Source organism: Rousettus aegyptiacus, unplaced genomic scaffold (genome assembly GCF_014176215.1).
Source record: "Rousettus aegyptiacus isolate mRouAeg1 unplaced genomic scaffold, mRouAeg1.p scaffold_m13_p_17, whole genome shotgun sequence".
In the NCBI taxonomy this organism is placed as follows: domain Eukaryota; kingdom Metazoa; phylum Chordata; class Mammalia; order Chiroptera; family Pteropodidae; genus Rousettus; species Rousettus aegyptiacus.
In genome coordinates, this window is record NW_023416292.1 from 20,801,447 (window position 1) to 20,905,694 (window position 104,248).

The following is a 104,248-nucleotide window of genomic DNA, read 5'->3' on the forward strand; positions in this document are numbered from 1 at the left end:
CACGACTGCTGTGATAAATGCTGGAGAGGCACAGTGATGAAGCATGTAACGTTGTATTTATTTATTGTTACTTGAAGGGCACTAATTAATCAGGGTTTTTTTTAACCTCTATACACATTTATACACAGAAAGAAGTCTAGGAATACATGTATATGTGTTTGCATGTATGTACTTATTTTTATCAAAATCTTAGCTACTATTATCTTTGGGTGGTAGGATTTCAAGTGATTTTAAATTTTGTATCATTTATGATTTTTTGTAATATCTAATGTTAAAAAGCGAAATAGTGTGTTAATTTTGTCATGATAAAATCACAAAGCTATTTTCATTTTGAAAAAAATACACCATGTGCTATAAAAACTAGGTTTTGATTTAAAAATATCATCTTTTAGTGGGGCAGAGGGAGAAAATACTGATGTCCAAAGGGGGAAAAAAAATTCATGATGAATCTTTCCGTGACTTATACCTGTGGTGAAAATACACAAAAATAGAGAACTACACCCACTAAATTTCTCAACTAAATGTTTTCAGACTATTTCCCCCTGGCAAGTTTTAAATATTTTCTACTGTGTCTGATAGAAAACAGGAGCACATTTCTCCTACTAATACCTGTCCCTGTTTACCAGGTGTGAACAGCCTCGTGTATCAGCTGTTGGGGGTAGAGGTTGTCTCCTTAGAAGAAAAACACAAAATGCTCTGAGTCCTTGAGGGTTGGAATCAAGGAATAAGCCCATATTGCTATAATATGTGGGGAATAAACCTATAAACTCAATAAACCTAATAACCCAATAAACCTACCTGCTGAATTTTTTACCGCAATTTCCCCTCCCCCCACAAATTTGCCCATTCTTAAAATGATTGATGGCTTCTTTTCTGGTAAGGTCAACCATGATCAAGCCAAACTGTCAATTACTGTTTGAGTAATGTAAAACATACACAAAAAAGGGTACATATCAAAAACGCATAGCTTGATGAATTTTCACCAACTGAATACATCTCTGTAACCAGCCCCCAGATGAAGAAACGGATCAGTACCACACCCCGGAAGCTTCCCTAATTACCTCTTCAGACATTAACTGCCCCCTGGCCCTCAAGGTCAAGCGCTCTCCTGATTTCTAACAGCACAGAGTGGTCCTACTCTTTCTGATCTTTCTAGATTCCTTCGGGGTGTCTTCTTCTGGAGGGGCTGGTTTCTTTCACCCAACGTTGTAAGTATGAGACTCAGCCATGTCATTGTATATAAGTTGTGCATCGTCACGTGCAACCTGTTGTACGTGTAAATTGTTTTTGATCAGATATTCATTTTGACACGTAAAGTTAAAGATACTTGGGCACTGATGTTAAGGCTTTATTTTTCTGATTTCCTAACCCCCCAAAATGGAGTTTCCATGGGACTCAGCAAGGAAGCGTTTTACCACAGAAAGGAAAATGTTGGATTCCTGTTAATTCTGGTGTGTTTAGATTTTTACACAATGGGAGATGTTATCAGGGGAAGTATAATGCTGCCTGGGAAAGGCTCCCACTGTTTATCTTCCAAGTTTACCAGGTCTGTGTAAACGACTTTCTGCACGACGCCTCAGGTGCCCGAAGACAGCAGGGGACCCGAGACACTGCCACCTCACTGCCCCTGCTGTGGCGCACAGACCACAGCTGGGGCCACCCCCGGCTGTGGGGGTTTCGGAAGCACACGTGGCTCCACAGACACGCCCAGAGGCCTGAGTGCACAGCGGCTGGACCTTCGGGCCTTGGACGCCTGCATGGTGACGTGCAAAGCACATGGGCTTTGAACCCGGGCTTCGTGGCCTTGGATTTCAGAAGCGGCTCCAGGACGTGCTAGCTCTGCGGTCCTGGACAAGGCAACGGACGTGTTTAATTTTCAGTTTTATCACCTGTAAAATGTCACTCACGTGGCCTATCATCAATATATCACCCTAGGAATTCACTGCTTCTAAGTCAGTTTCCCTGACTATACTAGAGTCCGTAAGAATTGGGGCTTGATGTCTTGCTCATTGCTACACCCTACCGCGCTTAGTACAGTGTCTGGCAAGTACAAGGTGTGCAATAAACTCTTGTTAAGTTAATAAGAAGCTCTATAATTTAAAAATGAAACTCAGAGAACTTGAGTCACTTGTCCAAGGCCACACAGCCCAAGCATTTGCAAAAAGCAGATTACCGAAACCTTGAAGTTCTGAGTAATGTAGACTGGAAGATGTGGATCTGGCCTCAAAGGGGCGTAGAGATGCCCAGCAGGCCACTTCACTCAGGAAGACCTCTCTGCCCCTGAAGGCTCGCTTCGCCTGGAAGCACTGCTATCTGTGACACCAACGTGCCATTTAGGGTCACGCAGGGTCCCCCTCACCTCGTAAGTAAATCCTCAGGTTGGCTATTAAAGCTCTGGGTAAGAAAGTCCCTCTTATCAGGACCCAGGAGCATAGAAATATCTGAAGATTAAAATATTGGACTCAATTTGACTTTCCTAGCTAAGTGGCTTTATGCGGTTGCTACTTTCCTCTTTATTGTTATACTCTATTGTTTAATATCGCAGTTGAAGTATAAATGGATTTCTTTCAGTGACTCATTTTGAGAACCTAAATATTTTTATGCCAAATGTTGTTCCAAAGCACATACTTTTATTATTATTATTATTATTATTATTCAAGCTTATATGTTTACTTGCATTTCCATCTCTGAATTTAAAGGTTTTCTAGCAACGTGGTGTCCAGCGCACTGAGTAATGGAACGATCTACTTTTCAAAAACTGACCAACTGACCAACCCTGCGAAGGACAGGCAGGCAGGAGCCAAACAACCACAAAAGCAGCAGCCACAAAACCCGAGAAGCAGTCCCTGTTTGCGTCTTAAATATCTATCTTTTCATTTATTTTTCACCTTTGCGGAGCCTGCCGCCTCTCATGCCTTACTGCTAGTGACTGCGCCAAAGCTCCGGGCTCGCACAGTGGCAGGAGGTGACATCCAAGGCATCTTGGTGCGGTGTCCTCATTTTCTGGGTTACCTCTTAAGACATTACATACTCAGTAAGCACCACAGTAGTCTAAGTCATAAATATTGGAAAAATGAGATTTTTGTTGTTGTTGTCTCCTGGCTTGGCTGAGTTTCTTAAAATTGACAAAGCTAAGTGCTGAAATAGGAGTGAGGGGTGGGTCCCCCTAACACTGTCAGTGAGAGTCCAGATTTACAGCTTTACATGGATGGTAATGATATAATATCTGTCAACATTTTAAGTGTGCACACACTTTGGCTAGTAAATTCTAGTAGTTTTCCTAGAGAAATTATACGAGACATATATGCAAATGTAAATATCCTAGTGTTGTTCATGATACCGAGAAATTACAAATAGCAAGATTTTCATCAATATGGGGTATTTTAAATACTCGAGGGTACACTATACAATGGCATATGATACAGCTATTATAAAGGCTGATGGAGACCTATATTTATTAACATGGAAAGATGTCCTTAATATATAGCTTAGTATTAAAAATTAAAATAAAAATAAAACTTGAACCTATTTTGTTGAAAATTTAGTCGTGAATATATGCATTAAAAAAATCTGAAAGCCTACCAAGTCCACAATGGTTGTGTTTGGGTGGGTGATACAATGGATAACTTTTACTTCTTTTTGCTTTTGTGTGTGGCATGATTCTCTTATAAGAGAATAGATTTTATATTTTCATTTTAGAAAAAATTTTCTTATGGAAATTTACTTTTTAGTTTTATTGTAACAACTCTACCTATAGAAACAGAAAATCAGTTATTAACCATAATTTACGTACAAATTAAAATATCAAATGATGCCTTTTCCTGTCTCTTCATTGTTAAAAGCAAAGCAAATCCCTGAGAGGCTATTAAATCTCTATGTAAGGCATCGCCTTTCATCAGGAGCCAAGGTCACACAGTTACTCAAGAATTAAGAAAACTGGACTTGGTTTGATTGCTTCCAGCAAAGCGACTTTATATGGCTGCTAGTTTTCCGATTATTTATTTTATTACAATCTATTGTTTCATGTCACAGCTGGAGTTTATATGTATTTTAATAAATACTCATTGTTGGTCATCAAGATGTTTACAACAAAAACAAGCAATTGTTAAGCATTTATGCCAATTTTGAACCGCAGTCTAAAATTCCCTCTTCACTGGTAAGACGCCCTCGGGGCCCTAGGGCCAGCAGAGGATGCCACTGAAGTCACAGAGCCCTTCCTCTCCTGCCTTTTTGCTTTGATGTCCTCTGTGGCCTCGGGGTTTGACTCTCGGGACTTGTTCTTTCCTCTGTGGGCCTACCTCATTCCATTCCCAGGACACAATCCTAAACTTAAACTGGCCCCGAGCCAGCCCCTTAAGGGGTCAGACCCTTCCTGGTGGTACAGGAAAGGATCTCAAAGGAGGCCTTACATTTTAGAGTCTGAATTTAGGAGCGTATAATAGGGGAAAATACTAAAGAAAAAAGAAAAAATTCTATATTCCCCTGACCCATAAGAAATTCATTATAGTTGAAAATAGTACTCTTATTTTTTTTTTAAAGTGCATGTACATTGTGTGCGTATCAGGAGAAAGTGTAGAATGCATTTTGTCCCTGTGATTGCTCTGCTTAATCTGCTCCATGACAGAAGAATTTGGCCTGAGGTGCAACACCTTGTCCTAATTTTGCTTCACACTTGATTTCTCTCCAATGACCAGAGTTTGAACGCAGATTACCCACCAGAGAACAAGAGAAGCAGGTCAGAAGGGTCTCTTCTCTTTCCAGAAAGTACTTTTTAATGAGTTTAATGACAAAACCCGGATTTTAATGTGGTGTTGTTTCATCTGGACTTGAATCTCAATCCTATATTTTCCATTTATCGGCTCTGTCATCTGGAATAAAGTCTTTAACCCTCCAAGCCTCTATTTCCTTTTTAATAAAATGCATGTCATACTAATCTGTGAGCAGATGGATCAGCTGTTCTTAAAGTCAGGGGAAGGATTACATGAGGTACAGTTTCTAGCATGCTTAGTAGAAGGCCCGGCCAGAGAATAATAAGTACTCAGTAATGGTAGCTCGTAAATATAAAAATATCTCTGCTTCACTTCCTCAGTGACTTTTAAATAGTTTTTTCATGGTGTTCATTGAGTAGGTCACCCGTTTAACTGTGTTTCTAGTGTTCCCTGCTGTGGTTACCACGGACTTCTGATTTCAAAGAAAAACCACTTCTTACTTTGTCCGCGGAGTACAGAACACTCGTGTGCATGTCCAGTCACCCCGCTAGCACAAAAGGACCTGGCTTAATCCACTCAGCTAAAGGGTCATGTCCTCCGAGTGCCCTTTCCAGGCACTTCTCCACTGCCGCCGGCACACTGAGCTCGCTGTCCTCCTGCGGGGCTCGCAGAAGAAGGCGCGTCTTAGTGCCTCTTCCCCGCTGCTCGCCATCTTCTGTTTCTGTGCCTGTGTGGCCGCCGGTCCACGAGTTCCTTCATGACAGGGGCTCTGCCTCACTCGTCTCTCCAGAGCGGAGCTTAGATCAGCGGTCCCCAGCCGTCTCAGCACCGGGGACCGGTACCCCCATGAAAATCCAACACCCGAGGACCCGAGGCGGAGCTGAAGAGGTGATGCTAGTGCTGGGGAGTGTCTGCGGATTCAGGTGAAGCTCTGCTCGCTGGTCCGCCTCTCACCCCTGCTGCGTGACCCGGTTCCTGACAGGCCATGGACCAGTACTGATCCATGGCCTGGAAGGAGGGGACCCCTGGCTTAGATGATAATGCAGAACAGGTCCTTACGGTAATGTGTAATATGAATAAACGAATCCCTGGATCAGGCTAAGTGGGCATACATATGCTTGGATGGAGACTCTGATTCCCCTTTAAGTCTATATGGGTGGACAGTTTTGAGTAAGTTCATATTTACCGTTCAAGACCTTTGCCAAAATGACTAATTTCCTGGCCTTTCCTTCCCTTTTAAAAACTGGAAAGCAAAGATAGTGAAAAGAAACGCCTGATCAGAATACCACAGACCAATTTAAACAGAACTTCAGCAGGAAGAGGTAGAGGCTCATGTAGCTTCCATGTAAGGCATCTCCCTCAAGCATCTGGGGAGAGCTGACATCTTGGTCCACAGCCTACATAGCATCTTCCCGCAGACCCATCTGAGAAATTTTTTTTTAAATGAGGCAGTGCCACAAAGAGCGGCTGCGGAGTGGGACTAAGGACAGGAGGGAGTGGAGGCCAGGCTTCCAGAACGACGGCCAGCACCTCGCGCCCACAGCGCGCCAGGTACTGTCCATGCGAATCCACGTAATTGCCCTAACGCTTCTATGCGGTGGCTACGGGTGACTATTATGCTTGTTTGTTAACACAGCTGAAGGGGCTGAGTCACAAGGAGGGAGTCACCTGACCAGGTCACACAGCCGCTGGGGGCGGAGCCGGGCAGTCTGGCCCCTGGCCACGCTCCGGCGCCGTGCCATGCTAGCTCACAGCTCCTCTTTCTCTCCTCTCCCTCGACGTACCTCGCTCCCCCACTCTCGCCCCTTCACCACCTCCTTCGCCGGGGTTTCCTCTTCCACGGTGGGATTATTCCCTCCCTCTGGGTCCCAATGCCGAAGAGCAAATGCAACCCCAAGCTCCGTACTTCACCTTCGCCTTTGGGTCGCCCTCGAGATCCTTCTATTTCATCCCATCTTTTATCTACCCATGAGATGCCCACTTCCAAGCTGTGACAATCATGGGGTGAGTGGAGATAACACTCACTACTGCACAACTAGAATTCCAAGAGGATTAATTGGAGTTACGGTTTTGGACTTGGTACTAAATATCTGATACTTGACTTTGTTGCCAGACAGTAAATCTGAACAGTAACAACAGCTGACGTGGGCTGACTGCTAACCGTAGACCAGAGCTCATTTTCAGCACTCTCCATAGTAACTTCTTTAATCTAACACCCCTGGAAATGAGTTCTGTTGTTATCATTCTGTTTCATAGCTGAAAAACAGAGGCACGGACAGCTCACGTGGCTCGCGTGACAGAAAGCCGCGCTCAGGTCCAGACGGGGCTCAGGCGGGTCGGCCGCAGGGCCAGGTCCACGCCGCTGCGCCACGCGGCCCTCGGCTCCCACGCGACGACCCTTCTATTTTCCCACCTTTTTCCGTGACATAAGAAGCAGAAGTTCCTTTCTAGTCACGAGCCGTGTCTGTTCTGTGTTTCATTTCAGACGTGTTTCCAACAATCCTACCTCCCACTTGCCAGAAAACCCTCAGTGGCTTTTTCCTTTCCGACCTAATGATTTTTGTTACTATTTTTGCTCCTTCCCCTCAGAAGGTTGCTGGGATAGTGAGCATGCACAAGGATTTCACAATCACTGGAAAAGGTACAGCAGGACATCATGATTAAGACAAAGCTTGTTTCCCAAGCGTAGGACCTTACACTGGGCTCCTATCTCAGACGACATCCGTCTCCCTGGGGCGTGGGCACTGCCTCAGCACCACTCAGCCCGCCGTGCCGGGAGTGACTCAGACTTGCCCCGTCTCCAGACCACCGTCCCTGGGAGCAGGGGACCCCCCTGCACCCTTGGTGACTGCTCTTTCCCAGTTGCCTGCCTCGCTCCCGTCTCATCGACGTTCTAACTTAATGGGAAGGGCTTGGTGAATTCCTGGAAAGTGAATAGGAAGTCGCTTTTCTAAACGGCCTGACACTGTGGGGAGGCGGCGAGCCTATAAGAGGTCCGGCTCGGGCAGACAGCCGAGAGCCCGCGACAGCCAGCCGAGTCGCAGAGATGGTAAGTTCATTTCTCTTTTCTGTGGGAAGTGGCTGCGTTGAAGCGGTCTGGGGCTGAGTCGGGCGGGTGAAGGTTGAGAGGATGAGGGACAGAGATGGTCGTGTAGCTTCGTGGGGCACAGCCCTTCAGAGTTTGCAAGCATTTAAAACCCCGCTGTCACGTGGACCTTCCCAACGCCCGTGCGAGCTGAAGTCGCAGCCATGCCGTGACGAAGCTGCGGTGCCCTGCGGGGCTGCGTGTCCGCTAAGCTGCACCCTCAGGCTGGACGCTGGCCGCCCCTGGACTCCTGTCCTCCGGCTCCCACTGGGGCTCACGGGGACTCTCTCTGTTCAGAACCCTGGCAGCTGGATTCCCTTCCGTGACTGCCATCTCAGACCCACAGATCTAGCCCCCGCCCACCTTCTCGATTAACCTCTAGGACCCCCGACTTCAACATGAGACCATCTCACTACCGCCCTTGAAGTCCCCTGCCCCTGCCGCCCCCGCCGCCTCCGAGCTGCTCATCGCACTTAGAGCAAACGCTCACCTCTCGCTCGGTGCCAGAGCCCGATGTGCCGCCAGCTGCATCTCCCCCCACCCCGCCCCCCGTTCACCCCACCGCAGCCTCGCTGACGTTCTTGTGTTCTTCGCGGGCTCCGCACTTCGCCTCCACCTTAAAGCCTCCGGGTCCGCGTTTCTGTCTGTCTTCAATGCTCTTCCTCCTGCCTCTACCTGGCTGGTTTCTTCTGCTCATTCTGCTCTCAACGTAAATGTCACCTCCTCAGGGAGGTCTGCCCGACTCCCTGGCTAACGTGACAACCCGGTCACTCTGTCACTTAACCCCACCTTAGCGCACCGTCTTAATTTCCTATTTGTCACTTATAACTACCTTCTGTTTCTCAGGTTTACTGGCTTAGTACCATTGCATGTTTATTGGTGTGTGTTTGTCTGTCTGTCTTCCTCGATAGAATGTACATCCTGTGAGGATGGGGATTTGTCTATTTTTGTTACTTTAACATCTGCGCCTTGGACAGTGGCTGACACATTGTAGGCACTTAATAAATCAATGGGCAAGAACACAGGTGTGGGGGAGGAAGGACCCGGCGGCAGGGCAGGCTCCTCTGGGGAGGGGACTGTCGACCTCACAGAGCTAGACGCACACGGGAGGGAGAGGGAACATGCTCTGCATTCTGGGAACTGCAGGATGTTTTGTTACAAATGCATTGTAGCATTGGGGGGGGGGGGGCACTGCATTGGGGGGTAACGGCAGGAGGTGAGGCTAGGCAAAGAGGAAGAAGACACGTCTTGAATGGTTGTGCGTGTATCATCGTGAAGAATTTGTGTGCATTGCTCGTGGAGTAGGAACAACCGATGGATTTTAAGTAGGGGAGCAATCATGATGAGGTTTGTGTGTTAGAAACATCATTCCAACCACATGAGAGAGAAAGATGGGAGACGGGTCATCTTGAGGGGAAGAACCAGTTAGAAGGTGATTGCCCTGGTCCAGGGAAGGAACGCGATGTCTGAACTAGCACTGCAGCAGGACGGTGGAAATCGCGAGAAGGGCCAGGGTCTCGTCAGAAGGTGACGTCAATACGATTCGATGACAGATTAATGTGAAGGGTTTGGACAAGGGAGAGGTCCTTGGTCTTCCCTCCCTGGTCCCACTCGATGGAGGACTTCGGGGTCTCCAAAGGCAGGCAGGTTATGGGACTTGGGACTTGGGTGGCAAAAACACATCCTTTCAAGGAGCCTCCTTTGATGCCAGAGGCTTTCAGAGAGGCACGCCCACTGCAGAGCAAATTTCGATTGACATTTGCTTTCCCCTCCCCTACTCCTAAGAGCCGCTGCCGTCTGCTGCCCCTCGGGGCTCCCCCGAGACGTGGCGCGGTGGCGACAGCCCTGGACTCTTCCTCCTGTCCTCCACTTACTCCTCTGTCCCGCGGGCACGGAGTTAAGAGACCGAGTGCCGCTCCTTTGTTGTCTCACGTCGGACGTGAGTCATCACGCCCCCTGTTTCTCTCTCCCTCAAACGGAAGGAGACAAAGTGCCAAGAACACTTTTTTACACAGCTTTCTGATGCTCGTCTACCTGACTACGACACTCTTTTAAATTTGATACAAACGCTGCTGTACCCATAATGCCCTTAGTTATAATGATCACACATTTCCCCAACATTTTCTTACTCAGCAAACACTTCTATCTTACCTCCAGTCATTTCTCTGTCGTTATCATTTGTTCGTCCGTCCAAATTTATTAAACGCTGGACATCTGCTCTCTGCTACGGCTGGGATTCGGACCTGAATGAGTCGAAGCCCCTCGAGAAACCTCTGCCAGCAGCTCCCTCCAGCTGTCTGCTCAGATATCTGCTTTAAATTTGGAGTCTAGACCTCACGCTTAGGAGAGGAGTGAGGGCTGGAGGTGCTGACAGCAGAGCAAACGGAGAACCACACGGGGCCCCGGGAAAGCAGCGGCGTAATAAGAGACTTGGGTCCTAGTAACGAATACCGAGGGCGACCTCTGTCTCTGCAAGTGAAGGCAGAGGGTTGAGGCGAATTCAGAGGAAACTCAGAAAAAAACGCTCCAGATATCAGAGAAGAATCAAAAGAAGAATCGAGAGAAGCATTTTCAGCCAAAGGAAGAGGTCAGTGGTATTTATTGCTGCCAAAAGGCCAAGGGGGATAAGCGCGCAAAGCCTTTGCTGGGCATGGTAGCAGGACGTTGGCGGCACGGCCAGCTGGGGGGGCCGGGCTGCGGGGCGCAGGGGAGGCAGGGGAGAGGAGCCCGGAAAGCCGAAGTGCAGGTGCGGGCGAGGGATCGGGCAGCATCTGGGCAGAAGACAGAGGGTCTGCGGAGGGACACTGTTCGATCCTGCTTCCATCAGTGCGAAGCTGTGATCTACAATGTGGAACCGAATCTGCGTTTGTGGGCTCATTCCTGCCGACTTCCTAGACTTTCTAAGGCATCTAGACGCTGGCGGCCAGGGGACCCCTACTGGCGTCGAGCACTTCTTCCCATGCAAAGTGCGGCTCAGGGACGGACAATCGCTTCTTCCATGTTCTCTCCGTCCCTCTCTTCACCCTGCCATGGCTTTCAGGTCTTTGTCAAAGTAAAATTAAGGGAAACTGCGGTAGGAAGCAGCCTCAAGGAGGATGACGCAGGCCCAGGATGTCATTCTAATGACCCGGCCTCCGACTCCATCCCGGGGGGCTGGCGGAGAGCATTAAAGCAGACACTGGCGGTGGCCGGGGCCAGGACCCCTGGAGAGGGTGTCTCCGGTTTCCTAGGAACGGAGCCCTTAACTCCTCAGCAGTCTAGACCTGCGCCGCCCTGAAGGAGACGCCGCGGGCAGAGCGGGAGCAGTGTGAGAAGGCCTGCCCACCCCCAGCAATTTTCGGGGGGAATTATTGCTTGAAGGAAGATTTTCACGCATCACTCGCCCTCCGCACCCCCACGCGGAGCCCTTGCCAGCTGCCAGAGCGTCGAGGCGCCGCCTTCCAGGGGACACAGAGATGTGTGCTTGGGGTTCGTTAAACATGGACAGACTTAGTGGGCTCACGAATCTTCTGAGATTGTCTAAAAAATTGTAAGCGTGCATTTTTTGAAGAATTCTGACTATGGCTTTTATCAAACTTTCTAAGGAGTACATGTGAGAATAAGAATCACTGTGTTAAGCCCGCATACTCGGGTGAGCAAGGGTGGGCAGGTGCCCGAATCGCACCGAGCCTCAGTGACGGGGAGGGGTGGTGGCCCCGCCGTGAGCACTCGTGGCCCGAAAGGCCTGCTGCAGAGGCTGGAGAAACGCTAAACAGACTTGGCAGTGATCCTCACGGTCTCACACAGCTCGCCTCTCAAATAATCTCTGAGACGGGATTCTTGGTATTTGGTGACTTTAAAAAACACAGAAGTGTGGTCAGACGGGAGCAGGGGGCGCACAGTGACCCGCATTTTTCTTTCTCAGATGTCTCGCCTTGGTCAGAAGTGCCCCCCCAGCCCTCTCGACCTTGAAGTGTTTGAAACCAGCACCCCCTCTGCCTCGTCCTCTCTCTCAATTGAGGAGATCCAACTTTTTTGAAACCCTAAGTTCTACGTGTTTGATTTTTTCCTTTCTGATTGAGTTAGCATGACAATTATTTTCAGTAAATAATTAAGTAAGACAGCATCAACATACTATGAATTTCAGTAACCTAAACTTTTATATTTAAAATGCTATTGAAGATGCATCTCTAAATGAGAAGAGGGGCTTTTTCCTTACTCATGTATTCGTGAATGAATAGCTTTATCAGTACGATCAGACAAGGTCAGCATCAATCCTATTCTGATATTTTATAGTTAAGGATTTAAACATTGAGGAACTTCATTCATATGAATAAGTAAAGGGAAATGGACGTTTGAGCACAGCAATGTCAATTCTTTGAACTTCTTCCAAGTTAATATGCCCCAAATTACATACTGATTTGTCATCAACATTTAGTCAACGATTTAGCATCTAACAACTTAATCGATCTTCCATTAAAGTTGCTGCAAGGAGAGGAATGGAAACCCCTGGACTTGAAACGGATTTGTCACACTATCGTCTGAGGCACTCGAGGTCTCGTTAACTATACCAATATTTTGGATTGTCTCTGTTTGGTGTAGCAATGTTTTTTCAATACCAGGGTAAGGCCCCATAATTAATAAGAGTCAGATTAGTAAAAGGCGTGACTTCTTTTGTAAAATGGGAGGCAGATACTCATGTTCGTAGGGGGACTGGTTTTAGGAAAGTATACTTTTGGAAGCTGGAAATCTGAACATAGAGCTACTTAAATTCTCCTTGCTTGTGAACAACCTGGAGAGTCAGGCTCATCTTGGTTTAAAGTTTTCTGCTGTAGCACCTGGAACAGTACTTTGTGGGTATTGAACAGGAATGCGATACTATAATAGCTGGTGGCATAAAACCTAATCCAGAGAAAACACAGTGGGATCCAGTCCACAGTAAGGGATTATCGGCATACTTCCTGTACAAGTAAACAGCTCCATAGATCACAACATTATAATATTATCAGTGGTTCTGCAGAGGCCAGCTGACTAGCATCCAAGCTCATAAAAAAACACAAAATATGCTTCTTTATCAAAGCCAATATTCAGGAATTCTTAAATGGAAAAGTGCCAGGCTCCTTATTCAAAGATGATCCCACTCTCTGGAACAGCTGCACTGATCGATGCCTGTCCCGCTGCCTGGTCGAGCTCAGACGCACACACGCCCCGCCCCCCCCATGTCATCCGTCACTGGAGTGTGATGTCTGTGGTAATTCTGAATTTCTATACAGGAGGGACTTTAGGTAGCAGTCTGGCCGAAAGAATGATAAAGTTTCAATCGCTAATGCGCTACGGTTACGTCGGTGGTCATGCTGGGGTAGCTTTACAGGCACACGGACGTAGTGGCCGGGCTTGGCCATGTCGCATACTCTGTCATCGACAACAACGGCGCGGCGCGGATTTGGAGGCCAGGAAGTTTATGAAGCCAAAAGAGTAAGGTGGGAAAAGCTCTTGTTATATATATATATATATATATATATATACATACGCATATAAATAGTAAATATGTGTATGCATACATATCCATTAAATGCTGAATAGCATTCTAGATACATGCTGAAACAGCAAAGCAAGAAGACAGAATGTGGATCAGCATGACAACAACTGGCATCACACGACGCAGCACGACTAGTGATGCTCACGGTGTAGGTCAGATAGCATCCCTGTGGGCCAGGGAGTTTTCATGTGACTTCCCGTTGTTCTCGGGTGTGGCACACAGCTTCTTACAGGGAGATTGCATAATAACAACAATATTTTTCTTACATGCGTATTACAACATGTGTTATAAAAGACAAACGTCAGTGGCACAAGGTAGTTAGTTGATAAACGTAAATAAAGTGAGTGAAGGAACGACGCGGTATTGGCGTCGCGTGCAACCGGGGCACGACTCCGAGGCAGAGCAGTGGGAGACGAGAAGGGAGGAGCCAGCTCGCGCCTACTTCCCTCGAAGGAAGCGAGCAGGGATGTAACTCAATACAACGGTATCAACTGGAATTTTTTTGGCCACACCGAGTGCATGTGAATACTCAAAAAAGGTTCTCTTTTCTTGTTTCAGGCTAGCTGCCTGAAAAGCCCCTGGAACCGGAGAGTCCAGACGGCGGTCTTGAAAGTGCTTTGCTTCGGTGCCCTGATCTTCGGTAAACTTACGCTGACCCTTAACATGACCCTGAGTAATTACGGTAACTTCTCCAAGTAGGAGAAATTAAAGATGGTGGCTAGCCATTATAAAGCATGGGAAAGCTGTCTAAGCCCAGATTCCTGGAAGAAAATGCACCTGACATCATCGTGTTGGTAGGAAAGGCTTCAGGAAGCACTTAAATGGATATATCCTGGGCCAATTTATCGATTAGGCACAGTAGGCACAGGCCTACATTACTTTTAGGGACCCCAAAATGTTTCAATTTATTAAAAATTATTTCCTTCTAGGTCAAATAAAATGTTTCAGTATATAATGCTAATATATTCAGCTTTATGCTAATACAGTTATAAAATATAGTTTTAAATATATTATTATGGAGCCTACGAAGTCAAAATGACCTAGAGCCCATGAAAGTCCTAATGCAGCCCTGGTAATAGTAGAATAAAGCCTCATGGCCAAACAATGAGTAAGGTGTCAGTGAGGAAGGGACAAACATAATTGACTCTCGCGCAGGCGGCAGAGGAGACCGAATAGGAAGACGACTAATAACAGGAAGGGAGCCGTTTCCAGGCCTGATTGCTTGCATTGTGCACCTCGTTGCACAGGAACTGGCCTTTCTGGCCCCTGTGAGCTCCCACGTGCTATGACAACAATATTTTGCATCATAGTGCATGCCCTTCATGTGTGACAGGGCACATTCTTTATTGCTTTTTATATTACAAACATTTATTTAAAAGGCCTGTTTTAAACCCTATTTTAACGAATATGTAAGCAGAGATGGAGGAAGTAATTTATCAAAGACAAATGGCCAAGAACAGCGGAATGAGTATACGACTGCACCTCAGTCTTCTACTAACCTGCCTCTGCCACAAACCTGCTGGGTTTCACTCGACGAGTCCTTTTTGAACACCCGTTACGTACCAACCTCTATGCTCAGTGTTAAGGATCCAGGGCTAAAAAGAGACCGCCATCAGGAATGACAATCTGGCAGGTGTAGACCATGCCATAGAAACAGACATTACAATAGACAGCACTAAGAAAGGTGAAGGCAGAGTCGAGGTGCAGTGGGAGGTCGGCGAAGGTAGGGGAAGAGGTTACCAGGCATAAGAGGGAGGGCACCCAAGACAGCAGAAGAGCAGGTGCGAAGGTCTGGCGGTGGGACGTCTGTTTTGCTAAGAAAGTGAACATGGTAGGTGATGAGGCTGGGCCAGCACGTAGGCGCCAATAATGACGCATCTTATCCTCCACGTGAAGAGGCAGAACGTGCAGACACGAGGCAGCCATTAAGACATTTTATGCGTCGTTTAATTTGGAGCCGGCAAATTACTTACTATGCACGTTCCACTTAAAAAAAGGAGGAACAGATTAGACAATTTCTCAGGTCCCTTCCCACTCCGCTGTCTTATGATTCCACATCCTCAATACCGAGGATCCTCAGAAGAGGACATTTTCCTATTGTGACTTCACATACGTATCCTTTTAAGTAAAAGATGGAAATCACACTTCTTCCTTAAAACAACTAGATTCAGCACGAAAGAGTCACATTTAGGGTATTTGTCTTCTAGTCAGAAACTCATCTGACTACACAGAAGCGTACCGATGCTCACAGCCTCCTTCCGCTTAGCGATGCTAACCTGACACTCACTCTTCTTTCATGTAGAGCTAATGAACCAGAGAGAAGTGGCAGCCTGGACCTACAATTACAGCACCAATGCGTACTCATGGAATTTTTCCCGGACCTTCTGCCAGAAGTACTTCACAGATCTAGTGGCCATCCAGAACAAAAATGAGATTGCTCACCTCAATGACGTCATACCTTACTATAGCTCTTACTACTGGATTGGGATCCGAAAGATCAATAATAACTGGACCTGGGTGGGAACCAAAAAGACTCTCACAAAGGAGGCTGAGAACTGGGCTGACAACGAGCCCAACAACAAGAAGAACGACCAGGACTGCGTGGAAATCTACATCAAGAGTCCGTCGGCCGCCGGCAAGTGGAATGATGAGCCGTGCAGGAGAAGGAAGCGGGCATTGTGCTATACAGGTAGGGTCTTCTCTATTCTGAAATTTGTCTGTTTAAAAAAAAATGCCGCCCCTGGTTTATTGATACAGCCACTGAGAAACGCAGTCACAAAATCAGGGACGCCAAAACAGGGTAAGCTGTCAATCAAACAGCGTGAGTTAGGGAGCACCTGGAAACACAGATCATGATTACAGAAAACTGGACTTACAAAACTAGACAGACATTTTAATATCATATGGCCCACCCTTGTCATTTTGCAGCTGATGAAATAGATGCCCAGGAAATTTTAATCTCCTGAAATGTATGTCCAGCGCGTTTTTGTACTACTACGGCCTGGTGTAAGAGAGCGTACGAGTTGTGAGAGAACTTGATTGCGCCCCTAGGAGACATGGCTGTAACTAATAGCTATTGAACATCAACATGTTCTAGGTATCATCACGATATTTGTTCATATATCACGAATCCATTTCACATTAGCTGCATTTAGTCCTCATGAGAACCTCACCAAGCACGCCCTGCCGTTGCTCTCATTCTGCTGATGAAAGGAGGGCTCAGAGCTAGTAAGGAATCGGCCTCAGCCTCTAAGCTACGTATTGACAGAGCCAGGTTCCAACTCACGCTGACTCCGAAGTTGGTGTTTTTCAGCCACACAGGCCACCACACTCCTTGCTTTAGTCTCTCATGAGACAATCTGAGAACATGACCAAGGATCACAGAGCTTTACAGACTCCCTTCGGTGACAACAGGTCTTCGGGTCTGTTGGACTTTGGTGGGGGTTGGAGGACAAGGAAAGGGAAGAGGCCGTGAGTACGTTTGAGTCTCGGCTCCCCCGGTTCCAGACTCAGCAGACATGCGCGAAAGCTTGTCCTCCTGCAGCCACATGCCTGGCACCGGATCTGACCCCGCCTTTCTGATGGCTTCCCGTGTGGAGGAGCCCACAGCCCTGAGCACGTGGCACCAGGCTAGCGAGGAGACAAGCAAGGGAGCCCTGACCGAGGGAGCCCGGGGTGCTCCGAAGCTGCCCCTGCAGTCAATCACCTTCCAGATGTCACACTGTGCTATCTATGCTCTAAACTCTGTAGACGATAAACACCTGCCCCCAGTCGATGGTGGAAACGGACTTCACAGTAGAGAGTATTCCATTTATCCCTCTCCTCACCAGAGCCTCCTAGCTGAGGGAAAACGTCCATAAATGCATTGTTATGTAGCCAGGTCTCGTTTTATAAATTATTTATTTATTCTTAAACAAATTAATTAATTAACGACTTGTCCTTCAAAGGCTGGGATGGATTTGACCAGGACATTAGCTCATCAACCTGCTCTCCCAGTGGGCACCCTCCCCTTTCTGGACAATGCCTCCCTAGAACTGTCCCTGTCAGATGATCTCGGCTATCACTAGATGTTCCAATATGCCGCTGCTTCCGACCCCCGCCCAAACTTCAACATCCGTATCTGCAAGACAGTCATTTCCAGTAAAGGGTGCACGAAATCACAAGACGGGACAGACGCTGACAGTTCCCGGCATGAGTGATGCCGCCCCGGCCCCACCCTGCGACCCTGGCAGAAGTCTCTGAGCGGCACAGTCTCAACCTGAGAACGGCTGGCCTTGATCTCCACTGACGCAATGCTCCAGGCGGCCACTATCGCTGATCGGCATTTTGCCATTCAAGATGTCAAGGGTGTAGGGAACCATCAGTTCTCTGTAGGAGACTGATGAGAAATAGATATGTATACTGCAACGAGAAGCTAAGCTGAATAATTCTCTAAATGTCAGGATGTGTTAGACCTCAGAACAGGCTATCGAAAAAAATTTATTTGCTGAATCATCATCATCATCATGTTCTTTCTTGGACCTCCAAAGGGATGAGCAAGTTATAACCCGCTTGGAAACCCTGACATGGAGTAGGATAGAGAATATTAGCTGTGCTTTCATTCCTAGACTCCTGAGATCCCGAGGAAGCGACAATCAGAACATTAGTACGCTCTGAGGACGCAGGGCGGGCGGGCATTGCTACTGAAAAGCGGAAAAGCGCCTCCACCTCGCCTCAGGGCACGGAGGTGAATGGGCTGGGAGACGCGGCCCGAGCCTGTCTACCAGCCGCTGCGACCTCCTGCATCTTCCCGACCTGCAACCCTTCCCCCTGCCGCCTCAGTGCAGCTCCGCCAACCTCGGAACCCTGCCTGGCTTGCGGGAGTGGAGCATCTCGGAGCCGAGAGGACACACGGATCATCCAGCATCGTCCTCTATGTGACCTATGCATTTCCTCTTGCAATAGACCCCGAGGTGGACCGACGCGTGGCCAGGGCTCAGTGCAGAGGAGACACCGGCAGAAGGCGGTCTCGCCACGGACCTCGCCCAGGCGCTGACCTCACCCGCAAAACAGCAACGAGCGTCCTCAATGCACTGACGGCATCAGTTCCGACACTCGCCCCCCGCCCCCTGCGCAGTGCAGGCATCCTCAGAGGCGCCCGCAGGAAAGAAAGGCTGGCCCTTCCCCGGTCTGTCCCCCAAGTGGCGCAGACTCAGTGAGGGGGCCAGGCAGGTCGGTCAGGCTCTGTGCCACCTCAGGCCCACATACGAGACCCGTGAGACATCTCCTCGTGAGACTGTGTGCCTTTACCACGAGTAGGTCGTAGACATCTCATCGGGGTCCTCTGCTCCTCTACCCCAATGGGACTGGTCACAGGTTTGAAATGAACGAAAGGCGGAAGGGTTTAGACTGTGACCGTGGACACGCTGGGCTCCGTGACGTGGCTTGTCTGAGGTCACATGTAGTAGGCAGCAGAGCCGGGATTCTGCTTACATACGTGTGACCCGCGTCTCGTTCCTAACCGCTTTGCTGTACTACCGGTCACAGGGGCTTCTGAATAACACTCCTCGGCGAGTACTCTCGGTTAAAAAAGTCACAGTCTATTTTGCACCAAAGGGGAGTCTCTGTCCACGCTCCATTGGTGGCTCCGCCTGTCCCTCTGTGTCCACACATAGCAACCCCCCCCTCAGGAGCAGTGAGTGCAGCCTGGAGTGGAAGCCATGCAATGGCACACGCCCTGCACAGGGGACAGGCTGGCTCCCCGGGACGCCGGTTTTCTGTCACCCAGCTGTCTCGGTCCCACCAAGAGGGGCCGAGCCTGTGGCTCTGAACAAGGACCCGGCTTCCCTCCGCACGCTCTGACCCTCTGTCCCCGTGCAGCCTCGTGCCAGGACACGTCCTGCAGCGAACAAGGAGAGTGCGTCGAGACCATCGGCAACTTCACCTGCTCCTGCTTCCAGGGCTTCTACGGGCCGGAGTGCGAACACGGTGAGCAGCTGGCCTGCGTCGCTGTGGCCGCGGGGGCGTGCAGCGGCCATGCAGGAAGGGGCCGTGCCGGAGAGTCCAGCGCTCAAAGGCGGGTCCGGGTCCCCTCCGCCATCTGCCCACCTGCCCCCCTCGGGGTGCTCCTCGACACACGCTCTGGGTCCAAACGCTTTATTCTTAGAACATTTGCTTATAAAATCCCAGAGGGTGAAAAGGAAATGTAATGCAAGCAGAACAAAGGCAAATTTTACTCGTTTGAAATAAAAACCAGTGAAGAATGATTATTTCTCAAGATGCAGCCCATACAAAGGAACCAAGATGACCAGGTTGGGTTAGAAACCTAGAAAGACAGGCTTAGGAGGGTAATATAAATAGTTCCCTGACCTCATGTCTAAGCCTGCAATGAAAAAAACAGTGTTTTTGTTCCCGCAGTCAGAGAGTGTGGAGAACCTGCGCTCCCGCGACACGTGCTCATGAGCTGTCACCACCCTCTGGGGAACTTCTCCTTCAAGTCGCAGTGCAGCTTCCGCTGCGCCCCAGGCTACACCCTGCATGGACCCCGCGAGCTGGAGTGTTTGGCTTCTGGAGTCTGGACCGATAAGCCCCCACAGTGTGAAGGTACGTAGACCCCTGTTCCTTCCGTCCTCACTGACGACTTGAACTTCGGAAGGGAGACACGCTCTCTCCACTCCAGGACGCGGGCAGCAGTGAGGCTCTGCATGACACCCACCGACCGGAGCCGCCGGTTCTGAGCTCCACGACTGCGCACCTGCAGGGCAGGGGACCGGCCCAAGTCCTGATCCTCGGGCAAAAGCCCTTTGATAATTGCAAAGTGAACAAAGTACAGCAATGAGGACTCGGGGGTTGAATATTATGTTTGATAATTTTTCCTCGCTTCTTTAAAAAAAAAAAAGCAAAGCAAATAAAAAAATAAGGGGGTTTGGATCTTTCCGAACAGCTGCTGAAACGTGCCATCTACCCAGCCAAGTTCGTCGCCCTGCCTGTCACTTTGGGAGGGTGCGGACGGCTGCTGAGAGTCCCCAGGTCTCCCAGGTGCTCACGCCGCTGCTCTGGTTGTTTCCAGCCACCCAGTGCCCGCCCCTGAGGGCTCCCGAGCGAGGCAGCATGACCTGTCCCCACGCCGCAGGGGCTGCCGCGCGCCAGCCCAGCTGCCGCTTCAGCTGCGACGAGGGGTCTGCCCTGGTTGGGCCGGAGGTGGTGCGGTGCACGGCCTCGGGGGAGTGGACGGCCTCGCCCCCCGTGTGCCGAGGTGAGTGCGGGCGGCCGGGGAGGTGCGCCGTCCCCTGCGCCCGGCTCCTGCGGGGAGTACGGGCGGGCGAAGCTGGCCTGAAAGGCCAGGCCTTCACTGGCCTGCCTTCTGCTTGGCGAGATGGATGCGCAGGGGACAGGAGAAGCGTGTCAGGCTCCGGAAAAACAAGAGGCTGATCTTACTACAAACTTGAAAACCTCCCCTTCCCCACCCAAGCAGGCTCAGAATGGCCCCCTTCATGAACTTCACACGCGTGGGGAAAGGGTGGCGTCTGCGTCTCTCAGGCGACACCAGGAGCCCTGCCGGGGCAGGCCTGTCGAGGCAGACGGGACAAAGGACACAAGACAGAGCCGGCAGGAGTCTGCGTGTGAGAGACGCAGGTCGACCTGAGGCCGGCCCCCCGAGCTCCTACCCCTCCGGGCCGCCACTGCCCTTCAGCTGTGGGCACGGTCTTCCCCACTCAGGACCGTCTCTGTGCCCTTGGCTGCCCTCTCTAGCTGTGCAAAGGCAACTCGTGGACCGTGTTCACTCCCCCACCCCACCCCTGCCCGCTGCCTTTGCGTATGGTTCCAGCTGTAAATTAAAGTGTGGACCTGGCTGTGCGGTGCGGGGCTGGGACCCTTTGCCAGCCTGTGAGGGTAGGACTGTCCTTTAGCAGCCCCTGTCTGCCCAGGAAGGAGTCATGGCACAGGGGAACAACCAAGGGTCCCTAACGTCAAGACGACCTTCTCTAGGCTCTGACACTGAAGCCAGCTCTTCAGCCTCCAGGAGGTGTGGTTTTATCATCTGTGCAATGAGCGAGGAATTAATTGCAAGGTGCTTGGGTGAGGATGAACCGTATAAAAAGTATACAATTAAATGACGAGTATAAAGTGCCCAGCAGAAAGCTGGGTGCTGGATCGACCTTAATTTCTGCCTCTCTTCTCCCCCCTTCTTGCCCTGCTGGCATATACCGCTGTGGCACCAGGCCCTGTGCTGGAGAAGGAGTTAGACTAGTGGCTGTTAGGGCAGAGCGGGATGACTCATCGTAGCCTTCAGAGACGGCCTTTGACAGAGGAGCAGAGGAGCACTGAGAAGCAGGCTGTGATGCAACGCTAGGCGGTTACTTAGTACCACAAAGTAAACTCCGCACAAATGCCTCGCGCCCTCCCTCGGCTTACACGGCAGAAAGAAAGGGTAACAGAAAATTAAAAGTTGGCTTTGAGAATTCCTAGGAGACCTCGATCACAAGCTCAGCTCCCCTACTATCTAGATACGAGACTTTAGAGGAGTCACTGAAACTTGCTGAACCTCACTTTGCTCATCTGTAGAGTGAGAGAGAAACACCAGAGGTTCTTTGGCTCTCACATGCCCGGTTCTGGGAAAACCGGAAGCCTAAGCCCAGGGTGTAAGTGTAGTCTGTACACTCTGAGAAAAGTAAGAATCGCCTGCAGATGACGTGCTCTATCGAGGAAGAGCAGGAGGACACCGGTCTCTATCAGAGCGGAGGCCACAGGGGGCGTCACTGTGCTCAGGAACTCAGTTTGGGCCACGCTCGCTGTGCGGCTGAAGTCTGATTAGGACGGCATCCTGTGGTCCAGGGACAAAGCCCACTCCGGATCACTCCGTGGGGCCAGGATATAGAGTGTCAACAATAAGCTGTGTTATTCCAGCTCGTTCCTTACAATTGACTCTCCCCAGAGCCGATTCCACCAATAATGCCGATGAGTACTCAAGGCCACATTTGATGTGCCAGACACTGCGAGGCTCTGGGCACACTGTGAATGGCCCACGGCGCTCCGAAGGGCAGGATGACCGCAGTGGGGGAAGAGAGCGGGGTCACTGGAGGGGCTCCCACCCCGAGTCGAGGTGGGCGGGGACGGGTCTCAAAGGAAGCAAAATCTAAGCTGAGACTTGACGGGCAGGGGGGTGATCCAGGCAAAGGGGAGCCTGGGGAGGTCTTCCAGGAGGTATCCCCTTGGAAGAGCGAGGATTTGGGGTTCTGCACATCCTGACGATGTGGTAGCAAGATGTAGCATCTCTGAGGGCTCTCCTCAGAAAGGACTGAGCCCTTGCATTTCCCGGTTTCAAACAACAGATTTTTCCATTAGCTGTCGAGTGCGCGCCGCTGGGGAGTCCTGCCCATGGAAGCGTGGACTGCTCCCCGTCCTCGGGGACGTTTCAGTACAACGCCAGCTGCAGCTTCCGCTGTGCCGAGGGCTTCGTGCTGAGAGGAGCTGACACGGTTCGGTGTGCCGGTGCGGGGCAGTGGACAGCGCCAGCCCCGGTCTGTCAAGGTATTGTGACCTCATGATGTTTCTCGGTGCCTCTCGGCCTTTTAAAGGCACCGGCATCTGCATTGAGCTCTGTTATTTACTCATGACATTCACTAAGAACCTACTACGTGCCAAGCCCCTTGCGCTGGGCACCAGGAATGAAATGGGGAGCAAAGCCAGTCTTAGGCACGACATGTTCATTACGGCATACTGACGTCGAGGTTGGGTTGCACTGACTGACACATGTTGGGTGGGTCGGCGCGAAGGGGACGGGGAGGAAGGGGTGACTCGTGAGGAACAGCAGGGGATGATGGGAGAGTGGCTGGCAAGGCGTTCGGTCTAGGTCTGTCCTTTCCTGGCAACAAGCTTTGGTCTCTCTGCAGCTCAGCGTCTTCCGTAAAACGGGAGTGCTACTGTCTGCCTCCCCTGCCTGCCTGCCTCACTGGTGGTTATGAATTAATGCGCGTGAAACAGGCTAAGACTGCTAGGAGCTTTACTAAGGTAGATACGATGACGATGACAGCGTTCGTTACCTTGTAAATCATGTGTCTGTGATCTGATTTCACAAAATGATCTTTCGATATCACATGTTTTCAGTTTTTTGCTCTTATATGAGAAATAAGCATAGGGAGGTCACTAGGGTTACTTTTTTTACAAGGGGTTCCCCACGTAGACGTTATGTCCCAGAAGTGCAATATTGGCATTTTTTGCTGCCATTTACTGGGATCCCTGGGCAATTTATGTGAATCCCCTCAGTCTAAGTACATCCTGATTTAACAACGAGGCAGTGGTCGAAAGCAGGGTCTGGGAGAGAAATTCGTATACCCACGTTCGTAACACATTATCCGTAATAGCTAAAATGTGGAAGCAACGAAAGTGTCCATCAAGAAACAAATGGACCCGCAGCTCCCTCAGACACCAGGCGAACTGCTCCCACTTGGCTAAAATCAGCACGTGGAGAGAAGTCCAGAGGACAGAAACGGCTTGAGGAGGGTTGTGTCACAGCTGACCTGGCACTTTACCCTAGAACCACGGAGTGTCCAGGTGGAGTGGGAGCCCCTCGCGGGTGTGATGGTGGCTGGGGGCGGGGTTTGCAGGTGCCTGGCTGCAAACATCCTCCGAACTTCTGCAAGATGGGAGGAACGGGCCTAGGGTGAAAAGTGATGAAAAATGGGAGAAACTAATTTATAAAGACAAGGTCACAAAATTTTCGGAAAATAGTGCATATTCAGCATAAGCGTGTACATGTGCATCGTACTTGGTAGAGAACTAAAGCAGTGTGTTCTGTCGACATCGTGCGGAACGCTCCCGGCTCTCATTGTCCGTGTGCGGGATGGAGGGACAGAGGGATGCTTTTTATCCTCCCCTCCTCTCCCACTCAATGTGTTCAACTCTTAAATTATATGTATACCAAATACTGCTTTTAAAAAGCAAGATTTTTCATTTATAAAAGCTACAGAAAAATAAGAAGATAAAGAAACAACACAAAACCATTTGCCCTTTACAGTTCCTGCTACGCAATGTGGAGATTGTCTCCTCAATCCCCTTCCCGGTGACTAAATTAGCAGGTACATAATATTCACAATAAAACTAACGAAATCATCATGAGAGAAAAAGTCCTCTTGAACACCCACCCCGTCAAGTAGACACTTAGCATTCTTGTACAAATTCTTCCAGTATTTTCCCATCTGCTTTTCCCTCCATGCAATCAGCTTATGCAATTTTAATAATAAAATTAAGTAGGTGACATACTAGCTAGTTCTGCATCATGCACCCTTCCCTTTGTGCAGGTTCTGGTGTCTAAGTGAAAGTGGGCAGGCCCATGTTACTAGCGGAGAGGAAACCACTTGCATTCAGGTCACACGAGTGTGCGTGCACACACACAGCTCCGTTAGGTTAGGTCGACAGTGAACGAGTGAATGAGTGAACGAGTGAACGGACTAACTCGGCGGCATTGGTTGCCCTTCACCCCAGGCAGCGGGAGCACGGCGAGCCGCTGGCGCTGGGCTCAGGTATGCCTTCTGAGCCGGGTCTGGAGGGACCGGGGTGAGGCTTGCAACCCGGCCCCTCAGCCCTCGACCTGGCTGCGCTGAAGCCGGGACGTGTTACAAAGTCCACGCGGCTTCGGGGAAGAGCCCGGGGTCCCTGAGGAGGGTTAGCACAGCGGCTGGAGTTCAGGGCAACCCTGGGCTGTGCAGGGCACAGATTACCACTCGTTGCCCCACACCGTCCTGCCTGGGGGCGTCTCGCAGCGAGGAGGCTGGCATGCACCGCGGCTTCCTGTGACCTCCCAGTTCCCTTCTGCTTTTAGTTCTTTGTTTACTCTGACTGAACTTTCTCCTCCTGTTGCTGGGTGAGCATCAAGTGAAATACCTACATGTGGGCTGGGGAGGAAGGGACCAGGAGGCTTGCAATCCACTAGCTGTCGTAATACTTCTGAGAGAGTGATATCGATTTCCCTTTTTAATGCCCCTCCCACGCCAGCGTCCCGACCCCAGCTATCAGAAGGCAAGGCCACCAAGACCCTCCCGATTTGTCCTTACGGATTATAGGATTCTTGACTTGTCCCATTTCCCTTCACCCACCACACACACACATACATACTGAATCCAAAACGACTTTTTGAGCGGCAGAAAATAACCAGGTCCTTGGTCAAGGTGATCAGTGTAGGGGGGACGCAGCTGGAGATGGACATGAGAAAGGTACATGGAACGCTCTCGAAACCTCGAGCAGTTCAAGTGCCACCGTTTCTGGTCTAAAGCCATGCACTGCTCAAACAGGTCAGGGAAGAGGAAATACCCTGAACCATATGTTCTCAGTCTTCATTTTTTAACAACAGTCTTTAATCTGGGCTTTATCATGTCATTAGTTAGCAGACGGATGTCTCACCGGCTATTAGCATTTGCATACGAAAGTTTTCACTTTTGACCCTTGCAAAATTCCCGGGAGCTATGTTTGTTATTCTCTGCATTTTAAAAGTAAAGATATTGGCGCTCAGACAGGTTAACCGACTTGCCGAAAGTCACAGATCTCCAACCCAAGCAAGTCCCCTAGGACCTCAAACTCTCCATGTATAAACCGTGGCAAAGAGCTATGTCATTTGAGGCTGCCCACTGCAAGGCGAGCCTGGTGGGGCGAACGGCTGCAGATGGCCATTTACGTTAAGCGCCTACTCTGTGTCCATGATTTTAAAAACATTTTAAATTTAATTTTTATATGATTTAATTTTTAAAAGTTATTTTTTATAACTAAGGATCCCTTCAAGGCAAGGATTATTATTCTTCCAATTTCATAGATAAAGCAACTGAGGCTCAGAGAACTCATTGTCCGGGGACACACTGCTAGTCCAGAGTCTCTCACCACCTCCTCGCTGTGAGACGCCCAGGCGGGGTGGTTGGGGAACAGAAGTTAGGAGGAGGAGGAGGAGGAGGAGTCTTTTACTCCATTTTCCTATTTCCAATCGCTTGTCATCATTTTCTGGTGAGGTCATGAGGTCTGTTTCTAAACAAGAAGTATTAAGGAAGCGGCCACTCCCATTCCTGTACAGAGGTGCCTGAAATGAGCTGCCTCACTATCCTCCAAAGCACCAGCCCCCTTTTAAAATCACCTCGAAAGCTCTTTGAGGGCGAGCGTTTCAGGATGTCAATCAACTGTAAGCTGCTGCTATGTTACATGACCTCTAACTGCTGATAAAGCGCCACCAAATGCAAACGACTGTTTCTAACCAAAGACTGCCCTCGTATTAAGGATGAGGATACACCAACACACACACACACACACACACACACACACACACACACGTTTCAGGTTGCCGAGTTCTAACACAACCTCTTCTCTCCTCCTCTGCCATGCTCACGGTAGCCGTTGCCTGCACACCGCTGCTAAGCCCTCGGAACGGGGCAATGACCTGTGTTCAGCCTCCGGGAGATTCCGGTCTTAAGTCTACATGCCAATTCATCTGCAATGCGGGATTCTCTTTATCTGGACCAGAAAGATTGGATTGTACTCCATCTGGACACTGGACAGGCCTCCCGCCAGTGTGTGAAGGTAGGATCCTGAGTCTGTGCTTTCCTATGGCTTCCCAGGTAACGCTGCAGAATGGAGAATCATCAGGGATCTGTGTCAAACTGTGTGAAGCTAAAAGAAACACACTCTCCACAAAGCGTGGTGATCTAGACCAAAAGCAGCTTCCTCTTCTCCCTCTCCCCCTCTCCCTCTCTCTCTCTCCGCCCCGCCCCCACCCCCTCTCTCCTTGTAATAATAACTTGAAACATTTCGCAGTTGTATAAAGTGTTTTCGTGTCATATCACATTGGATGTTTACCACAATTCTGAGATAATGAGGAAAGGCAAAGGAAACAGTTTCGGCGAGGTTAAGTAACTTGTCAAAATCCACACCGTTAGTGAGTGATAAAAGCTCAGCTATGTCACTGGGATTTTCACTTCTTTTTCCACTATATGCTTCACTCATTCTCACCCACATGCCCCCTCACTGAGCCTAGCTGGGCCAGTGGGGCTTCGCCCCAGCCCTCAAGGGTCTCACTGTCTAGCCGCTGAGCACTTCCCTCTCTCCTCCTCCTCCTCCTCAAGATTGCCAGTTCCTTTAGAGCAGGAACTGCATGCCCATTCTTCATCTTTGTGTCCGCTGAGTAAAAGCGGGTGTGCGACAAATACCTATTGAATGGAAGTTTATCCCTTACTGGAAAAATTTACTCAAGCACCAGCCCCACTGATAGTGAACTAGTGGGATCCTAGTGACCGGTCTGATTTCTCCGCAACGCCCGGCTGGCACAGTCCCTAGCATACAGTATGCTCAAAATAGAGTTTCACTGAACCAATAGTTCATACTTTCGAACAGCACCACCGTACCGACTTATTATTCAGTACACTCAGTAATGATGAGACCAGCAATAATACCTCATATTTATTGCTTGTGTCATAAGTACCAGCTGTTTCGTATACATGATCACATTCGATCCACACAACAATCTTTAACATAGTTATTTTCATCCCCACCTTCAAGATGAAGAAACTGAGGCTTTGGGAGGATGAACAACAGGCAAAGGTCACACAGCCAGGACCCGAAGCCAGGTCTAGTCTGACTCTAGGGCTCCTGTGTTTACTACTGCACAACACTGCCACCCAGTGGCAGGGTTTCTAAGTGCCGGGACGATCGCTAGTAAATTTACTCCTTTCCACTCACCAGATGGCAGGTATAACTGCCGAAAAGAACCTGAGAAAGGGCAGCAGTACCTGATGATCAGGTTAGAGCATGTTAATAGAACTCCGTTAGTGCTGTGTGAAAGCCAGCAGAAATATCTGTTCCTGCTCGTGGCATAAACACGAGAAGAAACAGAGGAAGGCCGAAGCCCTGCATTGCTCCCCCTGCCGTCACGTGCCGTTTTAGAGTCGTGTCACATCCTCAGTCATGAGTTTTCTTGATTCTAAAAGGAGAGGAGTGAACAGATTACCTCTGGAGTCCCTTCCCTGGTCAAGAATTCTGTAGGTTAAAGGACATCAAATGCTACCATCTGTTGCCAAAAAGGTTCACTACGAGCCTTCTGGGGACTCTAGAGCATGAACGGTGCCAACATAAGGTCTGTGCTTCATCGCCATTCACTGATTTCTCATCTGTTCATTTATTCCATTGACATTTATCTTGAGCTCTGTTTTCTCACATTCTGTTTTCAGGCTAAACAAAAACTCCCTAAGAATTATCTCACTGAATTTTTAAACGGCATATGCAACCAGAAGGGTGTTAAATCTGAACCTCTGAAGCCTGTTTCCCCTCACTCCCTTCCAGGCCCCCTCTCCCCACCGGAAAAGGCGCTTGCCTCCCAGCCTCAGGCCCAGCGTCCAGAACCAGCTCTGACCAGGGACAGCAGCGTCCACTGTGTCTGAGCCTGACCTTGAGTTCTGGCTTGCATACCTGTGTTTCTACCTCATTCTCCAAGTGATTCTGTAGATTTAGCAAATAGATTTTCTTCTTCTCCCATATGCCCAGGGGCACTGACCCAGAACACCGATTTTTGCATAGGGCATCAGAGAGGCTTGGGGGCCACCAATGAAACAGGGGTGGAGTGGCCGGGAGAGCCACCAGTCTCTCTCTCTCTAGAGCACAACGCAAGATTTCATTTTTTGAGGAGTTCCGTGCATGTTTCCTTTTTAGCTAGGACGCCGGTGTCCTGGGCCCTCTGGGACCTGGGCTCTGTCCGTACTTCACAGACTTTTCCCTGCCTTTGCCCTCCAGGACCTGAAGTCCTTTCCCTGGACCTGGGCAGTGCTTAACTGCTTATATCCAGTCACTGTGTCCCCATATGTCCCCAGCTACTGCTCTCCCAGTGCCTTTGCTACTGACTCTCTGAAGACGATGTCTGGTCGCTGGACCCAACTCCACATGACCAGCCTCACCTTGGTGGGGAGGGGAGGGCCTCAGTCTCAAGTCCCAACCCCGGGTCTGCCCGTCTGCCTGGGCCCTGCTCACCCCAAGGCTTAAACGTGGCACCCTAGTGCCCTCTTAGCTCTAGCCTGGCTCACATCTCTCTCTCTCTCTCTTTTTTTTTTTTCCTTCACTCTAACATTTCTCTGACTCCACGGGGGCTCCTAGTCTTTATTTTTAAAGTTTGAGTTTAGACCGGCTAATTTAAATTTACTAGTTACGCCATCTTTTTCCACAAAAAATGTCAATGAAACAGAGAAGAGTTTACCAAATCTGCTTAAAATCATGTGAACCAGCATGTTGTTAAGTTGACAGCAGCACCAGTGAGCCGAACGGCCCAGGCACTCACAGGCGATGATGTGCCCCTACCGCGAGGAGTGCGGGCAGGCACCAGACAGACCCTCACGGCGGACAGCGCCGCCTCGGAAGTCCGTGAAAACAGCACTGAGCACGTGTAACAGCGACCCTCATCTGTTTTCTATTTTTCTTAGTTACTCCATTTTTGGTAAACTTTTACAGGAGGCTCAAGAATATGACTACTTCTAAAAGTTACCGACAGAGGTTATTCCACAGTAAAAATTCCCTTCCTCTATGTCTGCAATGGGCCCCTGCACGCCCAGCGTCCTTGGTAAATGCACACATTTAATTCAGCCCGTGCTTGCCCAGCCCCTGATGCCAGACCTGGGCCAGGCTTCCACGGACCTCAGCAAGGCTGCCCCTCAGACAGGAAAACCCGCTTCCTTACATACCTCAGTTGAACCCTTAATGTTAACCAAAGGCCTTAAGCAAAGGCCTTTGGTTGGACAGGTTAATTTTTACATAAGAGGGTCCAGGGCCTTCCACAGACATGAAAGGCTTTATCTATAATCTTGGCAGAGAGAGACTAACAAAACTGAGACCGAAGGAGTGTCTCCCAAGCGAGCTGAATGCTGTAGTCATTCTCTCTGTCCACTGTGGGTCACCTGAATCCGGTTTTTAAAAATAGTGACTCTTCTTGGTTCTTTTCAAATCTACTTGTTAGAAGGCATGCAGATTAAATTGTACCAACTTATTCAAAAATTTGACAGCATTTTTAGAGCCCCTACTGTGGGCCAGGCCCCGTTCCCTGGAACGGTGTAGGAAAGAGCGGACAGGGTCCCTGCTCTTGGGCAGCTGACATTATACATTTTCTTGGGTGTAAATATGAAATCCTGGGAGATTCTTAAAGAATTATTTTAGTGAAAATGTTCACAGATGATTTTATGTCTGTGACTTATACCAATAGATATATTTAACAAACGTTTGGTAAATGGAATTGATTTGCCAGATATGGATTTATTGATTATTCAAAAATTTGAGAGCACTAAACTGTAATTTAGTATTCTGTTTTGGCTTTTTGAATGGATTCATGCAATAAGAATACACAATCCCTCAGTGAATAACCTGTCACTGAAAAACATATGAGCCGGTATAGAAACGCCAAATTCAACACTTTTCCACGAGGCCGCACATAGGACTTTGAGAGGTTGTTTTTATTTTTTTTAAAAGCAAAACAGCTAAGCAAAATGAGCCTTACCTGATGAAGGCATTGTTTTCAAAATAGCCTTGGATTCAAAGAAAGAATAGTCATCAATAACCCTGTATCTGTTGCTAAATAATAATCTTATATTGGAGAATTTCATGGACAGATAGACACGATGCTAAGAGAAATGTGTCCTTGCAATCATTTATAAAAGCAGTTTTTGAGGGAAATGGTTAGTAGGTGAAAATTTCATTTATTCATCCACTTGGCAAGTGGTTTACTGAGCAGTACTGGGGACCCTGCCATGCGATCTGTGGGCACACAGACATTTATGGTTCCTGAGTCTGGGAGCTTTTCACCTAGCGGAGAAGAACGGCGTGGCTGTGATATGACAGCTATGCGTTCAAGTGAGAAGCCACTATACTCAGAGGGGACTGCAGGCCACGGGCCGCGGTGGTCAGCAGAGGCTTCGGAGATGCTGCTTTCCGCAGGGTCCAAGAGGATGGGTGAGATGTTGTTCACGCCTCCTCCTGCCCGCTGTGGTAAACAACCTGTCATTTGTGGCGGCCTGCCTGCTGCCCAGCAAAACTCCTGGCATAGCAGTTGCTCAGTAAATACTTGCTGAATACATGAATGAATGAATGAGTGAATGAATGCATTTGGTGCAGAACAACGCTTCTGGGTAAACTTGAAGAGTGTGACATTCTTGACTTGATCCTGCAGCCATCAAGTGCCCAGAGTTACTTGCCCCAGAGTGGGGCAGCCTGGATTGTTCTGACACTCGCGGAGAATTCAGTGTTGGCTCCACCTGCCATTTCTCCTGTCACAAGGGCTTTCGGCTGGAGGGGTCCAACGATGTGAAATGCACCGCTTCGGGAAGATGGACAGCACCGCCACCGACCTGCGAAGGTAACACGGCATGCGTTCGCTAGGGCAGCTCCTCTGGAAACTTCTCCCACAATAGTAACAAACACGTAGATAGCGCTTACTATGTGGCGAGTCTACATTAGATGATAATGACGATGATGGTGATGACGGTGATGATGACAAAAGCACTAATTCTTGTCATTCAACAGAGTCCAGGGAACATAGAGTATGAATTTTAAAAATGTATAAAGAGTGACAGGACTTTTTCTGTGTTTATAAATAAAAGATACATTGATTCTTTTCTTTCATAATTTTGGCCTCTTTTTCTTTAAGAGCTTTACTGGTGGGTAGGTTGGTCTCTGCTGCTCCATCGTGAGGAGAGAGTACTAGGGGCGGAGGCATGACCCAAGTTTTCAAATCAAGGAATTGAAGTGCAGAGAAGTCATCTTTCTGTCACGTGTCAAGTTACTGACAAAGCCAGTGGCATTATTCACACTTCACATTTCATGCTGACCCTTGGCCTGAGGACAATGCCACCTCCCATTTAAGCAGGGCGGGCAGGCAGTTGGCCCATGCATATTTGGCTTTCTACTAAATTTCCTATATTTCTGCATTAACTCTTCTGCTTTTTTCCCCTTTTTATATTGGTGACATTGACCTCCCGGTTTCTTCTTCCAGCCAGGAGAATTATCTTTCCATTAAAGAACACTTGTAAATACTTTTCCTCATTTGGTTTTCCATACCTCAGATCAATAGCTTTCCTTAACTTCCTTAAGGATCTATTGCTAGAGCCTCCTTTTGTATGAAAGCAGTGGAAGGCAGTTATTCCATGACGGTCGTAACTCTCTTATGCAGCTTTTAATTGGGAGCTCTCAAATTGAAACGTTTTCTCACAACAGGTGTAGCACCGCCTCCTGCTGCAGAGGCGCGATGCCTGGCCCTTCTCACTCCGGCGCAGGGCGCAATGACCTGTAGGCATCATCGGGTGCCCTTTGGTTTGAATACCGCTTGTTACTTTGTATGCAACGCTGGATTCACGCTGGAGGGAGACAGCGCTCTCAGATGCGGACCGTCAGGACAATGGACAGCAGCAGCTCCGGCCTGCAGAGGTGATGTGACATGAACTGGCGGCTCTGGTGCTGACTTCGGGCAGGCCTTCTACTCAGTCACTGTACCCGCCTGCTGAAACCCCGTCCATCCCCAACGACCACTTCCAGTGTCAGCCCCTCCACGACAGCCATACCAGTCCCAACGAGAAGTAGTATGCGGCCAGCACGTGGCTTCTCCCCTTCCTCATGTCGCAAGCTAATGCCCTGGTACTCAAAGACCGAAAACAGGAAACATTTGTAAATGCCCCAAAATGTGTTAGAGCAACAGGCATGCCAAACATAGAACAAGCTGCATAAGTTATGAAAAACAAGTTGTAATTCTATTCATTGTGGGACAGTGTGAACATTTGATGCTTTGATAATTGAAACCTAAATGAAAAGATAAACCACGTGTGATGCCTCCTGAAGGGCTATCACCTTACACGGGAAGGCTGTGTCTTTGCCCTCTTCGTATTCCCTATGAAGCCCGGCACGGTGCTTTGCGAATGTCACTACTGCCTAATAATGTCTGTTTGAATTCAATTTAATTTTTTGTGCTTTAGTTTTCCTATGCAGAATAACCCAAAGTTCTCTGAAAAATAGTTTAAAGAAGGTGGTGGTCTCTACTTCGTTCAAACTTCCAGAGACTGGTTATGCTGAACACTTACTAAATATCTTAATAAACGTGTTGACATGGCAGCTAATTGCTAATGATAGTAATACCAACCTTCGGAATTGTATTTTTGAGAAGCGAAATTTTATAAATAGTATTTCTTAGGCAAGATCGAGGGGTCCCTAAGCAGGTGTTTATTGGATACTACTATGTGTCCATCCTCTCATTCTCAGGTGGACGTCTTAATACGTGTGACGCTGGAAGAACTAGTGTGAATGTCAGAAGTGGTTCGTCCCTCTCTGACCTCTTATATTCTACCTCATCTGCTGGCAAGGCCAGCCAAGTTGCCAACAGAATGATAATCTTTTTTATCTTCATTCAACATATTTGTTTCTCCTTCATTCTCTTTTCCTGCAGCTGTCAAATGCTCCAAGCTGCACGTTACTGAGCCGACACTGATGAACTGCTCCGACCCTTGGGGAAACTTCAGCTATGGATCCGCCTGCACCTTCCATTGTCCAGCGGGTCAGCTGCTTAATGGCTCAGCAAAAACAGCATGTCAAGAGAATGGCCAGTGGTCGACTACGATGCCGACCTGCCAAGGTATGTTTTTTTTCATATAGTTTAGGAAGTCATGCCGATGAGAACAATAACAAAACCGGTGTTTTTTCCCTGCGTATTTCTGGGAGCGGTCTCACTTTCTGTCACTGGGTTTTTCCTGCATTGAATAAATGTTTCGCAATGAGTCAAGAAGACTCTCTCCGCCGCACACAGAGCAGAGGGAATTCAAAGCGATGACTCTGTGTAGACAGTCGCCGCCCCTGTTTCAGAGCTCAGATTTGTGAAATGAATCCTCTTGTCTCTTCTACTCTGTGAGTAACACATCTCAAAGTTTCAAAATGTTTTAAACTGGAGGTTGTTTCATGAAGATTCCTAACTTATCCCAGAATAACTCTGTATACCACATACCTCTAAAAATACCACAAATCTTCCTTAATTAGCTCCATCTGTTTGTAAGGTTTATTTTATCCATCCTTTTTTCCTTTTCTTTTTTAAAAAATGTTTTCTCTACAGCTTGTCATAACTACTTTTTGTTTTCTAACTATATTTTTGATTGCAAAAAAATACTTGTAGTTTATTTTATTTGCCCGACCTTCCATTTCTTGTGTCTACCATTTAATCGTTTAATTTCTTTCAGTGTGTCCTTACTTTAACTCCTCTGGAAATTACGTTTGATATTTAAGCATTAGGGATAAAATGATTTTGTGACTTCCGCTCTCCTCTCCTCTCATGCCAGGTTGTCAGCACGGCCAGGACCTACTCGATCTTGCCTTAGAGTTCCTGGGAGGATGATAGCCTTTTGCACAACACACTTCTAATTCTGGCCTGTGTGTGTGTTTGCTTTGCAGCGGGGCCACTGACTGTCCGGGAAGCCCTGACTTACTTTGGTGGAGCCGTGGCCTCTGTGACAGGTTTGGCGATGGGCTGGACACTCCTGGCTCTGCTAAGAAAGCGTTTCAGGCGAAAAGGTAAACCGGAAAGGGTCTTCTCCTCGTTGTCTTCTTTCACATGGTTTGGGATGGGACAGTGAAACCACAGTTTAGTAGTTCACATTTGAAAATATTTGCATTAGAAGGAAAGAAGGCCATGAGAAGCGATCTTGAGAATTGACTGCTCATGAGAATCACCTTTATAAAAAATACAAAACTTGATAAAATACAGATGCTCAGTTAGGGAGATCTGGAGATGGGCCTCGAAGCCTGAACTTTTCAACTCCCCTTCGTTATCACTGAAACTAATTAAAACTGTCACGCTCCTCTCCTTCATGCATCCGTCCGCCATTCTTTGGTGCGTCTGTCATTTACTGATCAACTGTGTCAGACACTGGCTTCCGGAATGGCGGCCCCTGATACCAAGGGTGGGGGTGGATAATCCAGCATGGGAGACCCAGAAGTGGATTCAATGCTAATACTGACGTGTAATACTGTATTGGGACAAAAATTCAACCTGAGTATTACTGGAACTCAAAATAGAGGTGTCCGCACCAGACCGATAGGTCAGAAAGGGTTGTTCATGCTTAAATTTGAAGACAAAGAGGGATTTTGCCAAGGGGGAGCAAAAGTAGGAATAGTTCCCGCAGAGAGGACGGTGTGTGGAAAGGCCCACAAGGCCGAAACGGCCGGCACGGTGCCACGCTCAGCGCTTCAGTTCGTCCGAACCAGGGGAGGCTCGTGCGGGAATCAAGACCCGAAGCCGGAGGCGTGGAGAGCGGCTGCGTTACGAACCACGCGGCACAGAAGGCCGAGAGATGAGCGTGCACTCGCGAACTCCGGAGCTAATGCGGGATTTAAGCAGGGCCGTGACCAAGGTGGACAAAGACCCTGTGAGGGAGACCGTGTTTATCAGGCTGTTCACCCCAAAGGACTCTGGCCCGGGAACCACGTCCTCAGGGCTGAAACGTCCTGTCCCTGTCCGCCCCAGACGCTGAGCCTGCCCGGAAGCTCAGAAACCACTCTTTCTATGCTAATGGAGCTCGTCGTCACCCCTCGTGGAGAGTGACCAGGGCCACCAGAGGGGTCAGGGATGCCGAAGTCCAGAACACTGACGGTGGCTCTGTCACAGTTCCTGACAGAGTTCTCGTGGAATCAGCGAGTTTCGACCCCGATTCTTAAGTGCTCAGGGCAGAAGCCCTCGCCCCCCCTCTATGCTCTCTCCATCCGCAAAGCCCCCATCGCGCCGAGGCTGGTTTTCTAAGCTCCCTCAGGTGCTCGCTTGTGCGTGCGTGAGTAGGACAATAACCAAGAGTCACGCTCTGTTTCAAAGCCCAGGGGCCACGTCAGTCTCTCCGTGCAACATTTGTGGTTGCTTACCCGAATCTAGAAGGCAGAGGCGAGAGCTCCTGAGACCTGTCCCCCGATCTCCATAACCACGTAGGAATCACGCCACTCCTGCATTTCTCCAAGTTCTCTCTTTAGTTTTAAGATATTTCTGGGGAACCCTCTGAACCATGGCGAGGGACCAACGGCCACTCATCCTCCAGTATCTTCAATCATAAATAAATTCATTTGTGAGGATGGTTAATTTTCCCTTGACCTGTCCCAATTTAATTTTAAACTTTCTAGGAGTCTGTGGTCAAATAATAGAGAAATGCTGCCTACTATGACCCTTTACTAGAAATTCAAAATGCACTGTCCTTATCACATTAAAGGCTCGATAATGCCCTATAATAAATATGCTTGTTTATATTCTTTTGACCTAATATTTTAAAACTTTTTTAAGCCAGGAGACACTTTGATTGATAGGACTGCTGCCATTTTTTAAGTTTCTACTATCAGAGTCCATGGTTTGGATTAAGACAGGAGGCCCTGATCACGCATGTTCCCAGCGAGGCGAAACATAGGTGTTATGTTGGTATGGATGTGTTTACGCGATTAGCTTGCCCAACTGATGGCTGAGGGAGTGTGACAGAGGATGAAACAGGAGGGGACCACAAGTGCCAACGAGATGAGTTTCAAGAAGCAGTGATCTCAGCGACAACCAAAAATACCCAAGAGGCTGAAGGCAGAGACCAGACGCGGGAGGAGGCCGTTACCGGAAGCAAAAAGGAGGAGGACGGCAGGATTTGGAATTATACCCTGTCGAATGTCTCATTCGGCCTTAAACAGGGAGAGACTGTTCCCGGTGCACCCCTTACAATCAGCCCATCTGGAAATCAGTCCACTAACTCCCTCCAGTAATTCCTGTCATGGGTGACCTTTCTCCTTCTCCTTTTTTTCTTTTAAACCAACCAATCGTTCGTGTCTTCTTGTTTATTTCAGATGATGGGGAAAGCCCTTTGAACCCTCAAAGGTAAGATGAAAATGTTTTGAGATTGAGTAAATTTTTCTATGCTGGCTTTTTCATTCACCGCGACGTGCCAGAATGATTACACATAACGCGCCCTTTCTGCAGCAAAACCTTGGCAGTGTCCCCTTTACTGGTTCTGAAGTAAAATGGGCAGGTAATAGGTCCTAGCTACACATGATGTTTTGAAAAATCAATCAGTACCCTACTTAGAGCATAAAGGAGACGTCGAAGGGAAAGCGACCTGTAATAGAAATAAGACGCCGAAGCTGGGGCGCCGCCGCCGCGGACGCAGCGAGCCCGTCACAGGCCCGCGCCGGCCGACCGAGGGGTGCGGGAGCAGTGGCCCAAGCGGCGTCAGAGGTGCTGACGACCTGCTTTTTTAAAACGATGAACGACTCTGGTTAAAAGCTGGAAAACCTATTATAATCGTCCCTCAACTCATGCCCCAATTGCATTTTAGAAGATGAACAACAACGACAAAATCCTTCATATTCATATGTAAAGCAGTGAAGTTCCAGACGCAGAGACTTTCACCTACATGAATTTTGCGCAGAGGGTCTGGAGCGGAGGGCCATTCCTCGCACGCCTTCCAGTTAGGACACCCACCGCCCCGGGCCCCGCCCACGAACCGCGCGGAACTCCGCGGCATGGCCACAACCTAAGCACGCCTGTAGGGGGCAGTACTGCCACTCTTTGAAAACTGGCCAGCCGGTCCGGCACCGGGGCTGAGAATTTTGTGAGCCATTGCCTCCCCCCAAGAAGCGCGTGCAGCCCCATCAGGGCATGGCGGGCCTTCAGTACTAAAGCAACAACAAAAACTTCACATGGGTGTAAAGCGTAGTGCAAATTTCCAAGAGCTGTTAAGTGGGGTCTAGAAAATGTCTTGGGCATATCTCCTTCCCCTTTCAAAGCAGAATTCGGGGGTGGGTAGTAATCCTTAGTCTCCGGAGGAGCTACGTCCTGGGCTGTGGCCAAGAACTAAGTACCACATGGCAGCTCATCTTTGTATTTCTGTTCTTTAGCCACCTGGGAACATACGGAGTGTTTACAAATGCTGCATTTGACCCAAGCCCTTAAGGTAAGTTTCCTATACAAATATTTTTAAAGGAAATAGAACAGCAGGGGAAAGGGAGAAGATATGAAGCTTGACTTTTATGGTTAGATTTTAAGCATGAATTAAAATTTCAAGCCATGAAGGAAACTGTGTTGGCGCAGGGGACAGGTGCGTCACTAGAGTGACAACAGAAAGTGAGTTCACATGAGGATTTCCATTTCCCCCAGAGCAGAAACATTCTAAGGAGACCTAACTCGTTTCAGGACGTTTGACATCCCCATTAATGGCTGCGAGGAGGTACTGGCCAGGGGTCATGACTACCGGAGCTACGTGGCCTGCTGGGAAAACAAAAGTAACCTGACACTTTTTCTCTCCCCAAACGCTCAGTGAGTAGTTGAGAGTCCTAAGAAAAGGGGCCTAGGTGCCAGAATATCTGGAATCCAGAAAGAAAGTACACTGAGCCTCAAGGGATAGGTATGATGAGAGCCTTCTCTCTCTCTCTTGTTTTTTTAAGGGAATATAATTATTTCATTTTGGCTCATTTGCAGAGACCTGTCCTGCTCTGGGTCACCTCACGCAACCTCACGGATTTTATTGTCGAACATCAGGCTTCCTGCTAGACTTGAGTTTAACCGGAGCACATTTGCTGCAGTTTTCTGGGAATACTTGTGAATAAAAGGAATTTCCTTGAGATTAGCTCTGAACCAGGGCAGAAGGATCCAACCACAAGTCCCAGCTCCCCGCCCACCATCCCTTCCTGTTCCGCCTCGCCCCTGCCTCCAACACAAGCCTCAGCAGCCAGCAGTGAACATTTCTGCGGTGGTCTGTGGGCTCTGCCCTGGCTGTCACTTGAAATACTAATTAGCCAGAGACTGGGACGTCTGACTCACTGGAAAACCAGACTGAGGAGAAATTAAAATGCCTCTTTGTTTTTGGACTGGAGACAGACCTCCACTACTTTGTTGGAAGGCGGGCTGTGTCTCTGACTTGAGGAAATTTCTGTAAGATCTCTGGGGTCTCCAGTGCTGCTGTTCATGAAGCCTCTTAGACCTCTGCTGTGGAAGCTTCCAGAGAAGCCGCTGGATGGCACCAAGGCTGCGGAAGACCAAAGATCAAGACATAGTCCCTCCACAGTCACTCTCCCCCAAAGAACCCCAAGACCAATATTCAAATGTGTAATTAAAAGGATCCGCCCCCCAGTGGCATGTTGTACCGTCTGATGTTTGGTTTCGTGGGGTCTGCATCCGCCCCTGGGTTTCCAGCCATGGGATCCACCATCGCTACTGCCCCAGTTACAGCTCTGCCCTGCCACCAGTCAGCAAATACACCCCGTACCGCTTTCCCACAGGAGAAAATCAGAGAAACAGAGTCTTTACCACCTGAATATTCCCCAGGGAAGAACAGACGTGTTTCACATATTCTTTAAATCACATGTTTCAGAAATAGGTTGTTGAAAGCTCCACAGTAGTTATCTGAAACTAATGCAAAAATAGGGAACCAAACGATATAGCTGTCTTGTCTCTGAAATGTTAGGCAATGAATGTGTCACACAGACTGAACGACAGATAGGTAAACATGCAAATAAAAGTGGTGAAATAGTCTAACTAAAGGTCACAAGAGTTTTGCAAGAATTGGGTAGTAACCTTGGGATTTAGGGACACAATGCTTTTAAAACATTTCTCTGGAAAACTGTCTCAGCATCTGGGACGGCCGACTCCTAGGCTGGGTACTATAGGACGATGAGTAACAGCCCGGGCTCCTGAGTCAGAATCTGCATTTGGTAAAAGTTCCCCAGGGTATTCAGATGGTTTATCAGCCTTGCGAACCGCTGATCCCATCGATCCAGAGGAGCACAGTGCTGTCCTGCTCCTGAGCAGCTCATAATCAAGCTGGGGACATGAGGGATCCCCGCCCAAAGTAACAGAGGATAACTGACGTGAGTCTATCATTTGAACAATGTTATAGGAGGTCACAAAATGGAAAAGTCCATTTGAGCTCAGATCCGGGAGATGGGTAGAACTCTGACTGGACTGTAAGGCGTGGGCAGCGACGAGGAAGAGAATGGGCATTCTACCATTTTGGAATAATACCAGCAAAGGCACGAAGATAAGATTGTGTGTAGGAGGAAGGAAGCTGGAGAGGAGTCTCACATCACTGTGACCTCATGGAGGTGCCAGATTATAATTTATTTGAGACAAATCCTAAAACAGAAGCTTGGAGGCATGTACATTCAGAGGCCCCGGGACAAGTGATCATGATGCTTCAGACAATGTAATTCTCAGATTCTCTATCAATAGCAAAACGAGATCTTAAGACAGTGTGCGCCAGCCCGGTCCTCCAGGAAACATAAGAGGCCCTGGAGGCAGGACAAACCACCATAGTAACACACACCACCAGCTCCGAGTTTTCGAGCTGCTGGGAATTATGCACTTTGCGGTATTATTTTATCTGCCCAACAGCCCTACCAGGAAAAACTGTAGCATCCCTATTGTGCAGATGCAAAACTGAGCTCCAGGGAGGCTGAGGCCCTTACCCGGGACGACACAGCTGTGAGCGGGACTGTCGCTGCGAGCCCGGCCACCGGTCCTTCCCTGGACACAACTGCGCATGGGCGGCGGTCCAGGCTGACTCGCCGGGGTCCCGTGCTCATCCCCTTGCGTCCTCACTACCCCAAAACACAGTATTTCTGTGCCCAGGAACAGCGCACTACGCCCTGTCCGTCAGCTCAGGAGAGTCACCAGTGTCGTTCGAGGTCTTGGGTCCCACTGCACTGGGAATTGCAGAGGGTCTGGCAGGTGTGACTTTGCCCCAGGTGGTTTTTAGGGAGGGTGGTGAGGGGCGACTGCCTCTCGGCTTAGCAGGTAGAAGGGACACAGTTTCCCGGGGGTATCTGACTCCTCGGGCACCGCCCACCTGTCAGAGCCTCCGTGTCTGCCTTTCTTCACCTGCAGTAGAAGAGCCACTCGCCTGCTTCCTCTCCCTAATACCTGTTGTCACCTGGGGCAGTGACCGAGCCAACCCCAAGCCTGGAAAGGCTCTGGAGGCGGGGTCCGCCCGAGGCTGCGGTGGCGGCAGTGCCTGGGGAAGCCGCAGGGAAGGAGGACTGCCACCCTCCGCCTCCCGCAGCTCACAGCAGCTGGGGCAACGGACGGAGGGTCCGGGTGCGATCCGCGACTGAGGGGCCCCTACCCAGGTCCTGGGGTGGAGGCGGCGGGCAGGCGCTGCAAAGGAACCATGTTCCCAGGCTGCCCTCGCCTCTGGGTCCTGGTGGTCCTGGGCTCCAGCTGGGCGGGCCCGCGGAGCCCCGGGGCCGAAGCGGCGACGCTGCGGCAGTTCTACGTAGCCGCCCAGGGCATCCGCTGGAACTACCGCCCCGAGCCCGCAGACCAGAGGTAAGGCGGGTGTGGCGCCCCGCGGGCCTCTCCAAGGGGCGCGCGCCGCTCCTTTTGGAAAGTGTTCCCTTTGCAACGCCATGGCATTGTTTTTAACTTCGGCTAAGTAAATATAATTAATAGAAAAGGATAATGAATGCAATAAACACGGTAGATGCTAATTTTGCCTGCATTAATGCAGTTTACCGTTCTGAAAATATGGAAAATACTCAGTTTGGTCAGATGCTGCTTTCAAGAATTTGCTAACACAGTTTTGTTAGTATGGTGGATTGTTGGTTTAATATATTGATTGATTCAAAAGCACCAGGCACTCACTCCCTCATTAGCCCTGCTGCGAACTCCTGTTCGAGATCTTTAGTAGTCTAATATTTTTATGTAACTTCTAATTACATGTTATTTATCCCATTTTGTACATAACTTTGTCTTCTAAACCTAAAGATATACACCTTGTACTTTATTATAAGCAGATTATTCAATAACAATTGCCATAATTTTGGTTTTTTTCTTATAAAGGACTTTCAAACACCATTAGTCCATAAAAATGTAACATTTTTGTTCTTTCACTTTTTTCTGCTTCACGTGACTCTCCATTCTTCTCCCATCCTTAATCACTCCCAGGGCTATGGTCTGTCGTGGCTATTTTGGTCAGGTCACTATTAAAAGGCGTATGTAACTGAGAGGAGGTTTAAATAATAAAACTATTTTTGCGGGGTCAACTATTTTCCCTAATTGAAAGGCTAAAACTAAGATTTCTCAGAAATGAGACAAATTATAGGATCTACTCAATATTTTCAGTTGGTTACATTTTTACTAGTTTTAAGGGTAAACCTCTTAATGTGACTCAATTTTTTAAGAACTTAACATTGCACTTTAAATGATTGTGAAAGATGTGTTCCTCTTTTACAATTACAAAGCGATCTGCCAAGAAACACTGCAATATTGTAACAGCCTTTTAGTGTATAACATTAAACCTTTTAAAATCGTCTTTGTAACTGGGTTATTTTAGAGGGCATTGCATATTTTCTTGGTCTTGTAATACTAAGAAATCCCTCTTTAAATAAGTCATTTTAAATATTGCATCTCAAGGTGATAACCTAGGTCACACCCACACGGTTAGGGAACTGCCATTAACTAAATCCAAGGAAAACAAAAGTCTTCCCAACACTAACCTTCCCCATTAACTTGGTTGCTGGCTTCCCCGGGGCCCGCCTGCTTCTGTTGGGAAGTTTGGTCATTCCTCCACAGTTAATGCTGAAAATGACACGCAGGAAACTGGAGGCAGAGCCGCCTAGGTCAAAAGCCTGAGTCACATGGCGAGTCCATAGGAAGCCATGACTGGCCATTCTACCCTCTCATTGTGTGTCTCAGTTTCCAGAATTCTGGGACGAGTCATGCCTCTGGCATCAATTATTGAGTCAAAACCATAGAATGATAACCCGGACCAACTCTCCATATTTTTGAATCTCAAATCGTGTTATTTCTCTCTAGTATTTTTGTATGAAAAATCTAACCAGTATATCTGGCTGCTTAAATTAAGAACTTGTTCCAAATTTGACCTACATCTAGAGTTAAACAAAATCACTATAAAAAAAATCAACATGACATTTCCATCCTTTGCCAAAGTGTATTTTAGCACGAAGCAAAGGACTTTCCTCGTATTATATCTACTGTTAGTAGGACAATGCCTTTTAGAGCTGAAGTACCTACTATTCTTGCTCCAGGTCCAAAGTAATGTTTTTGAAAATTTCCCTAAAGAAACTTATTCAATCACATGTATGTAGTAATAGATATTGAAAAAAATACATGCAAATTACTTTAGTTATAGGTTTTTTCTGCCTTCTAAAGACTGAACACCGACTTTTATTACACTTTCAAAATATACCAGCTAACACTGGATTGAATGATTTACAATGCGCTAGCTCTACGCTCTTTGCAGGCTTTAACTTATTTAAGACCTGTAACAATTCTGTGAGGGAGACCTTACTGTTATGCCCGTCTCACAACTGTAAAGACTGAGATGCAATGGATTTAGTAAGCTTTTCCAGGTTAGACAGTCAGTAAGGGGTGGAGAGAGGATGGACACGCATCCACTCTGAATCGCCCAGCTGTCCTCCTAGGCGCTGCGCGCTACAGAAGTCGGCGCGGTTGGGCTTGGTGTCCCACTCCTGTTATGCCCTGATGCTAGCTGGGCCACTCTCTGGATTCGGAAGTTTAACAAAGGCATCTGGACAACTGTTTTAGGCATTTGTAAGACATGCCCCCCACTTCCCTTCCCTGTTACCTTTATCTTCGAGTTTAGACAAGGACAGGAATGATGTGCCCATCTTTAAAGACACAGAAAAAAGAGCCTGGAAATGACCCCCCTTCGCTCCCGGCTCCCTCTCTGAATTCTTTACCATGAATACAATGGTTTCACCTTTTGAATCTTGGCTCTGCCATATATCAACTATCTCTCCTTTGGCAAGTTACTTAAAATTTCCCGAGACTTAGTTTTTCCATTTGCTTGTTTCCAAAATAAATATAAGGGCTTTTACTCCAATAGTCATATCCAACTCCTCCACTAGAAATGGGGTCCACCAAATCGGCAGTTCTTTACGTTCTCTGGCAGCTTAACACTGTATTCGATTGATTAGTTGAAAAATAGCCCACATGTTTATTCTTAAAAGATTTGATCACATTTTTAATCGCTTAAAATCTAAACCTAAAGTTTGGGTTCACACTATGATCTTGGGTTCTTTTTTAGGAAGTTGATTCTGAATAACAGGATTAGTTAGGGCAGACTTAACTTGTGAAAGAATGGTTATCATGACAGAATATTCTTGACAAGACCAACAATTATTTCGATAACTTCATATTTATAAAACCATGGGATAGAATTTAAAATACTGTTAGCTGTAGTATAAGACTGAGGACACAAGAGGTCTTTTTTTGTAATTGAGAAGTAGATGTCATATATGCCTTTCGAATTAATTTTTGTATTTTATTTCCAGTTTGGATCCTTTTGCAACTTCCTTTAATAAAATTGTCTACAGAGAGTATGAGGCATATTTTCAAAAAGAAAAACCACGATCCAGGACTTCAGGTAAGCCTGAAATATATTTTTTAACAAAGATAAATATGGATAATTTGTAATTCACATATATCTGATATCTATTTAGTGACATTTCATAGAAATGTATGTTGTTATCATTTTTAACCAGTACAGGCTGCATGTTATTGAGACTCTCAAAACAGTGACAGCAACGCATTTAAGCCAAGCATGGGGCCCAGTCAATTGCACAGGTCACATGCCCATGAAGCTGGCTGTTTTTAGCCGTGATTGAAAAGCTAAAAAGAATTTTTAAGTGTTTGAATTTTTTTCATTCATCTAACAAGCTATTATTGAGTTCATGCTACAGGCTGGGCCTTGAACTAGGTGCTGCAAACGCCACAGTATACAAGACAGACTCATATCCTGCCTTCTTGGAGCTTATGGTCAGGTTGTTGAGCGCGCATGAGCCTTATCAAGTGCTCTGCTGCTTCTGTCTGGCTCCCTAGACCCATTCAGAGGAACTGTGTATGGCCGATTCTTTTGCATCTATCTTTCCCAACTCTTCTCTTGTTTTTGTTTTTTGTTTTTGTTTTTGTTTTAGTATGATGCACACAATAGTTATCACTTGTAAAGAAAATTTTTTTCATCATCTCTTCTTTAATTAAGGAAAGTAGGTTGAATGGGTTTCTGGCATCTTAAATATGGTACCATATGTCACGGGAATGATAGAGGCCATTAAGGGAGAATTTCCTCCAATTGGTCCCGTTGTCAATAATTCACTCATCCTTCCCCCAAACCAGGTGAAGACCTGACACCTGTCCCAGGCTCATTCTTCTACCTCTCTATTTAGCCCATTCTTTCCTGTCTCCTCTGATTTCCCTTTCTTTTCGATCTTTCCTTGATTGGAGGCTTCCCTCCAGTCAAAAATCATCAACAATAAAACAAAACACAACTGTGTTCAGGTTGTCCTCTATCCAGGAAAAAACTGCCCTTGACTCTGTCTGCCTTTCCCTTTCCTTCCCTATCCATTTCCACGTGAACGGTCCACTTCATTCCCTCCCAAATCGTTTCCTCTCCTTACTTCCTCCCTGATCTGCTCTGATATGAGTCCACTGGGATTACTCTCTAACAAGGACACCTGTGACTGCTTAGATGTCACAGCCAGTGGTTTCTTCCCAGGTCTTTTCCGACTCGGCACGTTTAATGCTTCCCTTCTTGAAACCCTCTCTTCACCTGCTTCCCCTGGCAAATACAGGTGGAATGGCAGTGAGTGGAAGATAAGTAGAAGCAGGAGGAACTTATAGATTAGTCTTTCCTGAAGCTTGGCTCCAAATGGGAGGAGAGACAGAGTAGTTCTGGAAGGGACTAAGAGGTTCAAGGATATCTCAGAGTATTTACCAAAAAAAAAGGATACAATGGCTTAAAATACCTAAGGGAAGGATCCAATAGGAAAAGAGAGGGTCAAAACACCTGAGAGAGGATTGACGGAGCCATAGTCAGAGGAAACGGGAAGTGATGGGGTTCAAACCTGACATAGAAGAGACACCGCCTTCGCCAGGCGGGGCGAGCGGGTGAGGCAGTGAGCTTACTAGCAGAATTGTTTATCAGTGGGGCAGGAAGTTAAAAGATCCACCGTCCTCTATCACAGTCTATTCATTTTCACAGCTCCTGCTCCAAGCTTCGTACACACAATAGATACTTAAGAACTACTAAATTAAATTAAATTGTAGGTGGGAAAAGGGAAAATGAGCCAAGAAACATATTCATCAGGCCTGGGAAAGAGGAGTTTGGCCCATGTTGAGAGCCCTGCCTTTGTGGCTCTCGCCAAGTTAACTGCATGTGAATGTCTGTGCTGTGTAAGCCATTGTGCCGAGCACCATAAGTGATGGAAAGGAGGGACCAGCGCCAGGCTAGCGACGATCTTTTAAGCAACAGGGAGGCATTGGTAGCTTTTCAAGAGAGTGCTGTGATCAAAATCCTCCGAGATGATTAACTTTTATAGTGATTTCCTGATTCGACCTCGTTAATTAGAAGTAAACTTTGACAGTTGATTTATGTTTATGCCCTGTGCACTCCTAACGTTACCTTTTGGTCAACCCCTGTGTATCTCACAAGAGAGTTGTTTTATATGAACTCAGAGGCTTTTTACATACATTCTAACGCAGCCTCTTCCTAAACTCCCAAAGTTGCTTAAGTGTGAATCCCTGGGGGGCAGGGATGCTGTACTAATCATCTCTGTGCCCCGAGAGTAGATGGCACGAGGCGGGGAATCTAGCGGGAAGGAAAAGGCTCGGTGCTGAATGGGAGCGCTGCCGCTGACCCCGTGGCCTTCCTCGTCCCCGGCCTCGTCCTGTGTCGCTGTACCGTCGTCCCCTGTGTCCTGCTGCACTCGCCTGGTGTGCACGATCCTCTCTGAGCCCAGACGAGCCACGTGCCCACGTGCGGCGCGAGCCCAGGCCTTCCCGTGGCTGCGGTGGGGACCAGGCTGCAGGACTGGAGGTCTGAAGACAGATGCCCGTCCAGCGAGGCTTGTGGACGTGTGGACAGGTGGAGGGGCTGGGCTCATTTTCAAGAGTTCTGTCTCGGGCTTTAAAATGGTTTGTTTTGAGTGTGTGCATCTTTTCAAGGAAGGTTATAAAATATTTGCCCCTGAGGGGGTTTTAAAAAGCTGCAACAACGGGCTGCCCCGTTTTCTGTAGTGCATTATTCACCTGAGCAGGGGGACTGGATTAGCTGGCCTCCTGTAGTCCTTTCCAACTCCAAAAGTGCATGAAATTGGGGACATGCTGTGCTACCTTCCTGGTAACCCAGGATAGGCCACTCCTTCCCCCAATTTGGCTCTGAGCACTGGGGAGAGAGGAGGAAAGGTCTTAGGACACTTGGCTGATGGAGGAACTGAACGGCAGCTCAAACATTCGGCCAGGTGTTTGCTTTCATACGTGAAGGTATTTGATTTGCATTTATGAAAACACTCCTTTGTTATGCTTTAATCCTGAAGAAACAGAAAGGGAGGCTAAATAAATACCCCAAAGCATTCACTGCAGTAAGAAGTCTTATTAGGTTAAATAACTGGGAAGACTTATTCTGGGAAGCTGGCATTTGCAGCCATGTGATGCCAACAAACAAATCAACGAAGCAAGATGACCATGGCAGCAAAGCGCAGGGCACAATGTGACAGCAGAGTCGGCACCCCATTGGGCTCCTGGGCATCTGGGCAGGTGGGAGTGGCCAGTGAGAGAGAGGACCGAGCATAGCGGCCAGAGAGAGGGGTCAGCCAGGGGAGTCAGATGTGGTCAGGCGTCGCAAATGGTGTAGACATTGGGGCCATTCCAGGCAAGTGGGCGTCTGACCTGCCCTGCGGAGGGCGGTAGAGAAAGCTTTGGTTCGGGAGTCCACAGACCTGAATTCCAGTCCCAGCAAGGCCACCGCCAATCACCGACTGGCCTTGGGCAAGCCACCTTCCCCGCTCCCTGCAGGAGCTCCATGAAGCCATCGTTTTACTCACCATTGCAATTCTGTCCCCTAGGATAATGTGGGGACCCAGTTAATATTCACTGAATGAATAAATGAATGACTAAGAGGTGGCGGGGAGCGATAGAAAGAGGTGGTTAGAAGCTCGGGGTCTAGAGGCAGACGGGCGGGAGTTTCGGCCAGGGGCCTGCCTCGGATTCGCTGTGGAACACTGGGCAAGCTATTTCCATGCTCCGAGGCGCAGGTTCCTCATCTATAAAATGGGATCTTAGTATCTGCTTTACAGATTTGTTGGGAGGATCAACGTGAGGACTCGCAGTGCTCAAACCTGTGAAGGAGACAATAAGTGGGATCCCTCCTAGGATCGTCGCCACCACTGCCAACTCCCTCGGGAGCGCGAGGACAGGACCTGCGTCTCCCCTGCCCCCGCGGCCCCGGGACCCAGCGCAGCGCCTGGCGTGTCGTCAGGGAGACTTCAGTCTCAGCGTCTGCGCCCCGACCCCACTGTCCCCACTGTGCTTCCCACTGAAGTAACTGACAGCGTTCTTCACCCAGTTGCTCACATCTAAAACCTCGGTCACCCCTGACTAGTGTCTCCCACGTGCCACGTCTCGCCTGCCAGCAGCTCCTGCGGGCCCTGCCTTCGGGGCGTCCAGAACCCCGCCTCCCCTCGCCTCCCCGCCGACCCAATGTCCTGATGTCTCGTCTACACCGCCTGGTCTCCTGCTCCTCTCCTGTCACCACACAGCAGCCAGGATGAACTTTTCGTCTCTATTTTTTAGGATGAGCTTTTAAGACACATCAGACCCCATCTCTCTGCTGCATAAAGTCTTCGTGATTTCCCGTGTCACTGAGAAGACCCAAAGTCCCTCCTGTGGCCCAAAGGCCTCGTGCCACCTGCCCCTACCCCAGCCCTTCTCACTCTGCCCAGCTGTGTTTCTTAGTGTCCTTTGGAAGCACCCAGCTCGCTCCTGCCTCAGGGACTCTGAGCTTGCCTCTGGGCCAGAGAACGGTGTGAGTCGCCCCTCACTCCACTCAAGGCCCAGAAGTCTCCCACCTCAGAGAGATTTCAGGCACCCGGTTGCCCGCCCTCGCATCACCCGGCAAGGGTGAACACGAATGTCTTTCTTTTCTTGACCGGCAGCAGCCTCTAAGGAATGACACTGGGTCCCAATGGAGTGGACGTGGTCAGAACTGTTTCTCCTACTCTCTTGATTTGCTTTGGGCCCAAGGCAAGTTTTTCTACCCTCCTGTCTTTATCCGATTGCATGTACTATAGAGGTAGTGAGCTGGCAAAGCCTTCTAGAGTGAGATGAGCAGGTCGACCTCGGGACCTGGAGGGATGGCAGCAATCCATCACGGGCTTTCTGCACGGTCGGCCGGTCGGTTTCTGCATAGCAGCTGTGTCTTTGGTAATCCTGAACACAGACGTTTTGAATTCTTGCTTCCATAGGACTCCTTGGGCCCACCTTATACGCCGAAGTTGGAGACACCATGAAAGTTCACTTTAAGAATAAGGCAGGCAAACCCTTAAGCATCCATCCTCAAGGGGTTACGTACGGCAAAGCCTCAGAAGGTAAGAGGAGCCTCATATCCCTCTGACCACGAAAAAGGTACACCTCTACAGCATCATTGTTAACATGTCAAAGAACTCTCCTTTCCTGCAACTGGTAATTATGAAAATTGTTGTCTTTGTAAGTTTCTGAGAGGAAAATGAAAAAATTCTAGAGTCATTTACACCTCAGTTTTTCACTAGGTTCTTGTTCTTTAATTGTTGGATGGGCAAGTTACCTAATCTTTCTGAATTCCAATCCGTTCATCTGTAAAATGAGAATAATCACACACACGTTGCAAGATGGTTTGAGGCAGGGGTCCACAGACTTTTCTGGGAAGGGCTGGAGAGTAAATATTTTTTGCTTTGTGGGCCATGAGATCTCTGTTACAACTTCTCAACTCCACCTCTTAGTACAAAATCAGCCGTAGGCACTCTACGTGTAAGTGAATGAGCATGGCTGCATCCCAATAAAACTTTACGTACAAAGAAAAGGGAGCTTGCTGGATTTGGCCCATGAGCCACAGTTTGAAATAGTGGCAGAAGGATAGCCAGGCATAGAGATAACACTAAATATAAGTTGTATTTTGTGGTGGTGGTGGTGGTGGCGGCAGTAGTATTCAAACTCTGGACACTGTAAAGTGCTTAAGAACATAAGCTTTGAAGGCAGAGTTGGGTTCACATTCCAGCTGTGTCATTTCTGATTCTATGACCTTAGCATCCCTCAGGCGCACTTTTCTCATCTATAAAATGAGAATGGTTATACACAAGCCATAACATTGCTTTGGGAATAAATGAAATCATTTAGGTAGTGCCCTAAGCGTGGTTCCTGGAACCTGGTAAGCCCTCAGTGAATGATGGTGATGATGATAATGATGACAATGACAGTGAAGATCATGAACATGATGGCGATAAAAGTGAGCACACCAGCCACAAGCCAGTAAGCATCTGTTGTTGATACTGCTCTGATTATTTCCGTTATGCTGGTGTCCAGACCACCAGCAGCAGGGTAGAGTTCTGTTAGGAACTGGTATGAGAAAACTATATCCATATTATAACAGATGTTAGAATAATAACATTTAAAAATAACCTTGGACCTTTCATGAGTCACAAGTCTTTCCTCTATGTGTTCCAGCTGCCGCAGAGAGCGGCTGAGTAGGAGAGTGTTTCTGGAACTAGAAATCCTGAGCCTGGTGCAAATCCTGGCTCAGACACTTACTTATTATTGTGTGACTTTTGGAAAGTCACTTAACTTCTCTGTGCCTCAGCTTCTCATCTGCAAAACGGGAATGATAATAATACCCACCTCGTATTGGTTTGTTATCATGAAGTCTTAGACAATGCTGGCACTATAATAAGTATTTGATCAATTTTAGCTATAATGATAAAGGTGAGTCTTCCATCAGAATGTGTTTCAAATTATAATGTTATATGTCAGTTACATCTCAATTAAAAATTTGAATGTTCAAATAATTTAATATTTCGGCTAACAATTTATGGATTAGAAAGTGACTTTTACATGTATTATTTCCTATGTAAATTACTGTCGAACTCATTCCGATGATGGTATAAGGACCGATACTAGGTCAACGAACTACCCTCCCCAGGAGTATCTGCCTTAGCACCTCAACTTTGTCTTGAGGAAAAGCAATGAAACATTAACTGTGAAACTGCAGGCATCTTAAGGAGGCCATCTGGCCAGACTCTGGTGAGGCAGCATGCGCAGGGGTCTCGTACGTCCCTAAAACCGTACAGTGGCGTAGAGCAAGCACTTCGCCTACGATGAGCCTTCCAGATGACTGCGTTGGGACCTCCGCGCCATAATGCTGGAGGGAGGAACCCTCACAATGTCCTGTGCAGGTTCCATTCCAAACGTGGGAGGCGAGTGCCGTGGACTTTGTATTCCAAGCGGGCCTGTTTGCACAGGAAGTGAACCTTGCGACACTGTCCCCCTTCCTTCACTGTTGATCTGTCCCTACGCTGCCCCGCAGCCAGCAGTCGGTCATGACCAGTCCCTCACAGTGCTCCCACCACTTCCACTGGCCCCTGGTTGCATGAATCTGAGAAAGGTACTTACAGACTGGTGGGGACAGTCAGAGTCTGTCTTGGAAATGAGATACAAACCTAGTAAAGGGGGAGAGTGTTCTTCATGGCCAAGGACAAGCCTCTGTCCATTTTACTGTGCTTTCTGCATTAAAATAAAACATCTCCTTCGCGTCTGGCTCACCTTCGCCTAGAGCCTCCCTCGGTAGTTTGAATGATATTTTTAGGAGTGGAGATAAACTAATTACATGCTGAGCCAGCTACATGAGAGTCCAGACCTCTTCGCCTGAGGGGGAGATGTCTGAGAGATGGATGCTGGGAGGTTAAGACAGTAACAGGTCTGAGAGATGACTCAGTGCTTGCCTGTGCGGCTGCTGGAGCTAAGACGCAGAGGAGCCGACCTCGACAGCAACCTCCTTATCTGGGGCTTGATCCTCGAGCCCCACCAGGCATCTGGAGGCCTGCTCTCCCCAGCCAGAAGGAAACGACGGCCGTGGAAGGGATGCTGGCTTGAGAGACAGAATGTCCTCCATTTGAACCCTAACTAGCTTTGGCGATTTTCTTTACCGCTAACCCTCAGTTTCGTATCTATAAAATGGGGACAGTGATGCCTCCTATCTAAGATTATCGCCAGGATCAGTCACAAGATAAGGAAAGTTCTAGGCACATAGCTGGCATACAATGATAGCTGTTGCCGCCGGGGTTACTTCATGGTTATTTTTAGTGCAGGCATTATGTTTTGTGCCCAGAAGCCTAGACTGAATGAAGGCCTTAGCAGTGGATAGTGCTCATTATTTTATTTCTACTCGAATGAAAATTCTCCCATTGAATTTAGATGTCGGAATGAATTAACTTGCACAGAAAGCCTCAGGTATCCAAAGCACATAAGGAGTGAGTCATTTTGAATAATTACACTTTCCAGATAGTTTCAGGTTTACTTCTTCAAGTGTCTAGGATACCATCTTTTAATCACTTCGGGCACAAATTTTTCTAAATGTCATACTTCTCCAGACCCTTTTAAAACAGGAGATGAGAAGCAAAATTCTAATTCTTTCTTAAACCATTACTTCCAACCTCCTGTGAGATTTTACAGATAGCCACAAAACGTTCACACTGCATGCAGTCTAAGAGCAAACAGACTCGAAATGAAAGCTTCCCTTGTCTACAGTATGATTTACAGGCGAAGACACTGAGCTTCCTTCCTGGATCTTGCACATCGTTTTCTAACCAGAGGTACCCAGGAGCCTTGTTGCTTTTTGAACTCTTGGCTACGCTTTAGTTCAAATGGTTGGAAATCTGAGTTCTGGCCAGGAAGTCGTTACTGCACTTAGAGTGGAAGTCTCACGCTGGCCTTTAATCCATAAACTGGCAGCATCTGACATAAACACCTTGGTGTTTCCCAACTACCCCGAGCTGCACGCCCTCCCCAGAGAAACCTCAAGGGTACATAGGGCAGGGACGAGGAACCATTCTAACAGGACGGACAAACCGTGATTTTCAAAAGTGCTTACAAGGATGTTTCCTTTAGAGATGTATTTAATAGGAATATGTTTTAAACTGCAGCCGCAACCATACCTAATCATTTTAAACCTTTCAATCACTAAAAGAATTGTGATTTGAAGCTAAAATGTCAAGAACTCTGTAACAAACATGCATTGACTGTAATGAGGAAACTTCAAGCAACTTCTGTTGTCCATTAAGATCTCTGAAGTTCCTTGTGCAATTACTTTTAAAAATTTGTTTCACAGTGAATCTTAATATCATTTTATTTGATTTATATTCTCATTTTAAGTATCTGAGTTACATTATAAGCATTATATCAGAAAATTAGTTCTGTAATATTCAGCTATCTGCTGAGAAGCTAACTCTCCCAGTAGAAAAATAAAAAATAATTTCCACCAGAGATTGTTCTTTGCATCTAAGTGTTGCCAAATTCTCTATGTGAAAACAGTCTTCTCATTTTTCTCAAAGCATTCCAATGTTTGACATAATGTAGACAATTACATTTTTCACTTTTCATCTGAATATTTTGGCCTTGTATAGAAACTTCTTTGAGTATATGATAAATACCTAAAACAAACAGTTATGGCTACTATGACAATCCTCATTAATCTGAAAAGTGTGAACTTCTCTTCAAAAGAGATCGCATGCCCTGTGCAACGGTACCAGCCTCTTTATAACACATCGACATTCTAATTTGCTCATTATCTAAATTAGAACATCTAAAAGAATGTTCTGAATCTTTAAATGCACAGTGAAGCATTCACTAAGTTTATTAAATGGAGAGGAAAAGAGCTGTTCAAAAAAATAAATAAATAACAAGGGAGGGTTTCATGAATGGGCACTCAGATGGGTGACCAAAGTGGCTCTTTATGTAATTTCACTTTCCCAAAGCTGGTCCACACCATTTTACATTTGAGGAAGAAAAAAAAAAAATACTGAGAGCCTTTTGGCAAGTAATTAGTTCATCAGGACAAGAGTAAACCAATTACAAAGCTGACTGTGGATTGAGCAGGAAGCGGACAGAACTAAGAAAACATAGAATGAAGGGCTGCCCTGCCGCAAAGAATTTAGTCTGCACTTGATCTTGGCCGAAAGGCCGAGAAGCGATAGAATTTATTCTAGCGAGAATCTGAACAAGGACTCTTTGTGCTCCAGCATAAAAGTCTTTCCTGTCCATTTCTCCTCTTTTTAGTTGACTTTTAACTTATTTTGATTGCAAAGTCAAAATTAGATTTACCAAAAATGCATTTCATACATGCTTCCCCTAAATAGCTGTTTATATTTCACGCCTTATATTATGCGGGTTGCAAAATCAAAGACACAACATGCATATTTTGTTCTAAATTAAAGGTTAAATAAAATCCTTTGAAGTAAAAAAAAAAAAAAAAAAAAAAAGCATTGCTAAAATTATCCCCAAACTATCTCATTAGTAATCCTCACTAAATATAACTACAGGATCTAACCCCATGTACAAATCTTTATTTGTTTCAAGATGCCCATGATTCACCTTTTAATAGTAGTAAATGTAATTAAATCATTCATCCGATCATTTGGATTTTATCTTATTTTTAACATATGAATGTGAAATTCTCAGTAAATTACTTCGATCAACTAGATGGACATTTAAAAACTACTATTTGTTCAAGTAAACCTGGATGTGGAACCCTGACCATTTAAAAATAAGTTTGATATCATTGCAAAATCAGTCATGCTGCTGTAGGTAGCATGTGTCGTACAGAGCCCGTCAGGTGATTCTTAGATATTTATATTGGTGGTTCTCGCAGATGAACAATGTGTTCTACTTGTGGTGTCTCCGCCAAAGTGGCCCTAGAAGAAATCTAGAGGTGAAATCTACCACAACTAGGGTGCCAGCATGTACCCTCACTGTCAAGTGGGCTGTGGGCCCCTCAGGGTCTCAGGCTGTTTCTCTTTTACACTTGTGCTCTGGTGACTAGCACACAGCCTGGAACACAGATGATGATGATGATGGTGATGGTGACGGCAGTGATGACAGTGATGATGATGATGATAAGGGTGATGACGGTTACTGAACTCAACCAAGGGACTGAGGACTGGAAGTGGAGGCTGCATGTTAATTTCCCCTTGCTCTGAAATTTATTAATTTTACTGGTGATTGTGAGCAGTTACCTAAGCTTATGAGCAGGTTTTATCACCTTTAGAATAGATCATCACCTCAATCTCTCTCACATTTACTAAGAGAACTCAAGAACTCTTAAGATACATCTTACTGGAAGTAAAACGTACAGAAAGAGGCTGTATTAACTGCAAAATGGCTGGGAAAGTAATAACCCCAGTACTGAAGTGTATCACCACAGCCTGCCACAGCACCGGTTAGGCGCCATTTTGCAAATTCTTTCTGGTTCTCATAACCCATTAAAAAGGATAATATTATTGCTAGAAAAAGGATCATATCGAGTTATGAATGAGAAAACTTGAGGCTAAGAGGGAGGTTAAGAAACTTTCTCAAATTCACACCGTTAGCAAGTGGTACAAGAAATTTCAGTTCTGACCCCAAACCTCATGTGCTTTCTCCCACATTCTAGCAGGAGAAAGTATCATAATCGTATAATATCATAAATATTTAATAAAAACTATGATGAATGCTATTATATATGTGTATCTATACATATATACATAGATGATATGCATACATATACATCTCTATACTGTGATATATATAATCAGAGATCGGGGAATGAGTAAGCTGACATTTAAGCTAATATCTGAAGGATGAGCACACCTTTATCCAAAGAGAGGAAGAACTTTAAGAGTTCTCTCTCACCCTACAAAGAGTATCACATTTTGTCCTTTGGAGAGCTCGTGAAGGCGAGGGAAAGAATGGCGTTTTCTGCTATGGGAATCCCCTGTGCTGTTTTAACACCTGGAGCAGTAGAAGCATTGTGTCCAGAAACATCGTTTTTTAACTTTAGAGGCTGCAAAGCACGAAGCCATGACTAGGGGCCGGCATGCTCGAGTCAGGACAGGCCTAGTCAACGACTGGCCACGCAAGTTCCTGTCAACAGACAAGGTTTGACCTGAGAGGGTGCCTGTCCTTATCAGTCCTGTTCGTGCTTTGCCACAAAAGCTATTTTGCAACTTTGCAGAGATAATCTTTCCTGTTTATTAGCAGAGTCTCTTTCTCATAAATGCTTTCTTCTTGTTGATTTAGACTGGAATATTATTATTTACAGGAAGTTATTTAAGCTTTTAATATTTTCAACTCCTGATAATTTTAATAATCGAATCCTTGTTTATCAATAGAGTGAAAGTCTAGCCCATAGTGAATATTGGTTATTAATATTAAACTACCTTTGGGGGGAAAAATAGATACAACAGAATCCCATGTTAAGCTTTTTACCAGCACAAGGGTCACAAACTCAAATACTTGCAGAAACCAGGAGGGAAATTCAATGAAAAATGTTAGTGCAGTGGGGACTGGTGATCAGAGAGCCAGTGACCTTCCTGAAGGGGTCAGTCAGGACTCAGGTCCAGCCAAATTCTATGCAGGAGTTTGGCCCAGTGTCACCAGATGTCCAAGTTTTATTTATTCGTTTTTTAAGAGAAACCAGCAATCTAGATTCCAATATAATATTTCTGTGTTGTTAATGTTGGCATTAAATTTGTTTCGATATCATGCAATCTTAACAAAACACACCCATGGGATAAGACTGGATGACCTCAGCTCTGGCCCACAGGACCTTAGATCTTAAGGTTTCCATAAACATTCTTTGAGCATCTTGCCCATGCCAGGTACTGAGAGGCCCCAGAGATACTAAGACACACAGCCCAGCACTGCCTTTGGGGAGCTCATGCTCTGGTAACATTATGTGCAGGATGCGGACAAGCATTATCCAGCAGGATGAAGCGGAGCTCATCATCCAATACCACACATATTTGATTACACATTGTGATGAGTGCATAGTGCATTCAGCAATCGGGGAAGCAACAAGCTTACATTTAGGTTGACATCTGAAGGATGGGCACACATTTATCCAAAGGAAGAAAGGGAGGAAAAGCACACAGACAGAGGGAACAGTATGTGCAAAGGCCCTGAGGTAAGATGGAACTTGGCGTGCACGGGGAACCCAATGGGCGCCCGAGTGACTGATACACAGTATACAGGGAAAGGGCCACACGTGATGAGCGTGGAGAGAGAAGTGGGGATAGATCGCACACGGGCTGTGGTCCATGCTAAGGATTTTATGATATAAGAAGCCACTGTCAAGATTTTAAGCAGGAACATGGCAAAATAAGATGTGGGGTTTTAAGGGATCATTCTGTCTCCAGGGTGGGAAACAAAGCAAGGCTAAAAAGCCAACAGTGGAGAGAAAAAGGAATGATAAAAAATACTCAATCCAGAAGAAGGCAGGAAAGAAAAGAGAAAAAAAAAAGAACAAAACTCAGATGGACAAATAGAAAACAAGAGCAGTATGGTAGATTTAATCCTTGATAGTTACAGGACTGTACACGTTTGTCGGCAAATAGTATATGTAAAATTGGTAAGTTTTATTGTGTGTAATATATACAGGTAGGAGGATGGGGGGGAGAGAGAGAGAGAGAGAGAGAGAAGGAAAAGGGAAAGAAAAAATTAAGCACGTCTGTTTCCTAAAGTATAGTCACTTAAGTAAGAAGAGTTCCCTCTAGACCCTTATTCCATCATGCAAAGCGTTTTAGGTTGTTTTTAATCCTTATTGTTGGCCTGCATCCACACTCTGATGGTCTCAACTTCACCTTAAGAAATTTATCAAGCTGTTGAACCAAATAAAAATAATTTTATCCCAAAGAGAAATTCTGGCACCAGTCGATAATAGTGAAACTCTCACCCAGTTAAATGAGGACTGCCTCAGACAGGAGAAGCTGCCCACCGCCTACAGTGTCTACGACACTGATCTCTCCCCTTCCTGACCTCACCTGCTCCATTTCTAGCCACATCTTCCTTTTGTTGTTGAAAGCTGCACCCAACCCTCTGCCCTCTTTTAATCTTCAGAATCTCAGTTCCATCTTTCCAATAAGGAAGACCGATTTCTACACCCTCCCCCTCGCCCGCTCGCAGAGAAAGATGAGCATACATGAAAGTGTTAATGGTGGGGTTTGGGGTGCACGAAAGACCAAAGTAAGACATCTAAAGTTCCAATAACGTACTAGGAACACTTCCTATTCCCTTAGATGGCCAAGAACTCAAAGCCTTTATAATTACACGGACATAGGAGTGAATATAATGTGCCTCTTTCCAAATGACAGAGGGTCGCTATAAAGAGGCACACACGCCTCTACAGAGATCTTACGTTCCCCCAGATGTGAAAATGATGCCCAGGCAGCCCTCACAACCTGTCCGGATGTTTTGATAACTTTCACTTCTCCAGGTGCTTCCTACGCTGACCACACATCCTCTGCAGAGAAGATGGATGATGCCGTCGCCCCGGGCCGAGAGTACACCTATGAGTGGGTGATCAGTGAGGACAGTGGGCCCACACACGACGACCCACCATGTCTCACATACATCTACTACTCTTACGAAAATCTGATACAGGACTTCAACTCTGGGCTGATTGGACCTCTGCTTATTTGTAAGAAAGGTAAAAAAACACACACACAAACAAACAAACAAACATGAACGACAGCAAAGGAGTTGGGGTGCTAAGGAGTACTCTAAGGGAATGAGGCTTGGGAGACCCTGGGAGCCTTTCTGTAGTCCAAGCGGAGGGAGAGGGGCGCGGACGCCAGACCGCTGTGGGACATTGGTATCTGAGGGTTCGGAATCCTCCTGTCTCTTACAACCCCTCCTTCATCTCAGTCCTGGAGCCTCCCGAGTAGGTCCCTGTCCTGATGCCATGCCTGCAGGATCCGTAACGTTCACCTCGAGGCCAAGTCACTTTGAAAGTGTCCAGCAGCCTGTGCCCTGATGGGAGTGCTTGGAAAGAGTTGTGACTGACATCGGAGGTTTGGGCTGGCGATCTGGCCTACACACACACAAAACTCTAGCTTCTTCTCTTGTAAAACCCTTTGGGGGGTAGGGTGCAAACACATCCAACTTGCTTTTTAAGAAATTTCATTAGCTGGGCTTCTTAGGAGCAAGCTTGGATTTTCGTTTTACCTCAGAGGAATTCAGCTCATCCTTCAGGAAAACAAACAAACAACCACAACAAACTGCGCTGTAGAAAAAAATGTGATGGACTCATCATCTCTCTGACGTATGCGCATAAATTCCTAAGTCATCAATTCACTACACATATACGTGTTTTCATTGCCTGGTATATAGAGGATGTTATGATTGCACTAAAAGAAATTAAAACTTATAAAAAGCTTTATTTCGGCTGCACTTTTTCCTCATATGAGAATGGACTGACCTTGACCCTTGCAACCAGTTCTCTAGTGTGCCATACCATGTACACACAGGACGGCTGTATCAAACTTGGAGAGTGATGCTTCTCCCAGCTGAGCTTGGTGCCTATGTACCGGCCTCCTGACCCTGGAGGACATGGATACTTCTCCGAAAGCCTCGACAGCCACCAAGTGTTCTCTCTGCGCCAGATCACATTTGCCTTTAAAGCCCCATTCCGCGAGGCTGTGAGGGGCCAGAGAAAACATGCAGTGTGGCACCAAGATTTTGATAACCCCCCCGATCATCATTACTTGATAAAGATGCTATTGTTTAAAAGTAAGAACTTTTTCAATTTGATGCCATTATGATTGGTTGCTGGCCTTAAACCCTTTGTTATCCGGGAATAGCACATGAGAGTCTTCTACCTGGGGCGCTACTGACAGGTAGGTGTCTCCTTTCGCAGGCACCCTAACCGAGGATGGGATTCAGAAGATGTTTGACAAGCAGCACGTGCTGATGTTCGCTGTGTTCGATGAAAGCAAGAGCTGGAGCCCGTCGCCGTCGCTAATGTACACGGTCAACGGCTACGTGAACGGGACGATGCCAGGTAGGGCGTGGGCCGTGCGCCCCGCCACTTTCCTCACGGCACTTGGGAAGCCGACCATACTCACTGTTTTTCAACTCTTAATCAGGAAGGTGATATAATCTAGCTCGGTGGTTCTCAAGGTTTTCTCATCTCTTTTTCTAACGGGCAAGCATAACTGGTAAATTGGAAACTACGTAAGTGAAGGAGTATGCAGCCTTATTAGAAGTAGTGTTCTGAGTGGGTTTCACTTTGACCTGCGTCTCCCGGAAGACTTCTAGGATATCAGCTCAATCTCTTTCGGTGAGTTCTAGGGTCATGCCTTCTTCCGCAGTGGAAGCTTTATAGGACAGAAGTTCAAGGTCAACTCCTAGCAGAAAGAGTCAACAGGAAGAATTCAATAAAGATACACTGGAGATGAACAGAAGATTAGGAGAAATATCTAACATACAAAAATACTATTGACATTTCAAAAGGTGACAGATGAGTAATATCCAAAGGCACATAGGATGTTTTCTCTTTCCATCTGCACACCGACTCTTTCAAAAGAGCAACATCTTAGGAACTATAAAGAGAAGAAAACTGGCTTCCGATCAAACCATTTCTATCTGCTAAAAATGCCTTAGAACCAAAGATTCCGAGGGGAAACAAAGAAAAATTAAAGTACTACTTTATTAAGTAAACCATTCAAAACACTAAGCTTCTCAGAGATGATTCGCTGTACCTGAAAATCACGAATGGTTTCACTTACTAAAAAACAAAATTTGGCAAGAGTTGAGGCTCTGACGCTGCTTTTAAACTGCATTCTCTTTCATTTGGCTCCTCTTCCCACGTGTTATTATTGCACACACTCAGATGACTCTGGGCTTTGATTCAGAGGTCCAAAACTTAAACTGGCATCTACCTTAAGAGACCTAAGTTCAAACCCTGCCCATCTCTCTGCCTTAGTGTGGTCCTCGGCAGGCAGTTATCTCCCTGTGCTAACTTACAAAAATCAACCTGGTACAGGGGATGTTTAATAATTTTTTTTAAAACATAGAAAGTAGCATGTCCAGTGCTAAGGGACTTAGAGAGAAGTAGTCAAAAGAGAGATTGTATCTGTGTCCTGACAGAGGGAATCATCTGTGTAAATACATAGAAGCTCAAAAAAACAAACCACATGCCCAAAAAATAAAAATTAATAATTTGACCAGGGCATAGAGTATATGAATTTATGGTTGGAAAGAGAACAGTTGGGGGGGCAGGATAGAAACTGAGAGAAGTTAATGCTTGTAAAACCGCCTTACTGAATCAATGTAATAAATGCCGATACAGATATATTAAACGCTCAACTCAATTGGAGCATCCCTTTGGGATGGCAAAATGCTTCCACCACAGCCTCCTGTCTAGCCTCTCATTCTCCCCTGTGATGTCAGAAACCCCTGCCTTGCTACCGCGGCCTGCTGAAAAAGACTAGGCCCTCAGCCCCTCTGTGGGCACCGAAGCTCAGCCCCATGGTCTGGAATCTAGTGATTATGGATCTGAAATGTAAAACCCATACCAAGGGCAGAAGCCAGGGCCGGAAGCTCCCACAGAGCTAATGTGCGTTTCCCCAGTCACTGCAGAAACCAAGGAGGAGCAAAACTGAGCTTTTGTGCTGTTCTCCTTACTCCAACCATGAAATGCTCCACTGCATTTTTAAGAAAAGCCTGTAACCCACAGAGTAACTAACTGCCTTGTCCTTAAAACGATCAACGAGTGGGTACAGAAGCCATATAAAATCCTTAAATTATCTTCACATCTCCTTCCTTTTAGGCAGAGCTCTGACCTCCATCTAGCTGACAGGATTGGGCTCTTGAACTCTGCCCTACTGCCGGCTCTGGCGACCCCCTCCAGCTGAGGCCAGATTGGTTCCAGAGTGACCAGCTGCCCAGGCCTGCCCAGGCCTGCCCTAGTTCCAACACTGAAAATCCTGCATCCTGGGAAACACCTCGGTCCCTGGCAAACCAGGATTGCTGGCCACCTACTCCGTTCCCTCTGTTGGCCTATCACTGAGCAACCCATTTCTGAGCCAACATCCCCCATCTCTGGGCTCTATTCCTACCTCCGTGGTACCTCTTACTGCAATAAATCATGACGGCTCGTCGGCCCATCACTTAGACATCTGCTTTTCCAGGGTGGGAACCACAGTCAGAGTGTCTAGACTTCCGACCCCTGCACAATGGCGATGCGTAGCAGGTGCTCAGCACGTATCTGAGTGCTGACGGCCTGTGTTGGTCCCATCTCTTCCTTTCTCTCAGATATAACAGTTTGTGCCCATGACCACATCAGCTGGCATCTGATTGGAATGAGCTCTGGCCCGGAACTGTTCTCCATTCATTTCAATGGCCAGGTCCTGGAGCAGAACCATCATAAGATCTCGGCCATCACCCTCATCAGTGCTACGTCCACCACTGCGAACATGACTGCGAGCCCAGAGGGAAAGTGGACAATATCTTCTCTCATCCCAAAGCATTTTCAAGGCAAGAAACTCTTCCGACAGTCTAGCTTATGAATGCAGGATCCTTTCTTCCCAGGCACTAACTCTCTCCTTCTCCTGTGCCTTTTCAAGCCTCCCACATTCCAGATATTCATAACTTGGTCCCCGAGAACAGAATTTAGATTCTCCTCTTTTAGATTTATAACCTTAGTTGGAGATGGAGGAAGTGGAGGAATTGACAAAGATTTTTAAAAATGAAGCAAAAGCTGAAGAGGTCTCTACTTCCTTGAAAGGAAAAAGGAGGAAGGAAACTAACACATACATATAGAGATTCTTTCTTAGGGTATTTAATATGTAGCTAAAGGAAAAGACCTGAATGTTAGAATAAGACAAACATCTGCAAATTTACAGAAGCACCAAGTTATAGAAAATACCGAAGTTGTAACATGAAAAGGTTATCTTTTATAGCAAGATGAGCACAAAGATTGGCACAAAGGGGGACCCAATGGATGCGAACCCAATGGGTCAAACACAAAAATCCCACGGCCGAGGAGTGGGTGTCTGAGCACACTGGTGAAATGTCAGCCCACGATGTTATGTGGTCCCCCATAAACAAAATAACCACTGTTCTAGTACACATTGGTGCTTCAAGACTGCTGTAAACAGAGACCAAAATGTAAGTAAATAGTATTGCTGTAGGAAATGTCACCAAAATAATATATATATAAGCAAAACCCATAGGAAAGATTGACTTTATGGGTCATTTCATTTTCTTTTCATGATGAGCAGTCAAAATTATATTTGAAGTAACGAAATTGTCACAACATCCCTAGAAGAGAGAGTTCCAAATAAGAACAACAATAAATGAACATTATTGAACTCAAGTCCTTTTTGTATTAACTTATTTAATTTTTAACAACAGTTTTGTACAGTATTTACTAGTCTTATTTTCATTTTACAACTAAAAGGACAGCTGACAGGAAAAACGAGGAATCAACAAGACCTAAATGATAAGGTTGTAAGGGTCTGGAAATTACGAATGCTCCTGCTCGGGAAGAACCAGCAGAAATCTTTCTAAGTACTCTCCCTAACCCAGCCTCTCTCCCCTTGCTTTTCATCCATGCCTTATCTCCACAGCCACAAACCAAAATGTTCGACACTTGAGCCTGGGCTTTACTTTCGCTGTTATTATTTAAAGCTTCTACAAATTTACTTAAAAGATACACAGGTTAATCACCCTTAATTTCTTCTCTCAAATGCTTTCACTGTCTTTATGTGCTAACTCAGCTGGGATGCAGGCTTACATAGACATTAAAAACTGCGCAAAGAAAACCAGGAAAGTTAAGACGCTAACTCGCGAGCAGAGGCGGCACATGAAGAGGTGGGAATACTTCATCGCGGCGGAGGAAGTCATCTGGGACTACGCACCTGTGATACCAGCGACCATGGACAAGTGAGTGTCGGGGTTCTTACCACTGTGCGAAGGTTCGGGACATGTTCCACAGGGTCCTGCATGTGTGGGGTGAAATGTCATGAGTTGACAACTATCAAGGGAATATGTGTTTTGAATTCCATTCAGGTCTTCTTGTTGAAATCAATCTGGAATTACTCCAGACTCACCAAGGGAAATTAATTAATAATAATGAAAATAATAGTAGCAGCAGCAGCAGCAGCAGCCGCCGCCGCTGCTACCCCTTGGTAAATGCTTGCTGCTGCCAAGCATTATGCTAACCTCTTCGTAAGAGCTCACTTTAACTCCAAAGTTAGAAATAGCTCTTGTCTATTTTGTAGGTTTGTAAATAGGTCAAAGAGATTAAGAAATTTAAAAATTCAGATTTATCTTAAACACATGAAAAATAGTCAAGCTCGTTTACAATAAGAGAAATGCAAATTAAACCTCTCTGAGACACTGATTTTCACCTAGCATACTCACAGTCCAGGTGAGTATGTTACGGATCTGTCGGCGAGGCCGTGAGGAACAAGAACCCTCGTGTATTGATGATAGAAGAGTAAACCGGAAGAGCCAGTCTAAAGGATAATTTGGCACTACCAAAATTATAAATGCCTACACCCTTTGACCCAGCAACTGCACCCTGGGAATCTACGCGTTTGCAGGTGAAATTATGTACGTACAAGATACTCAGTGCTGTACTGTTAGTAGTGGCAAAAGACTGGAAACGACCCAACATGTCCATCAATAGGAAACTGGTTTAATAAATTATGGTATATCCATACATGGAATACTGTGCATCTGCTTAAAAAGGATACAAACATGCTCTCTGTACTAATATTAAAAGTTCTCCGATATATTATTAAATTAAATATCAGGGAGTCAGATGGCAGGATAGGAGGTCCCCAACTCGTATCCCCCACAGCAACAATAACTTGGCAGCCATCCATAAACAAAAGTGCCTTTGTGAGAGCTTTGGAATCCAGGCAGGAACTTGCAAAATCCCAATGAAAGCCAAGCCCAAGGAGGCCTGTTTTGAGAAGCAAGTCCATGCTCAGGTGATAGGTTTGCTGACTGTGGTTCCGGTTACAGACCCGTATAGATTCATTTACAGCCTGACTTGGCCTTGGCCCTGCTACAACACTATTTGATAAAGGACCCAGACGAAGTCACATCTGTCCATGACCCTGAAGGCTGGCCTGCAGACCTTGTCCCACTGCAGAACTTGAAGTCACCCAGCTCCAACCCTCCCAACTGCTGTCCAGAAACAGTACTGCTCGCCCAGGGACCTACCCAGTGACCTGGTGGGAGCCCTCCCAAGGACCAGATGGGAGCCATACCCATCTACACACCTGGTAACAGGCCCACCATTTGCAAACTCAACTGAGGACCTTGAAGTGGACCATTGTTGCAGCTACCGACTAAGGTCCTGGAGGCAGTCCCATCTTCCCAGGGACCATACAGGATCCATGCCCACCTTAGCCCTTGGTAAAGGCTTGCCAACTACAGATGCCACTGTGGGCCCACCAGCAGCCACGTGGCCTGATTCCAGCCTGACTCAACTGTGATCCCAGAGGCCTGACAGAAGAAGGTCTTTACCTGCCAAAATCAGCCTGTAAAGCCTGAAAGAGTCTGTTTGCTTCTTCGAACACACAGACACCAATACAAAGCTATGCAAATCGCAAATATGATACCATCAAAGAAACTAATAACGCTTCAGTAACTGACATGAAAGAAGTGGAGATCTACAAATTGCCTAACAAATAATTGAAAACAATCATCTTTCAAAAAGCTCAGTGAGGTGCAAGAGAACACAGATAGGCAACTAAACAAAACCAGGAAAACAATACACAAACAAAATGAGAAGTTTAATAAAGAAATAGAAACCGTAAAAAAATAACCAAGCAGAAATCCTGGAGCTGAAGAACGCAATGACAGAACTGAAAAATTCAATAAAGGGCTTTAAGAGCAGACTCGATGATGCAGAAGAAAGATTCAGCAAACTCAAAGACAGGTCATTTGAAATTATCCAGTTACATGAACAGGAAGAAAAATGAATGAAAAAGAGTGAAGAAAGCTTCCAGGAATTATGGGGTATTATCTAAAGAGCTAATATATGCATTGTAAGAGTCTGAAGGAAAAGAGGAGAGAAAAGGTCAGAAAGCTTATTTAAAGATAATGGCTGAAAATGTCCCAAATCTTGGGAGGGATATGGATATACAGACTCATGAAGCTCAAAAGAGCTACCCAAAGCAAGATCAACCCAAAGAAAATCACCCCCTCCCCAAGACATTGTAATCCAATTGTCAAAAGTCAAAGAGAGAGAATTCTGAATGCAACAAGAGATAAGCAACTTGTCATATACAAAAGAACCTCCATAAGACTATTAGCCGCTTTCTTAGCAGAAACCTTGGAGGCTAGGAGAGTGTGAGGAGATATATATTCAAGGTGTCGAAAGAAGAAAAAAACTGCCAACCGAAGATAACAACACCTTACTCCTCAAAACTGTCCTGAAGAAGTAAGGAGAGAGGCACATTCTCCTTGACAAAGAAAAGCTGAGGGAGTTCAACATCACTAGACCTGCCTTATAATAAATGCTAAGAAGGTTCTTCAAGTTGAAATGAAAGGATGCTAAGACACTAAATAATAACAAATTCTCTGAAACCTAATATACATCGTAGTGACTATAGTTAATAATACTGTATTGTATGCTTGAAATTTGTTAAGACTGTAAATCTCAAGTTTTCTTACCACACACAAAAAGAAATAGTAACTACGTGAGGTGGTGCAAGAGTTTATTAACTAGTGTGGTAAAAACACAAAAATCATCATGTTGTACACCTAACATATATATACCTCAGTAAAGCTGGAAAAAAATGAAAAAAAAAAAGTCAAGGCGCAGCAGAGTATATAAACAGCTGCCTTTTGTTAAAGAGTGAGAGGGTAAGAATATTTACATTTGCAAGTTATATTTGCATAGATTCTCTGGAACCATACACATGAAATTAATACAAATGCAGGGATGGTCAGAGAGGTGGGCTTGAGGGGATCTAGTACGTGAGAGTTTTCACTAACCAAAACATTTCAATTTACATTTAAAAATTTTAACTGAGAAAATGAGTAAAAGAGGAATTGCTCAAGATCATATAACAACTGACAGAACTGAGATAGAAACTCAGGCCTCTCTGGCAACACTCAGTGCTTTTTATTATGCACAGCGAAGGCATGAAGTGGATACATTCTACAAAGGAGCTTCTGCTTTTGCAAACCAAGGTAATAAAGAGGACCAGGGGGAAAGTGGTCTTTGTTGCTGCCTCCAGATCATGTATCGCAGCACTGCAGGCGACGGGGGAGGTGGCTGCTTCCCAGCTGGCACAGGATCGGGGAGGATGGTAGACGGGGTAGATCGGCAGCACAGAACGATGTCTGCCAAAGCGAAAGCTTCCTGGACTGCAAAAGTGCTTCCAGAAATCGAGAAATAACTGGAAAGCCAATAAAGTTACCATAAACTAAGTGACAGAAAAGACTTGAGAAAAAGTCACAGTGTGTCCCATCCTTTCATCTACGTAGCCCTTTGCCCAGAGACAGCTCAGGTCCACTCTAGCAACCAGAGTGCCAGGAGATCTAAGTAGTTTCTTCTCACCATGACTCCAACTTTATCCATGGTTGAGGAGACAGATCAGAAGTTTCCAGTCCTCCAACTACAGAGAAGATATCAGGACTCTGCAAATCGTATTAAGAGTTTTTTAGAAAACTAGCTTTTTAGCTCATCCAATAGCAGAACTTCTAAGTACGAGAGATCCCCCACCCTACTTGGATCAATACTTGAGAAAATGATTTAATCTTTTAAAACTTTCATTTCACTTTAAGAAAATACAGATCTCTGCATTTGGATAATTTCTCAAACCAAATTGGAAAACACTATAAGAAGGTTGTCTACAAACAGTACCAAGATGAGTCATTCACCAAACGCCTGGAGGATCCCAATATCAAAGAAAATGGGATCTTGGGCCCAATTATCAGAGCTCAAGTCAGAGACACACTCAAAGTAAGTAACAGAAATATAGAACCATCTGAACACATTAAAGAGTGAAAGAGATTATAAGTATTGGTTTATTTTAAAAAGAAAAGGTGTCTATATAATTTTTAATTCAAATGAAACTTGTAATTTTTATTTAGTATTTGTACTTCTTTATAGCCTACCTCATAATACAAAGAATGAGACAGTTTATCAAATTAAAGGGAATGAAACCAAGAGTCAATGTAATCGGGGTAGAGAATATGGGCCAAAAATTAAAACCAAAGTTAAGTATATTGAAACACATATCATATGCTTCTATAAAGTTGTCTGCAAATTTTGTCCTGAGCTTTCTAGCAGCCAAAGTAAAAAGGGAAATGAGTCAGGGCAAGATTTACAGTAGTCATAAAAGAAACACAGAGACTAGAGAAGAATTTCTGCCATGGATCCTTGAAAAGAGGATATGGGATGGCACAGTGGAAGAAATCCTTGATAAAATCCCAATAAATTATGCATAGCCTTTTAAAATAATATTTCTCATTAGAGCTGAGAACATCGCAGCAAACACAGGTGAGTAAAAACGATTCTTCACTGGGGTCCAGGTAAACAGGTCTCTGAAGATTGCTCTCTGATGAAGGCAAATTTAGATATGTGGCAAGAACACTGAGTGTTCTTCAGACAGTTTTCTCTAAATGTTATATCACAATATCAAGTTTTTATAAGAACTGGGACACAGATAATTGAAAGTTCCAATCTTTGGCGAGATTCCAGAATGCAGTTAATCTACAGATAAAGGATGATCCAAGTGCTTTGGCAATCAGCCAAGTAGAAGATAAGATTAAGGTTCTCTTTTGAAGAGTAAGGAGCCTAACTATGACTCCCGTGTGAATCATGCTCCTCCCTTCACCCCTGCATGGGGTGAACTAGGAGGATATCCACAGACAAGGTCAATCCTGCTCATTTGAAAATAACCGAAGGACAGAAAGCAGCCTCTCTCTGTCACTCTGCCCCCCCTCCCCCATTTCAGATCTCCTTTAGGTACTCTGAGTGACTTTAAACATACATCACTGGAAATGTAGGATCTGGCTCTTTTCCATTCCCTTCAAGAAGATGGCTCTAAAGACACTGGTCCTAGGAGATGTGGCTGGCCGGGGGAGGGGATCATGGTCTAGGCAGAAGGAGCAGATCTGAAGGCATATGTGGTCCAAGCTGGAAGGAGGCGAAGGAGGATGAGGACCAGTTTAGAGAGGGTGATACACTGTGAGGAAACTGTCACTTCCAAGATCAGACTTCTCTTTCCACTTTCTGCCTTACTGTGTGAGTGAAACACTCTTGAACGCCGCTTTCAGGTGAGGGCAGAGGTTGCTGCTCAGATAAACAACCAGTTTGCACGCGTGCCCATGTGCAGAAACCCACCCCACTCAGCAAGCGAGTGTGCAAAGTTGGCATCCTCTATTAATTCTCACGATCGACCTTAAATTCTGAAATAATGAATTTGAGTTAACTTTGTAGATCGTGTTCAAAAATATGGCCAGCCGCGTCTACAGCATTTACCCTCACGGAGTGACCTTCTCTCCTTTTGAAGATGAAGTCAACTCTTCCTTCGCCTCAGGTTTGAATCTTTCACTTCTGGGAACTACTGACCTCTGAGGGGCCACCATATTTTTCTGCCGTCCTTCTTGCTTAGTATAGAGCGTGTGCGGTCAGGGAGTACACGTGGAGGGTGCCCTAAAAGTCACAACCCGAAGCTGCTCGCTTCCAGGGGTTGTTTACCTTGCTGGTGGCAAAATACGATGTCATTTGGTAGTGCCATAGCGGCCTCTAGTGGAGCAACAGCTGATGACTGCATGCGATCCACGGTTCTGGATCGCATGTAAGTGGAGCTTAATATAAAAAGAATACTCCTTTCCCAACGTTAATTGGTCGTAATGCGGGCTCAGTTATTCATTCATTCGTTCATTCGTTTTCACAAAATAGTTTTGCAAATTGAAACAATTTTGATTGTGTTTTCTTTCAGGCAGTAACACCATGGTCAGAGCAGTTCAACCAGGGGAAACCTATACTTACAAGTGGAACATCCTGGAGTCAGATGAGCCCACAGAGAATGATGCCCAGTGCTTAACGAGACCCTACTACAGCAACGTGGACATCACGAGGGACACTGCCTCTGGGCTGATAGGGCTACTCCTAATTTGTAAGAGCAGGTCCCTGGACAAGCGAGGCATACAGGTATCTTGTCCTTGATGAAACCTTCCAGAAATTTCTGAGAATTTCTTCTGGCTGGAACAGGTTAGGTCTTCTTCCTAAACAATGGGGTTTTTCTAGAGAACAGAAAATATTAAGTCGTCCTCTTTAGCACGAATGTGATAATGTTTAGTCCTTTGGTTACTTCTCTGTCTTATCGTAGACTCTCGCTGCAGAAGGCGAGACTACAGTGTGAAACTATTTGGGTATAGTTTCTAGTTACAGGTCTGTTGACATTGGCTATGTGATAAGCAGATCATTTAGCCTCTCTAAATTTCTTTCTTTTATCAAATGGGTAAAATCCGTCCTAAAAATTGGATAGGGTGGCTTTGGGGCTCGGCGAGACGCCATCTGGTAAAAGTGTAAAGTTCTGTAACAACCCTTGCTGCCTTTAGATATCTGCACTGGAGAGAGAAAAGAGAGACACACTGGGGATATAGCTTCTAGTGAGACGGGGCCTAAACGATGTCCCTCTCTAGCGAGACTAACTTATACAGAAGGATGTGAACAAAGATATGGATCTTCTGCCTTAATGTGCACTGAAGAATAATAAGTACATATTATTAACTTAAAATTCACAATTAGGTTAAGCTATAATCAAAAAAAGTCTCAGCCCAAGGCACACAAAATAAATATATACCTAGAAAGATCAGAAACGGATATTTGGAAGACCTAATTTACTGAGAGAAAACAGGTGGGAAGAGGTGTAAAGCTTTCCTCCTCCTGTTTTGTCCTTCGCAACTCCAGGAGCACATCCAATCATTCAGGCTGAGAGAGAAGCAGAATTACAGCTGCCATGGTGAACCGGGATCTCTCGATTAGCATAGCTCAGTCTCAGGACTGTGATCTGCTCGGTTCGCTCTTGCTAACGCCTGCGGCTCTGACAAGGGGTGTGGACACATGGGTTCTGACAAGGGTTGTGGACACCTGGGCTCTCATAAATGCCTGCCCCATGGCTTCGGGGGTCGTGAGGGCTGTGCCGGTGGGTTTTGGCCGGGCCTCGGGCTGTGGGCGATCAGCTGGACAGCGATCCCCGAACGTGCCACTTTCACCCGCCAGAGGGCAGCAGACATCGAGCAGCAGGCCGTGTTCGCTTTGTTCGACGAAAACAAGAGCTGGTACATTGAGGACAACATCCACAAGTTTTGTGAAAATCCCGACAAGGTGAACCGCGATGACCCCAAGTTTTATGAATCAAACCTCATGAGCAGTAAGTCGGAGCCCTGCGTCTGTCCATCAGCTTCTCGCTGCTGTGGTTAGAGCGTGGCTGCGCCTCGGGGCAGAGACGTGGACTCGCACCCACGCACCTCTCGGGCCCACTTCCGCCCGGGGATCTGGTGGTGACATTACTGGGGGACATTACAGCAACCCGTTTACAGCAAGAGGTCAAAAGCTTGTTGTCTTTACAAGTCTTCTGGTTTCCTGCTCCCAGAGTGTGCGTGCGTGCGTGCGTGTGTGTGTGTGTGTGTACGCGTGCATGTGCGTGCTCCGGGCAGGGAGGCACAGAGCGGGGGACGTGGGTGACGAGGGAAGAAGGGCTGCAGGACGTGGTGGGTGGTGTCTGGGAATCTGTCTAGGTGCAAGGCGAACTCCTTAGGCCAGGGCAGCAGCTCGGTAGGTAACCCGGAGCTGGACCGTCAAATGAGACTAAGAAGGTCAATGCGGATGGGGAGCCGGGGGTGCTGGAACGTCAGGCCGCCAAGCGGTTTAGGGCGCGCCAAGAAGTTCGGGACAGAAGGGATCGCCTGAGCCCCAGCTGACGCGTTTGCTGCCGGCTTAAGCTCAGGGCCCAGAGCCACTGCTGGGGGAAGCCTGAGTTTGATCCTCCAGTCGCATACCAGACCTGGTGAAGCTCATCTCGTAGTCACGGCCTTGGGACGTTCGTTTTCCGTATAACTAGATACGTGCCCTTGTTGATAGGCCTGGCGTTCTAACAGACTTTACTCTTTCAGCTATCAATGGCTACGTGCCGGAGAGCATACCCACCCTGGGATTCTGTTTCGATGACACTGTCCAGTGGCACTTTTGCAGTGTGGGAACCCAGGATGACATTTTGACCATTCACTTCACTGGGCACTCGTTCATCTACGGAAAGAGGCACGAGGACACGCTGACCCTCTTTCCCATGCGCGGGGAATCTGTGACCGTCACGATGGACAATGTTGGTAAGGGCCCGGATGCCGAGGGCATCTCTGGCCTCTCGAGGTCTGGTGCAGCTCGCCAGACACCCCCAGCTCGCTGGTCCTCGCAGGCTTTCAACACTCCTCACGATTTCCATTTGGGGCATTAATCCCTTCAACAGGCCCAGTCCTTTAATGTGGGTCCCACTTATTCTTCTCCGGGCTAAGTGAGAAGCACAGACACACGTCCGCAGCAACATAAGCCATAGCTTTGAGGAAGAAGCATGAGCATTTAGTCAAAAAAGAACGTTTCTTTTTCCAAAATGCCCTTTTCTGTTTGTTTGTTTGTTTGTTTTTTAAGACAGCCATCCCTAGGGTTAACGATCATCTGATATGGTACCTTAGAGGCTGGCATCGGACACAGCACAGTGTCATCAGAAGCATGTGGGCTTTGGAATGCATCAGACCTAGGTTCAAATGCTGCTCTGCCACTCAATATCTGTATAACCTTGGGCAAGTGACTTGACCTCACTAAGCCTCATTTTATTAATCTGAAAAACAGAACAACACCTTACAGAGTTGTTTTGACCATTAATCGTAATACGTGCCAAGTGCCTAGCACTCAGTAGACACTTGGCAAGTGGCAATAATTGGACACCTCCCAGGAAGTCTTCAGTGTGCCAACAGATCATACCATTGCAAAGAAATTCGAAATTGTCCTGGGCCACCTGAATTACTTATTACTTAGAAATATCTAAATGTTTTTTATTTCTGGGAGTAGATGTCACCATCCTGCTCCTAACTCCAATTCTCAAGCAAGATGTTTATAATTCTCAAAGTTCATTTTATTCTCAATTCAGCACTTTTAAAATATATTCGGAAAGAGTAACTCTCAAACTATCTGTGCTGAGTTCTTCTCCCTCATCTCTACTGCCCAATACTGTTGGTCTATACTCTGTCAAACGAGACAAGTTCACTGACCATGTGCTTGGATGCCACAGCAACGTCAAACTGCTTTAAAATTTCCTGAACACTTTACTCTCAGTTCTTCTCCTGTCGTTGTGAAATAGCAAACGACAATTCGCAGACCAGCGGTGGGCCACAGGCCTCACAGGTGTGTCTCTGACTCAAGTCTGCTGGAAGTTATCCGCCACAATGGATGCTAGCGTGTTTTACATCTTTTTCTGGCCCTAGAGCTCTCTGTTCTCTGTCTCTCTTGTATAGGAACCTGGATGTTAACTACCATGAATTCCAATCCAAGAAACAAAAACCTGCGACTGAGATTCAGGGACGTGAAGTGTATCCGGAACGATGATGAAGACCTATATGAGATATACGAACCTTCAGCGTCCACGGCCATGACTACACGGAAAATGCGTGGCTCTACGGAAAACCAAGGTGATGTGGAAGATGCGGACTATGATTACCAGGACATACTGGCTTTGTCACTAGGAATTAGGTCATTCAGAAATTCATCATTGAATCAGGAGGAAGATGAGTTCAATCTTACTGCTCTAGCCCTGGAGAACAGCTCTGAATTCGTCCCTCCAAATACTGACACAGCCGTTGGTTCAAATTCGTCTTCTCCACGTAACGTCAGCAGGCTCACTGCCGATGACTTCGCAGAACCTCACACGACTCCTCCTCACCTGGAAGCCACCATGGCTGGTCCCCGCGTGGGACACATTAACTTAGAAAAGAACTCAGTTCTCAACCTTTCTGCAGAAGGGCATTCCATGCCTTATTCTGAAGACCCTATCAAGGCTCCTCTGCGGTCGAATGTCACGGAGATAAGCTTGCTCCCACTGGGTGCAGAAGGGTTTGGAAGTCAAGAACATGCTAAACATAAGAGAGTCAAGGTAGGGAGAGAACAAGCGGCAAAGCACAGGTTCTCCCTGATGGAATTCCTGGCGCATGAGCCTGGGAGACACTTAAGCCAAGGCAACTCTTCTCCTCCCCAAACGGGGCCCCGGAAGGCCCTTCCCAGTGGCCTGTTACTCCTAAAACAAAAGACGCCATCTAGGATTCTGAGTGGGAAATGGCATTTGGTTTCTGAAAAAGGGCATTATGAGATAATCCAGGAAGCCGATGGAGACGTGGCTGGTAATCAGGTGCCGAGCAGCCCCCAGAACGCCTCCAGGGCTGGGGGAGAAGGCGCCCCTCTTACGGACAAGCCTGCGCAGCGGAGCGGCCACCCGAAGTCCTCTAGATTTAGGTATAAATCTCCACAAGTAAGACAGGATGGAGGAAAAAGTAGGTTGAAGAATGGCACTTTTTTCATTAGGACACGAAAAAAGAAGAAGGAAGAGAAGCTTGCACACCACGTTCCTTTTTCTCCGAGGGGCTTTCGCCCTCTGAGAGGAGAGGCCAACATCACATTTTCAGACGTGCTTCCCGAGCCCAGTGAGACGCCTCTCCCCGCCATCCACAGTCAGACACTCCCCTCTGTGAATCTTAGCCTGGGAGCCTCGCTTCCTGACCATCACCGGAGCCCCCCAAACGACACCAACCACACAAGCTCCCCTCCAGATTTCTACCAGACGGTGCCCCCTGAGGAGCATCATCAGACATTCCCCATTCGAGACAATGGCCACGTGCCCGTCACTACAGACCCCGCTCACAGACCTTCTCCAGGGCCTGGCCAAACACTCGACTATGGCCTAAGAAACGAGTCCTTCCCTACTGACATGGGGAAAATGCCCCCTTCCTTAGAACTCGAAGGCTGGCAGGCAACCATGTCTCCAGACCTCAGTCAGCCATCCCTCTCCTCAGAACTCCATCAGACAACCCTTTCCCCTGACCTCGGCCAAGAGACTCTCTCTCCAGACCTCACCCAGATGACCCATTCCCCTGACCTTGGTCAGCTGCCCCTTTCCCCTGACCTCAGCCAGGAGACTCTCTCTCCAGACCTCACCCAGACGACCCATTCCCCTGACCTTGGTCAGCTGCCCCTTTCCCCTGACCTCAGCCAGGAGACTCTCTCTCCAGACCTCACCCAGACGACCCATTCCCCTGACCTTGGTCAGCTGCCCCTTTCCCCTGACCTCAGCCAGGAGACTCTCTCTCCAGACCTCACCCAGACGACCCATTCCCCTGACCTTGGTCAGTTGCCCCTTTCCCCTGACCTCAGCCAGGAGACTCTCTCTCCAGACTTCACCCAGATGACCCTTTCCCCTGACCTCGGCCAGGAGACTCCCTCTCCAGACCTCAGTCAGATGACTCTTCCTCCTCATCTCGGGCAGACATCGCCACCTCCAGATCCTGATCAGACATCTCATGCTTCTGAATCTAGTCAGTCATTGCCTCCTCCAGAATTTGATCAGATTTTCCCTTATCCTGACCTTGGTCAGATGCCATCTCCTTCTCTGTCTCCTACACTAAATAACACATTTCTACCAAGGGATCTGAATCCACCGGTTGTATTCGGCTTCAGTGGAGATGATGGAGATTACATTGAGATTATACCAAGGGAGAAGGAAGAGAGCAGCGAAGAAGACTACGTCGAAGTTGATTATGTGGCCTATGATGACCCTTACAAAACCGATATCAGGACAGACATCAACTCCTCCAGGAACCCTGACAACATTGCAGCATGGTACCTCCGCAGCAACAACGGAAACAGAAAAAATTATTACATTGCTGCCGAAGAAATATCCTGGGATTATGCAAAATTTGCACAAAGGTTTGGCCAGTTTTCTCCTTTTAATATTCTCATTTTCCACTACTGCTTAAGAACAAAAAAACAAACTAACTAATTACAACAGTTCGAGGAGACAATTCTGGGCAAATTATGCTCAGTATGATTTAGTTCCCCTAATTGCAACTTGGTTTACACTGTTTCCTTTGTCAGTTCCAGAATATGCCTCTCTACTTGAGAGGACATCTGGACAACGTACAAACGACTGATGTAAGACGTCTGCGATAGTCCACAGTTAAATACGCCCTGGCCTCTCTCTTCTCCTCTCAGGACAAACGTTCCTGCTCCCGCCTCTTGCTCCAGTGTAGAACCCAGCCTCTCCATAGCCACCTGCTAATCAATATGGTTTCACTGAAGTTAGCTCGAGATTCAAGTCTGGGATGTAGAAATCTCCTTTTGCATTTACTTGTTTACCAAAAACATTTTAAAATTGTTTGCTGATCAATATAAAGTACACAGCTTCCTTGGGAAGTTTCACTTAAATTCCATGAGATTCCAGTAGCAGAGGCAAAAAGATGTAAATTAGCCTAGAAACAAAAAGCAAGTTTATACCCTGAACTGAGGTAGTCATTAGATAATGATTTGTCTTGATTTATTCTTGATTTTTAACTTGGTTTATAGAGTCACTCATTTAATAACTCTTTGATGCGTAGTTATTCTCTTCTGGACACTGTGCTAAGTGCTGAGACTAAAGAGAATATAAACTCACATGACTCCTGCCCTCATGTCTAGTTGGGAGGGTGGATATGAATAAGTCATCACATAAAAATGTAGAATATACCCATGATAAAGACCGAGAAGGAAAGGTAGCTACACGATGATATGAGGATCAGGGAGTCTGACACTTGAGTTGAGATCTGAAGACGAGTAGGACCGACCTGGTCAGGAGTGGATTCCAGACAGAGAACAGGGTGATCAAGGCCCCAGGGAAGGAGGAAGCTCTTCAGCAGGGGACGGGACAGCTGGAGCTCAGGAAAAGGGCGGATGGTGAGAAAGTAGTTGGCTAGCTTGGAAGAGACCAGGCGACACTAGGCTTCATAGGTCACGGGAAGGATTTTGTTCTTTCTTAAATGGCGATGACAACCCCTTCAAAAGCTTTAAGCCTTTCCTAGCTCACGGGAATACATTGGCTCCCTTCCTGGATCTTGTTACCTTCACCTTACAAATGAATTACACCAAATGACCCTCAAGATCCTCTTCAGCTCTAACGTTTTAGAGTTCCAGCCACTCTTCATCATAGAGTTGAAGAAGTTGATACAATTTTGTAAGTGGCCTGAGTCTCTGAGGGACCCGTCTGAATTTTTAAAAGATAATGTTCAATTCATTTTGCTTAAGGGCGGAAAGCCATATTGGACTAGGCTCTGTATTCTGGAATGACAATATTGAGAAAGAAGGGGGAAATGGAGCAAGGCTTAGTCAACTACAGATTCTCAGGGACATAATGTGATGACCATGCTTAAACTGTCTAGATACGGTCAACAGCTTTTATGAAAGCTAACTGTTACACTAATAAATTAAAAACCAAAGTGTAATTAGTGTAAGCAAACACGCTGCATGGTATGACTCACAGAAATTATTTCATTAATCTGATGCCTGACATTTTCACACTGGAACAATATTTAAAACACTTTCTCCCATGACTTTCTATTTAAATGCGGCACCCATTGCAACATAAAAATAATTAGTTCATCTGAGGATTTCTGAGCAAAGCCCTAAGGGAATAAGACTTAGGGCCTTTCCGGAGTGGAAAGGGATGGGACTAGCTCCTTCACGTCTGTGTCCCGGGGGCTCCAGATATGCCACCTACTTTAATGACAGTCAAGGGGCATTTGTCCTCGTGTTCTGTGAGACAGCATGTTATGCTTTGAGTCTGGAAGGATGAGGATAGTACAGTAGGAAGTTGCTGACTGGAAGGCAGGCAGAACGGGATACTCTGTTGCTGGCTTGTGGTATACAACAAATGCTAAGAGACTGATGGATGAGCTTTTGACCTGTTTCCATAGGCCTGGGAAATTTAAGAGTCAATGGGAAACTTTGACATACTCTGGCCCCAGACGGAGCAGCTGGTAAACTACATGAAGATTAATGTGATTCAGCAAAAGGAAATGTGAGAAGGGTGGCTATTTTCAGAGTAGAAAATACCCATCCATCCAGTGGCCTTCACAGGGGTGGCTTAAGTCGCCTAATATCCCCAAACTCTGCCACTGTCCCACTGCGTGGCTCTGTCTGCTCTGATATTAAAATCTGCTATGTTAATATATGATTATATTTGCTTACTCATTAATGCATTAAAGGAAAATTTATTAACTGCCTGCTATGTACCAGATAACCTGGGAGGCCCTGGGAATACAATTAAGAGCAAATTTTGTACAATCCCCAATTTTACAGGGCTTTCGCTCTAGTGGCAGAGTCAGTTATTAATAGATAATCTCACAAATACATGACACATAATTTACTACATTTACTATAGAAATACTATAAGACTACTATGGGAATTTACTATATATATTTACATACATGTATGTATGTATATATGTAAATATATATAGTAAATTCCCATAGTAGTCTAATAGTAGTCCCAGGCCTATGGAAACAGGCCAAAAGCTCATCCATTTATATGTATGTATGTATATAAATATGTATATAAAAGTAATACTGTAGAAATGCAGGAATGCTATAGAGAGATCTGATCTAGTCTAAGGGATCATAGGAAGAGTTACCTAAGAAATGATATGTGAGCTGAGAGTTGGAGGATATTTACTGGCTTGTGTTTTTAGTCATTTATATTTTCATTCATTTTTTTCATCAAATGTTTATTAAATATCTTCTCTAGGCTAGATGCTATATTCAGAAAACATTGTCCAGATAATTTCCCAAACTGAATAGTCTTTACCTTGTTCTTTAAACAGATACTATTATTATCGTTTCAGTGAAGTGGACGATGAAGACGGCGGTGTTCCAAAGGACACCGTGTATAAGAAAGTGGTTTTTCGAAAGTACCTTGATAGCACTTTTACCAGACATGACCCTCGGGGGGAGTATGAAGAGCATCTTGGCATCCTTGGTCCTGTTATTAGAGCTGAAGTGGACGATGTTATCCAAGTAAGCATCCCCTCGGCACTGCTGAGATCAGCAGAGGAATTCCCACAAGCACCATGGGGTGGTAAAGGTCAAGGTGGCAAGAGAGAGCTATAGGTGATTTATTTATTTTCCAAACTTAAAAATAATTTTTAAAAATTCTCATCAAAGATTGCTTGCCAAGTAATTTGGTAATCTTCAAGAAAAAAATGATCTCGTAATTTTATTTCTCCCTCTGCTAAGCTTCCGCTCATTCTAGAAGGGCCAATTCCATTTCCCCTAAGAAATTCAGCCAATTGCCTCCCCCCAGGCACGCACATCTAACCCTGCTCACACTCGGTTTGCAGCGCCTTTCGTCTCCAGATCCTCGCCCTGAGTTCATGTGTGCATGTCCCCTGTCGGCGGCAGGTTGAAAGCTTATCATGAGCAAGACCCAAGCCTGACGCACCTGCAGAACTGCAGCACCTAGCACTGGCATTTGATTTGTAGATCATGTCAGTCCTTTTACTTTGGGGCTAGGAACAAACACGTTTTGGTGTTTCTGGGGAAAGCTATTTGGGCCTATCTCACAGGACAGTGGTGATGTGGGATGGAATAATATCATAAGTTACTCTGCGATCGTAGGCGTTCGCTCCGTCTCGGGTCTCACTTAACAGCCCTTCACTCTGGACTTCAATGCTGACATGTTTTAGTTCAGATATTTGTTAAGCTTAAGGACATTTGTAGATCATTGATTTTTCTAGGTTCGGTTTAAAAATTTGGCATCCAGACCATATTCTCTTCATGTTCACGGGCTTTCCTATGAAAAATCGTCAGAGGGGAAGACTTATGAAGATGACTCTCCTGAATGGTTTAAAGAAGACAACGCCGTTCAGCCAAACGGCAGTTACACATACGTGTGGCACGCCACCGGCCGGTCAGGGCCGGAAAACCCTGGCTCCGCCTGTCGGGTCTGGGCCTACTACTCAGCAGTGAACCCGGTAGGTCCGGCCATCCCAAGTTTCTGTCATTGCCCTAACCTTAAAACCTGAGTCCAGCAAGCGGAAGGTCAAGATCGTTTCTTGCTAAACGTCTGTCTTGTCATCCATGAGGAATGTGTAAGGACTATGGTCCACAGTCTGCAGCCAGCATGGCCAGGGACTCTTGCTGCAGGTCTACAAATGACAGTGAGGGAGAAAAGTTTGTTCAGTGATGAGTTCAGCGACACGAGTAAAGATTACCGAAACAGCTGGTTCGAGTTACAGGGACCACCTTTACAGAGGAAGACGTTTATCTGTACGTTCTTTAATCGAGTATTAACTTTCTTCTGCTCTTTCTCTATGAAAGAACTGCAAAGTCGAGACCCCCGCATCTCGAGCATAGTAGAGAGAGCACAAACATCGATTTTCATTCCCATCCTGTCACTTGCCATGTGGCCCTAGGAAAGTTATTGGACCTCTCTTGGCCTCAATTTCTAAAGTTAAAAATGAGATAATAACAGTATATAGCACATAGTAGGCACTTAGTAATATTTGTTTACTACATGAATTCTTTTTACCATGTGGGAGTGTCAGAATTAAATAAGAGGCTATACGCGAAATATTTAATATAGTAGTAGCTGCTCAATAGTATTTGTTATACTATCTATATTATTTTCATCATTATCATTACTATCATATTGAGATAAATGATTAATCAGAGAAAGGGAATATGAATGCCATAGAATTAGATGATAAATGTCTATCCTTCTTAAGCTACTCATTTATAATTTTCACATTGAGAGCTTCTGAGAAGGGTTCCTTCTCTATGTGATCAGAGATGGTCAGAAGGGCAAGGAAAAATTCTAAGAACGAACATGTGCACTTGGCCCCTCCTGTCTCCCAGGTCAAGGACATCCATTCGGGCCTGATCGGCCCCCTTCTGATCTGCCGGAGAGGTACACTGCATAAGGAGAGCAACAAGCCTGTGGACATGCGAGAATTTGTCCTGCTCTTCATGGTCTTCGATGAAAAGAAGAGCTGGTACTATGAAAAGAAGCCCAAGAGGTCTTGGGGACATGTGTCCTCGGAAGTAAAACAGTCCCATGAGTTTCACGGTATTTTCCTCTGACTTTAATATAATCTCTGAACTAAACCACACCGGGTTACAGTGGTGTCTGCCCTTAGGTCTCCAGAAGATTAGACATGAGATGCTTCTGAGGAAAGAGGAACTATAACTCAAACTAGGTCCTTAAATGTCTCAGAGGGCTGATGGAACCCAGCAGGCGGCACTGCAGGTGGAGGAGAGGAGAGAAAGTCTGAAAGACAGACACAGAGGCTGCTGCAAAACAAGCCCAAACAACCCAGCAACTACAAAAAGCCAGCGCGCATTATCCTGCAACTCAAATAGTTAATAAACCCGTTTCTTGACCTCTAAAGGAAAATTATTTCTAGCGAAGTGATTATCCATGTAAGCTTTCTAAAAGAGGAATGACTGTAACAGTTTTAGCTTTCAGCGATTCCCAGGTGGAACCAGAAGCATATGAGAACAAATTGAGGAGCCAGAACGATCTCAACTCCTCTCCCCCCCCAAATTCACTTGCTTGGTTCCTGATATTCCACAGCAGATCCTTTAATTTGAGAATAATAAACAACAAAACTTCCCTCGCTTCAGTCTCCCAGTTAAATGCAGGGTAGCACTAAGCTTTATCATTAAAATTGTGTATTTTTCAAGGTGATCAAATTTACCAGGTGCTTCAAGCACACGCACGCATGCACGCACACACACAGTTCTGAAGGGAGAGTGGATAAGGTCAAAGAACCCTTGACATCCAAACTGGCAAGGGGCAGAGCAGCTAGCACATGAATGCGAGAACAAACACGAATCGAGATGGCTGTGGACACAACAAAGATCAAGTCCGACCTCCTAATTTTGCCTGGGACTACCTTTCTGAATTTAGGAGGTCTTTAGGGTGACACGCTGCATATCCCCTTACTGGCTCTCTTTTCCTTTAAACATTGGGGTTCCCTTATCTGGCTCATATTAGTCTTTATCTTTTTGTGGCAAAGGGTAATTCATACTATAAATGGAAAGAATTATGGGCAAAGCACAGAGCAGGAGAAGCGGAAACCCTGGGGAGAAGAGTGGTAAGCCGCCCGGAAAGGGGGCCTTCTGCTGCAGGCCGGTGTGAGGAGGAGCCCGTGGTTCTCACTGCTGTTATGACAGACACATGGGGGCCCGGGGTGGGCCTGGCATGTGGCTTCATAAGGAAGCTGCGTGGTGAGTGGGACCCTCCTATGTCCTTACCAGCCTCTCTCCTGGTGCACATAGATGTTTAATTGAGTATAATTCTCTGTCCTTTCAGCCATTAACGGGATGATCTACAACTTGCCTGGCCTGAAAATGTACGAGCAAGAGTGGGTGAGGCTGCACCTGCTGAACCTGGGCGGTGCTCAAGACATTCACGTAGTTCACGTCCATGGCCAGACCTTGCTGGAAAATGGCACTCAACAGCACCAGTTAGGAGTCTGGCCCCTTCTGCCTGGTAAAGATCTGGGTCATAAAAAGAGATCCCCACTAAAGCCATGGCGATGGAAGGCCGTCTCAGCACCGGTTACCCCCATTTCCTCCTTGTGCATTTCCTTCTGAGCGGTCAAGCATGGCTTCAGGCCTGGATCCTGGGCAACGCCACATGGCAAAGCTGCATGCAGAGTACGAACACGCCAGCTAGTGCGTGCCGTTCTGCGGCTCCGCACAGCTGAGTGTGCAGCCCAGCCGGCTCTCCAGAGACACTGTGTCTAACGAGTTTCTTCCAAGCCCCTGTATGTCACGCAGGCCAGGTCTTAGGCAGAGTACAGAATGAGTCCCACGGGTCCCAGGCAGCCAAAGCTTCCTGTGGAGGGGGAGATTGGACGCTTACTACGGTTTGGGGGATTCTTGATTTCTTGACTTCTGCCCCCTACTCTATCACCCTGGTATCTTCAGGCAGGTGATGACAGGGATCCTAATCTTAAACTGACTCATGAGGCTGTTTGGGAGAAAAGAAGATTCTTTTTTTTTAATGGCTGTAAAACTTAAAGATTAACAAGTGTATTTAGAGCTCTTCATGTGCAAAATAATGATAAGGTTTAAACAAACTACAGTCATCTAAAAGGATCATTATGTGCCAATGGGTTGTTTTAAATGTGTCTCTGTGTGTAGGTAGGTGTGTGAGTGCTAGATGCCACGGGTTCTCAAACTGTCCTGGACATAATAAAAACCCAGGAAGCTGGCTAAAGGCAGATGCTAAGGCAGAGATATTGCTGTCTTGGGCAGGGGCCCAGGGGTCTGCATCTTTAACAAGCAGCCTACCTTCCACACTGAGAAGCTAGTGAAGGTGGTCCCTTTACAGGACTTTGGGCGGGAAGCTGCTGTGTGAGTCAGCCTCTGAGAGAGGCACAGAAATCCAAATGGGCCTGGTTCTTGTTTGTTTTAAACATACCAGTGACTCACTAATAAAGCTACAAAGACCCGTTCTATTCAAATCAGGGACACCAGAACAGCCAGCCTCTCCATGAGCCTGCAAGAAGCACTGAGTAGCTAGGATTGGCTGGTACACCTAAACCTTCAAACCTCAGTGTCTGCGTTGGAGAGGGGAAGGCCTGAGTTCTTTTTTAGCGTTTGAGAAGAATGACCATCAGCTATTAATTTTTACTTACAATCTGGGAAACGGTCACAAATTACAGTCATCATAATTTAAGTATTAACTGGCAGTGGGTAATATTCAATACCAGAATGGATAATAAGAGGTTTCAGAAATTTCATTCTTTCAGTCATGTTCTGAAACAGTTTATGTACATCTCTATCCAAATGCATAAACTATTGAAAATTTGAAACAGGGGAGAAGGACGTTTTATTTTAATTTTCTTATATAAAAAAGAAAACTAGTGAAATGAAGAGAGAGAAAGGAAAATGAACATTATTTTTGAGGCCCAATGATAGGTCATTCCAAGTCGCTTTTATACTTAGGACTAGGAAGCTATGCTATATAAGGGTTCACTTGTAACTATGTAGATAAGTGAAATGTGGGTCAACTTGTAACTATTTAGATAAGTGAAATGTGGGTTAATTTGTAACTATTTAGATAAGTGAAAGTTTCTTTCTAGTAAGCGGTGCTGGAGGTTTTTTAAAGTCCTGGGGCAATTTGTTTGTGGTGGTGGTCGTGGTCGTGGTTATTGTGGCTGTGGCTGCGGCTGCTGTTGCTTTGCTGTTCTGTTGTTGTTTCGATCTGTTTGTTACACCTCTGGTCCTGCCTAAAAAGAGAAATGGATAACTCTTAAGTTCTAAAGCTTCTTGTAATGCAATGATTACGATCCTTTGATAGCTGTCAACCAGTAGTAACTTGTTAATCTTTGAGTATGTAATGTCCTTCACTCTCTATTTTAGGTTCATTTAAAACTCTTGAAATGAAGGCCTCAAAACCTGGCTGGTGGCTCCTAGACACAGAGGTTGGAGAAAACCAGAGAGCGGGGATGCAAACACCATTTCTCATCATAGAGAGAGGTATCGGCTCAGAGCCACCTGATACGTGGAGCAGGAGAGTCCTGTCACTAGAATATTACCAACTTTAGATAGGAAATATTCAACTCAGAACTCTGCTGTGACAAAGACACAGTCTGTAGCAGTCTGGCCATGGTCTAATTACACTGCAAATGTCAGTCATCTAGGAAACTTAACCTGAACGGTTCAGTCCAAAGGCGTTCCTCTCAATTGGAACAAACATAAAGCATCCGCCTTCATGATTTGTGATCCATGGGAAAGTGCATGTAAGAAATCCTCAAGATGCCTAGCACAGAGGAGGGAAAAGATAGCAGGAATTCAACAATACCAAGACAGTCACTGGACTTGGCACCTCGGTGTTCGAGAAACAATTTCCACTTGTCTGTCTAGCAGCCGGCCAGCATTTATTAAGCATCCAATGAGTACCAAGCACTGTGCCAATTTCCAGATAGTTCAGTAGCTGGATTCCCTTCCATCATCATGTAAATAACCCTATAACTTTCAGGTGAATTTTTTAGAATGTAGTCTTTTGAGGACTACTACTTGATGTTATAAAATGACTCAAAGATAGAAACAGATGGAAATCGGTTTAAAAACTAATTTGATTTCAGGATTTCAGTTGTTTTCCTCTGGGGTGTCACTATTTCTATTAAAGCACCAGTCTTTATTAGTGTATTTACCACTTTATGATCAGATATGTCAAAGTCAGTGCTACACAAGGTAGGTGACAGTATCTAATTACTACCCACCAAAGGTTTAATCTCTAGCCATGGAGCTTTTACCTTGTTAAATGTATTTTCTAAGCAAAAATCATTCCTTGTTCTGTTTTTCGTAGAATGTAAGATGCCAGTGGGACTCAGCACTGGCATCATAGCTGATTCGCAGATCAAGGCGTCTGATTTTTCGGGTGAGTCGCGGCCTCGTCACCTGAGAAAGCCACCACCTGCCACTGTGAGTGCACAGTGTGCCAAACCACCCACCTGTTGACTCTGGGGGCCCTGTTCCTCTCCAGGCCCTTCCCTACTGCAACATGGTAGAACAGCTCCATCTAGGGGGCCTATCTGGTAGAGGAAAGAGCACTATGCAAGAGCTAAAAACCAGTCAACACCCCCACATCACTTGCACCCCCTCTAGTGTATATTGTTCCCAAAGAGTCTCTCCCAGGGAAGACCAAGAGCTAGGAGTACTTGGTAACTCTGCGCAGGCAGCCCGACCTCTCAGCAGATTGGGCGAGAGCAGACAGCTTGCTGATATGCCCATGTGCCCTTTTCCAAATCTCTCCCCATTTATTCCCATTCTGGGTTTGGTCACACATGTAATAGTCCAGCCGGACTCCCAAGGTCTTATCAGCCATGTGTTACGGTCGCCATTAACAGGGCTCTTTGCTATGCTGACCATTCGTCTGTTCAAGAAACTCTGTTGCTCACTCACTGTGTGTCGGGAACTCCTAATTTTCCTCACTCTGTTCCAAGTAAGCTCACTCTTTTCCAAGATCAAAAGGTCAACTGCAAAGGGTCTGAGGCTCCCATAAATCCTTCTCCCTGTTAAGCAGGCACACTCAGCAGCAACCGCGTCAACATAAAGAGGAGAGATAAACATGACCCGGATGCAAGAAGAGGGAGGGTGGTAGTCGACAGCTGACCAAGCACAGACCTGAAGCCAAGATTTCATCCTCATGGACTACACCAGTAGCTGAGGCCTGCATCAACTATCTGGTCTCCTAACTGCATAAAACTGTCCTCTGGGACTGACCGCATTTGAGAAATTGCTAATTGTATTTTTTTTTTTAATTCAGAATGATTTTTTTCTTCCTTTGGATTTAGGTTATTGGGAGCCCAAATTAGCAAGATTAAACAATGGCGGATCATATAATGCTTGGATAACAGATAAAATGTCAACAGAATTTGACTTTAAACCTTGGATCCAGGTATGACTTATTAATCTGATCATATTTAGTGCTATTGTAAGAATAAAAATAACACCGATTTAATAATTTTTTCTTGTTTTCTTGCAATGTTAGGGGAAAGAGCAATTACTAGGTGCTAGGCATTATTCTAAATATAAAACATACTCAAAATGAAACTCATAAGGTTAATTCTAGTAATATCCCATTTTATATATGAAAAAATCTAAGACATCGAGGGATTAACTAATTTCCCTGTCACAACGCAGCTAGTTAGTGGTCGTGCTGGGATTCAAGTGCAGGTACTTTGTGCTCAAACACAAATTGCATTTAGCCATTGTATTAGTTTACTAAGACCTTGAATGCCGGCTCTTTAGTTCTAAAGAAAGCTGGTTGCACAGTGAATTAAGGCAGTGACTTGTTGACAAGGACAGTTCTGTTTAATGGCTTTGCTGTAACGCAGGTGGACATGCAGAGGGAAATCCTGGTCACAGGGATCCAGTCCCAAGGCGCCAAGCACTACCTGAAGTCCTACTACACCACCGAGTTCCGTGTGGCTTACAGCTCGGACCAGACCAACTGGCAGATCTTCAAAGGGAACAGCACCGGGAACGTGATGGTCTGTGCCCACTGCTCCTCTCACGTCTACACACTCACCTCCAGACTGCGGCCCTGCCCGTGACACTTACTTTTTAAAAGACACTTTTCTGGGTGTCAGAAATATGAATGGCTTTCCTAAGGCCGTATGAATGAAAACGGTAAAATGATAAGTCTGTATATTACACATTAAAGGGATAGGTCTGACTTCTGACGCTTCAAAACACCAAAAACTTTTTTTAAAAATCACTTTATCATCACACTAAAGACCCGGACTTCGCAGATTGGCAGATGGTGTGCAGCAGCGCAGAATATCTGGTCTTGTGCCCGCAGGAGTCCACATTCAAAATATGCCACCGAGAGTTTCGATTCTACTAACTTTCTATATTCTAATTTTCTATATTATCTACACCTAATTTTGTATGTTATCGCTTAGCTATTTACAGTAACAATTATTTGCACTATACCTTAGGACAGATCAGAAAAATCTTGATTTATGGTTCTTACTAATCAGTATTGGAGAGAGAACAGATTATAGTTAGAATCCATAGCTTAAAGATTTTTTGTGTCTATATTTATGAGGGATATCGGTATGCAGTTTTATTTTCTTGTCCTGTCTTTTCTGATTTTGATATCAGAGTAATACTAACTTCATGAAATAAATTGAGAAGTATGCTCTTTTATTCTATTTTCTGGAAGAGACTGTCTATAACCGGTGTTAATTCTTTAAACATTTAGTAGAATTCACCAGCAAAAGCATGTGGGCCTGGCAATTTGTTTTCTGGGAGTTTTAAAATTACAAATTCAATTTCTTTAAGTGACAGGCTGTTCAAATTATCTATTTCACACTGGGTAAGTTGAGATAGTCTGTGTTTGTCAATAAATTGGTCCTTGTCCTCTAAGTTCTTAAGTTTATGTGTATAGAGTATTTATAGTATTCTCTTATTATCCTTCTTATGTCCACAGGGTCTGTTGTGATATTGCCTATCTCATGGCTTTTTGCTTTGTTAGTCTTGCTAGAGTTGCCAATTTTTTTTTTTTTTTTTTTTCAGAGAACTGGCTCTTTGTTTCATTGCTTTTGTCTATTGTTTTCTGTTTTCTATCTTACTTAGTTATGGACTTAGCCTGCTCTTCTGTTTGGCTGGTCTTTCTGACATTGCTCTGTCAGGGGAAGGGGGCGGGGTACGGTCTCTTTACTGCCAGGCCAGGTCAAAGTCCAGGTTCCCCAGCTGAGGGGGCTGGCTGCCCCTTTGCTGTGGTGTGGGGACGGGACACTGCGGGGGTGGAGGCCTTGTGAGCAGCTGGTGAGGCCAGAAGTCCTGGGTCCCTGAGTGGCCCTCTGACGCGGCCCCTGTGACTGTGCTGAGAAGCCTCATCACAGTCCTGTGACCTGCACGTCAAGGTCCCCGTGGCCTTTGCAGCTGCTGGGTGGGGAGAGGCCACAGTTGTCTCTATGCTGTTGAGCTTGAAGTAGAGCAATTACTGTCCGAAAATTTTGTCTTGCCAGGCTGCCCTTCCTTGGTTTCGAAGCTAGAGGAAGCAGGTTTTTGCTGGGGCTGTTCTGTCTGTACTCACGGGTATTTCCTGGTTTCTGGCTTATTCATTTCCGAGTCTAGGGTATGAGGCAAAAAGGAAACCCAAGGAATCCAGGGCCATGTAGCTCCTTGGGTCCCAGAATCCCAGCCAGTGTCCTTTCTCTTCTCCACCTTTCGGAGTCTCAGGTTTTCAGTTATTCTTAACAGGAAGAATAGAGCAAGTAGGTCTACTCCATATTCCTGAAGTGGAAGTAGCCCCAATTATTTTACAAGATCAAATTGGTTTGGTTTTGGCCACATGAAAACTGAACATTACAATATTAAATGAGACCCAAATTTTACTATAAAATCACTTTATAGAGAATTTTTATATAATTGAGCTTTTCTCTTTTCTTCTAGTATTTTAATGGCAATTCGGATGCCTCTACAATAAAAGAAAATCGGTTGGATCCACCTATTGTGGCTAGATATATTAGGATCTATCCAACCGGATTCTATAACAAACCTGCCCTTCGGTTGGAGCTGCGAGGCTGTGAGATCAATGGTAAGGAAAAAAGATGCATTATCATCTCGCCACCACTCAGAGAATCGGGATTCAGGGGTATGGGAGAAGGGGCAGAATTTTTGGTTTTCGATCACTTAGGCTCCTAGAAAAACCTTGGTGACATAGAAGTTCCACCCAGGAACTAAACTCTCCTTGCGACCTAGACCAGCCCCGGTTCTGCTAGCCACACGGCAGGTGGCATTTCTGAATAACACCTGGAGGACGAGGACACCAGCCTGACCCTCCAGCAAAGGGCCCCAGCTTAGAATGACTTCAGTCAGCCCATTTTCAATCAGTTCAAACTAGGCCTCACTCTTGCAAAGTTCTTCAGGTCACTCAGACTTTAATTAATAACAGGATCTAGCAACACTCCTGGACGCTGCTGTTCGATGGATGTTTCGGAAGTCTAACTCGGCTTCCCAACCCCCCAAAACCTTGATTGGGCTCCATAGTCTGTTTCACACCCTCTGTAGGCACCTAAGCCTTTTCTATGTAAGCTGCTGTTTTTCAGGGGATAGACTGCATAACCTGTGCATAAATAAATCCGAGTAATCATAAATGGCTATAATAAAATCCTACTATATATAATGAAGATCTTTAAGAGTCTTATCTACCATTTTCCTTCTCTAATTCTCAAAGTAGGACTTTACAAAATTTTTTACTGCATAGCACATGTAGAAAATAATACTTGTCTAGCAGTCTTAAGTAAAAGAACAAAGCAGGTAGCCCGGGGCTTGGCTCCAGACAGCACCTGGCTGACTACTCAGGGCTGAGGGCGGAAAGAGATCGATATATATAGGTGCACCTGAAACTTGCTTCAACACACTCATTGGGGAGCTACGGCACCTTCTCTCAGAGTGGAGGGAAGAGCCACCACTCACAGTGGAGAAAGTAGCTGAATCAGTTTCTTACCAAAGCAGATGACATTGCAGTACAGTCTGGTACTCATGAGGCATACGGATGTGGGCATTTTGCCAGTACCCAGATAGTAGTGGTACGGAACATCTCCCAGTGAAGTGCAAATTTGGTACAGGCGGGAACACTCCTTGAAATGGCTCTATAAATCATTGTTTTTTCTTTCCATATGGTATACAATGTAAATGGTTGGTTGTTCAGATCATAGAGTCAAGCTATACTAAAATGGGACATTCAACTATTTTAGCAATAGGCTTTCTTTTTAAGACTTTTTTTTTCCCATGGAGAAAGTGAGGTATCACTTCAAGAATATGTTTGCATAATTTACTAGCAAGAACAAAACGTCACCAAGACGATGGTGATGGGCAGGCAACTGGGCTCACTCACTAGCTATGGTTCTTACATGTAACATGAATCGCCCTCGAGGAGATGGAAATAAAACACCAAATGTGACCACTAATTGTCCGCTATTAGAAGAATAGTTTGTTTTTATATACATAGATTATCGTCTACTATCTCAAAGCAAAACCCTAAGTTCTATGACTCTGTGAAGGAAGGAAACAAGTTTAGACATTTAGAACACTTAGGTATTTGGTGTCCGAGTACCTGGGCTCAAATTTAGTTTCTGATTCTTCTAGCAGTGTTCTATTAAGCAAGTTACATTTTCTTGCTGTGTTTTTCTTCTTCATAAAATGAAGATAATTGGGAGCATTAAGTAAAAATCCATGTGAAGCCTAAAAACAGGATTTGGTACTTGGACGATAAGTGTTGACCGTAGTGATGGTTGCTTTCATTGTAACTTAGTAACATTATTCCTTATATCCTCTGCAGGACGGAACACTGTGCAGGGAATATTGGTGGCGCGTATTTAATCACATTGCTGCTATCTCTCAACAGGGTGCTCCACCCCGCTTGGCATGGAAAGTGGAAAGATAGGAAACGCGCAAATCACTGCCTCCTCATTTAAAATGTCTTGGTGGGGAGATTACTGGGAGCCCTTCCGTGCCCGCCTGAACGCCCAGGGCCGTGTGAATGCCTGGCAAGCCAAGGTGAATTATCATCGTCCCCTGTGAACAGAGTTCACTCAGCCTTCCAGAAGAAAACAAAGGCTCTCACAACAGGGAACATAGGGCCTGGGAAGTCAGACAATCATCTGTTTCTCCAGATTATGACCCCAGGCTAAGAATTTTGGATTCTGTTGAATTGATAGTCTTAGCTCTAACTTTGGCTCACAGAGAAGTCATTTATCATCCCTGTGGTTCTTTGTCTCATCTTGATTTAGAGCAGAGATGGGCAAAGTTTTTCTGCAGAGATACAGATAATAAATATTTTAGGCTTTGTGAGCCATCCATTCCCTGTCATAACTACTCAACTTTGCCACTGTAGCAGGAAAGCAGCCATAAACATTATGTAAATGAAAGCTCGTGACTGTGTTCCCATAAAACTTATTTACAAAAACAAGCAGAGGGCTGGATTGGCCTTAGGCTACAGTTTACAAACCCCTTTTGAGACAACTTACATTAATGAAAAATAATTTAGATTTGCAACATCTTCCCCCGTCTCCCGCATACAATTTAACAATACTTTTCATTTTATTAGGAGTGCTGTGTTTTGTTCCCATTTTTTGAGAACTTTGCGTCATTCCTTTAGACAATTGACAGCATGGTAAAGCACTATGAAATCAGGGTTATAAATCAGTGATCTAAATTGAAGAAACATATTCCAGAGAGTTATATTGCCCTGATATTAGCCCATTTCATGGTAATTATTAATAATTGACTCACTTATTTCACTCTTCACTTGACCTGAGAAATGAGAATGGAGGCCGAAATCAGAACAATCCAACTTAATCCAAGTTCCCCATCTTCTAGCCTCCTAACTCCCTCCTTTAAGATACCTACATTTCAAGTCCCTGGACTTGCTATGGGTTTCCACATCCTATCCTTAAAGCAGGTCACCAGGAAGAAAAGGTAACTGTGGAACTAGTGGAGCAAATAAAAAAGCCTGGACCCCATACAGGTAGTCTTAGGGATCAATCAATGTCTATGCCTTGAAACTCATTTCTAGACCATCATAGAATTGCAGACTGTTAGAGCAGCAATGGATTCTACAAAGCCTCTGGTCCAGAATTCTCATCGTATGTCTAAACACAAAGGATAGTAAATAATTTTAGCTTAGTCTAGTGGCAGGATCAGAATCTCATTCTCCCAAAGGAAAGTGCTCCTTCCACCATTTAAAGCACCCCAAACTCCTCACTGTGCAATTCTGCAGGAAAACCTGAGACCCAAAAAGCTAAAATAATAGAAGTAATAATGTTACATTATATTTATGTAATTTTTAAAAATAAAGTAATTTAAAAAAGAAACTAAAAAGTTGGAGAAAGGGCGTCTTTGAATTCTGTCTCAGGAGACCCTTTAGACCTGTTTATGGTGCAACCTTGTCACCCCACTCTCCATTTGATGGCATTGAAAGAGAATTTGCTCCATAAATGGTTTGCTTTTAGTCTTTGCGAAGTAATCCAGGCTCCAAAGATGAAATGCTACTTTTAATTTTTAATGCTGCCATTTTAAATCTGGAATTTTAGGACATAACTATTTGTTTCACTTAACCTATTAGCATGAAATGTCTTTATAGGGTCTCTTTAGGGAGATTGAAAATCTAAACTAGACATATGCAGGCACACATGCAGACTGAAGGGTCTCTACCACATTTATGCCTACGAAAAATAATTTATGCCTACAAAACTCCTTTAACTACCTGTATTCTGTATCGTTAGCACATTCTTGATTTGAAGACACACTAAAACACCACCAAATCTCACTAGAGAGTGTTACAAAATTAGCAAAAAAATTAACATTTTAATTCAATGAATTTTCTTTTAAAATTCATAAAGCATGTGACTGTGTAACATACATATGTGTATACATATATACACATACAGACATGCACATGAGTGATGTTGAGAAAATAAAGCAGTACTCATTATCTCGTATAGAATTCGCTGAGAGTATGGGGCATGATAACTCTCCCGAAGTTGAAAACTCATCTCAGGTTACTCTAAAACTCAATTAGTCCTTCTGATCATCTTTCTCCTAGTACATATCGCCAACCATGTAATTAGGCATTGTGTTAGGCCAGAGACAGAACAATTTCTATGTCATTTCATGCCCAAGGTATAGCTTTATCGGGTCTCTCAAACATTATATTTATTTGAAATATCAGGAAAGACGAAACTGGACTATTTCTCCTATTTGACATTAGCAATGGAAAGAAAAGTGAGGCTCTTCTAAAATAAAGGATACTATCCAATTCTTTTTCAAATAATTCTTCAGTAATATCAGTGATATCAATATCACAGCATTTAAACAAACTCGAGAGAATAACATTTACAGATAATTTGCCAATTTAATATTTTTTCCTCAAGTAAATTTCTTTCGTTTACTCACCAAATATTTATTGAACACCAACTGTGTGCCATGCATTATGGTGAGTACTTGGAAACAAAACTAAGGCAGTCTCTGTCCTCAAAGAGTAAGGGATACAAGTAAGTAAGTAAACAAACAAATATGTAATGATTGTAGAATGTGTGAAATAGTCCAGCAGAAGCTAAAACATGCACCGGGACAACAAATGAAAAGGAACAGGGAAGGCTTCGAGAAGAGCAGGAAGCCTGAGGGATGGAACAAAACAAATCCTCTGAGCTCTGTGCATTTCTGAGTATCTTGGTCTATGAAAGGCAAGGGTCTTAACATCTGTCTTACCCACGTGTTCTTACCATCTTCATAGGCAAACAACAACAAACAGTGGTTACAAATTGATCTGCTCAAAGTCAAGAAGATAACTGCCATCATAACACAGGGTTGCAAGTCGCTGTCCTCTGAAATGTATGTGAAGAGCTATGCCATCCACTACAGTGACCAGGGAGTGGAATGGAAACCTTACAGGCAGAAATTCTCCATGGTGGACAAGGTACAGAGTGCTCCCCGGGCAAAAGAAAGCGATTGGAAAACTGCCAGGATGACAATAGCTCCTTGCGTTTGCCAGTAGCTCTCCACGCCGGCCCAACACGCACTGACATGCAGCACTTCTTTAAGTCCTGGTCTCGGGACAGGGACCCTGCACATTATCTTTCAGCTTTGACTGAGCCGCCTGTGAAACAGTGAGAACGAAACACTGAGGGATGTGAGGCTTCGCTAGCCCCGACTGAGAAAGATGGGCAGGGGTCGCCTCCGTCTGCTTGGGCTGCTGCAACAAACCGCCATAGACTGGGTGGGTGCTAGATCGGGGTGCCAGCACAGTCGGGTTCTTGGCGAGAGCCCGCTCCCTGGTCATGTCCTCGTAGGGCCTTCCTTGATATGTGCACACATACACAGAGAGAGCGCCCCCGTCTCTTCCTCTTTTTATAAGTGTAATTGCTTCCCAAAGGCCTCACCTCTTAATCCCATTTATATGATATATCAAATTTTATATATGAATTTTGGGAAGACACAAACGTGCAGTCCATAACAGGGGTCTAGAAAATATTCTACTGTAAAGGTCTGGAATAACACATCGGCGTTGCCTTGAAAATACTTGTTACTCACCACTGATCAAATACCCATGGCCATAAAACTTTCTGTGTCTTTGTGACTGAGCAGAAAGGAATTATCTTTACTGACGAGGAGACTAATTTCCTACAAGACGAATTACTCCTCTCTACTCCTCGGTTCTCGGTTATGTGGCTTTGAGGTGCCACGAGGGGCAAAGCAAGGAGATGAGCCGACATCACAGGAGTGGGAAGTGAGCTGAAGCTAACGGCAGGGCAATGCAGGAGAAGGGGGCGGGCGTCTATCGAAAGCTCATCACGGGCTCAGCTCGTAGTGAATTTGAACCTCTCGTTTTAAACCCCTGGGCTGGCTGTTTCTTTGGTTTGGTTTATTTCTCATTGCACTATGATGCACCTGCATAGCTGGGTAAGCACATTGTCATAAACAAATAGTGATTACACATAGCTTCTGCTGTGTGTAAACGCCAGGGAACTTGCTGTGGGGCAAAAAAAAATTTTTTTAAAAAGGGAGAGGGGACACAGTTTACCTGATATAGGACATACCTGAAAAGGAGAAGTGAAGACGCATGGTTGCATGTCATTGAAGATGTTAGTAATAGCGAAGCATTTATTGGTGCCACTGTCTGACACTTACTAGGCACTTGTCATATGTTTACACACATTTCAATGTTTACAACTTCTATGAGGTATAATTTCATTATCCCCATTTTGCCAACGAGAAATGGAAAATCAGAGAATTTAAGTAATTTGCTCAAAGTCACACAGCTGCAAAGGGCCTCAGGGCAGAGATGGTTTTGAAACTGCTCCGTGATACCATAACAAACGTCTTTATTTTTTTCTAATTTGACTCAGATCATTGGTGAGGTGAAATCTCTAAAGAAGTCTGTCTGGAGTGTGAGTTCATTATTGATGGAGAATCATCTCTTTGACAATATTATAAGTGTTCTTCGATGCCCTCAGTTTGAACTTAAAGGACAAAAAAAATTATCTGTAAGATTTTTATACCCATTGTACCATCATTAAGGATTTTCTCATATTTTGCTTTCAGATTTTCGAAGGAAATAGTAATATCAAAGGACATGTGAAGAACTTTTTCAACCCACCAATCATTTCTAGGTTTATCCGCATCATTCCTAAAACATGGAATCAAAGTATTGCACTTCGCCTGGAACTCTTTGGCTGTGATATTTACTAGAATTGAGAATTCAAGGAGACAAGAAGGACTCTTAAAGACATCGAACTATTTAGAGTGGGCAATGTGTTTTATAGCTCTGTTACATTCTCTGTCAGAGAATAAAATTTTATATATGAAACTTTTATAATGCAACTCCTCGCTACCATTGAGATAACTATTATTTTTGCATTAATTTGAATATAAATGGCTTATCTTTCACAATGATTAAATATGCTATATAAAGTAATATATTCATGTAGTTAATGTGCTTCCTGATAGTTCTCTTAAACCCTAAACACATTAATAAAAGAAATATTATTTTTAAAAACAATTTCTAGACCTGGATAGCTTTCACACCTACATTTTTCTTTAAAGAAACTAGAATTTAAGAGTAAAGGAAGCAAGTGAGATTTTGAAATCATTGACCTCTTGACAGCAAAAAGAAAAACTGTCTTACCATATGAAACACCGAGTTCTCACCTACATGACAACGACTTTTCTGCATAGGAAAGATACAAGTAAGCATATTTTCAATTGTCCTGTTGGACCTGTGAATCTGGCCTGGTCTCCCTTAGGACTAGGACAGAGCCAAGATAACCATGAGAGAACTGAACAGGGAACCGTGGCTTCATTCTAGCTGACACCACATGGCACACAGTTTCAAACCATAGGTTCACGTAAGGGAAAGCCGCAGTCTGTAAAAGGAGCATTGGAACGGTTGGCCTAACTGCAGCTACTTCTGCGAGGGCTGGCCCCTGGCCAAACTGGCAAGCAGTTGAAGTGCCCTTCTCTCTGCAGCCCCAGCCTCCTCCTCTCCCTGCCTCAGCAACGTCCCCTTGCAGCCCTCCCTCCCCTGGGAACTTGGCATCCAATGACCCTATGGACACCATGAGACTGGGGAGCCTCCTGGTATCTTTTAAGTCACATGGGATAGAAAGTCACTGCTGAGGCTATTTTTGTGGAACAAACCACCCCAGAACTTGGTGCGTAAAACAAGTCAAGAGGAGAGAGCCAACACCACCAGTCCTGTTAAAGGCTAATCCCAGGACTGGCACAGTCTCAGTTCTGCCGCACGTGACTGAGAGTCACAGGCCAGCCTGGATGTGGCATAGGCCGGGAGGACACACGGCTGTGCAGACCAGGGGGCATGATCCACTGGAACATCTTTACAGTTACCAGAGTTGCCTATTGTACCTTTATGACTATCATTTTTAATTCTCTGTTGGGTAAATCACTTATCTCTGTTTTATTAAGTTGGTTTCTAGATATTTATCTTGTTTCTTTCTTTGAAATATATTTCCTTGTTTCTTCCTTTTTCTTGATTCTCTGCCTTGGCCTCTGTGCGTTAAATAAAATAGCCACCTCTCCTGGTCTTGACGCACCGGGCTCACATATCTGAACCCCATGAGTCAGCCCTGCCTGAGCTCCTGGTTGCCCCTGTGATTGTCCAAGCCACTTTCTTTGTTCCTAGTGGTTCCCAGCAGATGAGGGCATGCCAAGACCTGCCACTGTCCCTAAGGCATGAGGAATGCCCGCAGAGCTGTTCAGGCTGCAGGAGGACAATAACCACTCGCCTCATCAGCTCCCGAAGACTTCTGGGCAGCAGGTCAGAAAGCCAGGACATCGGACGTGCCGTCCAGTCCCCATCGGGGAGAAACCTGGAGCCGGGCGTCTGCCAGCTCACTCTGTGCTGAGCCAGAGGGGACAGTCACTGGGAGGGCTTGTGCTCCCACCTGGAGCCACCTCTTGGTTTTGTGTGGCCCTGGGGGACTCGTAAATGCCAAGCCTCCTCAGCACCAGAGCTAGGTGATTTGGGAACCAGTCCCTCGTGTGGCAGCCGTAACGCTGGGGGTACTACGTGTGTGTACAATCTCCCTCCGGGGAGAAGCGGGAGACTTGGTTTCCTGCCGCAGTGTGCTGAGGAGATGGCAGGGATGTGCCCACCAGCTCCTTCAGGCTCCAGGGAGGACCCCTCGGCCCCCACGGGCCGGCCGGCTGATTAGAAGCCAGACGCACAGGCCGCAGCAGGAAAGTGTGCAGCAACCGCCTTCCAGGCAGAAACCGGGAGGGGGGTTTTTCCTGCTCCTTGCACAGCCCCAGGGCGTGCTGTGGGGAGTGCCCGCGGGCCCCTCTAAGCACTGCTCCTTGGTCTGCCATGGTCTGTGGGACTTGTGAGTGCCGGACTCTGCGGGCAATCTGAGCTAGGTGGCTGTCCCTCAAGTGGCAGTCTTAAAAGTTGGGGCGCTAGTTGTCTGGCCCAAACCCTTTCCTCACAGGGAGAGCTAGGAGTTCGAGGACTCCCTTCTGATAGAAAGGTCCTCTGATGGGGGGGGGGTGCTTATGGGGAGTGTGTGCCTCAGTCCCTCCTAACCATTTCAATACTGAGTCTCAGATACGGGAGTCGCTCAGGCTCTGGATTTCTCTCAGAGAAACGCCTTTGTTCTCTCCAGGGCCAGCCTTATGAGTGTGACCATTTTAGCCGGAGTCCCCATACGCAGAAGGGCTCCACTCGTAGAGCGGCCCCATGCCGGGTCTAATGCTCTGTGGTCACTCTCTTGAAATTCTTAATAATTTTTTTATAAAGAGTCCAGCATTTTTGCTTCGCAATGGGCCCCACAAATTCTGTAACTAGTCCTGGGTTCCTCTACGGCCGAAACGGGCAGGATCTCTTCTTATCTGGACTCTACGGAGGTTTGACAGGGGCAAGACAATCATGTGGAGTGCTAGACAGGGGAAGGGATGTGCACGGAGCATGAGATCCAACCTGATTACCCAATAAGTGAGAAAAGGAGGCCACAAAGTTTCGACAACCTGCCTGAGGCCACTTGCTCAAGTCAGAGCAGAAACCAGAAAGCAGGTCATCGGATTTCTGGCCTCTCTTTCAGACTGGTTTCTCTTCCATGAAATGGAAATGATATACTGATTATGTATGATTCATCCCCCTCCAGACAGGTAGACATGAATAGTACTAAGAAGAATTAATAAACTGATCTGAAAATTACTTGTTTGTGGATCAATGAGATGTTCGGGTTAAATCTGATCTCTGTAGAAATATTATAATCCCTCTTATTTTGAAATCAGAACATATTTTTAAATTCCTCTTTGAAGTCATTTAGATGAAATTACAACTTTTGCCATATGGTATATCTTCCGCTGACATAACATAGTCCACTGTTTGTTATGGAATAACCAGTTGCTATAGAAAAGAAATGACTCATAGTAGAATTGTGACTTGGAAGAAGAAATGGACAGATAACATCTAAGCGTTATTAATCTAACTGAGAGTTGGCAAAGAGGGGCTGTGGGTGTATCACAAATATAAGAGGGTCAGAGGAAACACGAAAATAGTTCTACAGGATTTTTTCAAGTCGTTAAAAGAAATTACAAACTTTATGCCACTTTTTAGAATAACTTTGAATAATCACTGTACTTTGAGTTCAGGACCTAGAAGGAGCAAATCACGGGACAGTGGATTTTGGTTTTATAACTAGCACATGCCCTGAGGCAGTGGACTTAACACACATCTGAAAATATCAGGGTTCCAGCCTACCGTTTTCCTTGTACTTTTTTTTCCTTATAGAGAGTTATTTCATGGAAAATTCTGAATGCCTAATTATTTCAAACTCTTACGTTCTTGTAAACTAGAGTTACGCGGTAGGACACAGGCAGACAACATGACTGTGTGTGGAGTGAGACTTACACTGTCCATGCACAGGGAATGAGAAAGAGTCTCACATCCAGGTACCGTGTGGGGAGAGACTAGAGATTCAAGGTTTGATATCTCCAGGCTGTAGGAAATGTCCTCACCAACAGATATACGAGTAATTTGGCATTTGGTATATGTGAGAAAACTTAATAATATTAACCCCCCTAGATGTACCACCATCTAAACTTTTTTTTTAATGTAGTAAGCTTATTCAACCTACATAACAAAGCACTGTGATGGGCATTGTAGGGGAGAATGTGCAAAGGAAATGAAGACACTGCTCTGGTTCTTAGAACACATCTAGTTGGATAAAGAAGAGAAGCAGAAGCAGCAAATACAGACTATGGGCTGGTTACACACTGAGTAGTGAAAAGCCAATCAAAGGAGTAACCCATGTGGAATGGAGTCAGACTGTGAAGACTTTTGGAGACCCAGACCTTGAAGACATTGGATGTATATTAAAGCGACCTGTGCTGAACCCAAAAGAACTGGATGGGGATAAGGGTCAACAAAAACTAGAGAAGCCTAAGAACTTTATGCTTAAATTCAGGACCCTGTGAGCCTCCCCTGACATGGCCACCCATTCTCCCGACTTCCTGTGACACTGCCTTACCCAGCCACCTCCCTCCATCCCCCAACCCCCGCACCATGCCATGCCCATAAGTCCAGTGTATCTGCAGGGTTAAAAAAATAAAAACAGCTGCCTGGAAAGACCCGACAATCTGAGGGGAAGAGAAACATACAGATACAAAACACATCCCTAATCTGCTAACCGAATGACAGATGGTAGTGACCAGATTAAAAGTGGGTCACTTTGGGTAACGCTGTGGAAGATGCCACATTGGACAAGATTCGGGCATGTTCAGGGTGAGAGGACAGGGCACGCTGGGCAGAGGGAACGGCAATGGCAGAGGGAGAAGGTGGGCAAAAGCGAGTCACATGTGGGAACCTGACTAAGCGAGAGACGAGAACCACACGGGTATACCTGGATGAGGGCAGGATTTTGAGGTGCTTGCGAGACTGTCCTGTTTGGTTGCGTTCTCCCATAAGCCCGCATTTGAGCCCCCTCAAATTCACCTGACTTTCGTATTTCACATCGAAGGGCAGCTTCTCAATGTCTCAAGCATGATGTACGATTTCATAAACTCACCTGCTTTTTTGGCAAGAAATGTGGTAATGGGTTTACCTGTTCTACCTACTCAACTGCCTTTTATCAATGTTCCTCCTTGTTGACCAAAGAAACTTTCTGAAAGTCTGGAATTTGGCAATCATGTTCAGAGGTGTGACAGTACAACAGCGTACAACTTTTGTGTCCTGAGTGGTCTTTAAGGAAATAGTGATGAAGGCTGTGTTGCTACGTGAGGTGCTTAGAATAGTCCCTGGCACACAGTAAGCACTGTATGGGTATCGATTATTATAATATTAACATTATTAATGACAGCGTCAGTATGAATGTGATATAATATCGATGATATTATTATGAACAGCTATTATTAATTCTGCTTCATTGAAAGCCTTTTATGCCACTTATTACTTTTTTAAAATTGTGGTGAAATACACATAACAAAAATGGCTGAAATGGTCGGTTTTACAAGTGCACAGCTCAGTGGTGCGAGGCGCATTCGCAGTGTTGCGCAGCCTCCATTACCTTTTACAGTTGCTCTATTTTCTACCTGCGACTGCGAGCTTTTCCCAGTAGGTGGCGCGTCTGGTTTAACTGTACACCTCGCCAGAGTTCTGCGGACCTGAATACAGAGGTCAAGCCCAAATTATCCAGGCTGAACAAAGATTGAACAGCTTGCATTGACTTTCTTCAGTGGATTTAACTGACCTAATTTTGTTTTTCTCAGGGGTAGGGATTGGAAGATTTTTAATAGCAGATGCAAACATTAGCATTACATTTTGAGTCCACGGATCTAGAATGTGATTAAGAAATTATTGTAAATTATCCACAGACAAATTGGATAAAACAGAATTAAGCGGAAATTTACTCAACGAGAAAAATTAATTAGTTGCCAATTGGTTTAAAGAGGCTTTAAACAGAAAGAAGTTAATGAATTGTGCCAGAGTCTTAACTAGAAAGAAAGGTCAGCATGCTAGACTATAGTACATATTATACTGTAGATTTACATATAGATTGTGAAGACCATACTTTTCTGCAATGTACTAAATAAATCTTTAAAAATTATTGGCTGGTGATGATACTGTGGTTTGATATTTGCCAGGTATTAAAGAATCTTCTCCTAGCAACTAACATTCTAAATCAAAGGTTCTCATACATACTCAGGTAGCAAAGTAATTCAAAGTACCATACTCTTAGCAAAAAAATAAAACTCAAATTAACACAACAAAATTTTATGTATATATGAATGAATATATTTATTTCTCTTCTTGTTTCGTCAAAAGACTTAAGGTTGCCTAAAAGAAAACACAAACTACTACTGGACCACATATGTTAGAAGTAGTAGAGAAAGAGAAAACAGAGGTAGGAACATAAACAGGAAGAAAGAGGATGACATGAAAATAAGTACCCTAAAGTCGTTCGCCTTGCTATGGGTGGGCTTGGGGTTAAAGGAGGGTTTTTTTTATTAGCAGATGCAAAAAGAAAAATCTTATCTTTTACACAAGAGTGTCCCCCAAAAAATGTTCAAAAGAAGCACTTTTCTGGATACTAAAATTAAAAATAATTTTGTGGACCTCCTGAAGGTCTACAAAAAGAGGACACCATGTGATGTGCAGAGTGTGTTTAACAAGATCAGATTTTAAAAGGCTGTTTCCTGTGCATCCCTCAGGAGAGGCTGATGGATTCTCACCCAAGCACAGTTCAGTAAAAGCAGGACTTCCAAGGCTAGTGCTATGTGGTCCAAGTGCATGGTGCATGGCTCTCTGCTGGTCTGGCTTAAGCCGAGGTGGGTGTTACAGTCTCTAAAGAAAAGTAGTTTTCCTTCAGACGACAGCTCATATCATAAATACTTTCTCTGAGTCATGCTTTTGACAGCCATCTGATGGTAATGAGCTCAATATCATATACTCAGTACTCTGTCAAGTATAACAACTAAATGTTTGCAAAGGTGTACGTTCTTACACCAGATTCTATTATGAGCAAATTGTAGTAGAAGCCAAATGCTTGAGAACAATTAATGGGAGAAAAAATAGAGAAAACTATTTCCATTCTTTTTTTTTTTTACTGTAATTTTGGAGCAGAGAACCATTCCATTTTGGTAGCAGAAGACTTTAATCCAGCTCACATAACAATATCTATTAACACAGCAACATTCAAACATTATATGTATAGACATAATATGACTCTTATAATTTTATCTTTTGGTAGAGATTAGTCATTTCAAATAATTGCCTTTCCTGAAAATGAATATAACATGTTTGATATCTTTCGATTAAATATTTATTAAATATTCGGTTAAATATTTATTGTTAATCATTTATAGAAAAGGAAATTTTAGGCACTGCAGAGAAGTGGCAGGCAGACGAATGGCCCACAAAGAACTGACTGACTTATTTACGAATTTCTGCTTATTAAGGCCTGGTTTGAGCAATTACATATGAATTTCTTCTTAATATTTTGTAGTTTGCTTTCATATTAACACCCAGGACAGTGGACTCTAAACAAATAGTTTCTCTCAGAATTTGAAATCTTTTGGACTATCGCCTGGATTTTGAAACGTAAATGTTATGAGGGCTCTGGACAAGGTGTTCACTTTAAGATTGTGCCATTTATCAAGATTAAAGCTTTATAAATAAAACCAAGATTATATTTATCTCTCTCCGTTCTCTTCTCCAACACACATTCCTGTTTCCCTAACACTTTACTCGCTATATTTTTTAATGTTCACAAGATGTAAGTTTCTTTTCTCTTTTTAATATTAAGAAAACTTCTTTTAAAGTATTCTTTTTTATTGCCTACAAGACACATCTTGTCATCCTGTGTTTGGCTCCCTTTTTAAAGCGCTGGCCTATTTAAATCTAACACCACGCTTTACGCCCTTTCTCCTGATGCTGTGCAGGTTTCTGCAAGCCAACTTTTGTATGTATGCGGAGCGATATGAAGTTGGATTACAGGCTTTTCCTTGACTATGTGCTGGGAATTTACAGCTTCTGGCTGATTTCTTAAATCCTCCCCCTCCCCCTTTATTTTCTATCTCTGACCTCTGATACGCCTCAGCCTTGGGGCCGTTAAGGATCTGTTAGTAAACGTTAGTAGCTTTTTAGTTTTTCCTTTCCTCTTTTCTCATTTTTTTTTTCTTTCCTTTTCCAGAGAAAATGACCTTTCTGTCATGTTTCTCCTTTGTCTCTCTAAGTAAGCTTGCATTCAATTAAATTTCACTTTACAGTCATGAGCAAACATCTCTTCAGTCAATTCTTTTATTGATTGCTCATGAAGTGGCAGGAACTGTTCTAGGTACTGAAAAGAGATAAGATCCCTATTCTAATGGCATTTATCCGCATGTTAAAAGAGACAGACAATAAACAATATGAAAAACACATAGGATGTCAGACAATAAATCAGAGGAGAAAACAAGGTGTTTGTGGAAGGGAGAAGGTCGGTGATACTAAATAGGATGGCCAGGGAAGGCCCTGGAGAGAAAGGTGACATTTAAGCAAAGACCAGAAGGAGATGACGGA

The 104,248-nt window shown here is 45.7% G+C and overlaps 2 protein-coding genes across 8 annotated transcripts; both read left to right on the plus strand.

Moving 5' to 3' along the window:
- Nucleotides 1-6,083: 6,083 nt before the first annotated feature.
- Nucleotides 6,084-39,410, plus strand: LOC107512761 (selectin P). 4 transcript variants are annotated; one of them, XM_016148616.2, is made up of 16 exons: nt 6,084-6,260; nt 7,299-7,758; nt 13,871-13,952; nt 15,615-16,001; nt 19,172-19,279; nt 19,709-19,894; nt 20,361-20,546; nt 22,637-22,822; nt 26,663-26,848; nt 31,464-31,649; nt 32,507-32,716; nt 33,726-33,911; nt 34,718-34,837; nt 37,127-37,157; nt 38,177-38,232; nt 38,757-39,410. In XM_016148616.2, exons 2-15 carry the CDS (start codon nt 7,756-7,758, stop codon nt 38,229-38,231), a joined length of 2,112 nt encoding a protein of 703 aa, XP_016004102.2. In that variant the 5' UTR covers nt 6,084-6,260; nt 7,299-7,755; the 3' UTR covers nt 38,232; nt 38,757-39,410. The 4 variants fall into 4 exon arrangements, with proteins under 4 accessions (XP_016004102.2, XP_016004103.2, XP_036090577.1 ...); XM_016148617.2 differs by having other exon boundaries at nt 7,399-7,758; XM_036234684.1 differs by lacking the exon at nt 6,084-6,260 and having other exon boundaries at nt 7,156-7,758.
- A 1,768-nt stretch (nt 39,411-41,178) lies between these two features.
- Nucleotides 41,179-97,868, plus strand: F5 (coagulation factor V). Of its 4 annotated transcripts, none has more exons than XM_016148614.2 (26): nt 41,179-41,600; nt 44,591-44,682; nt 49,556-49,678; nt 58,585-58,797; nt 60,007-60,150; nt 62,406-62,627; nt 63,872-64,037; nt 67,905-68,082; nt 69,565-69,664; nt 70,070-70,281; nt 71,356-71,506; nt 72,249-72,461; nt 73,641-75,527; nt 75,582-76,098; nt 79,023-79,215; nt 79,935-80,171; nt 81,055-81,265; nt 82,514-82,693; nt 84,574-84,690; nt 85,523-85,594; nt 86,511-86,614; nt 87,054-87,209; nt 89,122-89,266; nt 91,079-91,230; nt 93,968-94,150; nt 95,776-97,868. In XM_016148614.2, exons 1-26 carry the CDS (start codon nt 41,443-41,445, stop codon nt 95,920-95,922), a joined length of 6,273 nt encoding a protein of 2,090 aa, XP_016004100.2. In that variant the 5' UTR covers nt 41,179-41,442; the 3' UTR covers nt 95,923-97,868. The 4 variants fall into 4 exon arrangements, with proteins under 4 accessions (XP_016004100.2, XP_016004098.2, XP_016004099.2 ...); XM_016148615.2 differs by having other exon boundaries at nt 41,183-41,600; nt 73,641-74,631; nt 75,817-76,098; nt 95,776-97,863; XM_016148612.2 differs by having other exon boundaries at nt 73,641-76,098.
- Nucleotides 97,869-104,248: the final 6,380 nt, after the last annotated feature.

Bases quoted from the DNA above. Each gene is read 5' to 3' on its own strand.
- LOC107512761 (XM_016148616.2), top strand. The intron at 22,823-26,662 runs GTATTGTGACCT...TGCTCACGGTAG, and splicing joins GCCAGCCCCGGTCTGTCAAG to CCGTTGCCTGCACACCGCTG. The intron at 31,650-32,506 runs GTAACACGGCAT...TTCTCACAACAG, and splicing joins ACCGCCACCGACCTGCGAAG to GTGTAGCACCGCCTCCTGCT.
- F5 (XM_016148612.2), top strand. From the start codon at position 41,443: ATGTTCCCAGGCTGCCCTCGCCTCTGGGTCCTGGTGGTCCTGGGCTCC. The intron at 60,151-62,405 runs GTAGGGCGTGGG...CCTTTCTCTCAG, and splicing joins CGTGAACGGGACGATGCCAG to ATATAACAGTTTGTGCCCAT. The intron at 71,507-72,248 runs GTAAGTCGGAGC...TTACTCTTTCAG, and splicing joins TGAATCAAACCTCATGAGCA to CTATCAATGGCTACGTGCCG.